Genomic DNA, 144,179 nt, shown 5'->3' on the forward strand with positions numbered 1-144,179 from the left:
GAGTAGAAGAATTTTATCAATTCTGGAAATTTCTGTTATTATGTCTGAATATTCCTTTAAATCATATATATATTTATATTTTTTAATTCAAATATATATGCACATACTTATTTATACACATTCAATATATATTCATTAAATATATATTTATATTATTTAACTCAATGTATTATATTATTCAATATAATGATTTATGTTATTCAAAAAATACATATATTATTCATATATATAGTTTCCTTTACTTGACCAAACTCAAGCCAGGCTCCTTTGAGCCCTCTTCTTCACTAGGCCTTGATCTTGGCCTATAATAACTACAGCCTCTCAGCACAAATGGTTTCACCCCACACACACACATTAAAGAATTAAACACTGACATAGTTTCTAACAGCTCAAATCCACATCCCTACGATGACCCCTGCCCCCTTATAGTGCCTGCCTGAGAAAGCTCAAGGCAGCCAAAAGAATTGACTGTTTGTTCTGGCCAACACTCGATCATTGGCCCCTGACATCCCTTTCTTAGAGCATTTACCCAAAAGTGCTTACAACTGTGAATCTTTCCTCTGTCTTTTTGAGTTGTGTATGTGTCTCCTATAACTGCATTTCTCAAGGTTCTGAGAGCCATTCCTTGAGAGGAGGACAGGGTGTCTGTCTCCCAGACTCTGTGAGAGGAGAGAAGTTAAACTTTGATCATTTCCAACTAGCAGACACAACTGGCCAGATCACACTGCACTGACCAACACTCTGTAGCTGTTCCCTCCCTGACTCTACTGAGCCCCTGCTCACCCCTCTGCCTGCTCCCTCATTCTCCCTTTCAAATGCCCCGTCACCTCTGTACAAATCAAATTGAATTCAGCCCTGTTCCCTCTTCCCTACTGCAGTGGTATATTACTGATTAAAATCTGTTTTGATCTTTTTAACTAGATTCTGGCTTTGTGTATACTCTACATTTAACACACATCCTGATAATCTCATACATATGCATATATATGCATATACCAACACAACCATGGGCCCTCCAGGACCAGTTCAGCTGACCCCATCTTATCAACAGAGTAGTTCCGCATTTTCTTTCAGGAACTGACACCCCTCGTCCAGTTCAGGCCAGTTGAGACCACCAACCCATCAACCGGGCCTGCGCAAATGCTTGATAAGTGACCTTTTTGACATCGAGCTAAAAGCTCCATCCTCAGATCATGGTAACACTGCCAATTTGTGAACACACATCTGATGAAGAGCCATGAAGCTTGACTTTGCTTGCGCAGATCATCAATTACCTCACTTCTCCTTACTTCCAATCATCTACCTCCACACATCAGACCACCCTACCCTTCATCCCATAAATTGTAACCCAAGCCCTGGATCAGGGAGACAGATCTGAGACAGACACGTGCCCCATCTCCTTGCAGATCAATCTCACAAAATAAAGCTACAATTCTTTCCCCAAAAGCTAATGCCAGAATAATTACCTTTTTTAATGTAGATTGGGCAAGAGAACCTCAATATTGTGCGGTAACATCAATACATATATATATACTTAATGGATGTTTTATCTTCTTTTTCTTTTTCTTTGCTGAGGAGGATTCACCCTGAGCTAATATCTGTTGCCAATCTTCTTCTTTTTCAAAGGAAGATTCGCCCTGAGCTAACCTCTGTGCCAACCTTCCTCTATTTTGTATGTGGGTTGCCACCACAGCCTGGACCACTGATGAGTGGTGTAGGTCCATGCCCAGGAACTGAACCTGGGCCGTTGAAGTGGAGTTCTCTGAATTTAACCACTAGGCCATGGGTCTGGCCCATCTCTAACTGTTTTGAAGATGTTACTAGAGATGTAATTGAAGTTTCACTATGATCTCTGGATTTCCTTGCTGCTCCTTTAGTCCCTCACTTCAGTGTATGTGTTTCTTGCTCCATCTTTCATGCTAGAGGAATTCCTCAAATATCTAGTGGTCCTTGGCTACCCATTCGTATTTCTGTGATGAGGAGGAAACAGCTGAGTATGATCTCTGTGGGCCTGATGGGGCCTGTGTCTGTCTGGACTCAGTGTTTCTTCAGGGGTGTAGAGTGTTGACATAAACAAGCAAACAATGTTGGTACCCACACTGATCTCTAACAACATACTTATTCCACACATTCCCACAATGACAGACATCCTCTGAACACTTGGAAATGCTGACAACACACACACACACACACACACACACACACACACACACACACACACTATTTGCAAATGACCAGCAGCATTCAGCCTGTAAACTGCACCTGATAATGCACACTGATAATCAGAACATACACACAAACTCACACACATACAGACCACTCACTGTCTCAGAGCCCACAGTGACTTGAACTCTAAACACACACAGACATCAACAAAACACACATTCACATAGATGCTATAATAGCCATGCACCCTGTGACCATACAGAATTGCTGAACACACACACATCCACACAACAAGGAACGTGGCCATGCACGTGTGGGCTTGATCAGGGGTTTTTTCACACCTCAGCATCAACATGGACACCCCGGGGCGAGAGGGAGAGGCAGAGGGAAGAGGGAGAACATGGGGGGAGCAGACAGGAGGCACTTGCATAAAGCAAATATGATACCTGCAAAGCTGGTTGCTAAATGACATATGACTCAAGGGTATGAGGAGCCAAGAGGGTCTGAAATGGTACAAAGGAGGTGACTGATACAAACCCATCACAAGATATTGAAATGTAAGGGACAGTGATATTTTAAAAGGCACTGAGGAGAGTTCATCAAAGCTTAGGTATAATTCCAGACAATGAGTGACATGGAATTCTGGCCAAAGAACAGCCATTATTGCTGTTAAAATTCCTATTTAAATGTTTCTTATAAAATTATACTCATTGAAAAATGACAAATATTCATTGGTTTAAAACATTTAAAACATTTCAGGATAAAATTACTGCAGGTTCCACTTTTATTGAGTAGCTTTCCTTGGGCAGCTATAAAAGCTGGATAAAGCACACAGAACAGCTGCTTGAAGGGTCAGAGAACATGCCGTGCAGGCAGGACTTGGGGGTCTATAATCTCTGAGATGAGGGAAGCACAAGATTGTGAGCACCAGCTCCATGCAGCTTCTCCCCTAAGGCATTTGCTATTTCAACAGTGAGAGAAGAGAGTCTGAGTAGAAAGAGGAGGAAAAATGAAATGAAATTTGGTTCCAGCAAAGTCCAGTAACTTCTGCTTCCAGTCAGATGTGGTAAAGGCAGAGCAACAATTAAACATTGATTTAATAAATACAGTGTGTTTGAAAACACCAAAGGGATGTGGAAGAAACAGGACTAGATGAAATAAAATTTCAAAAAGTTAAGAGCCTTTTTAGGTGAGATTGCCCGACATACCCTCACCCGGGGGAATTTGCGTAATCTGGACTGTGGTAATCAGACTTGTGTTAGCAGAAGACAATAGTAAGTATAATCTGTCATATTGATCTATGTTAGCTTTTTAATATCACAAGTTTTGTTTCCCTGTTAAATTTTATTGCCTCCACTAGAAGACTCTGTGAAGGGAAGGACATTGTATCATTTGCCACGTGATCTCCAGAACATTCTTCAGTTGGGGCTGCATGACTACTATAGATATTTGTTAATTGTTGGTTTCATGAATGCTATGGACTGAATGTCTATGTAACCCAATTTCATACGTTAAAATCCTAACCCCTGACGCGATGGTATTTGAAAGTGGAGCCTTTGGGAGTTAATTAGGTTAGGTGAGGCCATGAGTGTGAAGCCCCCATGATGGGATTAGTGCCCTTATAAGGAGATGGAGGGCCAGAACTCTCTCTGCCAGATGAGGGTAGAGCAACAAGCTGTCCTTCTGCAAAACAGGAAGACAGGTCTCACCAAAAACAAATCAGCTGGAACCTAGATCTTGAACATCCCAGTCTTGAGAACTCTAAGGAATGCATTTCTGTTGTTAAAAGTGCCCAGTCTAGGGACAGCCCAGTTGCGCAGTGGCTAAGTGTGTGTGCTCCACTTCGGCGGCCTGAGGGTTTGCAGGATCGGATCCTGGGTGCACACTGACGCACCGCTTGTCAAGCCGTGCTGTGGCAGCATCCCATATAAAAAGTAGAGGAAGATGGGCACAGATGTTAACCCAGGGCCAATCTTCCTCAGCAAAGATGAGGAGGATTGGCATCAGATCTTAGCTCAGGGCTGATCTTCCTCACACACACACACACAAAAACCCAAAAGTGCCCAGTCTAGGGGCCTGCCCCACCACCTAGTGGTTAAGTTTAGTGAGCTCCTCTCTGGTAGTCTGGGTTCGGTTCCTGGACACAGACCTACGCCACTCATCAGCAGCCATGCTGTGGGGGTGACCCACATACAAAATAGAGGAAGACTGGCATGGATGTTAGCTCATGATGACTCTTCCTCAGCAAAAATATAAATAAAGAACCCAGTCTATGGTATTTTTGTTACAGCATCCCATACTGACTAGGACACTGAGTGTGTGAATAACTTCATCTAGATCCATGATCCTTCTTCCACGTGACACATTATTGCCAATGATTCCTAATTTGGTGTGAGTCAAATGTCCCTTAAGGATCATAAAGACGTTAGGGACCTTCTCCGTAGTTATGTACATATTGATACGCATGAAAACGTTGCATCAAGTGCTTTATCGACGCCTTAGTCTCACACCTCATCCCATTAGCCTTCAACGAACCTCAGTGTTACAGCCAGTGCTTTGGGAAATAGAGGAAAGTCCCTGGACGGAAGAGGGACTGGTGTCCATCGTGCAGCTCCTGTCCTCTGCCCAGCCAGCTCCAGCGCAGGGTCAATTTATAAGATGGGCTTTCCTCCAGGCAGCTCTGTCTTTCTCCCAGCCTGTTCTCATATAGGATGATCTCACCAAGAGCAATGAGTGGAAATTGGAAGGGAAGAGCTACAGAAGGCATCTGCCAGGGGAAATTCTTTGTGGTTACATGATCTAGAATATGGACACCCGGCTGCTCTAAAGGGTCCTGAAAATGGAACCCTTCCCATGTCTGCAATATCCCTCTATGTCCTCTTTCCCCACCATCTCTCTGTTCTTGGTGGCAAAATTCCCTTGGCAACGACAATATAAAAATGCAAATAGGGAATGGTCCATTTCCAGTCTCAGAATTCTGTGAAATTTTACTGCCTATCCCCAGTCTCCCAGGACTAAGGCCCTTTTTACTCTTTTAAGATTAGATCACATTTTAATCTCCTTGAATCAGAGTTTTCTCTCATCCTTGTTATGTATATACATTTTCTAACACAGAATATTGAAAACATTATTTTTGGCCCTACAATTTCCAGATTAATTCATAGCTATTTTCCGATGGATGCATGCCTTTTTAATTATGTTTATAACTCCATTAACTATAGAAATTGACTACATGCTGAGTAGTAATGTACTAATACAGGAAAATGGCCCATTTTTATTCATCATAAAGTTTCATGTTTTCATCAAGACAAATACACGAATACTTAATTATTCAGCAAAAACTCTTACTGTGTACATGTAAGCAATAATAAATCTATTGGAGTTGGTTTACCTTGTCGATTATTCCTTGTTTCTGAATTGTCCCTTCAGCATTTCCATGAACATTTTAGAATCCTGCATCCTTATCCTACCATTTTAAATACTAGGTCATTGACAAAAGTCCACATGAAGAAATACGGAATAGATAGAAAATGACTGGCTTACTCTGGTCCTAACTCAGATCACGTAGGGCTTGAATCGTTGAACAAATGAGCCATTAACGGCGGCTACACCACTGGGATTTCCTGATCTAACATCGGTTATACAGCCTATTGTGGATATGGACTCTAGAATAGGATTGTGCTGTTATCCTCAGGGTAACTTGTTCTGCTGATCAATATTTTGGATCAATAAGTGATAAAATATTTTGACTAGCTGGTCTAGATTTTAATCACTCGGTGGTTATTTTCTTCCCTGAGGTCACCCCAACCAAAATTCTTAGTCCATTTAAGTTTTGTTATCCCTTGATTTGGCTTACCTTTGTTTTTTTTTAATTAATTGAAGCTCCATAGGGTCTTCTCGCCTTATTTTGTCATTCCCACCTCTTCAGGGAAAGGTCCATTTCACTGTTTAAATGTAAGAGAGAGTAAAACCCTCGAGTGGCCCTTCATACAAGTTCTCATTTAGACAACAAATGATGATGTTGCCTTTGCAAGGTCTGGTCACCGCGGCTTTTACACCGTGTCACTGAGCAAGCAGTGCCTGTAACACCAGAAATGCCAGAGGAGATGCTTTTTCTAAACAGGTGTGGGCTGTGTTTGCCGATTTTCTTTTAATTTTTAAAGCTTTCCTTGAATGCCTACCTGTGTTGGGTTAACAATTAATATAATAAATAATTATTGGGTTGAATTTATTTTATTGTTAACTTTTGGTGATTATGTGTTCTGATATCAGATTATGCAAGGAGAAACAACTCTTATTCCTCATAGTAACAGTACTACTTCTATGAATTAATAGATTAATGCAGTATTAGATTAGGAGTTAGTTTCTGTGACTGAAATTAAGTATATTGTCGAACCCGAAAGCTTTCTTAATTGGTGGCTGAATTTAGGCCAACGAGGGTATTGTTTGTACTCCCTCTCTAAGGAAGGTTGTATCCTGTATCTAAAAGGCTGTACCTCTTTAGGGCTGGGTCTGGAGGAGGCAGGAGGCTGGACAAGTGTGGAGCTGGCTCTGGCCCAGAGGGATGAGCAAGAGACACAGGGCACCTGCTGCCACACACAGCCGCAGCAGACATCACTCATCAGTCACGACATGCTTGGCTGCAGAGCCAAGAGAGCCCCCAGTCCAACAAGGTGCACTCCGAAGCCACTCCCGGGCAGAGCAGGGGACTGTGATGAACCCATTTGCAGTCCCTGCTCCCCTAAGACGTGCTGCAGGCCTCCTCTCCCCACTTACCTCAGCAGCTCCTCACTGTCCTCGGGACTCAGGCCTTCAAGGCCCGCCAGCAGGCTGCTCCAGCACTTCTCCTTCCTTATCATCGTCTCCCCTCTCTGCTCCCACTCTAGTTCCAGGGCAAGTTACTTGTGGCTCCTGAGTGCTGCTCCTTGGCCTGGAAGGCCCTTCCTTCACCCCATCCACCCTGTGCACTCCTACTTACGCTTCAAGACTCGACTCCAGTGATGCCTCCTCAGGAAGCCCTCCCTGATGCTCCATCTTCCCAGGCATGCTCTGGGCCACCACTCTGCCTCCTGCCCACGTCCATCACTGCCGGGAACCTTGCTGGGCCCTTGTCTGGTCTCCACGTCCAGCCTAGCCCCTAAGGGGGGGAGGAAATGCTTAGGCTCAGGCAGTGGAGCAGACTCCTGGACCGTGGTGACACTCTCCACCCAAGGAGAGGTCATTCATTGACCCACTTCCAGCTTGGGCCCAATGCAGCTCAGGGGGAGCCAGGACACAGGGAGGCTGGCTCTGGGCTCCACAGGTCACAGGGTCAGCCTAGAGAAAGGGCACAAGGGGCCACACAAAGGGCCTCAGGACAGAACTCCAAGTCAACAATACCCTTGCCAAGGGCAGCAGGGGCCAAAGGCAGCTGCACAGGCCGCAGGAGGTTCTGGTGAGCTTTTCATCTGCTCAGAGAGGCCCAGGGCTGGATAGAAGGAACTCAGGAGGCCCGTCTGAGGTGGAGGCCACCTCGGGGGCATGTAAGCAGAAGCTGAGCTTCCCACAGTAAGTGGAATCTGAAGAGGTGACCCTCAGACCCCTGGCAGCTCTAACGTCTCCGAGTTGGAAGTCAGTCCCCTCAGTCACAGCCTCTAGCTGCCCCCTCATAGGGCTGTGCCTCTCAAACACAGCTCCCAAGGTGAGTGGAGGCTGAAGGTGAATCAAACTTCCTACCCGTGAGAACCTCTGTGATCCCGGCCTCCCACAAGGGGCCAAGGATGATGAGCAAGGGACAGAGGGACTGACCCACACGACTTCCCCACGGATTCTGAACATGCTTGTGATTCACGGGGCCAATTAGTATCTGTCCTCATCTCCACTCCTCTCTCCCCAAAAGGACATGTCAGTGTTTACTATGACATCCACAGACACATCAAGGGCATCTGGGAAGAGTCATGTGTACATCTGGAGAGAAAGGAACTGTGAAAACCAGTAATATCTGCATCCATGTGTGCAGATACTGACATCCACATACAGCTGTCACATTCCTCCAGCAGCCCTGGAATACTCCGCAATCACGCTGACAGGTTTTGGCACATGGGAGCCAAACCAACTGGTGCTGTCCCCGAATGCCACCACTGCTGGGGCCTACCTTGAGATTGGGGGGAGCCTGGGTGCCATGCCCCATCTCACAAAATTCTGGCTGTTGTCCAGGAGGGTCTCACAGCCTTTGAGGATCATGCACTCCATGGCTATGTTTTCCTGGATGCTCTCTGTCTCATTTACTTCATTGTTCATTATCCTGTGGGGACAGAAAATAAGCCAGAGACAGGCTGTCCCCACCTCTCAGGGAGAAGGGAATGCCGGGCCTCTGGCCAGACGTAGGAAGAAGGCCTGGCACCCAGGATGCTCAGGTGGAGCCTGTGGTCATGAAGGGGGAGAGAGCATGCATATTGAATACCTGCTGTGCTGGGCACTCTATGGGCATGATCTCACATCATCCTTCTGACAGCCCAAGGAGACAGATGGCCTTATTTCAGAGAGACGGAAATGGAGATTAATAGCTAGAAAGCAGGTCTGATCTAAAAGTCTGAACCATGTCCTTGAGGGCACATGCCTGGGGAGACCACTCGGGGGCCATGGCAGTGAGGGCCCCAGCTGGGAGGAAGCCACCTCTGGGAACACCAGGGGCCCATGGCCGGGAGGGCCCAGGCCCTAACAGGCCCCAGCTCTGGGCTGCGTGGAGAATGCGGTTAGAGCCAGCCCCTGACCCAGCGGACCACACAGGCTGTCCAGCTCCGCAGAGCAGGCAGTGTGGGAAGGTGAGGGGGAGCTCTGGGTCCTAAGCCCACCTCCAGGCCCTTCCTCCTGTCGGCTTAGAGCCTCAAGCGTTGGGCTCTTGCCCCAGACAAGACCTTGGAAGAGGCTCCACCTTAGAGTCTGAGATCAGAAGTGCTGTGGGTGTCCATCCTCAGCCCTGCTCGTGGGAGTGCTGGGAGCTGAGAGAGCCATTCTCCATTTGCTTTGTCTCTCTCTCTCCCCCTCTCTACGTTGCTGCTCTCTCTCTGACTTGCTTCATCACTGTCTCTCTCCTTCCCCATCTTTGCCTCTGTTCTTCTCCCCCTGCCTCTCCCTCCTGCAGATTCCCAGGCACATTCTGACACTGCATGAGCTCCTGGCCCACTTTTCATGAGCACATCGAGCCAATAGCCTGGACGACGCCAGGGCTAAAATGGAGGAGCTGTCTGGGTGAGCCCGGCTTCCGGGTGCCCCCGCCAGTGGACAAGCCAGGGCTGAGGAGGCTCCCCAGTGGGAGTTTGCTGACCCCCAGATGGTAAAAGCTCATGTTCAGGTTAGGATCCCAAGTGGTGAGGGTTGGGGGACCCCCAGCTTGCCCCACCTGCAAGCAGGGCCCCCGGAACAATCTGAGGAGTTCACAGCTGAAGCCCAGTGGGCACTTGGTGGGATGGTGTGGGTGCTGTGCTGTCCTTGGCACAGATGGGGTTCGAGGAAGGGCCTTGGGTACTCACGTGAGCCCACCTGCCAAAATGGGGAACCGCCCAGGGACTCACAGGCACTCTGCCAACTTCCTCTGTTCTCCAGTGTCAGTGTGTCACAATCTGTGGTTTAGGAGCCCCAGAGGGGGTCCTGGGTGATGGGCCTTCATGTGCTCAAGGCTGCAGTCAACAGCAGGCAGTGTCATGGGTGGAGAAGCCCATGACTAGTCCAGTGTCAGAGGCCCCAGCCCTCTGGTCAAGGCCCCTCCCCTGCCCCTCTTTCAGTCACCAAAGTACGGGGCAACCTTCCTCTGCCGGGGCAGAAGCAGAGGGGCCAGGAACAAGGCGCCTACAACAACCCAGGCAGCAGTTGACGGTGGCCTGTACCAGGTGGTGGCAGTGGAGGCGAGAAGGAGGTTCAGATTCTGGGTGTGTTTTGAAGATGGAACCAACAGGAGTTTCTGATGCATTAGATGTGAGGAGAGAGAAGACGGGAGTCAAGGGTGAGTCCAGCGTTTTTGGCTGAGCAAGCAGAAGGTTGGAGTTGCTGCTAACCGGGATGGAGAAAGGTGCAGGAAGGGCAGGTGTGGAGGGGCAGTCTTTCTTGCTTCACTGGAGCTTTACTGGGGGCATGTTGAACTTGAGATGGACAACAGTGGTGGAGAGGACAAGAAGGGAGGAGGGTGTTTGAGTCTGGGGTTTCAGGATGGGAGCCATTCAGGAACCATCAGCTCGGAGATGGTATTTAAAGTCACAAGACTAGTGAGATCACCAGGGGAGTGAGTTTAGGCAGGAACGAGATGCGCACCAAGAGCTGAACCCTGGGTTCTCCACCTTATGAAGGCCAAGAGATGATGAGCAGCCTCGTAGTCAGTGTTGAGCTGCCACAAACTGCAAAGGATTGTCGGTGTGCAGTATGTGAGGTCCAGTACCCAGCCCTGCCAAACACTCAGTGCCCTAAATGGCTTCCCGAATCCAGCAAAAGGCAGCCAGTAGGGCCACGGATCCCAGCTGGGTAGAGGGAGGACAAGGCTGGACCAGGGTAGGGCACAGGCTCCGGAGTGGAGGTTCACTCAGGGAGCAAATGTAATCAGAGCGTGATTGCAGACTAACAAAAACCATTGTGGGGTGGGGACCCCAGTCTTCTCATGCCCCAAGGAGCCAAATCCTGCACACTTCCCCAAGGATGATACCTGGGTCTCCTGCTAGGCTCCTCGTCACTGTGGGTTGCCCTGTTCCCGGTCGGGCAGGAGTGAGGAAGGCACATGAGTGCCAAGCCCTTTGTCCCAAGACCCTGATCCCCTTTCCTGAAGCCTGTCTCCTTGGGCTGTCAGAAGGATGATGTGAGATCATGCCCATAGAGTGCCCAGCACAGCAGGTATTCAATATGCATGCTCTCTCCCCCTTCATGACCACAGGCTCCACTTGAGCATCCTGGGTGCCAGGCCTTCTTCCTACGTCTGGCCAGAGGCCCGGCATTCCCTTCTCCCTGAGAGGTGGGGACAGCCTGTCTCTGGCTTATTTTCTGTCCCCACAGGATAATGAACAATGAAGTAAATGAGACAGAGAGCATCCAGGAAAACATAGCCATGGAGTGCATGATCCTCAAAGGCTGTGAGACCCTCCTGGACAACAGCCAGAATTTTGTGAGATGGGGCATGGCACCCAGGCTCCCCCCAATCTCAAGGTAGGCCCCAGCAGTGGTGGCATTCGGGGACAGCACCAGTTGGTTTGGCTCCCATGTGCCAAAACCTGTCAGCGTGATTGCGGAGTATTCCAGGGCTGCTGGAGGAATGTGACAGCTGTATGTGGATGTCAGTATCTGCACACATGGATGCAGATATTACTGGTTTTCACAGTTCCTTTCTCTCCAGATGTACACATGACTCTTCCCAGATGCCCTTGATGTGTCTGTGGATGTCATAGTAAACACTGACATGTCCTTTTGGGGAGAGAGGAGTGGAGATGAGGACAGATACTAATTGGCCCCGTGAATCACAAGCATGTTCAGAATCCGTGGGGAAGTCGTGTGGGTCAGTCCCTCTGTCCCTTGCTCATCATCCTTGGCCCCTTGTGGGAGGCCGGGATCACAGAGGTTCTCACGGGTAGGAAGTTTGATTCACCTTCAGCCTCCACTCACCTTGGGAGCTGTGTTTGAGAGGCACAGCCCTATGAGGGGGCAGCTAGAGGCTGTGACTGAGGGGACTGACTTCCAACTCGGAGACGTTAGAGCTGCCAGGGGTCTGAGGGTCACCTCTTCAGATTCCACTTACTGTGGGAAGCTCAGCTTCTGCTTACATGCCCCCGAGGTGGCCTCCACCTCAGACGGGCCTCCTGAGTTCCTTCTATCCAGCCCTGGGCCTCTCTGAGCAGATGAAAAGCTCACCAGAACCTCCTGCGGCCTGTGCAGCTGCCTTTGGCCCCTGCTGCCCTTGGCAAGGGTATTGTTGACTTGGAGTTCTGTCCTGAGGCCCTTTGTGTGGCCCCTTGTGCCCTTTCTCTAGGCTGACCCTGTGACCTGTGGAGCCCAGAGCCAGCCTCCCTGTGTCCTGGCTCCCCCTGAGCTGCATTGGGCCCAAGCTGGAAGTGGGTCAATGAATGACCTCTCCTTGGGTGGAGAGTGTCACCACGGTCCAGGAGTCTGCTCCACTGCCTGAGCCTAAGCATTTCCTCCCCCCCTTAGGGGCTAGGCTGGACGTGGAGACCAGACAAGGGCCCAGCAAGGTCCCCGGCAGTGATGGACGTGAGCAGGAGGCAGAGTGGTGGCCCAGAGCATGCCTGGGAAGATGGAGCATCAGGGAGGGCTTCCTGAGGAGGCATCACTGGAGTCGAGTCTTGAAGCGTAAGTAGGAGTGCACAGGGTGGATGGGGTGAAGGAAGGGCCTTCCAGGCCAAGGAGCAGCACTCAGGAGCCACAAGTAACTTGCCCTGGAACTAGAGTGGGAGCAGAGAGGGGAGACGATGATAAGGAAGGAGAAGTGCTGGAGCAGCCTGCTGGCGGGCCTTGAAGGCCTGAGTCCCGAGGACAGTGAGGAGCTGCTGAGGTAAGTGGGGAGAGGAGGCCTGCAGCACGTCTTAGGGGAGCAGGGACTGCAAATGGGTTCATCACAGTCCCCTGCTCTGCCCGGGAGTGGCTTCGGAGTGCACCTTGTTGGACTGGGGGCTCTCTTGGCTCTGCAGCCAAGCATGTCGTGACTGATGAGTGATGTCTGCTGCGGCTGTGTGTGGCAGCAGGTGCCCTGTGTCTCTTGCTCATCCCTCTGGGCCAGAGCCAGCTCCACACTTGTCCAGCCTCCTGCCTCCTCCAGACCCAGCCCTAAAGAGGTACAGCCTTTTAGATACAGGATACAACCTTCCTTAGAGAGGGAGTACAAACAATACCCTCGTTGGCCTAAATTCAGCCACCAATTAAGAAAGCTTTCGGGTTCGACAATATACTTAATTTCAGTCACAGAAACTAACTCCTAATCTAATACTGCATTAATCTATTAATTCATAGAAGTAGTACTGTTACTATGAGGAATAAGAGTTGTTTCTCCTTGCATAATCTGATATCAGAACACATAATCACCAAAAGTTAACAATAAAATAAATTCAACCCAATAATTATTTATTATATTAATTGTTAACCCAACACAGGTAGGCATTCAAGGAAAGCTTTAAAAATTAAAAGAAAATCGGCAAACACAGCCCACACCTGTTTAGAAAAAGCATCTCCTCTGGCATTTCTGGTGTTACAGGCACTGCTTGCTCAGTGACACGGTGTAAAAGCCGCGGTGACCAGACCTTGCAAAGGCAACATCATCATTTGTTGTCTAAATGAGAACTTGTATGAAGGGCCACTCGAGGGTTTTACTCTCTCTTACATTTAAACAGTGAAATGGACCTTTCCCTGAAGAGGTGGGAATGACAAAATAAGGCGAGAAGACCCTATGGAGCTTCAATTAATTAAAAAAAAACAAAGGTAAGCCAAATCAAGGGATAACAAAACTTAAATGGACTAAGAATTTTGGTTGGGGTGACCTCAGGGAAGAAAATAACCACCGAGTGATTAAAATCTAGACCAGCTAGTCAAAATATTTTATCACTTATTGATCCAAAATATTGATCAGCAGAACAAGTTACCCTGAGGATAACAGCACAATCCTATTCTAGAGTCCATATCCACAATAGGCTGTATAACCGATGTTAGATCAGGAAATCCCAGTGGTGTAGCCGCCGTTAATGGCTCATTTGTTCAACGATTCAAGCCCTACGTGATCTGAGTTAGGACCAGAGTAAGCCAGTCATTTTCTATCTATTCCGTATTTCTTCATGTGGACTTTTGTCAATGACCTAGTATTTAAAATGGTAGGATAAGGATGCAGGATTCTAAAATGTTCATGGAAATGCTGAAGGGACAATTCAGAAACAAGGAATAATCGACAAGGTAAACCAACTCCAATAGATTTATTATTGCTTACATGTACACAGTAAGAGTTTTTGCTGAATAATTAAGTATTCGTGTATTTGTCTTGATGAAAACATGAAACTTTATGATGAATAAAAATGGGCCATTTTCCTGTATTAGTACATTACTACTCAGCATGTAGTCAATTTCTATAGTTAATGGAGTTATAAACATAATTAAAAAGGCATGCATCCATCGGAAAATAGCTATGAATTAATCTGGAAATTGTAGGGCCAAAAATAATGTTTTCAATATTCTGTGTTAGAAAATGTATATACATAACAAGGATGAGAGAAAACTCTGATTCAAGGAGATTAAAATGTGATCTAATCTTAAAAGAGTAAAAAGGGCCTTAGTCCTGGGAGACTGGGGATAGGCAGTAAAATTTCACAGAATTCTGAGACTGGAAATGGACCATTCCCTATTTGCATTTTTATATTGTCGTTGCCAAGGGAATTTTGCCACCAAGAACAGAGAGATGGTGGGGAAAGAGGACATAGAGGGATATTGCAGACATGGGAAGGGTTCCATTTTCAGGACCCTTTAGAGCAGCCGGGTGTCCATATTCTAGATCATGTAACCACAAAGAATTTCCCCTGGCAGATGCCTTCTGTAGCTCTTCCCTTCCAATTTCCACTCATTGCTCTTGGTGAGATCATCCTATATGAGAACAGGCTGGGAGAAAGACAGAGCTGCCTGGAGGAAAGCCCATCTTATAAATTGACCCTGCGCTGGAGCTGGCTGGGCAGAGGACAGGAGCTGCACGATGGACACCAGTCCCTCTTCCGTCCAGGGACTTTCCTCTATTTCCCAAAGCACTGGCTGTAACACTGAGGTTCGTTGAAGGCTAATGGGATGAGGTGTGAGACTAAGGCGTCGATAAAGCACTTGATGCAACGTTTTCATGCGTATCAATATGTACATAACTACGGAGAAGGTCCCTAACGTCTTTATGATCCTTAAGGGACATTTGACTCACACCAAATTAGGAATCATTGGCAATAATGTGTCACGTGGAAGAAGGATCATGGATCTAGATGAAGTTATTCACACACTCAGTGTCCTAGTCAGTATGGGATGCTGTAACAAAAATACCATAGACTGGGTTCTTTATTTATATTTTTGCTGAGGAAGAGTCATCATGAGCTAACATCCATGCCAGTCTTCCTCTATTTTGTATGTGGGTCACCCCCACAGCATGGCTGCTGATGAGTGGCGTAGGTCTGTGTCCAGGAACCGAACCCAGACTACCAGAGAGGAGCTCACTAAACTTAACCACTAGGTGGTGGGGCAGGCCCCTAGACTGGGCACTTTTGGGTTTTTGTGTGTGTGTGTGTGAGGAAGATCAGCCCTGAGCTAAGATCTGATGCCAATCCTCCTCATCTTTGCTGAGGAAGATTGGCCCTGGGTTAACATCTGTGCCCATCTTCCTCTACTTTTTATATGGGATGCTGCCACAGCACGGCTTGACAAGCGGTGCGTCAGTGTGCACCCAGGATCCGATCCTGCAAACCCTCAGGCCGCCGAAGTGGAGCACACACACTTAGCCACTGCGCAACTGGGCTGTCCCTAGACTGGGCACTTTTAACAACAGAAATGCATTCCTTAGAGTTCTCAAGACTGGGATGTTCAAGATCTAGGTTCCAGCTGATTTGTTTTTGGTGAGACCTGTCTTCCTGTTTTGCAGAAGGACAGCTTGTTGCTCTACCCTCATCTGGCAGAGAGAGTTCTGGCCCTCCATCTCCTTATAAGGGCACTAATCCCATCATGGGGGCTTCACACTCATGGCCTCACCTAACCTAATTAACTCCCAAAGGCTCCACTTTCAAATACCATCGCGTCAGGGGTTAGGATTTTAACGTATGAAATTGGGTTACATAGACATTCAGTCCATAGCATTCATGAAACCAACAATTAACAAATATCTATAGTAGTCATGCAGCCCCAACTGAAGAATGTTCTGGAGATCACGTGGCAAATGATACAATGTCCTTCCCTTCACAGAGTCTTCTAGTGGAGGCAATAAAATTTAACAGGGAAACAAAACTTGTGATATTAAAAAGCTAACATAGATCAATATGACAGATTATACTTACTATTGTCTTCTGCTAACACAAGTCTGATTACCACAGTCCAGATTACGCAAATTCCCCCGGGTGAGGGTATGTCGGGCAATCTCACCTAAAAAGGCTCTTAACTTTTTGAAATTTTATTTCATCTAGTCCTGTTTCTTCCACATCCCTTTGGTGTTTTCAAACACACTGTATTTATTAAATCAATGTTTAATTGTTGCTCTGCCTTTACCACATCTGACTGGAAGCAGAAGTTACTGGACTTTGCTGGAACCAAATTTCATTTCATTTTTCCTCCTCTTTCTACTCAGACTCTCTTCTCTCACTGTTGAAATAGCAAATGCCTTAGGGGAGAAGCTGCATGGAGCTGGTGCTCACAATCTTGTGCTTCCCTCATCTCAGAGATTATAGACCCCCAAGTCCTGCCTGCACGGCATGTTCTCTGACCCTTCAAGCAGCTGTTCTGTGTGCTTTATCCAGCTTTTATAGCTGCCCAAGGAAAGCTACTCAATAAAAGTGGAACCTGCAGTAATTTTATCCTGAAATGTTTTAAATGTTTTAAACCAATGAATATTTGTCATTTTTCAATGAGTATAATTTTATAAGAAACATTTAAATAGGAATTTTAACAGCAATAATGGCTGTTCTTTGGCCAGAATTCCATGTCACTCATTGTCTGGAATTATACCTAAGCTTTGATGAACTCTCCTCAGTGCCTTTTAAAATATCACTGTCCCTTACATTTCAATATCTTGTGATGGGTTTGTATCAGTCACCTCCTTTGTACCATTTCAGACCCTCTTGGCTCCTCATACCCTTGAGTCATATGTCATTTAGCAACCAGCTTTGCAGGTATCATATTTGCTTTATGCAAGTGCCTCCTGTCTGCTCCCCCCATGTTCTCCCTCTTCCCTCTGCCTCTCCCTCTCGCCCCGGGGTGTCCATGTTGATGCTGAGGTGTGAAAAAACCCCTGATCAAGCCCACACGTGCATGGCCACGTTCCTTGTTGTGTGGATGTGTGTGTGTTCAGCAATTCTGTATGGTCACAGGGTGCATGGCTATTATAGCATCTATGTGAATGTGTGTTTTGTTGATGTCTGTGTGTGTTTAGAGTTCAAGTCACTGTGGGCTCTGAGACAGTGAGTGGTCTGTATGTGTGTGAGTTTGTGTGTATGTTCTGATTATCAGTGTGCATTATCAGGTGCAGTTTACAGGCTGAATGCTGCTGGTCATTTGCAAATAGTGTGTGTGTGTGTGTGTGTGTGTGTGTGTGTGTGTGTGTGTGTGTTGTCAGCATTTCCAAGTGTTCAGAGGATGTCTGTCATTGTGGGAATGTGTGGAATAAGTATGTTGTTAGAGATCAGTGTGGGTACCAACATTGTTTGCTTGTTTATGTCAACACTCTACACCCCTGAAGAAACACTGAGTCCAGACAGACACAGGCCCCATCAGGCCCACAGAGATCATACTCAGCTGTTTCCTCCTCATCACAGAAATACGAATGGGTAGCCAAGGACCACTAGATATTTGAGGAATTCCTCTAGCATGAAAGATGGAGCAAGAAACACATACACTGAAGTGAGGGACTAAAGGAGCAGCAAGGAAATCCAGAGATCATAGTGAAACTTCAATTACATCTCTAGTAACATCTTCAAAACAGTTAGAGATGGGCCAGACCCATGGCCTAGTGGTTAAATTCAGAGAACTCCACTTCAACGGCCCAGGTTCAGTTCCTGGGCATGGACCTACACCACTCATCAGTGGTCCAGGCTGTGGTGGCAACCCACATACAAAATAGAGGAAGGTTGGCACAGAGGTTAGCTCAGGGCGAATCTTCCTTTGAAAAAGAAGAAGATTGGCAACAGATATTAGCTCAGGGTGAATCCTCCTCAGCAAAGAAAAAGAAAAAGAAGATAAAACATCCATTAAGTATATATATATGTATTGATGTTACCGCACAATATTGAGGTTCTCTTGCCCAATCTACATTAAAAAAGGTAATTATTCTGGCATTAGCTTTTGGGGAAAGAATTGTAGCTTTATTTTGTGAGATTGATCTGCAAGGAGATGGGGCACGTGTCTGTCTCAGATCTGTCTCCCTGATCCAGGGCTTGGGTTACAATTTATGGGATGAAGGGTAGGGTGGTCTGATGTGTGGAGGTAGATGATTGGAAGTAAGGAGAAGTGAGGTAATTGATGATCTGCGCAAGCAAAGTCAAGCTTCATGGCTCTTCATCAGATGTGTGTTCACAAATTGGCAGTGTTACCATGATCTGAGGATGGAGCTTTTAGCTCGATGTCAAAAAGGTCACTTATCAAGCATTTGCGCAGGCCCGGTTGATGGGTTGGTGGTCTCAACTGGCCTGAACTGGACGAGGGGTGTCAGTTCCTGAAAGAAAATGCGGAACTACTCTGTTGATAAGATGGGGTCAGCTGAACTGGTCCTGGAGGGCCCATGGTTGTGTTGGTATATGCATATATATGCATATGTATGAGATTATCAGGATGTGTGTTAAATGTAGAGTATACACAAAGCCAGAATCTAGTTAAAAAGATCAAAACAGATTTTAATCAGTAATATACCACTGCAGTAGGGAAGAGGGAACAGGGCTGAATTCAATTTGATTTGTACAGAGGTGACGGGGCATTTGAAAGGGAGAATGAGGGAGCAGGCAGAGGGGTGAGCAGGGGCTCAGTAGAGTCAGGGAGGGAACAGCTACAGAGTGTTGGTCAGTGCAGTGTGATCTGGCCAGTTGTGTCTGCTAGTTGGAAATGATCAAAGTTTAACTTCTCTCCTCTCACAGAGTCTGGGAGACAGACACCCTGTCCTCCTCTCAAGGAATGGCTCTCAGAACCTTGAGAAATGCAGTTATAGGAGACACATACACAACTCAAAAAGACAGAGGAAAGATTCACAGTTGTAAGCACTTTTGGGTAAATGCTCTAAGAAAGGGATGTCAGGGGCCAATGATCGAGTGTTGGCCAGAACAAACAGTCAATTCTTTTGGCTGCCTTGAGCTTTCTCAGGCAGGCACTATAAGGGGGCAGGGGTCATCGTAGGGATGTGGATTTGAGCTGTTAGAAACTATGTCAGTGTTTAATTCTTTAATGTGTGTGTGTGGGGTGAAACCATTTGTGCTGAGAGGCTGTAGTTATTATAGGCCAAGATCAAGGCCTAGTGAAGAAGAGGGCTCAAAGGAGCCTGGCTTGAGTTTGGTCAAGTAAAGGAAACTATATATATGAATAATATATGTATTTTTTGAATAACATAAATCATTATATTGAATAATATAATACATTGAGTTAAATAATATAAATATATATTTAATGAATATATATTGAATGTGTATAAATAAGTATGTGCATATATATTTGAATTAAAAAATATAAATATATATATGATTTAAAGGAATATTCAGACATAATAACAGAAATTTCCAGAATTGATAAAATTCTTCTACTCTAGCTTCAGGCAGCTGAATACATCTCAAGCAGAATTAAAAAAATAAATCTAGAGTCAGATCCATCCAGGGAAACCAAAGAACACCAAATACAAAAGAAGATATTCAAAGCCCCGCAGAGGGACAGAACACTTATGGAGACTTACATTTAGACCCATGATACGTGTCTTAACAACGGAAGGCAAGAGAGAGTTGGATTAATTCTTCAGGGTACAGAGAGACGATCACTTTCAGTGTATACCCAATCAAACCATATCTCAAGAACTGGGGTGAATTAAAGATATTTTTATGCAAACATTTACTAAGAGTATTACCACCAACAAATGCTCATTAAGGAACATCGAAGGAATGTACTTTAAGGGAGCCAGCCACCTGGTGTATTGGTTTAAGTTCACCACGCACCACTTTGGTTGCCTGGGTTCATGGGTTTGGATCTCAGGTGTGGACCTACAGCACTCATCAGCCATGCCGTGGTGGTGACCCACATGCAAAATAGCAGAAGATAGGAAAAGATGTTAGCCCAGGGCTAATCTTCCTCAAAGAAAAAATTTAAAAAGTGAAAAAGAATGTACTTTAAGAAGAAATTGATAGAAGAAGAAATGCTAAGATGTAAAAATGGATCGTGAGGATAAAAAAGGGTAAACGTCTGAGTAAATCATTGAAAGCATGACTTTACCAAACAATAATAATATTGGCAGGGTATAACTGATGGAGTTAAAAACTAATGACAAGGGAACTTCTGGTTTAGAGGAGACTAGGACAGGAAAACACTCTTGCTGCAAAACTGGACAAAGCCAGATAAATTATAAATATATTTTTAGAGCATCAGAGAACTTCAGAACCAACCAACTAAAATTCCAGAAAGAAGAAAACTCTTTTATGTGAGCAGGGATTTTTATCTTTCTTTCCCCTGCAGGCATTTTCTGATTCTAGGTGCTTGCCGAGACTCTGGCTTGCTCAGTCAGAGCCTCGGCTAGGGAAAAGAGAAACTAGCCAAACTTCTAGTTTGGTGTGGCAGAGGAAACCTGAAGGCTCTCAGACACACAACTGCTCTTCCTCACAGCACCTGTGTTAAGTTTTGGTGCCACACAGGAATCTGGGGAAATAGGCCAAAAGCTTCCACAAAGCAAAGCGAAACCTCCAGAAGTGGTGGAAGTGGCCTAAGTCAAACATACTGCTAGTGTGACCTTTTGGGAATTTGCCATATTGTGAACAATGTAAGGTAGGAGGCTGGAGAGCTACGCTGAGATGTCTGACGGGCGTAGCTAAGTTTTCTGTGGGCTCCCAAACCTGAGGAGACAGATCTACCAGACTTAGGACCAGACCCCTGTGCGGGGGAGGGGAGCACCGCAAACAGGAACAGGGGGAAAGTGGAAGGCCTGGGTTTACTAAAACTGAGACCCAGACCCAACTCTGATCAAGGTCTGATTGGACTCAAGTGCTCCAACTTCACTCTGTTTCCCAATGAAGGAAGATAAGGTCATGTGAAACCTCTCGAGTTATGTTACACGGACGTTACAAAGACACTCGTGGGAGGCTGGAGAAGGCAAACCACAGACTGGGAGAAGACCTTTGCAAATCACATATCTGACAGGACTATAAAGAACTCTCAAAACTCGGCAATAAGAAAATTCAAGTTTAAAATGGTCACAGATTTGGACACTTCACCAAAGAAGATACGCAGATGGCAAATAAGCACATGAAAAGATGCTCAAGGTCGTTAATCATGAGAAAAAGGCACATAAAAACCACATTGAGATCCTGCTATGTACATACTGGAATGACTAGAATTAAAGAGGTTGAGCATACCAAGTGTTAATGAGGATGGAAAGTAACTGGAACACCCTTACATTGCTGGTGGGAACACAAAGTGGTTCAGCCTCTTTGGAAAACAGTTTTAAAGTGGAGTTTATTATGCTGCTGTAACAAATTAGCACAAATTTCATGGCTTAAATCAACTCAGATTTATTGTTTTACAGTACTGTAGGTTAGCAGTCTGACACGGGTCTCTTTGGGCTATAATCAAGGTGTTGGCAGAGCTAGGTTCTTTTGGGGGGACTTTAAAGCTTAATCCATTTCCTAGCCTTTTCAAGCTTCTAGAGACCACCACATTCCTTAGCCTATGCCCCCCTCCTCCACCCTCAAAACCAAGAACTCGGCATCTCTCTGGCCCTGCTTCCCTTGGATCTTTTTCTACTCTACTGCTTCTCTTTCCCTTTTAAGGGCCTTTGTGATGCACTGGGCCCACCTGGATAATCCAGGATCCTCTCCCTATTTTAAAGTCAGTTGATCAGTAACCTTAATTCTGTCTGCAAATTTAATTCACCTTTGCCAAGTAAACCAATGTATTCCCAGGTTCAGGGATTAGGACATCTTTGTGGGCCATGACTTTGCTACCACAAAGAGTTTTTAAAATAAAGTTAAACATGCACATACCATATGACCCAGCAATTCCACTTCTATGTGCTTACCCAGGAGAAGAAGACATGTTCATGCAAAAACTTGTTTGCCTTCTCAAATCATAAAGATTTATAGCAGCTTTATTCATAGTCAAAAAAGACAAAACTGAAAATAACTCAAATGTCCTTCAACTGGTGGATGGATAAACTGTGGTAAATTCATACAATGGATACTACATTCAGCAATAAAACAGAAGGAACTGCTGATACAGTCAACAACATGGATGAACACTCAAATAAATGTATCATGCTAAATGAAAGAAACCAGACTCAAAAGGCCAAATACTGTAGGATTCCATTTATATGATATTCCAGAAAAGACAAACCATAGAGAAAGACAACAGATCATTAACCACCAGGGGTTAAGGTTGGGGGAAGAGTTGACTAGAAAAGAGCAGCTCAAGGGAGTTCTGGGTGCTGGAACTGTTCTGTATCTCAATTTTGGTAGTTGCACAGCTCCATGCGTTTGTCAAAAGAGGAAAACAAATACTTCATTCCTCACCCATCAGATTGGCAAAAATTTAAAAATCTGACAATGCCAATCTGACCATTCCCAGGGCAAGGATGACTCAAACACTGTTGGAGGGAATGGAAATTGTTAAAACTTCAGAGGATGATTTGGCTGCAGCTCATCAAGAGGCTGATGCACATCAGCCTCTGGCCCAACAATCCAATCACAGGCAGGTGTCCATTCTAGGGAGTTCACACGTGTGCTCGAGGAGACACACACAAGGATGGTCATTAAACATGGCAGGGGAATAAATTAATTGTGGTTAGTAGTTACTTAAAAAAGAAAGGAAAGAAATGCATATGGGAAATAATCGACCCTGCTGGCTATGTATATGATATGAGAAGGTAACTCATTGATTTGTCTACTTAATAGTACGCAGCACAGAGAGCACTGTACTAGGAATCTGGAGACAAGCATCTGAGCATTTAGTTCCAACTCTGCCACTAAAGTAGCAGTCTGACTGTGGACGACTTAACTCAAGAAACCTCACGTTCCATTTCCTGGAAATTGAAGAGGTTAGGCTCTAAACCACTAAAATTATTTCCAACTCAACAATTCTATGATTCAATAAGTCAACAATCAAAAATTATATTCCAAAGTACCTATGTTGAGAAACTGTTTTTCCCAGACACCCTGAAATCAGAAAGTATCAGAGAAATAAAACATCTTATTATATTGATACATAAAATGGTCCAAATGTCTTGGAATGTCTATGACCAGGTTTTTAATCAAGATCATAACTCAGAAAGAGTGTAAAAGCAACTAAACCTGCCATATCGACTTGGGTCACCCTCAGGTAAAATTTATATATCCTCTCCCATTTTAACATTCCAAAAGAAGTTCCCCATACCAATGAGTCCATCTTGTCAAGTTCAGGTCTGTCTAGCCAAAAGTCATTCATGTGTATGGTAAGATTCACTTGATTTTTTAACAAAAATAAATTGATGAATGGCTTTTTGTATTTTTGCCTGTTTCATCTATAAAGAGCTTACATTATAATTTAATAGCTTCAGCCTGCTACAATAATTTAAAGAGCCTTTTGAAACTTGTAACATGCCACGTCCAACAGGATCTAGTAAAAAAATCAGTAGTTCAGAATCCAAAAAAGCTCATTTAAAAGTTTCATTACCGCCAATACTTACACTTCAAAGACGCCAATAACCAACATGTCATTTCTTCCTACTGCAGAATTTAATAGGTTATCAACTTCTGGTATCACCCAAAAGCATAATTAGGATGCTATCATTAAAATGTATTTTTTAATAAGAAATATTAAAACTAATGATTAAACTATTGAACTAAATGATTAACTAAATATGAAAACTAATGACAACTAACGATCTGTTGTCTTTCCCTATGGTTTATCTTTTCTAGAATATTATATAAATGACATCTTACCGTATTTGACCTTTTGACCTTTCCCCTTGTCAGTCAAATCAAAATTTCAAACTTCTTGTTCTATGGGCTTTCCAAATCTAAATTCTTACAATTCTAAATGAGTACGGAGACAAAACAGACACTACATACAGCTTCCAAAATCCTCCTCTTTATCCGATTTTAATTTTAGCACCGACTGCCAAGAAAATCTTTTCAACTGAAACCAAAATTCCATACACATTATGTCAATCATCAATTGATCAGTCATCAGTCTATGTTAACAGAAGGTGAGTTAGTATTAGGAAGCTACACAATTTGCACCAAAGATTGTTTAAAGCTCCTTTCATTAAATGCAGTTTACAACAATTCACAGGCTTCAAAGTTCACCTTGCAAATATAGAGTCAATTATCAGAAACCATGAATGCGATCAGGCTTTTCAATAAAGGTGGTCCCAAGGATGTAGGAACCGTTCATTTGTTTAATGAAGGCAATGAGGAGCCCAATAGCCTGAGCGGAGTCAGGCAGAGGAGCGCTGACCACAGGCCCTCTTCCGAAGGAAAGCGTTCACCCAGAGATGTCGCGACCTGGCCTAGACGGGGTCCCGGGGGGCGCGAACTCAAGGGCGGGCGCACAGGGCAGGCGACTCCCTGCCGCCCCCTGCACCACGGATGGGTGTGACCCCGCTGAGGTGGGGCCCCGCCAAGGCACAGGGACAGGCTGGCCAAGCGGCGCTCTTCTGCTCCTCCAAGGGACAGAGGTTGGGCTCCCCCGCCTGGAGCAGCCCGCCAGCAGCCCCGGCCCCCGGTCCCATCCGCCGCCCCGGACGCCGCGCTCCCGCCATGCGCGGCGGCGATCTCCACGCCGAGCCCGCTGCCCACCGCCTACCTCAGCGCCGCTCCTGCCCAGCGCTCCTCCACACTGCAGAAAGGAGAGCTCCCCGCGCTGAAAATCCTGGAGGAAGGATCCAGAAACTGCCTGAGCCCCCCACACAAACTCCAGTGGCCGCCACTTCCGCATCAGGGACTCCGCCCCCAGTGCTTGCGCCCCGGGGCTCTCCAGCTCGGCGGCCCCTCTGCCACTCTGAGCACCGGTCCTGCGCTTGCTCGGGACTCTGAGGATACAATGGGAACCCTTGGGGGGGGGCACTGGGAGGGGTGTCGGGGATTGGGGACCGAGGTGTCCATGAGATGGAGAGCAGGAGCCGGCTGACGCTGTGCAGCCCTTGACTCTGCTCTCCCTGGATGACCTTCAGCTCCTGGAGAAGTTCTGCCTTCCCTTGAGGTGGCTTCTCCTGTGCTGAGAAGCCCGTTACACGATCTAACATCTGTTTATAAAAGAACAATGACATCCTTAACACCCAATGTGTTGTGTCTCCAGAAGAATTCTCTGCTTCCCCAGAAGATGATACAGGGAGCAGCTGGGACCGGGTTCTGACCAAGGAAGGAAGGATGCTGAGGGCCCAGCTGACTCCCCTCCACTGGCTCCTTCCCCTGATCCATGGCCCTGATGGGGCAACAGTGCTGGGGACTCCTGCAGGTGACAACTCTCAAGTGTTTGCCCACGGTATTACATTTCTTATGGTTTAGTGGTTAAAACAGGGGGCTAGCTGTCAGTTTTTCAGACGATTTCATTTGCAGAAATGTCTTTGGACAAAGAAGTTTGTTTTCTTCGTCTCTGATTTTTAAAATCAATAACAATAATTAAAACACTTATTTTCTTAATCTCATTGGCATGCAAAAACAAAAAAGTCACTTGGATTTCACAAAATTGGCCACATTTTCATTAAGACTTTGGAAGTATTGCTGATTGAATTAAAGAAAGCATTTGGGAAGAACAATTACCTTCAGATAGTATCTGCCCAGATAAATGTACAAACAGAGTTATGAGCCGTTTTGAGGGGCCTGGCAAATCCAGTTTGCGTTTTACAATGGATCGTCCAGAGTACAGGTTAAATTAGTAATTTTCTGAGGAGTTTTCGAGTAAATGTTCATGTCGGCTTCATCAAATAGGTCTGGTGATTTAAATGAATGTTGAGCTAAAGATAAAAGTTTTCAAGAGACTGAGAAATATTAGGTAAATGTACTTAAAAAAGGGTGCAAATTAAAGTAAATCTGCCATTATCCTCTTTAAAACAGATTCAGAGTAACATTATTGTCAAGGTATAAGAAGGAATAGAAATGTTTTATAAAAACAATTCTTCACTTCTAAAGGACCTAACGTGACATTCTAGAAGTCTCCATAGTCTTTCACTCATCTAGATTTAAATTGTTCAATTAATACTTTAAAGACTAATGAATCTGAGGGCAAAATATTCAAGGTCATTGTTTGTTTTTCATTGTTGCAAAGTAGATGGGTATGAACTGTGGCTGAAATTCATGGTCTTGAAGAAGAAAAATATATAGAACTTATCTATCACTCTCACAGTGTGTCCTGACTTAATCCTACACATATCCCCAGAATAAAGCCTCAAGGAATTCCATTATGTTATTAGAAATGACATCTTTCATTCACCATGAATATTCTCTAATTAATTCTCTAGCTAGTAATTATGTTCCTGATGCAAATAGGCAAGTAAAAGAATCCATGCTTGATTAAATTGGGCTCATAACATGTATACATGGGAGACACATGAGAAATGGAGTCTCTCAAAAGAATGGCAGAGATGCTCCTCTTAAATACTATCTTCAGATAAGACAAAGGAGGATGTTGGGGGTGGGGTTTGGGATGTGAGACTGGAGAAGACAATTCTCATGGAGAGGGACATGTAAATGTTTGTCTGAACCAACTCCCCTGCACTGGGCTCTGGTCCTGAAGGGACGACAGGGAGGTGACCAGGAACAGGCCTCCCAGTGGTGGTGCCTTCCCAGGGGTAGCATGGGGATGCTGGGGGAAGGGGGATGGTGTGTGACATGGCACCAGCGGTGGAGGCAGCAATGCAGAGGTCAGGGATCTCTCTCGCTCTCTCACTCTCTCTCTCTCTCTCTGTGTCTCTCTCTCTCAGGGACCTGAGAAGAGGAAGTTGGCAGAGCCCGCGCCCCTCGCCTACCTCTCTCATGGGCCCTTCTTTCTCTGGCCGCTCGCTATGGAAGCCCTGCGGCCTTGGGTTTAACCCATGAGGCCAAGGGCACGTGCACAGCCAGCGGGCCTAGGGGGGGCCTTGGGGGTCCTCAGTGAAAGCCCCACCTGCCCGCGAGGCCTTGACACGGTGACACCACCTGAAAATAAAGCAAACACATATAAGCATATGTAGTTTTAAAAGGAAAAGCACACAACTAAAAGAATTGATATCATTAAATACACTATTCTATTTGTTTATGTGTCAAATTACTGATAGGAAATAGCCCGGTGTAGTGATAGTAGATTTGATCAATTTCATAGAGAATTCTTTTAACGGTTGCTCATAGCTTGTGTTTTACATCATTGATTAGGGTAATATTTTCATCTTTTCCTTTCCTAGTGTCTCCATCAATCAGCCTTGAAGTGGAACTGAGTACATGCTTTTCAGAAGCGGCATCATTCTCTACTCAGCCAGAGCATTGGGCCTGACAATAGCTGGATCCAGCAGAAAACTGGGCACTCTAGGAGATGTCATGTGGAGATGTGCCTGGCTGGACTAATAGTCACGTGGATATGATTTTTAAAAAAATCTCTCAGAGCTTTCCCAAAATCAAATAATATTCTTAAGTTGCTTTAGTAGACGAGACATTAGTTAGTGTCTTTTTAATTTCCACAGAAGCTTTTTGTATGTTACTAAAGAAACTAAACATTATGTCTTTTTTCTTGTTACCAAAATGGACTTGGTATTAAAAACAAGAAACCTACAAGAAAGGAAACACTCATATGGAATAGAAATTGTGGGTCGCAATTGCTACTTTTTTATATAAAATCATGTTTTATTTATTTACAATTTCTCTCAACTGTGCTTTTGAAAATAACTTAGTATTAGAAATTACCAGTAAGAAGAGGGTGTGCTCCCTTGAGTGTGGTCCAGTAGAAGTCAGGTGACTCAGACCTGAGTTCTAGGCCCAGGTCTGTTTCTGGTTAGTGTGTGACAACGTACTTAGGCTCTCTGGAACGTAGTATTCCTTTCTGTAAAATTAAAGAGTTTGATGATTTTTGAGAACTTTTCTAAATATTAAATGACTTCTCTTTTATATTTTTTATAATTTTATTTATTTATTTTTCCCCCAAAGCTCGAGTAGATAGCTGTATGTCATAGCTGCACATCCTTGATGTATGTGGGACACTGCCTCAGCATGGCCGGAGAAGTGGTGCGTCGGTGCGTGCCCGGGATCCGAACCCGGGCCTCCAGCAGCGGAGCGCGCGCAGTTAACCACTAAGCCACAGGGCCAGGCCTGACTTCTCTTTTAAAAAACAAAAAGATCCTTCTCAAACTTATACATTATCAAAAATTTTTTCTGAACTTTCACTTACCAAGAACAACTGATGTCCCTTCAATTATATTGATTGAAAATAAAGATCATAAAAGTATAAATTTGGTAATCTAATAAATGAATTAGCATAAAAATGAGCCAGGAAAAAATTTATGATCAATCAAGATATTACACTATGAAAATATTACTGTTTGTTACAGTACATAAAATGATGACACTGAAATAGTATCTTTTTGCTGTCTGTAAGTTTATATTGTTACTCATATATCACCATTAATCCTATTATGTTTTACAAGTAATAAAATGTCTTGAAAGGAGAGAACAATAAAGCAGCAGCCCTGCATTACACACGAATGTTGTGTTCTCCCTGGAGGGAAAATGAGGATACAACATTGGTCAAGTACTTCATTTTGTAATCCACTGGTGCCTTTCAAACATATAGCTATTATTGTAAGAGTAAAGATGTTCTTTTTTTTTTAATAATTTTATTTATTTATTTATTTTCCCCGCAAAGCCCCAGTAGATAGTTGTATGTCATAGTTGCACATCCTTCTAGTTGCTGTATTTGGGACGCGGTGTCAGCATGGCCAGAGAACTGGCATGTCAGTGCATGCCTGGGATCCAAACCCGGGCCGCCAGCAGCAGAGTGTGCACACTTACCACTAAGCCACGGGGCCAGCCCAAGAGTAAAGATATTCTTAAGAATAGTGCCACAAAACAGGTTTTCCCAGCTACTTTTTGTCAGAGCTGAGACAGACATTAGGCTGGGGCACTTGAAGAGGCATGGTGGACTCAGCTGAGGGTGATTTAATTACTGTGAGATGATTAGCCAATAGCGAATAAGACGGAGAAAGATTAAAAAGAGGTAAAGGGAAATAAAGTTGGAAATAATTAAGAAAAGTAGTGCCTTCAAAATATCCTCTCATTATTTTTATAGCTTTTTTTTTTTTGAGGCATGACTAGGATAGTATGTTAGATTTTTATAAACCCTTTTCTCCTGGGCTTATATTACTGAGATCTTCATTATTTATGATAATGCCAAAGAAAGCCTGGACAAAAGTATTCTGTACTATCAACAAGCACAAAACATGTACAACATTGCTCTATATATTAAGAGTCCAGCTGTAATAGTCAAGACATATATTCACGTGTGTAAAATTATAATGATTTTCTTATTTTCTCTGGCTGTGAACCATGTTAAAATATATAGTAATAAGCAGAAAACCTGAAGAACTAGGTGATTTAAAACACCTGTTGTTACAGCTAGGCCATTCAAGGGTGAAATTAATTTCAATTTCACACTTCTCCTTTCCTTGTAGCCAGTGAAGTGTCTGGAAGACAGAAAACACATAAAATTAATTGAGAGTTAACAGTATTTGGAGGCAGTTGAGGTTAAGCACTCAACAATGATGTCCCTTACTTCAGGAGCCATTGACTGTTTGTCATAAGTTTACTTTATACATGGGTTCTATTCTTAGATTATTTCTGTATGTTTCTTAGAAGAGAGACAGGGCAGGAGAATTAACTATCAATCTACTGTGCGCCAGTTCCTTTACTGTATTCCCTTATGCAATTCTTACAGTAATCCTTTAAAGTAACTGTTATAATTCATATTTAACTGATAAAGAAAACCATGTTTACAAAACTGATCAAGGGTAAGAGGGAAGATGTGAACATCAGTCCGTTGGGTTATGCCTCATATTCTCTCCATTGTGATAAAAATGGTGCTTCAACATGGGTTCTCACCATCTGGTTATTTAATACCGGCTCCTGCCAACAGCAGTGGATGAGATGAGATGAGAAGTTTGTTTCCAAAGTTATTCTATTATATTTAAACTCTACTATTTATGAGTAGGATGTCAAGACATGTTTTAGAGGCATAGAGAGCAACTGATTAGTTCACCTACACATTTTTCAGGTTTACTATAACTTTCGTGTGCCACATTGTATCAACTTTACCAACTTTAGTGCTTCACTGTTCTGTTTTATAAAACTCAGAATTTCACTTTTCATGTAAAGCACTTTGCTGCTCTCTTAGTCACTAGATGGCAGTTCTGTATCTCTGTAAATTACCACTGCAGCAGGAAATGAGAGATCTTAAGCCAGTTTGCTCTGCACAAATGATGGACATAGGAGGACTTCTGCTCCATCAAGACTGCCTGTGTTATTCCGTGGCTGTAACGGGGATGTCCAGGACTGCTTAGTCAGAGGCACGAACCAGAGTCAGAAAGCATCCTCTTAAGTTCTTCTTCACATGTGAGTTCAGGCACCTGTCTTCTCACCTGAGCACATTGGAGTTTATTGAATGTGTTCAGACTCTTACTCTCTCCCTGTACTTAATAAGTCTGGGAGCTCCATACCCCTAGAAAAAACATATGACTCATAAAGCCTTTTCTCAACTAAACAGAGTTGAGGGCTATGGTGTTGCCCGAGAGTCTGAGGCTTAAAGAAAATACAGCCGGTGCTCAGGCGGAAGGAAAGAGCATCAGCTACTCCTGGAGGGCTTTTACTGATGCTCCTATGGAATGAGCAATTTCAAAATAAAACCACATGGCTTAAACCTCACTAACTGATTATTTTATTTTCAAGTAATATGCTCTGAAAATCTGCTATGTCTAAAAAGCTATTTCGTAAAACTGAAACAGTTCTGTTTTTTATTCTCTGGTATTTGAAATACTATTAAAACTGTAAATCCTTTAACATTCTACAATATACAAATAGGCAAATATCAATTATATTCTCTAAAAATGTCTGCTCCCATGTTAAAGTTTAATATATAGCAGCAAAACTGGTTACCACCCAATTTTTAACTCATTTTTTGCTTTTGAAATTACATATAAAATTTGTGTTTTGAAGTATTTTCCTAAAACTCAGCATCTTTCTGATATAAATAGACTAGTTGCAAGGTAACTAGAATGAAGTTTGATCTTTAAAACTTTAGCTTTGTGTAAGAATTGATAACAAGAGGCAATTGGGTCTCTCCACGTTATGATATTTATTAATTGTGAATAGCCACATCTATTACAAAGTGGTGAATAATAAAAAGAAATCAAAAAATATCAGCACTCTCTTACCCCACACGTACAGTTTATATGCAAATAAATTTTCATAGGTCAGAAAAATGCCTATGATTTCAGATAACCGGTAAAATACTATCTCATTCCAGTTTTAACCTCATTTGAAATTGACTTAAAACTCTTCTCTTAGATTCCTGCTCTGATCAGTGCCCCCTGGTCCCCTCAATGCCTCATTGGATTGCAAACTTATCTGAGGAATTGAATATTCTTTTCCATTTCTTCTCTTTAAGGTATCTGTGATAGTGCTTTTTATGCAATGACCACTTGGTACAATTCAGTATTAGTTTCAGAAACATCTTTAGTTAGGAACAAATCAAGGAAACAGATGTGAGGAATGTGGGGATGCCTAGCTGATGGTGCTTCAGGGATTCCTCACGTGAGTCTTGTCATAGAATAGTTTAAAGAATAAAGCAGCATTAGTCAGTTCAAAAGTGTGGGGTGAACATAATTCTAAATAATGATGGAGACGTAAAAACAAGAAGCCACTTGAATTTCGTTGAAAGGTGTTAGACACATCAAAGGGCTGGGAAAAAACATTGTTTAATGTAAGTTCTTTCTAAACTCTAAGGCAACAAGTAATATGAATTTACATGATAATTATAAACCACAAAACAACAATTCACAAGACAAGTAAACAACTAAAGTAGAAACCAGAGTAAGAAAAATAGAGGTTAAAGCAGAGATGGAGAGAGATGGTTGGGGTCAGAAACCATGGCTTAGTCATGCTTGAAGTCTCCCTCAGACTCTGATCATTCCTAGCGCTCAGTAAAGAGTTTGACCCCATGAGCCTGGGGAGGGCCAAAGTGAGAGGTGGTTGGGAGGGGAGACAATGCAAGGATACCCTTGTGGAGGCACTGACATTGAAAATCAGTGACATTTTTGCCAAGGTGTTTACCATATTCGAGATTATTCTGGAAAGTTAAGGATTTTTCTGGAATGTACATTTTCATTTTATGGAAACTCCAACTAGCCCAGAGAAAGATTTAGACATTTTAGCTTTAGAAATAAAGAGAGGGGCCAGCCCGGTGGTGCAGCAGTTAAGTGAGCACGCTCCGCTACGGCAGCCCCGGGTTCAGAGGTTTGGATCCCGGGCGCACACCAATGCACCGCTTGTCGAGCCATGTTGTGGCGGCATCCCATATAATGTGGAGGAAGATGGGCACAATTGTTAGCCCAGGACCAATCTTCCTCGGCAAAAAGAGGAGGATTGGCATTGTAAGTTAGCTCAGGTTTGATCTTTCTCATAACACAAAAAAAAGAAAGAAAGAAATTATGAGAAACTTTTTTGTCAGTTTTAATAATGAAAACCAATTAGCAACTGGGAAACAGTTACAATTTGAGACGAGAATGTGAAGAAAGAATTAGACGTCACATGTTGTTGCTTTCCTCTGGGGCAGTAAGACTTGCAAGGGGAATGAAGTTCCATCTTTGCTCTATTGAGTTTGAGAAGGTGTAAAATTCATTTGTGCTGGGCAACACTGTTGACCTGTGGAGAAAAACAAATGGTTCAAGCAGCTGATCTAAAGGAATAACTGAACTCATAAAAGTTTTTAGCTTATAAAGTGTGCTTCCACTCTATTTAACTTTACTGGACATCCATTGACGTCTATGTGCAAGGTATTTGTGGTAGGTATCGAAGGAAATATAAAGAATTATACGGTTCCAAGCTCCTCCACATACATGAAATTGTTTGCAAGATATAATTTGATTCTGCCAAGGTATTTAGTGTATGTTGTATTACAGAACCTTAAAAAAAATGAGAATGTTATCGAGAAATTGTAATTAAGGACAGCTTCTTAGGAGAGGTAGACTAGATCAAGTCCTCAAAGGGACCACTTTTGAGCAGGTGGAGGGAAGAAAGAGTGAGGATTTCAGATGGGAGAAGAGAGGAAAGGTACTGAAGCAGAAAGGAACATGGCATTTGGGCATGGGAGTGGGGAGGCCATGACAGGCACAGTCTTCCCATGACTGAGAGGCAGCTCAGTTTCCTCCTGCAGGAACCCAGCACTGCTTCCCACCTCCTGGCCTCCTCCACCTGCAGACTCCGTGGTTGAGCCAAGGCCTATCTTTTTTGTGTGTGTGAGGAGATCAGCCCTGTGCTAACATCTGCCAATCCTCCTCTTTTTTTGCTGAGGGAGACTGGCCCTGGGCTAACATCCATGCCCACTTTCCTCCACTTTGTATGGGATGCTGCCACAGAATGGCCTGCCAAGCGCTACGTTGGTGCGCACCCGAGATCCTAACCGGCGAGGCCCGGGCCACCGCATTGGACCACGCATGCTTAACAGCTTGCGCCACCGGGCCGGCCAAGACCTATCTTATCTGGATCGCTGCCTAGTCTTCCAACAGGTCCCTTTCCTTCAGTCTTAATTTCTTCTAATCTTTCCTTCACAATGCCTCCAGAGTTACCTTCTAGAATCCAAATTTGCTTAAATCTGATATCTGCTTAGACTCCTTCAATGACTGCTCAGAGCATCCGAGAGAACATTCAGACTCCTGAGCTGGACACGCAGGCTTTCTCTTGCTGTCCTCATCTTTAGCCTCATCACCCACTGTGTCCTACATGTTCGCTTTGTTCCAGCCTTAAAAATACCCCCATTTTCTGAAAGCTTTAGCATCCTTTATATCTGTCTTTTTATATGTGTTTCTTCTGCACTCCTACCTCCTTTATTAATCAACTTAATTCCTATTTCTTGATCTAAACTCATATCAAATGTTCCTTCCTCTTGAAGACATTTCCTGAGAGGTCTCCATCTAGAGACCCATTTTGATGTCCCCACTCTGGGACCCTGTACTTATTTCCTTTTCCATAACTGTTGTTTTATTCTTGTCTCATAGACAGTGAGCTCCTTAAATCTGAGACGATCCTTCTTCTTGATGAATAAATGGCCAGCAACAGGATACATTGGAGCATATGAGGAAGCCATTTGGTGTAAAACTAATTGGGCCTGACCTTGTTTTTTTTTTCTTTTCCCCAAAAGGGGCCTGTAGCCTCTGTTCATCCATTGTATATCCGCTTTAAGCAATTAACGTGTCCCAAAGACAAAAGCAATGCCCTTAAGGTGTAAATGCAACTTCCCCCACATTAGCATTTCCTTAAGGATAAGCATTTCTCCATAGGCTAGGATTTGATTGCTGCGATCATTCCGTGACCACCAAACTTGAGACAACAGCCACGCCCATGGAGACAGCACACCTGATACCCATAGTGTCCATCAATCCACGTGCCAACAGGTCAATGTCGTGGCTATTGTAAAAGGGACATTGCAATCACATGTGGTACATGCTCTTTGATGGTATATAACCACACTATACACCCCACTTCTTTGCAGTGCTCCATTTCTTTGTGAAAAGACTCTCCTGGGCTATATGATCCTCAAAGCTTGGCTCATAATAAACTCACCCCAATTTTGATTTATTGGTTGGTTATGGATTATTTGTGACGATATTCTATTTGTCCCTCCAGTATCTAAACACCGTACCTGACACCTTTGGTGCACTCAGAAAATGTTTGATGAGTGAATAAGTATGTGTGAGACCACACAGGCTGGATCAGAAGGGGCTTTTTAGGGAGTGGTAGAAAATTCGCTCACATTCCTACCATAGTGGTTGAGGCTGTGGGCTTTGGACTAGTTTGTCTGGGCATCAATCCCAGTTATTCCACTTTTAACTGGAGAACCTGTGGAAATATTTACTCTCTGAACCTTAGTTTCCTCATCTATCAAAAGGGGCTACTGAAAACTCCTGTCTTGTAGCGTTTTAGTGAGATTTACATGCATTAACTTATGTAAAGTACTTAGAAGAGCTCCTGGCACACAGTAGGCAATTAAATGTTAGCTGTTATGTTATCATTATTGCTCTTATATATAAGCAATATTCTGGTTTTGAAAAGATGCTTTCATAATATAGTTGCTCCTCATTATTTGTGGATTCCGTGTTTGCACACTTGCCCACTAGCTAAAATGTACTGGCAGCCCCCAAATGAACACTCTCAGGGCTTTCATGTCCATTTGCAGATATGCACAAAGTGGTGAGAAATTTGATTCACTCGACGTGCACGTTCCCAGCTGAGGGGGAACAAGGTGCTGCTCTGCCCTCTTGTTTCAGCCCACATTGTAAACAAGTGTCCTTCTTGCAGTCTATTTAGTGCCTCATTTCTTATCTTTTTGTGCATTATGTTGGTGACCTTGCCATTTAATATGTCCCCCATGTGTAGTGCTGCAATGCTGCCTGGTGTTCCTCAGGGCAAGAGGCTGTGACGTGCCTTTACTGAGAAAGTATGTGTGTTCGACAAGCTACTATCAGACACGAGTTACAGTGCTGTTGGTGTGAGTTCAATGTTAATATATCAACAATATATATTAAATAAGGTGACTTTAAAGAGAACACACAGAGAACAAGGTAATGTACTGATGAGTTGAAGAAAATGTGACTAAGGCTTACAGAAACCTAACACTGCATTTCCCGTAGGAGCAGTGGGTCATATTCACCGATTCAGTGTACACAATGACCTTATAGAATGTCACACTGTGCGGAAAGAGAACTGACTGTATCTTATGTAATCCTCACATACTCCTTTATAGCAGGCAGGGTATGGAACAGGGTGTCCACATTTTACTATTAAAGTAAGGCTATTAAAGACATTGTGAACCAAGTGGAGAATTTAAAATGTCTTGTGTTCAGCATAAGAGTCATGAGTTTTTGAGCGAGGAAGATCTATGATGCACTGATGTTTAAGGAACAGTTACCTGGCAAGAGAATGTAGTATTGAGAGGAAGAGGGAGAACTGATCTGGAAAGGAGAACCAGCTGTTAAACTCTCCACGTATTCCCATTGCTAGGTGAGGAGATTCGGAGCTAAGGTGCTGATGTGATAAAGGAAAAGTAGCAGCCAAAGGATAAAATAATGGATTTGGTAACCATATATAGGGTGCAAATCAGGCTGTGGTTCTCAAAGTGGAGTCCTTGGACCAGCAGCATCAGCATCACCTGGGAACTGGGCTGAAATGCAAATTGTCAGGTGCTGCTGCAGACCTGCTGAACTGGCAAGTCTGGGGTGGGGCCTGGCAATCTGGGTTTCAACAAGGCCTCCAGGTGCTTCTGGTGCCCATCAAGTTTAAGAACCAATGAATTAGGGGCCGGCCCCGTGGCTTGGCGGTTAAGTGCGCACGCTCTGCTGCTGGTGGATCAGGTTCGGTTCCTGGGCGCGCACCAAGGCACCACTTCTCCTGCCATGCTGTGGCCAAGTCCCACATACAGCAACTAGAAGGATGTGCAGCTACGACACACAACTATCTACTGGGGCTTTGGGGGGAAAAATAAATACATAAAATCTTCAAAAAAAAAAAGAACCAATGAATTAGAAAAACGATTCCAACACATCACTATGTCCAGGTAAGCTGCAAGGCAGGAGGTGGTATTTGTTTGGAGGATAAGATGCATTTTATTTTTATTTTTTTGTGTGAGGACGATCAGCCCTGAGCTAACATCCATGCTAATCCCCCTCATTTTGCTGTGGAAGACCAGCTCTGAGCTAACATCCGCTGCCAATCCTCCTCCTTTTATTTTCCCCCAAAGCCCCAGTAGATAGTTGTATGTCATAGTTGCACATCCTTCTAGTTGCTGTATGTGGGATGCGGCCTCAGCGTGCTCGGAGAAGCCGTGCGTCGGTGCGCGCCCGGGATCCGAACCCGGGCCGCAGGTAGCGGAGCGTGTGCACTTAACTGATAAGCCACGGGGCCGGCCCAAGGTGCATTTTAAGTTTCAGGAAATAGTAGTTCAGCATCTATTTCATCGTAAGGATTCCAGAGATGCCATTTTAGCTCTCTGGTGTGAAGCTCTTTTGTCCACAATATGTTCTCCTTTAGAGAGCCCTTGATAAGTTATTTACCACTTCCCACATGTTCTGAGAGTCTCTTCTTTCTTGAAATCCCCTTTCAGACTTGAAAACGTACTTTATTTTTGTGCATAATCTCCTCTATTTAAAATCTGGATTTCTCTTCCTGTAGGATCCTGTGTGGCACATGTAGCCTTACTGTAAATTTGGAATGCCATTGATTTGTTCCAACACCTTAGAATGTTTTAGAACTTAGAACCTGATGAATAGAGAATTTATATGCTTCTGTTTAGGATTCATATTTTTCAGATGTCTAGAGGTATCCCAACTTGCCAGTAATGTGGCTTTAGGTTTAGCAGAACTTGAAAATCTGAATATACTAGAAAACGAATTACATCTCTCATACTAACATTTACAAAATAAATGATCACAATGTTAACTTACCAATAAGCACTTTCTATATTCTAGGCTCTATATTATGCTTACATAATAAACATGATAAAGTTTCAAAGAGGAGCCAATTAACTTTTGAGCAAAAGCTTGACTTGAGTGTATATTGGCTTCATTTTGACAGTTGTAGCCTTAATATTATAGTACTGTTTTCTTTTTCTGGGAATCAGATAATCTTGTTGTTGGGGGAAGAGGGAGAATCTCCCTCTGCCCTTTCCCTTAAGGTTCTTATGGCTGGCCAAATAATTAACAAGCCAAGTTAGCAGGAGAAAATAATAACAAGTTTAGTAACATGTATACATGGGAGAAACTCAGAAATGAGCAACGCATCCCTCTGTCTAAGCTGCCTGCTTAAGTATTGCAGTTAAAGGCGAGGAACGTGTTGGGGGTGGGTAGTGGTCTGGGACCTCAGAGGGCAAGAGGCAACTCACATGGAGATAGAAATGCAAATGTTTGCCTGACAACTCCTCTCAGGGTCATCTATAGATAATGTGGAGGGAGAGATAAAGTTTTTGATATAAGGGGCTTGGTGTCTTTCCTTTTGTAACCGCTATCCTACATTATCTTTACAGCCATCATGATAATAACTCCTTCCTGAAACAGATCTTTTGTTTTAAATTCTTTAGGTAGTCTGGGAGGGGAAACTCAAATATTCTTCCTGAGCTCTCTGAGTCCTTATTGTCTTCAGCTCGAAATAATCTGCATACCAGAGTGGTGCCTCCTGGGGTAACTTGCCCTGAGCACCATCAGTTCCCTCCTCTGAAACTTTCCTAGAAGTTTCACAGTCCTTTTGAAAATTAAAGACGTTTCATAGTCCAAAAGCTGAGTTGGTAGATTGTTTCATCTCACTGAGCACATTTCTTAGTCCTGATAATAGATAGTTCAATTAAGTACATTTTAGAAGGTGGTGATGCAGGTGGGCTCTCAAGGTTACACCTATATCGTGGAAGCAAGCAATCAAGTATTTAATGGAAGCATTTCTATGTAAACGAAAGAAAAACAAGGTTAATGGTTGGAGCAAGTTGTAAAGCAGTTTCTGAGTTTAGAGGACAGCCAGATAAGATTTTTAGATGTCAGCGTCAAAGCAGCTTTTGCAGTTTAAAATGTCTCTGATGATGTCATCGGGTAATCTCTTAAGTTTATAGCAAGTCCATCAGCTTCAGTTTGAAAGGCTTCAGGAAAAAGGGCAGGTTCAGTTTTCAGCGATTCCAAATGAAAATGATGGAAAAAATAAAAAACGTTAGTTTGGACATCTGTAGCCAGATATTTTAGGAGACTAGAAGAAATCAGGATCCAGTCAAGTCAACAATATAAAACAAAAACCTTAAAAGACAATTAACAAAACCAGGATCTAATATCCGCAAATCTACACTATAGTTTTTACAGAAATATAATTTTTCTTTCTAAAATCACCCTCATTTTTATCAAAGATGGACAAATTAAAACTAAGTCGTTTGCAAAATAAGTCTAGTTCCAATAGAGTTGGCCCAATTATTTACATAAGTACAGCAAGAATGGCAATTGATCACATAGGCTCTTTTAAATCTGCTTTGCTGGAACTTTTTATAAGGAATCTCAGATTGAACTTTAAAGGCCTCTCCAGGCCAGGAAAGCCAAGCCAAAATTTTGTTATCAGACTTTGCCTGTAATACCTACAGATTTGGGTGAACTCCTCTCTTCCGAGGTTCCCCCAAAATATTTCGAGGTTCCTTGTGCTTGCCAGATAAGTGACATTCTTTACTTATCCTGGTAAGCGCTGCTTGGAACATAAGGTACCAGGGCAATGTTTCCACGTGGCTTTATTCCATAAAGTCCAATCTTCATTCCTCAAAAGCTGTATGGTTATATCGCAAATATGATGTTCCAGTCACAGCCTTGGTAATAGAACCAGTGTTTCCAATTGTGTCCTGTTATAAGGAGAAGAGATTCTTATTGAACTTATGCAAATAACTATATTGCCATGAAAACAACAATACTCACTAAGAGTTTCCAAATTCGAGGGATCAGATAGAGAGAAAGATAAATATTTCAATTTTACTTACAAAAATATTATTTACCAAATTGTTATAAGTCATAGCTAGCTCAGGAGAAAAGAGAAAAAGTTTTCCTTAAATCTAAAAAAACAAAATATTAAAAATTCAGCAATACTTCAAATGAAAAATAATAAAAATTATAATCATCCTTATCAGTTCATTCAGTCCTGTGTAATCCATTCTTGATCCCAATCTTTTTGTGAGCAGTTTCATGAAGTTATCAGTCTTTCCATCAGCTTTCTGTAATTTCTTACCAAGTTCAGTTTTATTATCAGAAAGTTTGTCAGAAACCTGTACTCCAGTGTAAATGTCAGAGTCCTTTCCATGAATTTTTCTGAAGTTGAAACATTTTGCAAGGGCATTAGAGCAAAGAAATAAGTCTGTAAACAAGACCTCAAAATGGCAATTGACAGAGGAATTTGGTTAATTTTGTGACATACAACACTTTAAAATAATAATAACCAGAATTATGACTGATAATCAGGACAGATCAGAATTTCAGTAATGTTATACAATTTTAAAACACCTATGTCAATAACATTTGCCCACATAACAGCGCCTAAGCAGACTTACCATCACTTGTCTGACAATGCTTTCCATGTAATTTAACATACGGAATAAGCCTAATAAATTTAGTATCTTTCCCTTTGTAGGAAGAGAGCAAATTTCTTTGAGAAGTTCCAGGGCCCTTTGAAAATTCTCAAAGAAAAAAAGTAAAAAAAAAGACTTTATTTATATGAATTTTGGGGAGCTTGTCAAAAATAGAAAACGTTAAAGCAAAGAGAGCATTGACAGTCCAAACATTTTAATAGAGAGACCTCAGTCTTTTGAACGCAGGAAATCATTTTAACAGATTTTTTTTTTTCCGTCTTTTAGGTAGACTTACCCAAAGGTAAAGAAAAATCTTTTATAACCTCTTTATCAAGTTCAAGAAAATTATCCTTTTAAGAGAAAGAAGACCAAATTATAATTTTGTACCAGCTTCCTTCTGATATTAAAACTCATTTACTTAATTAAATTCATTTCAATCTGAGCCAACTTGACCATACAAAAACTGCTTTTCCAGAATTCCTCTTCCACAAACCTATAACTTTCTTTTTACATTCAGAATTTGTCCCATGTCTTTCTTTTCCCTCCTAGTTCTTGAAGACAAATTTATCTTTCTTAATCAATCAAATAAAATATCTCCATTCTTTGTTCCTTCTTTATACATCTTACTTTCCTTGTACACAGACATAATTTTCTTAATATTTAGTAGCTTCAATCACATATACTAATTAGAAATTTTAACTCTTAGAAACCCCAATTTGTAAGTAAAAACTAAGTAAACAATTATAAACTTTCTTTTACATTAGGATCTTGTAGCTTGGAAAATTTATAAAGACTTCATAACTTCTAGAAATATGTTCCTTTATAGTACAATCTTTTAATAAAACACACGTTTACCAATAGACCCAAAACACCTTTTAGTTTTCCTGTAATGAAAAGCCAAAAGTAGACAAACGTAAGTTTAGCAATCAATGTCTAATATCTTATCTTATTTGGAAATGATAATACTCAGTGAATTTTTATCACAAAATTTAGCAAAACTCTAAAGTTTTATGTCACCAAAAAGAGTTTGGAAGCTGTAACCACCATAACACATAATTATTGTTTAAAGTTCACCCAACATTCATCTTTTTCACAACTATTTAGTTACTTGTTCCCAATAATTATTTAGATTGTCTATAAGACTTCATAAGACATTAGATAAAATTAGCCATCATTTAAATTACTATTTTTGTTAACCAGTTCTGTAATAGAAATAACATCAGTTTTTTGTACAAAACTTCATGTAAATTTCATCACCTCTTATACCTTTAACCATAGTTATCATTAAGATTTTTATTAATAGATCTGGGTCTTCTGATTTTGGACAAGGGAAGAATTCCCAGTCAGACATTTTAAAATATACTCAGGCAAAGTTGATGTAACCTCTTTATATAAAATTAGCTCAAACATTCCAACCTTTATAATCTTATCAACACTTACACTTTTACATGTTCTCAATTCAATTGTAACCTGAGTCAAGCTCTTAAGGCTATTTAAATTTTTCCCCTCCTTTTTCTGGCCCTTTTTTAGGTACCAATTAAACAATTGTGTGAGAGCTCTCAAAACATATTTTTTTCCCCCAATTTAGAAGTTTTCCCAATTCAAAGAATCCGTCATCTGGCCATTGACGAGTAGGATCTTCATTTGTATATTTATTCCAATAGTGACTCGATCCAATAAGACTTTTTAAGAAAGACCCAGAGGTAACTTTCCACGCTTAGAATAAATCTTTACCGTGGACGCAAGAGGCGTCCCTGGTGAGGGCGCAGATGATGTAGCCCCCATGATCCACAGAATTCACTCCCAAAGATATTCAGAGAAAGTAAAGACCTTCGTTGCACAGGCGGTAAGGATGGTGTAGTGAAAACGGTGTCTCCGGTCTCCCACAATAGTGTGGGACGCCTCCAGTCACAGACCCGCTACGCTAATCTGTGACATCGGGCAGGTGATACTGGTATGGGATTTTTCCAGCACTAACAAGCAACGAAGGTTAAGACGACAAAAGCCCTTATGGACTGGGCCCTTTATGACAAACTCCCCTGAGAGCTTGGCACAGCCAGACAAAGAGACAGTTCAGAACCCCAGTCTATTCGACTGGCCACCAAGGGGCACCCCAGTAAATGCACCTTCCATATGGTGGAGACCAAGGAGGATATTCTCACTTGGCACAAAGCCAAGTTGTCTCAGGACACAGAACAAGACAGAAGGAAAAACCTCATCCGGTTTTTTTCTTATGTGCACAATGACAGCTTTAGCCACGCCTTAGGTCTGTTGGAGCCAGAATAATACCTAGGAGGGGAGGTGTCACGGGGTTGGGGACTGTGTGCTTTACAGAGTACCTCGTCATTGCATGGACATTTTCTTGCAGTTGACGGGGGACCTGTGTCATCTACCCCGTTCCGTGACCCAACTTATCCTGTCACGGGAGTTTCCTGAAAGTGGCGAGCGCCCTAATGGCTCTTAACCGCTCGACCCGTGCCCACCAAATTTGTGGCCTTTTTGGCTTCCAAGATGCCCTTGGCAATGGCCTTCACTTCATGTGCATATTAACCCACAGCAAAGTTTGTCTAAATAGACGCCAGTCTGGTGAGACCCACAAACTCACCAGTCTGTGGGGCCGGCCCAGACATTAGGCTTATAGGGTCTATGCCTGCGTCCTACACTATGGTATTTCCTTCTTATGACACACGATACAAAAGACAAAGACAAAAGAGAAAAACAGAGACTATCTCTGGGAGGAAAAGGGATCAAGATCAAAACCAAGAGTACTCTACCAAATGTACCAGCGTCACTAAAAGCACAAGAAACTCGTTTCCCAAATATTTTCTCCTGCCAATCTAAATTTAGAAAGAGAAAAAAATTCTCACCACTTCCTTCCACCGGACTCCACAGGTAGAGATTCTGGGAGGCTGACGTGGTAAGAAGTCTTATATTTTGCCGACTTTCGTCAGGCGTTCCCGTATCTCATCATCTGAAGTAATCCAGGGAGAAGGCAGTTCTTCCAGCCAGAGAACGCAACTTGCCAGCCAGTGTAGCCCCACGTTGGGCACAAAAACTGTTGGGGGAGAGAGAGAATCTTCCTCTGTCCTTTTCTTAAGGTTCTTATGGCTGGCCAAATAATTAACAAGACAGGTTAGCAGGAGAAAATAAAACCAAGTTTAATAACATGTATACATGGGAGAAACTCAGAAATGAGCAACTCGTCCCTCTGTCTCAGCTGCCCGCTTAAGTATTGTAGCTAAAGACGAGGAAGGTGTTGGGGATGGGTAGTGGTCTGGGACCTCAGAAGGCAAGAAGACAACTCACATGGAGATAGAAATGCAAATGTTTGCCTGACAACTCCTCTCAGGGTCATCTATAGATAATGTGGTCAGGGAGAGAGAGAGTTTTTGATAAAAGGGGCTTGGTGCCTTTCCTGTTGTAACCTCTATCCTACATTATCTTTACAGCCATCATGATAATAACTCCTTCCTGAAACAGATCTTTTGTTTTAAATTCTTTAGGCAGTTTGGGAAGGGAAACTCAAATATTCTTCGTGAGTTCTCTGAGTCCTTATTGTCTTCAGCTCGAAATAATCTGCATACCAGAGTGGTGCCTCCTGGGGTAGCTTGCCCTGAGCACCATCACCTCCATTTATAAGGATGCACCCATTATATAGATTCTGTACAAAATTGCAAAGATCACTTTTTCCTTTTCAACATTTATTTGTTTTAACTTTTAATAGTGAGAACCTTAGTGTTGGGTAAACTGCTGCACAATTACTGGAAATGCTGAGAGTCTTTTTGAAAAGTGCAGAAGTCTAAAGATAATGAAAAGTACATTTTTCGAATGTCAAGTCCCTTGATGATTTGATAAGCATCTGTCTAGTTGTACCCAGAAGAGATGGAAGATTAAACACCAGCACAGCACACAAGGAAACAGGCTGCAAACTTGAGGGCTTCCCATGGACCACAGAGTGCCTGGCTGACTCTTGGAGATTAAATCTGGGCTTTGTCCATGGGTGGACCCTGAGAGGAAAATTTTGCTTAAATGACCAGAGAATAGACAACGTTTTATGTTGATAATAATACTTACCATGTAAATTTCTTTATAAATCTTTGAATAAAATAAAAATTTATAACCCGCATATAAATTAACTCTTACTGACAAGCCCCACAGCCTTCTCTAGAGAGCTCAACAGAAAATATCTCCGCTGACTGTGAATTGTTCTTCTCTGAAAGCCAGCCAGCACTTCACTGATAGCCCTGGATAAGGAAGGCCAGATACAATTCTTTGAAGATGTTTAGCTGAATTCAGAACCAAAAATCCTACCTCCAGTTGGCTCCTCTGTGAGAATGGATGGCCGGCCTTGTTTCACAGCCTGAGCAATTGAGGTTTCAGATGAGATAAATTGCTTTGTTCCCTAGGGATGGAAAAGCTGGACTGTGACATCGATTCAATGCTGAGACTTTGCAGGTAAAGATAGGGTCATAGAGGGGAATAAAGATTTCAGCAAATTGGATTTTTGTTCTCAACAGTGGAAATAATTTAAGAAGCAGATAGTCTCTCACTCCAACTTCTCTTCCCTGTTCTCTGTCATATCACTGTAAAAATTCTCTCTATGAAAATTTCAATCATTTTTCTTTGTAGTGTGTTTATTATCATCTTCACGAATTCTTTGACTTCACCACCTTTCTGGCACCACAACATTAGCCATTGAGATATTATTATAGATTCAGTTTTGCAATTTCATCCCCTTATCTCTATTTCGTCTGTCATTTCATAGTTTTAGTTCTTATTTTATCTTATGCTTGAAAACATTTGAAGCTTACAGTGTGTAACAGTTCCTTATTTTCTCAAATTTTTATCTAAGTGCCCTCAACTATCACTTTTTTTTAGAAAAGAAGTGAAATACATAACAGAACAATACACTGTAATAAATTGACCACTCATAATATTAAGTTCAACCTGAAATCCCTCCTCACTTAACAGAGACCATCTTTTATAATTCACAATGCTTTTGTCTGGGCAGGGTCAGTTTATCAATGATTTTTGGATGTTTTAAACCACATGAGATGAATACAATATAAGGTAAAATTGTTAATCTTGCAGAAGTTGTAGAATTTCCTGATGCTTAGGGGAGTTGGTGGTGGAGAACCTGAATCATATGAAAAGTAGTTGATTAATTAGCACCTGAGTTTGTTAATTTGGTAAAGATGATGATGAGACATACATGTTGAAAAGATAACTTTGCATATCAGAGTATTGTCAGAGGCCACTGGGAAAATTCATAATATTTTCAAATACTACAAAAAAATGATCATTTTTTCATAAAAGATGTGATACATGACGGCATCATATACTTCTGTCAGAAAATTTGCAATGAAGAAAATTAACACTTCAGTCATTTTAATTCTAACAATTTGTTCATGCTTACTAGTAGGTTAAAAAACTTTTTAGAAATAAAGTGAGGGCTGGCCCGGTGGCTTAGCGGTTAAGTGCGCGCGCTCCGATGCTGGTGGCCCGGGTTCGGATCCCGGGCGTGCACCGACGCACCGCTTCTCTGGCCACGCTGGGGCCGCGTCCCACATGCAGCAACTAGAAGGATGTGCAACTACGACATACAACTATCTACTGGGGTTTTGGGGGAAAAATAAATAAATAAATAAATAAATCAAAAAAAAAAGAAAGAAAGTGATAAGTGATGTACTTGCTTAATTTTTAATTTCTTTTAGTAAGAAAACTTTTTCATATTTTTAAAAAATATTTATTTGTATTTATTTTATGCTGAATTTATTCCTGGGCCAAAGATTTTTTTTTTTAATTAACTAACACCCATTCTTTTCAAACTCTTTCAAAAAGTTGAAGAGGAGAGAATACCCCTAAAGTCATCCTATGGGATTAACACTACCCTGATATCAAAGCCAAAGACACTAAGAGAAAAGAAAACTATAGGTCAATATCTTTGATGAATATTGATATAAAAATCCTCCATAAAACAGTAATAAACTAAATCAATCAACATATTAAAAGGATTATACAGCATTTTTCAGTGGGATTTACTCCTGGAATAAAGGATGTTTCAATATATGAAAATGAATCAATGTAATAAACCACATTAGCAGAATGAAGGAAAAAAACACATGATCATCTCAATGGATGCAGAAAAGGCGTTTGACAAAACTAAACATGCTTTCATGCTAAAACCACTAAAAAACCCCTCAGAGTAAAAGGAAACTACTTCAACATAATAAAAGCCATATATAGAAATCCACAGAGAACATCATATTCAAGGGTGAAGGAATGAAAGCTTTTTCTCTAAGATCAGGAACAAGGCAAGAAGGCCCATTTTCACCACTTCTATTCAACATGGTATTAGAAGTTCTAGCCAAGGTAAGTAGGCAAGAAAAAGAAAGAAATAGCATCCAAATTGGAAAGGAAGAAGTAATATTATATTTGTTTACAAATAGTATCTTATATGCTGAAACCCCTAAAAATTCCACCAAAAATTTGTTAGAACTAGAAAATTCTGCAGAGTAGTGGGACACAAAATCAACATGCAAAAACTAGTTGTTCTTCTATACATTAATAATAAGTAATCTGAAAAAGAAATTTAAAAACTGTACATTTTTATTTACAATAGCATCAAAAAGAGTAAAATACTTAAGAATCAACTTACTCAAAGAGTTAAAAATTCCAGTGATGGTTTTGCAATATTAGAAAAATCTATCCTAAAATTCATATGGACTCTCAAGGGACCCTGAATAACCAAAACAATCTAGAAAAAGAAGAACAAAGTTAGAGAACTCACACTTCCTGATTTCAAAACTTACTATAAAGTAATCAAAACAGTGTGGTATTGGCGTAAATACACACACTATGCTAATGAAATAGCACAGAGACCCCAGAAATAAAACTTTGCGTATATGGTCCAATGATTTTTGACAAAGGTACAAAGATCATTCAAAGGAGAAAAGATCAGTTTTTCAACAAATGTTGTTGGGAAAACTGGATACCCACATGCAAAAGAACGAGGTTGGACCCTTACTTTACACCATATACAAAAATTAACTCAAAATGGATCAAAGATATAAATGTTAGAGTTGAAGCTATAAAGTCCTTAGAAGAAAACACATGGTAAAAGCTGTGTGTCATTGGGTCCAAATGCCATTGTAACAATGATTTCTTTATGACACCAAAGACATAAGTAACAAAAAAAATAACAAATTTTACTTCATCAAAATGAAAAAGATTTCTGTATCACAAGATACTATCAACAGAGTAAAAAGGCAAACCATAGAAAGATTGAAAATATTTGCAAATCACAAATCTGATAAGGGATTAATATCTAGAATAAATAAAGAACATCTACAACTCAACAATAAAAAAACAACTCAATTTAAAAATGCACAAAATACTTGAATAGACATTTCTCCAAAGAAGATATAAAATGAACAGGAAACACATGAAAAGATGCTCAACATCACTAAGTATCAGGAAAATGTGAAATAAAACCACAATGAGATACCTTTTCACACCCATTAGGATAGTTACTATCACAAAATCAGAACATAACAAGTGTTGGCAAGGATGTTGAGAAATTGGAACCCTTGTGCTCTGAGTGTGAGAATATAAAACTGTGGAAAACTGTGTGGCAGTTCCTTCAAAAATTAAAAATAGAATTACTATATGATCTAGAAATTCCACTTATGGGTTCTGAAATAATAAAAATCATATTTATCAGCCTCTGTGTCCAGTTCTTGGCACAGAGCTCCTAAAACCTTTGTAATTTCCCCAGTGATAAGAACACTAGGAGAATCTTTTGTTCTATTGAGGCTACTCTGGGTGGGCTCCTGGATGCCTCCTGAATGGGGGCTGGTCACCAGAAAGACCAAGCCCTGATTAGAAGCTTGGAATTTTTAGCCCTACCCCTTATCCTCCAGAGAGAGGAGAGGAGCTGGAAATTGAGTTAATAATTGATCATGCCTATGTGAGAGAGCCTCCATAAAAATCCCAAGAGAAGGCGGTTCAGAGAGCTTCCAGGTTGGCAATGACAAGGACTGCTTGGAGACTGGTGTACCTGGAGATGGCATGAAAGCTCTGTGTACCGTCTCCATACCTTTCCCTATGCACCACTTCCAACAGGCTGTTCTTGAATTATATCCTCTTATAATAAACTGGTGACCTAGTAAATGTTTCTCTGAGTTTTGTGAGCCACTCTACCAAATTAATCAAACCCAAGGAGAAGGTTGTGGGAACCTCTGGTTTTTAGCCAGTAAGTCAGAAGTATAGGTAACAGCCTGGGCTTGTAACTGGCATCTGAAGTTGAGGCGAGGTTGGGTGGGTGTGCAGACTTATAGGACGGAGCCATCAACCTGTGGAATCTGATGTATCTCTGGGTTGTCAGCATCAAATTGAGTTGAATTATCTGGCGACCAGCTGGCATTCCAAGAATTGCTTGTTGGAGGCGTGGGGAACCCTCCTACATGTGAAAAAGTGAATCTGAGAACACCATTTATGGGTATACACGCAAAAGAACTGAACGCAGAGGTATAAAGACATATATGTACACCCGTGTTCTTAACAGCATTATTCAAAATAGCCGGAAGCTGGAATCAAGCCAGGTGTCCATCAATGGACGAACTGACAAAAAAATGTGGTGTATACACATAGTGGAATACTCTTCACCCTTAAAAAGGAAGGAATTCTGACACATGCTATGACATGGATGAACCTTGAGGACTTTATGCTAAGTGAAATAAAGCCAGTCACAAAAGGAAAAATACTGTATGATTCCACTCATATAAGGTACTTAGAGTAGTCAAATTTATAGGAATAGAAAGGAGAATGGTGGTTCCCAGGGGCAAGAGGGAGGGATAACAGGGAGTTGTTGCTTAATGGGCACAAAGTTTCAGTGCAAGGTGAAAACAGTTCTGTGGAAGGTTGGAGGTTATGGCTACACAACTATGTGAATGTATTGAATGACACTGAACTGTACACTTAAAAATGGTTAAAATTTTATGTTATGCATATTTTATGACCATTAAAAAATTAATTATTATCAACAAATGAACAAACACTAGCTACATGCGATAGCATGGATGAATATCACAACCATAAGGCTGCATAAAAGAAATTATATTCAAAAGACTATATATTTTATAATTCCATTTATATAAAATCCAAGAAAGAAACAAAACCGAGGTCTGGCTTCTAGTAATGGTGGAGTAGCCTGTTGAACTAACACTCTCACAGATAACAATGATAAAATCTGCACAAAATATTATATATATTTATACAGACTCGTGTGGCTATATGTAATACACATAAAATAAATGTGTACTTGTGTGTATGTATAAATCACTTCCAAAAGCAAGCAGAACTGAGAGGGAATCTTCCTTTAAATGATGGGAATTGCACCAGGAGATATTTGCAAGCTTGAGTCTTTTGCCTCAAAGCATTCCAAAATCTGCACATGGCCTAGACAGGGGAAAAACTACAGTCTTACTTGTCATGTTAGAGGATGTATTTTTGGGCTGGCAGAGTAGCTGGAAAGTTAGGGGAGAAATTCTGGAAGGGAGGGAGCCACAAAGAGGAAAATCGCAAAATATATATGTAAGTCTCTCCCCCACACACTCCAAATTGGCAGATCTTTGAACAACACACATGCAGGGTAGGCCCCAGAAGGCCTAGTGTAAAAATAGCAGTTGGAAGATGAAAGAACTAAACTAGGATTTCAGTTATGCCCACTGTAAATGAGATAGGATTGGAATTTCAGTCTAGCCAAGTTGATTCCCTGCTAGAAAAATAACAAAACTCTTCCAAGGAATACAATAGAATCCGGAGCCTCTATACCTATCTTTCATGATTTCCAGTACACAATTTAAAAGAAGCACGAGATTTGACAAAATAGGAAAATGTAATCCATATGTGACCAAAAGCAGGCAGTAGAAACTCTCCCCAATGTGTTCTAATTAGCAGTCAAGAATACGAAAGCAGTTATTATAAAGGTGATCATGGTGGTAAAGAAAAATATTCCCATAGTGAATGAACAGATGTGGGAACTCAGCAGAGAAGTGGAAATTACACAAAAGAACCAAATAGGAAGATGAAATAAAAAAAATACTTTTGAGTTTACCGGTAGATTAGAAATAGTAGAAAAAACATGAAGATACAGCAATAGAAATTATCCAGTCTGAAGAAAAGAATGTAAAAATTTTGAAGAAAAATGAAGAGAGCCTTATGACCTGTGAGATGATTGAGTCCCAAGCAGAGAGGGGAGAGACAGAAAAATTAAATGAGGCAGAAAGGCAAATCAATAAGTAATAGCATAAAACTTCCAAAATTTGTTGGAAAATCTAAAATTTTAGATCCCAGAAATTCAGCAAACCCACAAAATAAAATATAAAAGAAAAGCATACTTAGGTACACGATAGTCAAGCTACTAAAATCCAAAGATAAAAAGAAATTCTTAAAAGCATCAGGGAAATACACACATACAGTGGAAGACATTACATACAGGGAGAAATACTGTGAATGATGGATGATGTACTATCAAAAACAAAAGAGACAACTCAACAACAAAATGACATCATTCAAGTGCAGAAAGAAAACCCAAAAGTCAACACAAAATTCTACATTTAGCAGAACTCACTTTCAAAAAGGAAGTAGAAGCCATAATAAGATACTGCACGCCTATTAAATGGCTGAAATAAAAAATAAAATTGCAAATACGACGTGCTGGTGAGGACTAGGAGCAATTAGAACTGGGAATGCAACATGATAGTTGCATTCAGAAAACAGTTGAGCAGGTTCTTATAAAGCTAAACATACACTTATTATATGACTCAGATATCCCACTCCTAGGTATTTACTGAAGAAAATTGAAAACTAATGTTTAAACAAAAATCTTTGTGGGAATCTTTATAGCCATTTTATTCATACTTGCCAAAAGCTGGAAATAAACTAAATGTCCTTCATCAGGTGAATGGAGAAAGAAACTGTGTTGCATTGGTACATTAGAATAGTACTTGGCAATAAAAAGGATAAACTCTTTTTTTTGTGTGTGAGGAAGATAAGCCCTGAGCTAACATCCAGTGCCAATCCTCCTCCTTTTTCCCCCCAAAGCCCCAGTAGATAGTTGTATGTCATATTTGCACACCCTTCTAGTTGATGTATGTGGAACACGACCTCAGCATGGCCTGAGAAGCGATGTGTCAGTGCGCACCATGGATCTGAACCTGGGCCGCCAGTAGGGGAGCACACGCACTCAACCGCTAAGCCATGGGTCGGTCCCAGGATAAACTCTTGATTCACACAACAACATGGATGAATCTTGGCTGCATTTCTCTAAGTGAAGGAAGCCAGATTCAAAAGGCTGTATAGAATATGATTCCATTTATATGACTTTCTAGAAAAGGCAGAATTACAGGGATGGAAAATGATCAGTGGTTGCCAAGGGATGGAGTAGGGGAAGGGGTTGAATACAAAGGGATAGCATGAGAGAACTTTGGGAGTGAAAAACACAGCTCTGTATGGTACTGTGGACATGTATGCATGACCATAAAGTCAAAACCCATAGAACTGTACACAGCAAAGAGTGAATTTTACTCTGCAAATTTTAAAAATCAATCAGGATGCTGGGGAACCCAGATGGAATGCAGTGACAAATGAATCTCACTGTATTACAAGCATGTGACATAACCATACAGAAGGAGTGGGGATGAAAGGTCCTGACCTAAGTTACAGTGGAAGACAGTGTTTTGACGGGATACTGTAAAACTAAAGTACTGGACATAAACACTGTACTCTAGGTGGTCAATTTGTTTTTCATAAGGGTATGGATTAGCAATTCTGAAACTAGTTGACACAGTAAACATATTGTAGCTAACTGGAGTTAGGTTTCTCACTGTTGGTGAAAGAAGTTACAAATAAACAAAAGGAGAATGCTAGAATAAACCCAGTGGTGCTGGCTTGGAGTTGGAAGTATCAGTATGAATCCATGTCTCTTTTAATATATCTATCAAAAAAGATAGATAGATTGATAGATCGATAGACAGATGCGTATACTTGAGTTTATATTCATACATACATTTCCAAGCTCTGCTGAGAGGGACTAGAAGCAGTGACACTCTAATATTAATGAGCACATCTAGCTCCCAGATCTTGTTTTCTAAATATCATTCTCCAATAAAAAGAACCAGGTTTTCTTGGAGAAATGGCTAATTCTAGGGCTGGAGATAGAAAATACAAAATGAGCCTGGATCATCTTGTAGTGCCAGAAAGTAGGAAAGTGCTTTAAAACACACACACACACACACACACACGCGCACACACAGAAAATGATGGGACGTGTCAAAATGAATCAGTCTAAAAGACTTCCCAATGACTCAAGCTGGAAAACTGTGAGCAACAAAATAAATAATGGTAGCATTGGATTATTACCCAGAGACTAAAATAAATATCCACGAGGCTATACTGATATAAAAAAGATTAAATAAGAAAGGAAGGGAAGGAAGAAAGAAAAAAGGGAAAAAAAAGAATGAGAGAAAGAGAGAAAGAAAGGAAGAAGGAAAGGAGAGGGAGGGTGGGGAATCTTCCTCACAGAGTTCCAAATAATAAATGCGCTAGATAGCATGAAATTGAAAATCGCCACTAGAACGCTACAGTAATAATTACTGTTGGAAAGATTGACTGATGAATGCAAAAACTGTGGAGGAAACTTAAAGAAGAAACAGTACAATTGCAGAGTCTCAAAGCATTTCCTTCCAAACATTTAACTTATTTCTCTTATTTCTTTAAAATACCTATGACTATTTAAAGCAAAAATTATAACACTGTATTGTGGGATTTATAACATGGGTAGATGTAAAATTTATGACAACAATAGCACAAAGGACAGACAGAGGTAGATGGAACCGTTCTGTAGCAAGTCTTCCATATTTTACATTGATTAAACTGGTGAACTATTAAGTCTAGGTAGGCTGTGATATGTTAAAGATGCATATTGTAATCTGGACCAACCAGTAAAAATCCAAAGGTGTGTCACTTAAATGCTAATAAAGGAATTAAACACCATACCAAAAAACGTTTGTACAAGACTGTTCACAGGAGATGACCTGCACGTCCCCAGGAGCAAGATGAGCGCACTTTGGGGCATCCACAGAGCAGAACGTCCTCAGCCGTGCCAAGGAGAAAACGCTGACACACATATGCTGAGAGAGACTCATCAACCTCGTGCTGAGGGAGGCAAGCTGGACAGAAACCAACACACATGGGATGATTTCAGCCAAGATGAACCTATGCTGAAAAAACCAGAACAGGGGTTGCATCGGGGGAAGGAAAAAATTGTCTGGGAAGGAACAGGAAGGAGTTTTCTGGGGGTGATGGAACTATCCTATTCTTAAAGGGATGAAAGTTATATGGGCATGTTTATTTGCCAAAACTGTACGGTTGAGATTTGTGCCTTTCAGTGTGCATACATCTTACTCACCACACACGCACAAAGGCTTAAAAGAATAATAAAGTGAGGTGAGAATGGGATGGAGTGTGGATGAAACAAAAATAGCAGATGATTAGTAGTTGTTGAAGCTGGGTGATGGGGCTACTATGCTATTTTGCTTATTTTGTATATTGTTTAAATTGTTCTGTAATAAAACACTTGTATAAGAAGACAAACTCGATATACAGTGTTCACTGGTAAGATATCAGTTACCTTTGGGGAGGAAATAGGGAGAAAGGGATTGTCGGGGCCTGAGTAAAGCTGGTGTTAGTTCTTGGTCACACAAGTGTGTTCGCTTTGTAATAATTCTTTGAGATTTACGTGGATGACTTCTGCATATATTTCTGTACGCATGTTATACATCAATAAACATTTTAAATCCTGCATATTTGCACAAAGATACTAAGTCAATATCTTAGAATAACAGCAGTGTTTTGTTTTAAAGTGGAACACATTCACTCATGACACCATTAGATGGATTTTAATACTCCCAAGTATCTATTAATGCCCTCATCCCTGCGTGGCTCCTGGGTCTTTCCATTTTTGCCTCAGTTTTGTAAGTGGCATGGATTTGAGTTTTTATGATGCCATCTTTCTCCAGCAAGGTCCACCCCCACCACGATGCTCACCAAGGCCTCGACACCTAGCACAGTGCCGTGTTCACAGCATGCACTGAAGACCTGTGAGACTGGGTTGGATGAGGAACAAAATGAGGAGCTCATGATGTTCGTAACTTATGTCTAGGTGCCATACTGTGACTTAGGAAATTGGTAGAGTTTTTCGATAGCTTTGCTATGCCTTCTAATTTTTCCTATTTAAAACAATGGGAAATAGGGTCTCAGAGTTCTTTCTCAGAGAAAGTCTGACATTTCAGGCACAGATTACTGACAATTATTAATGGCATATGACTTTCCCACCTCATCTTAGTGTTAAGTTTTTAATTCCTTACCTTGGAAATGACCTAACATTTCTTCTTCCAAATCTTGTAGTAATACCGATGCTCCAGAAAGTCAGGCCACAGATATTCTGCTGTTGTGCATCCTCCCTGCAAAGAAGTGGAGCTGTGCATCCACCAGTCTAAGAAGTGTGTGGTGCTGTAGTATTTGGAGTCAATCAGAAAAGCTAAATGGAAAAACGACTTCAGAGAATTATCACCATAACCCCCCACAGCAACAAATTATTTTGTGATTCTGAGGGTATATTCAAACAAGGATATTAAAACTAGTTCCCAAGGAGCCAGCCCTATAGTAGAGCAGAAATTGCATATTACCTTCCTGCACAAACTTGCCTAACATTGTGGGAAGGACCAAAGGGACGTTTCGGTGTTGTTGCCTATGTTAACGAGGCCAAGAGGTCCACACTGGGATAAGGAAGTCCAGTGAACCAGCCTGTGTGCAGCGTGGGAAAAGGGACATGTGTGTGGTCCCCTGAAGTGGCTTAGGGGTCACTTACCAGTGCGCCTGAGTTTCCTGTCTGTATAATGCAGGAATTGGGGCTGTCCAATGTGATGTTTTCTCCTTTTTATGACATGGCTCAGGGCAGTCCTTCTAAGACTCCTGACCAAGGTATGGGCCCTTCAGGCAGATTGGGTCCAAAGGGAGGATCTCTGCAGCGACCCTGACCACGGGTCCAGAGCGAGGATCATGGCAGCCTGGAGGGATGGGGGGATGGTAGGACAGTGGCCTTGAAAAGACAAATTCCAGGATCCCAGGCACCTGGTAGTTCCATTTTAGATATTGAATTCACATTTCAAATACTGGCCAGGGAGCTTCCACCAGGGCTGCAAGCAACCTCAGCAACAGCCAGGCTGGTGAGCCCCACCCCTACCTGAGTCCCGGCCTCAAGGGATGCAGCCCAACCACACTGCGCATACTCTGGGAGGTGGGCAGGGCATGGAGAATGGGCGTGGTATAGAGAAGAGGGTTGGATGGAGAATCAGAGGCGTGGGGCCCAGGGCCCGAGAGACAAGGCACGAGTTGGGGCCACGAGCTGTGCATGCTGGGAGCTTTTCTCTCTTAACCGCTCCCAGCTGGCAACCCGTAGGGCTGCAGGACTAGAACTCCCAGGAGGCTCTGGGCACGAGGCCGTGCCTAGCTCTGGGGGGAGGAACAGGGCAATGTGAGCTTGGCCGAGGGCCAAACCCCCATTGAATCAGGACTCTGGCCCTGCACCCGCTCCAACTGGACTGAGTCCCGGAGGGAATGAGAGGGACCAGGGAGTTAGGAGGGTGTGGCGGCTGCAGTGGCAGCCGCGGGCCTGCCACATGCAACTGCTTTTGTCCAAAATTGAAGCTGGACTGGCGCCTCTTCCCCACCACCTCCCTCCGTTGCTTGATTCCTCCTCCCACCTGCATGCCTGTGGGTCTTTCCACAGCCTCCTACCTAGTCCAAGGCCAGGTGTTTCTCTAAAGTGCTTATGGGAACTGGTTTGACATCCCAGAAACTTTCCAGTTTGCCTGCTGCCCTCTGCCATCTCCAGCCAAAGTGCCATCATTTCATCAGCTTTTGGGAGACATTCGCCCTTGTGGCCCCTCTTGCAAGCACAACTTAAGAGTTTGCAGGGTGGTAGCATTGGCTGTTGCTTGCCTTTTTCACAGGTGTGGAAGTTGAGGCATCCTCGGGGTTAATCATTGGTTTCCCCAGGATCTGCTAAGAGCAGAGGGGAACAACACAATTCCCAGGCAAGTATCTAGTAAGCCGTTTTCACTAACCCATTCCAGTGCAGAGGCCTCCAAAACAGCATCCTTAAGATGAGAATAGCTTAAGCATTTTGCCCTTTAGATTGATCACCTAATCTCAGCTCAGGCCTGAGTGGCCAGTCTCTCAGGGACATGAGTGATGACTCTGATCCTTCAGGAAGAGACCGGTGGTCCAGCTTTGGGAGAGGCATGTTCATGGTAGACAGCACCTGGGCAGCATTTGAAACCCGTCAGCTTTAACATCTCTGCTTTGGATTCTGGCAAGTTTCCAGGATAAACATGCCCAGGGATAGTCAAATGTACCGTATTCTTTAAAAATTGATTAGAGTAGTGAAAGGAACAGAGCATAAAATATCCTGATTATTTGCAAAAGATGAAATGCAAGCAAGACCTTCTTGTTAATTTTTTTCTCCTCATTCTCTTGGCTGTACTATACGCTTGAATGCAGAAAGAAAAAATTTGCATTGCCAAGTTATCTTTTCCTGAGATTGGTAAATTAACTTAAAAGTCTTATTGAAACCTGTGGAGGAATGGTTAGCAGCTTTCATGATTCACGTCCTCCCTAAAAACCTGGGTGTTGATCTACATGAAAAAAAGTCCTTGTTTATATTACACATCCCAATAGGTTACATTTCCGATTCCTGAATGTGGGATATCATCAAAACAACTGAAAAAGCTGGTCATGGAAACTGGACCCTGTCACTATGTGAAGAATTTACCTCTTTATGAATTAATGACTCGAATTCTTTCACATTTTTGTAAAGAACGGACGAGAAACTCTGCAGTGTCTCTGAATGTGACAAGACGGGGAATTCTCCTTAGACCACATCCTCGAGTTCTTCTCTCGTGTTCAATAGACCCGGGTGATAGTCCGTGTGGTCAGGTGCAGCGCCGCTCCCCCAGCCCCCAGTGTTCCATCCTACTCTGGCCTGTGACCTCTTCAGGGGGTTCTGATGACACTCCTCCACAAGGGTTGGAAGGAGACATTGTAACATGAGGATATTCATCATCTTAAAACAACGATTAATGGAGAGGAAAGTCTCGGGTTCTGTGTGCTCCGATGCAACTGCTGTTGGGGTGTGGCTTCAGTGACCACTGTGCTCCCAGCAGTCCCCACAATGGCTGTCTCAGACATTTGATCTCCTGGTGCAACCACAGCAGCTGTTGACAGAGCTGAGCGCTCGTGGTTCAATGTCTTCCGTCAGATTTTGTGGCTCTGACCCTCCTATGCTCACCCCCTTCCCATTCCTATCTGCTGAGTTGATTGCTTTGTAGTTGTTTCCTAGGAGCCACTGTGTGTAACTGGATTTCACAGTGTCTTTAGAGACCCATCTTCACTACACGAGTCACTGTACAACAGTGACTTATCCTGGTGTAGCCCGTGTTCATCATCTCCAGTGGAGCTGTGAAGAACCCTGCTTACTAGTACCCTGTCTCATTCTCATGCTGCTGGGGCTGCTTATGAAGTTGAGCATCCCGTCTTTGGTCTCATTGCCATTATTCTTTTCATCGATTATTTTGAAGTCGGATATGACTTTGTTAATAATGTGGACACTTGCTGTCACAGGAACTTTTATGTAACTTCCCCAACAGCTCTGTGAAGTAGTCCTGTGATCCCCATTTTACAGGGGGGGACACTGAAGCTCAGAGAGATGGAGTAGCTTCCTTCACGTCACACAATTTCTCGGTATATTTTGTGTCTCCACCTGGAGCTCCGCTTCTCAGGTGAGTGCACTTAGGTGGTGTTCCACTTTATGCCTCTCTGCCAGTCTCCCCAAAGGCACACGCCCCATCCTGAGTCCATTGTCTGCTTGATGGCAGTCACCCTGCACAAACAGTCTCCGGGCAGGGATTGGACTAGCGGGGAGTGGTCCTCCGGCTTACTCTGGGCAGGTACTAGGTTCATGGCGAGAGCTGGAGCAGTGGAAGATACTGACCGTCACTCACCTGGAAGGTTTGTTATGTAGAAATACTCCACTGACTTTTTGCAGGTGTCATGTCTTCTTTGTCTTCATTGCTCCTCTGGGCATTCTCCTACAGTCCAGGCTGTGCAGTAACATAGAGTACAGAGACTGGTGAACATAATACTGTTGCCATGCACCAAATGGTCACATCACTCATTTTTCTAATTATGAAACAAATACACACTGTAAAAAAGTCAAATTGCACTGATCTATGTAGAGTAAAGTGAAACATTCCCCTTTCATCCCCTTCCCTGCAAACTCACTCTCCTACTCAGAAGAAACTATTGTTAAGAGGTTGTGACTTATTCTTCTGGAAATTTCTTATGAATTTATAAATACACAAAATTTTTTTTAAACATAAATTACATAACTACATCGTTTGCAATTTGCTGTTTCCTAAACCATATATCATAGACCTCTCTCCTTATCAGTGCACATCACTCTAACTTACCTTTTTAGAAGTTTTAGAGGTATTCCAAAGAATAGGTATACCATGATCTGTTTATATCTTCTTTGATAGCAAAGGGATTACATCCAGTTTCACTATTATACATAATGCTGCTATAAGATCCTTGTATGGAATTTATTACACTGCTTTCAACTGCTCAATATGCTTTGTTTCCTTTTAGTCAGAGACTATGATATATTTTTAACACTTTTACGGGAATTATTTTATAGGGAAATTAATTTTATCACTGAATAACGACATTTATGCGGAAGCTGGACTTCAAGGTCATCCATGTCAGTATTCTGGAGAAAAATAATGAAACTTAGAAGGTATTATGCTTGCTCCATCACATTCTAACAAGTCATGTTAACAATGTGAGTTGAATCTTTGAATAGCCTCTACTTTCTCTGTTCAGATGAACGATGACTTTTTCTTGTCTTGAAAACTTCTGACTCCAAGAGCTCTCAGTTGGGTTTCAGAGAGGGTAAGATATGGTGTTTTATCTATTTCTCTTCAGCTGTAGGCTGCGTCTTCTAAAGATCATAGAATTGATCATGGTCCAATCGATATATGTGATTTGGTTCAAAAATTCAAAGTAATGAACTCAACATAGGAATCTATATCTTTTGTTCTTAATAAAGAATTTCCTTTGATATCCGTAACTCTCTGTGATTACTAGTAAAAACTCACCTATGGGTGAAGAGATGTGGTTCTGCTGACAATGTCTGGCTTGAACATCCATAGTTAAGCCTGCCACATCTGTAGGTAGGTTACACTTGACCTCTTGATGACCTCTGCCCTTGGTCTTTGACCTGGGAAAAATAAGAATTTAAAAAAGCTGCTGTTATTAGCACTCAATGCTAGAAACGCCCATTAAAGAGTGAGTTTGGTTTGGTAAACCAAAGGGAGTATAAGCAGAACAAAGTCATTAATATCTATAAAATTTCAAAAAATTTTAATTTTTAAAAATATAACTCTGTTTTTGCCACAGTGCAAACTGTGTATATATGAATGACGTATCCCTCTGTCCATTTCTTAAGTTATTTCCATTGATTTGATGGATTTATCTTCAAACCTGGATTCCAAGTGTGAAAGGACATCTTGGTCCTTCAAAAAAAAGAAACCATTGAGATTTAATTTTCCTTTAGCTCGGCATCCCAAAGGTTTGAGGAATAAATGATCATGTAATGATACAATGATTTTGAAATCTAATTGTTAATTAGAGGGGTGTAAGAGATGACCGAATGGTGGTTCATCACCATGGTCAAGGGTATTGTACACATGGACATGTAAACACGATTCAGGAAGCCGCTTCAGCACCGTGACATCACTGAGAACCACAGTGCAGGGGGATCTAGGCACAAAGCCGTCTGCCTCGATCTCCTGGGTTACATGTAGATCCAGGTGTCTTGACAGTGGCTTCAGAGAAGCTAACTTTTATCTATTTCTCCCCTTCCTTATCTCCAGTTTACCTCAAACACTCCTGACTACCATATTTTAAAGTAAGACCAATTATAGTTATCTATGTGAGATTCTTGTTTATTATTAGAGAGTGATAGTCAAGGATACCATCAAATATCATTTAATTGACCTAATTAAATTTGTTGTACCTTATAATTGATTAGAACACTACATTTAGTTGAGCGTTTGATATTCACCAAGTGTGTTAATCTGCTTACAACTGCTATGTGCCTGACTCCTCGTAGAAGTGTATCTTTGGCCCATCACAAGATTTTAATGACTCAAATCATCATAAATTAAGATAATGTACTGTCTTTTGGATGATAGGGAGACATATGGGTCCATTTTGGAAGTATGCCCATCTGTCTTTGCTGCCCATGGGAAGTTGCTGGTTACTAGGTCTCCAGGTGGCTTGCACAAGCCCTAGGTCTGTAATAGCTTGGTGCCTCTCCTTCTAATTGGGGTAGAAATAAAAGAGATCAGAGAGACTTATTAAAGTTTTGGTTGCATGAAGTCTTCTATGAAGACCATCCATGCATAGTGTTCTGGATAGCTCTCTGTTCCTAAGACTACTAGTTACTTAAAGGGCTTGTCGGGAACTGTGAAAGGTCTGATATTTTACCTTTCCTGCAAGCTAATAAGTCAGCCTACAATGGTTTTACAGATGCTGGCAAAAGACAGGAGACCCATGGGTCAGAGACAAAGGACTTAATGACACAGCAATAGCAGTGGCCAGAGTATCAGCATTGGCACTGGTTCACTAAATCCCACTTCCTACAGGCTGATACACAGTGGGCCAGGTGACATGCAGAGGGTTACAAGATCTCAGAGCCTAAGGAATTCAAATCTTTGATAACGGGCAGGATGTCTGCTAACCTTTGCCCTGGGGGGGTGTTATTTTTATTATACTGGGCAGTAAGCAAGGCTACCCTTTGCTCCAAAGGAGGCCACTATTTCTATCTTCCAAGCCTCCCAGCTCTACACACATCCTTGAAAAGATAAGCTGGTCTTACTGGCTTTCAAAGATAAGCTTGAATGAGACTTGATCATCATTCAGTTCTTCTGTTTCCTTTATTGAGATTGTGCAAATATGCTCTTTTCTCTGTAAAGTTCATTAACTTTATTCATACATAAGGGATGCTTTTGGTTTTATTTGTTAAGTTGAAATTGTCTTATTAGAGGAAATGATGAAACTGTTATGGGTTGGATCTGAAAGTATGCTTTTCCAGGAAAAATGTGAAAGAAGATCAGTGCTCACAGAACTTTGCCACAAGGAGCTGATAGCAACTTAAATTATTTTAATTTGAATAGTGTTTTGTACATCTTTCTTCCATTTACTTCATCCTCTCTGCTTCCTGTAACTCTCATATGGGAATGGGGCACTTTCAGGGATTCACTGAACTCATTTACAATATTCAAATGGTTTTGTTTGTTGTGTTTTTTTTTATTGAGGTAAAGTTGACATACAATATTATATCAGTTTCAGGGGTACAACGTAATGATTCAATGTTTGAGTATATATTGAAATGATCACCACAATGAGTCCAGTTAACATCCGTCCCCATACATAGTTACAAATGTTTTTGTCTTGTGATGAGGACATGGCATATTTCAAGGTGCAGAAGACTCAACGATGGTGTCATACTTTTCTATATACAGCTTGATGAATTTGGACATAAGTATACACCCTTGAGACTGTCACCACCATCAAGGCCACAAACATTTCCATCACCTTCCAAAGTTTTCTCTCACCTCCTTTATTACTATCATTCTGTGGTAAGAACTCTTAGTATCTACTCTAGTAGCAAATGTGACGTATGCAATAGAGTTTTGTTAGCTGAAGGCACTACGCCGTATCCTACATCTCCAGAACTTATTTCTCTTGATAACTGAAACTTTGTATCCTTTGACAATCAGCTCCCCATTTCTCCATCTCCCCAGCCCCTGCCAACCACCATTCTAACCTCTGCTTGTATGAATTTCACAATTTTAGATTCCACATATAAGTATTTGTCTTTCTCTGTCTGCCTTATTTCACTTAGCATAATATCTTCTAGGTCCCTCATGTTGTCAAAAATGGCAGGAATTCCTTCTTTTTTCAAGGTTGAAGAATATTCCATTTCTTTATCCATTCATCATCAGTGACGTTTAGGTTACTTCCATATCTTTGCTATTGTGAATTAGCTGCAAGGAACATTAGAGTACAGGTATCTTTTTGAGACCCTGATTTCAATTCCTGTGTGTATATACCAGAAGTGGGATTGCTGGATCATATGCTAGTTTTCTTTTTTGGAGGAACCTCCATACTGTTTTTCATAATGGCTGTACTAGTTTACATTCCCATAAGGGTTCCTTTTATTTACATCTTCACCAATATTCGTCATTTTTAGTTTTTCTGATAATCGCCATCTTAACAGGTGTGAAGTGATAGCTCATTGTGGTTTTGATTCGTATTCCCTGATGATTAGCGATGCCAAACACCTTTTCATAGACCTATTGGCCACTTGTATATCTTCATTGGAAAAAGTCTATTGTGGTCCCTTGCCCATTTTATAAATTGATTTGTCTTTTTGTTATTGAGCCAACACAAAAAAAGGAGAACAAAATTTCCAGGCATTATGGATGCTTCCCAGTTGATGCAGATGGTTTTCTGTTTACAGTGGTACCAAAAGATCATGTTTCGTGTTTTTTCTTCGGCTTGTTATAAGACCCGCAGTAGCTGCAGCATGGCAGATAATCGGGATCTTCTGGGTTTGGAGGTTTACAAAATAAATGAGTGGTAAGGATTTCTTATTTTTCCAAGGAAGTTATTGTGATCATTGTCCATGGAATCCAGGATTAGATAGGTGGAGGAGAAAATTAAGGTCAGGAATGGTGATCTGGCATTACTTCTGATCTTGAGGGACAGGTATTTACTGCATGAGTGTTTGAATAAAAATATTAGAGATCAGGAATTTGTGGTGGGTGAATATGTTTTCTGAATTATTTACTTTTGAACACAACCACTTGGATTATGTGAACATCTGGGATATGGGAGTAAGTCGTTAGCAGGGGGTGGTTGATAATATCACTATTGATTTAACCTCTATGAACACCAAGTGGTCAATGGATTAAGCAAATGAGTAGACAGAAAACACAGAAATGGTAAAAATTGGGATTTAGTAAAGGACTGGGGACTGACTGTCCTGAGTGGGAGTGCCAGGACTTGTGCGGTTGAGAGTGACAAGGACAAGAAGAGAATAGAATCACACTCAAACAAGGAGGGGGTGTTAACAGGATGGAGGGGGAGAAATTATCTGGAGTAGCTTTGAGTTTTGACCTTGAGCTTTCTGTTCTTGATGCAAATCTGCCTGATGACATCCTGGGACACAGGTCAGATCTATCCCCAGGGGATCGAGGGAGGGTGGAAGTACAAAACAGCCAGGATAATTGTCCTTAAAAGGCAGGCTTCCTTTATCATTTGACCCACTTTCATGATTGGTTTATCTAGGGTAAGAGGAAAAGAAAGATGATAAGAAGGATGATAGTCACGTCTTCGCAGACTTGGTGAACACAGAAGGAGCAGCAGGGGCCTGGCTTCCTGAGGACAGGTTTAGGCTGAGGGCTAAACCCACCGCAACAGCCTGGAAGAAGCTACATCCAGCAGGATAGACGAGCACGGAAGCCAGAGACCTGCTGATGGCACCAGCTCGGCAACTCCTCCTGGAACAGCCCAGCCAACACCACTGTGTCCCATGACCAGGGCCTCCTGCCCAAAAATGGCACCCTGCTGCCCATGGGCTGAACAGATCCCTCTGCTTGTTAACCTGGACAAGATAGATGGGAATGTTTCAGAGAATGCTCAAGTGAGAAACTATCAAAACCACAGCCCACTCAGTCCCCTGCCCCACACTCCCCTCCTCTCTTTCCAGACCCACAGCCTCCACTCTGTCTTGGTCATCAGTTCTCTGCTCAAGGACTCGTCTTGGCTATAGAGCTCCTTAAGTTTTTCAGAGCTTTACCCGAGGGGAGGGGAAAGAGGGAAGGATAAATTTAGGGATAATGTGAGGGGTCTGAGTGCAAATCCCTTTTCTTTGACAACCCAAGAGATTCAACCTGCCTGGAGGAGTGTTCTCACTGGGCTCCTCTGAGCGCTAAGGTCTCATGGGACTGGGAGGGGACTCTCCTGTTGGTCACTGGGGTCTCCACTCCCCAGCTCTACAGAGCAGCTCTGTTTTGACCACTATGAGTTTCAACTGACCATAGAGTTCTGTTGCTATAAACACTTGAAAATCTCCAATGTGGCTCAACCCAGTACCTGACATTTAGGGAAACTGAGTCCTGAAGCAGAACTGGTTCACTAAGGACACCAGGAGACTTAGAGACCAACTGCCGACGCCCAGGCCCTGTCCCCAGCATTTGCTGCCTCCCAGGAGTTCCCAGCTGACTGAGGCGCCAATGGCAGTCATACAGGAGATCCCCCATCCATCCTGGTCCTCCTATGGAGAGAGGCTTACCCACGGGGAAACTTCCCCCGATGTGTTCTTCAGGTGGCTTGTGGAAGTTTTCTGCAGAGCAGAGATGACAGTGCAGGGCGAGGAGAAGTTCTTCCAGATCTCGCACTCCTGGGGAAGGGAAAAGAATGAGGTGTGAGGTTGGGCACTGGAGCCCCGCTTGCTCTAGCTTCAGTCCCCTTCTATTTAAATCTCCCCTCCTGGATGAGACAGATGCTCAGGGAGCCCCAGAAGGACATTTAGGACTCAGAGAGTAACACTCACAAGGAGGAGGAGTTTAGCTCAACCCAGGGAATTAGACAGGTAGGAAGTGAGCATCCTCCCACTAGGACCTGGAGTCAAGGTCAGTGGGCCCCTGGCAGGAAGCGCCTAGGGACTTGCAGGAGCTTAGACCACACACTGCAATCCTGGGAGCTGATAAAGGTGGAGAGGCAGTTCCCAAGTCTCCAGAGAGGGGCTCCACTGGGCCTCCCACGGCACGCCTGGGCCACCTGGACCCAGTGCTCTACCACCCTCGCCCTGTCCTGGGCTGTCATGCTCGCGTCCCTGAGGCAGGTGGTGATGACGAGGCTGGCCACCCTTCTGAACTGGTCGATGGTGGCCTGGATGGTGGGTGTCTAGTGCTCACTGCCAGGCTTGTTCTTCTTGTGCCAGGTGGATCCCAGGCACTGAGAGGGCACCACCTTCCAGAAGAGCTCCTGGGGAACAGGGGGAATGTCATCCAGCCCTGCCACAGGTCACCTCTGTGTCCACAGCCCCTAAAGTCCGACACAGGTGTCACAGTTTAGAGCTGGAGCTCAGGAAGCTCAGGATGTGTCCTGAGCCTTGTGAGAGTCCCTGGGTTTTCTTCTCTGTCCACCGAGGGTGCCCAGCACAGGATGACCCAGGACCCAATCCCGGCAGGGAAGGGAGAGGGGCATTTGCACCCAGCCCGTCCTGGCTAACTCCAAGCTCCAGATGGTGGCTCAACTCTGCTCATGTCAAGGAGGCATCTTCCACCACCTTGATCTCCGCTCTGATCCCACTCCCCATTCTGATGCACATTCCCCCGTGGCAGCTACAACCACTGGCCTTGTCTGTCTCCCTTGTAGTGAAGCACACATCAGGTGTCAAGTCCTGAGGCTGTTGAGCCTCCTGAGGAGACGGCAGGGCCACCGTAGACCTGGCTGCACACAGTGAGTTCCCCTCCACCGCTGATGGGCCAGGCCCTGTCCAGCTTTCCATCTCTTCTACATCATGGAGCCGGCACAGCCACTCTGTGCAGCAGGTCCTGTTAGTGTCCACCTCTACGATCTGCAGGTGGACAGCAAAGGCTTGGGGGTTCCAGAAGTTGCCCAGGTCATACGGTTGGTAAGGGGTGGAGCTGGGATTTGGGCCCAGATCATGGGAGTCTGGATCAGGTCTGGGACAACGATGGCAGAGGGAAGGCCTGTTCCACCCTGCCCTGAGAGCCCAGCTGCTCACCGCATCCATCACGGTCAACCGCTCTACCACCTGCTTAGGAGAGAAGACCGTGAGGTTGGGCTTCTTCTCACGCTCCTTAACAGCCACAGGTGGAGACAGACTTCCCACTAGAAATGATGGTCCAGGTGACTCCAGCTCAGCAGCTCCCACTCCTGCTGGAGCCGATGTTGGCCCTTGCTCCAGCTCCAACACTGCTGATGGAGGGGACGCTGGCTCCAACGCTAGAAGGGGTGATGTCAACGGAGCTGTAGCCAGCTCTACCTCCACCACTGCCCACTGCTCTGCTTCTGCCACTGGCTGGAGCTCTGCAGCTGGCGCTACAGTGGGATAAAGAGAAAGATTCACCCACATAGCTGACTGTCCATGTGTCCCTCTAAACACAGGAAAGATCCCACTTCCCTTCCAGGAATATGCAGCCTGCAGTCCCCCTTACCCTCTGCCTCTGTCTCAGTGGCCTCCAGAAGCTCAAACCGGGCAAGGGTAAGAGGGTCATGGCAGCTCAGCTCCGAACCAGGCAAGGTTACCTGCGTGTACATCCCCTTTAGCTTGAAAAAGGGACAGCCCCAGTCTGGTCATGCCCTAGTTCTGCTCCAACCTGGTTATCTCAAGGTCCTGAGTGTGGAGACCCTCTGCTCCTGCTCTTATCTCAGAGCAGCACTGGATGGTGTTTGTGGCCTCAGGCACCTTCCCCTTGCCTAGTGAGTTGGTGAAATTGAAACCATTGGGCAGCTCCTCGATGACCTTCTGATTGGAGTTCTGCAAAGACTGCTCTGGAGCTGGGCCAGAAGGAATCAGGGGCTGCCTGCACACTGCCACTGGGGTCAACCCCCAAGAGAAAGTCTGCTCCTCAGTTCAGGCACAGAGGGACATCCCTGCAAAGAACTGTGGTCAGGCAGGAAAAGAGATGAAACCTCTATGGCTCAGTAACATAAGAGTAGAGGAGCTCACCTTCTCATGCTGCCAGCCATGACCTGGGCTATGAACATGACAGGCCCACCATGCTTCCGACACCTAACAACCAGCTCCTGCCCAAGAATGGCCTACCCCTCATACCCTGCCTTCTCCCCTCTGCACAAACACACACAGACACACACACACACGATGAAGTGTAAGGGGTGTGGGGCTGATCAGGTGGGATCACAGTTGTGTCCTGGCCTGCACTAGCCTTTCCTGGGCTGCCCCGTGTTACCCTTCACTGCCTCCTGCCAGATGTCCAGAGGCGTCGGGGATGAGGGCTGAGCCAACGTCGGCAACGACCAAAAAGTTTCTCTTTCTGGTTTTTTTTGAGCCTAGATCCTCCAAAATTTGGGATACAACAACAAAATATTTTTGCCTGTTGACTGTCTCCAGTCAAGTGAGCTGAATTGGGGGCTGTGGGTGCCTGGTTACCAGAGTTCTAAGATCTGTTGAGGTTTATGACCAAGGAAGTGAGGTCATTTTTCAAGATTCCTTTACCTGGGCCCCTTCCCTCAATCAGACTTGTCCAGAGCTGCCGCCTGTGCCCTGGCTGCTAACCCTCCTCCCCCATGTCATCTCTTGAACTGTACACAAGGAGCCTACACAGCCCTAGCCACAGCTCCCTGGAAACCTAAGTCGGGTCTTAGCTTTGAGGAGACAGAGACGAATGCAGACCTCCTTTTTCTTACCAGTTCTTCATCCTGAGAAAGTCCCTGTACCTCTCAGGTCCTCCTCAGTCTCTAAACCTGCACCATGGGGATCAGGCTAGAATCTACTTCCTAGGGATGTCACCCGGTGTATATGACATAATATCTATTACCCCTGTGGGCTGGTGTCACATGTACCTAAGGCACAAACTTAGAGATGGAAGAATAACAAGAAGGGGTGACAGGTAGCACAGAACACCACTCAAAACAGGCCTGGGTTCTAGCAATGTGATATTGGAACAGTCGCTTCCAACTTGGCCTCATTTTCAGGTCAGCATCATGAGGGGGTTGAAACTAATGGAAATTTAGATACTGCCATCCTGTGGCATAAAACCATTCAATTGTTTCCTGTTTAATGGAGAATGTGACCCAAGTGCCTCATCTTCGCATACGAGGTGGGCAATCTCCACAGTGGTACCTAGTAAGCGCCACCCATGGTATAGCCATCCCAGTGGAACCACTAAGTAGTTAGTAACTGGCTTCTTAACATAATAACAGCCAAAGTGATGGGATGTCTTGTCTAAATTTTAACTAAAAAAGTCTCTCACTTCCTCTTACTCCCTCTTTCATGTCCCATCTCTCTCTCTCTCTCTCTCACTCTGTCGAATCCCTGTAACTGAGGAATCAAATACCAGTGTTTTTGGGCTGCCCAATGTGGACGCCTAGAGAGGAGAGAAGCACGAGATTGCCCAGGCCAACAGACAGAAAGAAACTCAGGCTCTCAGTCCAAACTGAACCCTGAAAGCTGAGAGTGAACTTGGGGGCCAGTCCTCCCCAAGTTGAGCCTCAGTTGCAGGCCACACAAGGGGGTGATGAGGTAAGAGGGAAGAAAGGACTGTGGGAGCTTTCTGCCTGATCCACCTGGAAGAGTGAGGGCGAGAACAGTGTCATGTGACACTGAGTCCTCAGGAGAACCTGTGAGGTAGCTGGAATTCTCACACCTTCCAGATGAGGAAACAGCCTCGGGGAGGCCTGGCCCAAAGCCCAAGCTCACACCCAGAGTGAGAGTTGGAGCTTGGCTTGTTCTAGGATCACAACACCTTGGAGGATGGAGTGCTATTGGTACCAGATGCCTGGAGTCAGATGTCCACGGTCAGAGGCCAGCGGTGCTGGAGAGAAATGGAGTGAGGGGACTATGGTCTTACTGACACTCACCTCGACCCTGGCAGCAGAGGCCCTCCACGTTTGCCCCCCCACAGATCAGCCCCCAGAGAGTGCAGGAGAAGCAGCAGCAGCAGCAGGTGAGTGTGCCTGTGGGGGAGGGGTTCTGCCCTCCCAGCTGGAGGCCCTCAAATCAAGAGAGGAGGCCCCTTCCTCTTGCTGCCACAGTGCCTGAATCCCCCAGTAGAAGTGACCGGGGTGAGGGCCTGGAAGAGCTGGTGCAGGATGGGTTTGTTGTGGGGAGGGCCAGGGACTGCACACCCTGTGATTTGCCAGAAGCCGGCCCTGGGAGGTGAGGAGGAGGAGTGTGGTTTTCTTGGGCTGTGAAAGGAGGAGGAGTTGAGGGGAGGCTGCTAAGGGTCTTGGCTGCTCCCCGTGGGAACCCTGGGGTGGGCCAGGAGGCTGAGGGTGAGGACTTTTCAGGGGAGGCTCTGCAGGGGGCTGACTTGAGAGCAAGGACTCATCCCACCCACACCCCGATATCACAAAGTGTCGTCCCCTATCTTGGCACTTTCCTTGGTCACCTGCTGATGCTGCACCTGCTGATGGGTGATAATCTCGAGATGGGTGCACCTGAGGACCAGGCAGGGAGGACCAGGATCCTGAGCCTTGGGATGGGGAGCCCCCGAACTGAGCGCTGAGCTCTCAGCACTTGTCACATCTCCTGTCATAAGAGCCTCTCAGCCACCCCTGGGAGCTGGGGCATCAGGCCCATCTTAGGGATGAGTGAACAGAGGCTCCACCTGAGACACCCATTCTGGTTCCTCAGGCTGGGGAAGCTCAGATCTGCCTGACGGCACAGCTGCTTGAGGTTTTATCTGAGCTGGACGCAGCCTCTCCCTCCCACGCTGCCCATGGAGGGAGAGAGATGTCAGACCCCTCCAAGTCAGGCAGCACATAAGTGGCTGAGCAGTCCCCTCTGCCTGAGGCCTCAGCCTCCAAGTCTGTCATCAGAGAGGGTTGTGCTGCCAGGTCCCTCAGCCTCTCCCCCATGTCCTGCTTCTCTGGAGCCCAGATCCCAGCCTAGGTCCAAGTCCTGTTTTCTGTGCATGCCCGGCCCCCTCTGGGGACCTGGCAGTAGTGCAACATGAGAAGGGGTGGGCCTAGGGGTCTAGTCAGGCTAGAGGGCCCTGTCTGATGGACTCTGGCTCTCTGCCTTCCAGGGGAATGAGATCAACCTGAGAAGAGGACTGAAGTGAACAGCTGCCGCACTGCCTGCAGGGGAGGGGAAGGAGGAGGAAATCAGAGACCCTCTGGGCAGAACAGTCCCTGGCTCCACCCCCTGTATCTTACATTTAGTGGAAGAGTTTGATAACAGAGAAGTGGGAGACCCAACCAATTGGCGGGTGGGTTGAGGGGAAGATGACATCAAGGAAAACATCCTGGAGGAGGGGCTGATTATTCCCATTCTGAGAACAGGTAGAGCCTGGATGGAACTGGAGGGAAGGAGGGTTCCCAGGATGGTCCCCTGCCCCACTCCTCACCACCCACAAGGTCCATGAAGCATCCCCCACCCAGGCCCTATCTGCATCCTCTCCTTCCCTCTGGTCCCAGGAATACCCAGTCATGAGGGCGATCCTTCTGCTCCAGGTGGCCGCAAAGAATTACAACCTAGAGCCCGAGGAGCGATTTGGGGCCTGGTTCTAGGACATGGAGCTGCTCAACGAGAATGATAGGTGAGGCCGGGCAGGAGTTGGGTGAGGGCAGGGGTGGACGCTCCCTGTTGGCCAGTCCAGAGAGCCTGTCTCCGTGGCCCCCCACTCAGCCCCAGGTCTTATTGCATGGCGACCTCTGGGACTCCTAGACTCCAGCTGCTGGGCAGGCAGTGGGGGGACACCTGAGGTGTGTCTCCTGGTAGGCTCACAGGTGCCTTTCTGTCCTGGAGCTACAGCCTGTCCTGCCAGTTGGACCCCCCAGACCTAGTTGGCCAGAAGAATACTCAAGGATAAGAAGAACCCGCCATCATTAAGGTCAGGGGTGAGTGAGTGTCTGGGCCGTGGTGACTGACTCCCAGGGGTTCAGTAAAGCTTCGGGCTAAACGTGCCCTTGGGGAGTTGGACAGCTGGCACTGGGATCCCAGCTCCACTACTGAGCAGTCCTGTGACTGGGGTGACTCTCTTCAGCTTCCTGAGACTCCGTTTCCTCCTCTGTGAAATAGGTGATACCAAATGATCTCTTGCGTGGCAGGGACAAATGGGGTACTGGTGGCTGACAGCACTGAGCACAGAGTCTGGAGCACTCAGTGCAGTGGGGACAGGGTGGGGGCCATGATTCTGAGGGAGGCCCCCCAGGGTAACCCGACTCTTCTACTCAGTCCCCAGGCCCCAACACCGAGCCCTGTACCAGTGGCCGATCACAGCCCCATCCTCAGCAGCGGGGACACAGCTGGGAGGCTTTCGATGCACTGGGCCAGCTCCTCCCACCTGACGGGAAGGGGAGCATTGTAAGCTGATCTCTGAGGTCCCCTGAAACCCAAGAGAGAGGGGACGACCCCACCCCAGCTCCCTGATGTCTCTACCCCAGCACCTATTCACCCATTGGGGAGGGACAGTAGTTATTTGTTGTAAATAATAAATGCCCTATTTGAATATTATATTAAAGTCCTGTTCCCTTTAGAGCTGGGAGTTGTGGTGTGGTTCTGTCGCTTTCTGTAGGCATGTAAGTGAGACACTGAATCTCACATTTCTCCTTGAATCACGAACTCTTCTGGGTTCATCAGCTTATTGTCTGTGGGCGAAGGGAGAAGGGCCAGCCCCTTCCCTGCTTAGTGGGGACACTCCCAAGTCCCCATAATTCCGAAGATCAGTTCATTTCAGTATCATTCAGCTCCTCCAGGAGCAGACATGGCCCCCACCCTTTCTCTTGGGATTTTAAGGTTGAAGGTACTTTCACAGGCAGAGCAACAACCACTGAAATGTGGGTGTCTTTAAAATAGCACTACCCAGGACAACGTCGTGCCACAGGCAGGGGCTGCCTTTCTCCATTCTTGAGGAACAGGGAACTTTTTCTGCTCCTCTTTTTGAGATTTCTTTTGACTAAATTTTAGGAACTTGTAGTTTTCTAGTTGAATCTCTGGAATTGCATCAGCTCTAAGTGATGAAAACAATGTAAAAAGATCAAAACTTTCACGTTGAGAGGACAAGGCCCAAGGAAGCTCATTTGCAAATGGACTAAAGGCAGGCAGGACCTCGCTCCTGAGGCCCCTCTAGGAGCTCCCTGTTCACCCCTGACGTGGATTTGAATCCTGCTGGGATCCTTGTCCAGGACTCTGAATTCCTTCTCCTGCTTGTTTTGTATCCAGGCGGAAAGATTTGTGACGCAGCTTTTAAGGCTACTGCTGGGTCTCGTTCCATAAACATGACTGCTCCCTGTGAACTAGGATTTTCAGCACCCCTGCCTTCCTTATGCAATTCCCTTTAGGGCAGAAATTCCCCAGAAGGCCCCAAGCCTCCTCCCTCGATGGATCCCGGGTGAGCTCTACTTGGCCAGTATAAGGGACCATAATCCTGGTCAGTGAGTGACCTCACACTGTCCCTTGCTGTCCAAGGTGACTTCTGAGCCCGTGTCATTCTGAGGTCCATGGTCTTGGACAATCCTCCAGTTTACACACTAAGTGTTGGTGTTACCAACTCGTCCAAATGGGGCAATTGGGCCTGAGCCCATAAACTGTGTTGCCCCTGGGTTTTTGTGTTTTTGTCCCCAGTCCTGTGCTGTGGTTACATTACCACCACCTGCTGGAGTGTGAACACTGTTTGGAGCTTTCAAAGATGACGCACGACAGAGGTGTGGGGGGCTACAGCAGGGAATGCCACTGAACCGATGGTCCATGGACGTGCATGAACACAGCCTTACCAATTAAAATACTGAAATGCTTCCCATCTGGTGGTGAACAGACACTGCTCTGAGCTCGCACCGAGAACCCACCCCATGACTAGGAGCTTTCAAATGGTTACCAAGTGGCATTTTGAACCTCATCCCTTGGGAACACCCTGTAAGACAAGGACCAGATGAATCGCTTGGCATTTGTGAGTTATCCCCTCATTTCTGATGGCTGCAAGTGTCACCCAGACACACAGGCTGCACTCTGCCAGGGAAGCCTTCTCAGGACAACCAGAAGCTGAAAATGAATCCTGGTTCCCAGCATCCCAAGCCCTTCCTGACATGGCACAGCCACCCAGGAAAGTGATTTGGTAACGGAAAGACTGGGAAGGCTGTACTTTCTCTCCAAAGAGAAAGAGAAGAGCCAACAGTGAAAGCTTGATCCCTCAAATAGACAATTAAATCCCAACAAGCAGTGGGTTCTTTCCGCATTATTGATGCTGAAAAGATCTCTTTTGATAATCGCACGATCCCCCAACTGCCATGTTCATCTCCATGAATCAAATTTCCAACACATATGGATCTAAAAAACTAAGGGAAATCTGGTATTTCCTTAGATGCAACTCTGAATTAGCATGCAACAGAGAACAGAAAAATGGAGACCAAGAAGTAAATATCTAATTTGAGAACATAGACACAAAAGTGCGTTTGAAATAATATTTTGGAATCTATTGGAATATTATACAAAAAGAATAATCCATTTTTAGTAGGTTTTACTGTGACTGTGAGGGGAAAAACTGAATCATCCCGTGACATTGATAACTCGCTGCTGACTTTAAAGTACAAATAAATAATATACATAGTAAAGGAAAATGAGAGAACAGCATGAAAAAGGAAGATCTTTCTCTCCTCACCTGAAACTCAACCTCTCACCTCAGAAAGAAACTGTTGTCTATATTTTCTATGTCTCGAAGCAGAGTTTAATAAAAGAAAAGTATCAATATATTTTAAAGTTTCAAGAGCTCAAAGCAAGGAAACATTAGGGACGCTGCCAAGAGACCTCACTGAGGTGCCTGCTCCATTTAATCTGCTGTCAGGACGGCCTTCTTAGACCCTCACTTTCTCTGCCTTGCTAGCAAGTGTGTCCGCCATCAGTGCTATCACCAGTCTCGCTCCTGTGCTCTTCACTGCCCTTTCCTCCTTCCTGATACCTCCACAGTGGAGCTGTGGAATGCACAGATCAGTTCCTGGAATCATCTCTGCCAAATCTGAAGACCAGCAGGAGTGGGAATGGGACCTGGAATGCAGACCACCTGCGAGCACACCTGGCAGGGATTCACCTGTGTGACTAGGTGCAAGTTTTTACAACGTTTTGGCAAGATTGAAAGGACTTACGTGTTGTCATGCACTGCTGCAGGCCTGGAGTCCTTGCGGTCTCTCGGGCCAGCAGATCTGGTGGGGCTGGTCCAAGTTGTCCTCTCAGAGACCAGAAATTGCCAGGATGGGATGGGATTCTAGTAACTGGCCTCTTGAATATGTCACTGGACAACCTCAAAAGAATGGAAATGCTTAAACCAGGCTTTGGTTTGGACTGGTTCCCACAGTTACGCTGCTTCTTCTGTGAAGACGTGACTTATCATCCTTCTTTTCCTCTTACCCTATAAAAACAAACCATGAAACTGGGTCAAATGATAAAAGAGGCCTGCCTTTTTAGGACAATTATCCTGGCTGTTTTGTACTTCCACCCTCCCTCTACGCACTCGGGATATATCTGACCTGTGTCCTGGGATGTCATCAGGCAGACTTGCATCAAGAACAGAAAGCTCAAGGTCAAAACTCAAGGCTCCTCCAGATCATTTCCCCCTCCATCCTGTTAACACGCCCTCCTTGTTTGAGTGTTAGTCTATTCTCTTCTTTTCCTTGTCACTCTCAACCGCACAAGTCCTGGCACTCCCTCTCAGGACAGTCGGCCCCCAGTCCTTTACTAAATCCCAAATCTTACCATTTCTGTGTTTTCTGTCTACTCATTTGCTTAATCCATTGACCACTTTGTGTTCATAGAGGTTAAATCAATAGTGACGTTATCAACCACCCCCTGTTAGCAACTTACTCCCATATCCCAGATGTTCACATAATCCAAATGGTTATGTTCAAAAGTAAACAACTCAGAAAACATATTCACCCATCACAGATGCCTGATCTCTAATATTTTTATTCAAACATTCATACAGTAGATACCTGTCCCTCAAGATCAGTAGTAATGCCAGATCAACGATTCTCACCTTAATTTCCTCCTACACCTATCAATCCTGGATTCCATGGACTATGATCACAATAATTTCCTTGGAAAAATAAAAAATTCCTTACCACTCATTTATTTTGTAAACCTCCAAACCCAGAACATCCCGATTATCTGCCGTGCCACAGCTACTGCTGGTCTTATGACAAGCTGAAGAAAAAGCACGAAACACGATCTTTTTGTACCACTGTAAATACAAAGCCATCTGCATCAACTGGGAAGCACCCATAATGCCTGGAAATTTTGTTCTCTTTTTTTGTTTGGCTCAAAAACAAAAAGACAAATCAATTTAAAAATGGGCAAGGGACCAGAGTAAAATTTTTCCAGTGAAGACATACAGGTGGCCAGAAGGTGTATGAAAAGTTGTTCAGCATCACAAATCAGGGAATGCAAATCAAAACCACAATGAGCTATCATTTCACACCTGTTATGATGGCGATTATCAAAAAAACTAAAGATGACAAATGTTGGTGAGGATGTGGAGAAAAGGAAACCTCGTCGGAATGTAAACTAGTACAGCCATTATGGAAAACAGTATGGAATTTCCTCCAAAAGTGAAAACTAGCTTATGATCCAGCAATCCCACTTCTGGTAGACACCCACAGGAATTGAAATCAGGGTCTCAAAGAGATATCTGCCCTCTAATGTTCATTGCAGCAAATTCACAATAGCCAAGATATGGAAGTAACCTAAACGTCACTGATGGATGAAGGGATAAAGAAATGGCATATTCTTCAACATTGAAAAAAGAAGGAATTGTTGCTATATTTGATAACATGAATGCACCTAAAAGACATTGTGCTAAGTGAAATAAGGCAGACAGAGAAAGGCAAATATTCCCTTATTTGTGGAAGTTAAAATAGTCAAACTCACACAAGCAGAGGTTAGAATGGTGGTTGCCAGGGGCTGGGGAGATGGAGAAATGGGGAGCTGATGTTCAAAGATACAAAGTTTCAGTTATCAAGATAAATAAGTTCTGGAAATCTAGGATACGACATAGTGCCTACAGCTAACAAGACTGTATTGCATACGTTACATTTGCTAATAGAGTAGATATTAAGAGTTCTTACAACAGAATGATAGTAATAAAGGAGGTGAGAGAAAACTTTGGGAGATGATGGATATGTTTGTGGCCTTGATGGTGGTGACAGTCTCAAGGGTGTATGCTTAAGTCCAAATTCATCAAGCTGTCTATGGAAATGTATGACATCATCGTTGATTCTTCTGCACCTTGAAATATGCCATGTCCTCATCACAAGAGAAAAAATTTGTAACTCTATATGGTGACGGATGTTAACTGGACTTATTGTGGTGATCATTTCAACATATATACAAACATTGAATCATTATGTCGTACCGCTGAAACTAATTTAATGTTGTATGTCAACTTTATCTCAATTAAAAAACCACAACAGACAAAACCATTTGAATACTGTATATGAGTTCAGTGAATCCCTGAAACTGCCCCATTCCCATATGGGAATTACAGGAAGCAGAGAGGATGATGTAAGATGGAAGAAAGTTGTACAAAACAGTATTCAAATTAAAATCATTTAAGTTGCTATCAGCTCCTTGTGGCAAAGTTCTGCGAGCACCGATCTACTTTCACATTTTTCCTGAAAAAACATACTTTCACATCCAACCCATAATAGTTTCATCATTTTCTCTAATAAGAAAATTTCAACTTAATAAATAAAACAAAAAGCATCTCTTATGTATGAATAAAGTTAGTGAACTTTACAGAGAAAAGAACATATTTGCACAATCTCAAAACAGGACACAGAAGAACTGAATGATGATCAAGTCTCACTCAAGCTTATCTTTGAAAGCCAGTAAAACCAGGCTGTCTTTTCAAGGATGTGTGTAGAGCTGTCAGCCTTGGAAGATAGAAATAGTGGCCTCCTCTGGAGCAAAGGGCAGGCTTGATTACTGCCCAGTATAATAAAAATAACACCCCCCGCCCCCAGGGCAAAGGTTAGCAGACATCCTGCCCGTTATCAAAGATTTGAGTTCCTTAGGCTCTGAGATCTTGCATCTCTCTGCATGTCACCTGGCCCACTGTGTATCACCCTGTAGGAAGTGAGATTTATTGAACTGGTGCAAATGCTGATACTCTAGCCACCGCTATTGTTGTGTCATTAAGTCCTTTGTCTCTGACGCATGGGTCTCTTGACTTTTGCCAGCATCTGTAAGACCATTGTAGGCTAACTTATTGGTTTGCAGGTAAGGTAAAACATCAGATCTTTCACGGTTTCTGACAAGCCCTTAAAATAACTAGTAGTCTTAGGAACAGAGAGCTATCCAGAACAATATGTATGGATGGTCTTCATAGAAGACTTCATGCAACCAAAACTTTAATAAGTCTCTCTGACCTCTTTTATTTCTACCCCAAGTAGAAGGAGAGGCACCAAGCTATTACAGACCTAGGGCTTGTGCAAGCCACTGGAGACCTAGTGACAAGAAACTTCCCATGGGGAGAAAAGACAGATGGGCATATTTCCAAAATGGACCCATGTGCTTCCCGGTCATCAAAAAGAGAGTGCATTATCTTAATTTATGATGATTTGAGTCATTAAAATCTTGTGATGGGCCAATGATACACTTCTAAGAGGAGTGAGGCACATGGCAGTTGTAAGCAGATTAACGCACTTGGTGAATATCAAACTCTGAACCAACTTTAGTGTTCTAATCAATTAAAAGGTACAACAAATTTATTTAGGTAGATTAAATGATATTTAATGTTATGCCTGATTATTACTCTTCAATAATGAACAAGAAGCTCATGTAAATAACTATAATTGGCCTTACTTTAAAACATGGTAGTCAGGACTGTTTGAGATAAGCTGGAGAGAAGGAAGGGGAGAAATAGACAAAAGTTAGCTGCTCTGAAGCCACTGTCAAGACCTCTGGATCTACATGTAACCCAGGAGATCGAGGCAAAGGGCTGTGCCCCTAGATCCTCCTGCACTGTGGTTCTCAGCGATGTCACGGGGCTGAAGCAGCTTCCTGATTCGTGTTTACATGTCCATGTGTACAATACCCCTGACCATGGAGATGAACCACTATTCAATCATCCCTTACACTCCTCTAATTAACAATTAGATTTCAGAATCATTGTATCATTACATGATAATTTATTCCTCAAACCTGTAGGATGCCGAGCTAAAAGCAAATCAAATATCAATGGCTTCTTTTCTTTGAAATACCAAGATGTTCTTTCACACTTGGAATCCTGATTAGAGGATAAATCCATCAAATCAATGGAAACAAGTTAAGAAATAGACAGAGGGATATTTCATTCATATATATACATTTTGCATTGTTGCAAAAATAGAGTTACATTTAAAAAATTTAGAACTTCTTGAAATTTCATAGATATTAAAGATTTTCTTCTGCTTATACTCCCTTTGGTTTACCAAATCAAACTCACTCTTTAATGGGCATTTCTAGCATTCAGTGCTAGTAACAACAGTTTTTTTAAATTCTTATTTTTCCCACGTCAAAGAACAAGGGCAGAGGTCATGGAGAGGTCAAGTCTAATCTACCTAGGGATGTGGCAGCCTTAACTATAGATGTTCAAGCCAGACATTGCCAGCAGAACCACATCTCTTCATCCACAGGTGAGTTTTTACTAGTAATCACAGAGACTTGAGGATATCAAAGGAAATTCTTCATTAAGAACCAAAGTTATAGGGCCGGCCCGGTGGCTTAGCAGTTAAGTGCGCACACTCCACTGCTGGCAGCCCGGATTCGGATCCCGGGTGCGCACCGACGCACCGCTTCTCCGGCCGTGCTGAGGTCGCGTCCCACATACAGCAACTAGAAGGATGTGCAGCTATAACATACAACTATCTACTGGGGATTTGGGGGAAAAAATAAATAAATAAAAAACTTTAAAAATGAACCAAAGTTATAGATTCCTATCTTGGGTTCATTACTTTGAATTTTTGACCCAAATCATATATATAGATTGGACCATGTTCAATTCTATGATCTTTAGAAGATGCAGCCTACAGCTGAAGAGAAACAGATACAACACCAACATCTTATCCTCTCTGAAGCCCAACTGAGAGCCCCTGGAGTCAGAAGTTTTCAAGACAAGAAAATGTCATCCTTCTTCTGAACAAAGACTGTAAGGCTATACTAACATTCAATTTTATTTATTTTGTTTTTTATTTTTGCTTTGTGAGGAAGATCGGCCCTGAGCTAACATCTGCCAATCCTCCTCTTTTTGCCGAGGAAGACTGGCCGTGGGCTAACATCCATGCCCATCTTCCTCCAATTTATATGGGACGTCGCCACAGCATGGCTTGACAAGCAGTGCGTCGGTGAGTGCCCGGGATCCGAACCCGCGAACCCCGGGCCGCCGCGAACCCCGGGCCGCCGCAGCGGAGCACGCGCACTTAACCGCTTGCGCCACCGGGCCAGCCCAAACATTCAACTTTAAATTGTTAACGTGACTTGTTAGAATGTGATGCAGCTAGCATAATATCTTCTAAGTTTCATGATTTTTCTCCAGAATACTGAGATGGATGACCTTGAACTCCAGTTTCCCCATAAATGTCTTGATTCAGAGATAAAATTAATTTCCCTATAAAACAATTCCCATAAAATTGTTAAAAATATATCATAGTCTCTGACTAAAAGGGAACAAAGCAAATTGAGCAGTTGAATAGCAGTGTAATAAATTCCATACAAGGATCTTACTGCAGCATTATGTATAATAGTGAACTGGAAATAACCCCATCTCTATCAAAGAAGAAATATACAGATCATGATATTCCTGTTCTTTGGAGTAGCTCTAAAACTTCTAAAAAGCTAAGTTAGAGGGACGTGCACTGATAAGGAGAGACGTCTATGATATATGTTTTGGGAAACAGCAAGCTGCAAAACGATGTAGTTATGTAATTTATTTATGTTAAAAAAATCTTTATGTGTATTTATAAATTCATAGGAAATGTCCAGAAGAATAAGCTGCCACCTCTTAACAATAGTTCCTTCTGAGTAGGGGAGTGAGTGTGCAGGGAAGGGGATGGAAGGGGAAGGTTTCACTTTACTCTACATAGATCTGTGTAATTTGCCTTTTTTTACGAAGTATGTAATTCTTTCATAATTAGAAAAATGAATGATGTGACCGTTTGGTGCAGGGCAACAATATTATGTTCACCAGTCTCTGTACTGTATGTTACTGCACAACACGGACTGTAGGAGAAAGCCCAGAGGAGCAATGAAGACAAAAAGACATGACACCTGTAAAAAGTCAGTGGAGTATTTCTACATAAGAAACCTTGCAGGTGAGTGACGGTCAGTATCTTCCACTACTCCAGCTCTTGCAATAAACCTAGAATCTGCCCAGGGTAGGCCGGACGACCACGCCCTGCTAGTCCACTCCCCACCCAGGGCCTGTTTGTGCAGGGTGACTGCCAACTAGCAGACAATGGACTCAGGATGGGCCGTGTGCCTTTGGTGAGGCTGGCAGAGAGGGACAAAGTGGAACACCAGCTAAGTGCACACACCTGAGAGGCGGAGTTCCAGGTGGAGACTCAAAATGCACCAAGAAACTGTGTGAAGGAAGCTACTCGACCTCTCTGAGCCTCAGTGTCCCCCCTGTAAAATGGGGATCACAGGCATACTTCACAGAGCTGTTGAGGAAGATACATAGAAGTGCCTGTGACAGCCAGTGTCACATTATTAACAAAGTCGTATCCGACTTCAGAATAATCGATGAAAAGAATAATGTGATGAGACCAAAGACGAGATGCCCAGCTTCATAAGCAGCCCCAGCAGCATGAGAATGAGAGGAGCTCCGAGTAAGCAGGGTTCTTCACAGCTCCACTTTAGAGGACGAACATGGGCTACACCAGGATAAGTGGCTGTTGTACAGTGACTCGTGTAGTGAAGGTGGGTCCCTAAAGACACTGTGAAATCCAGTTACACACAGTGGCTCCTAGGAAACAACTACAAAGCAATCAATGCAGCAGTTAGGAATGAGAAGGGGCTGATCAGAGGAGGGTCAGAGCCACAAAATTGATGGAAGACACTTAACCATGGTGAGCGCCCAGCTCTGTCAACAGCTGCTGTGGTTGCACCAGAAGATCAAATGTATGAGGCAGCCATTGTGGGGACTGCTGGGAGCACAGTGGTCACTGCAGCCACACCCCAACAGCAGTGCATCGGAGCACACAGACCCAGAGACTTTCCTCTCAATTAATTCTTGTTTCAAGATGAGGAATATCCTCACGTTACAATGTCTCCTTCCAACACTTGTGGACGAGTGTCATCAGAACCCCCTGAAGAGGTCACAGGCCAGAGTAGGATGGAACACTGGGGGCTGGGGAGCGGTGCTGCACCTGACCACACGGACTACCACCCGGGCCTGTTGAACACGAGAGAAGAACCCGAGGTTGCGGTCTAACGAGAATTCCCTGTCTTGCCACATTCAGAGACACTGCAGAGATTCTCATCCTTTCTTTACAAAAATGTTGAAGAATTCATGTGTCATTAATTCATAAAGAGGCAAATTCTTGACAAAGTGACAGGGTCTAGTTTCGATGACCAGGTTTTCCAGTTGTTTTGATAATATTACACATTCAGGAATCGGAAATGTAACCTATTGGGGTGTTTGATATAAACAAGGACTTGTTTTCATTTAAATCAACGCCCAGACTTTTAAGGATGACATAAATCAGAAAAACTGCTAATCATTCCTCCACAGGTTTCAATAAGACTTTTAAGTTAATTTACTAATCTCAGGAAAAGAGAATACGGCAATTCAAGTTTTTTGTTTCTGCATTCAAGCGTACAGTACAGCCAAGAGAATGAGCAGAAAAAAATTAACAAGAAAGTCTTGCTTGCATTTTATCTTTTGCAAATGAGCAGGATATTTTATGTTCTGTTCTTTTCACTGATGTAATCAATTTTTAAAGAATACGGTACATCTGACTATCCCAAGGTGTGTTTATCTGGGAAACTTGCCTGAATCCAAAACAGAGATGTTAAAGCTGACGGGTTTCAAATGCTGCCCAGGTGCTGTCTACCACGAATATCCCTCTCGCAAAGCTGGACCACTGGTCTCTTCCTGAGGGATCAGAATCACCACCCATGTCCCTGAGAGACTGGCCACTCAGGCCTGAGCTGAGATTAGGTGATCAATCTAAAGGGCAAAATACTTAAGCTATTCTCATCTTAAGGATGCTGTTTTGGAGGCCTCTGCACTGGAATGGGTTGGTGAAAACGGCCTACTAGATACTTGCCTGGGAATTGATTTGTTCTCCTCTGCTCTTAGTGGATTGTGGGGAAACCAGTGAGTAACCTCACACATGCCTCAACTTCCACATCTGCGAAAAAGGCAAGCAACAGCCAATGTTACCACCCTGCAAACTCTTCAGTTGGGCTTGCAAGAGGGGCCACAAGGGCGAATGTCTCCCAAAAGCTGATGAAATGATGGCACTTTGGCTGGAGAAGGCAGAGGGCAGCAGGCAAAGTGGAAAGTTTCTGGGATGTCAAACCAGTTCCCATAAGCACTTTAGAGAAGCACCTGGCCTTGGACTAGGTAGGAGGCTGTGGAAAGACCCACAGGCACACAGGGGGGAGGAGGAATCAAGCAACGGAGGGAGGCGGTGGGGAAGAGGCATGAGTTCAGCTTCAATTTTGGACAAAAGCAGTTGCACGCTGCAGGCCCGCAGCTGCCCATGCAGCTGCCACACCCTCCTAACTCCCTGGTCCCTCTCGTCCCGTCACATCCCTCCGGGACTCAGTCCAGTTGGAGCGGGTGCAGGACCAGAGTCCTGAGTCAACGGCGGTTTTGCCCTGAGGCAAGCCTTCACAGCCCTGCTCCTCCCCCCAGGGCTAGACACCGCCCCGTGCCCAGAGCATCTTGGGAGTTGTAGTCCTGCTGTCCTGCAAGCTCCCAGCAGGGAATGGTTAAGAGACAAAAGCACCAAGCATACACAGCTAGGGGACCCCACTCCCACCTGTCCCTCCACCCCTGGCCCACGCCCCTCTGCTTCTACACCCCACCTTCTACTCCGCCTCTTCTCTATACAATGTCATCTCTCCATGCCTTGCCAATCCCCCAGAGTTGTGCAGTGTGGTTGGGCTGCATCCTTTGGGGCCAGTACTCAGGTAGGGGTGGGGCTCACCAGCCTGGCTATTGCTGAGGTTGCTTGCAGCCCTGGTGGAAGCTCCCTGGCCAGTATTTGAAATGTAAATTCAATATCTAAAATAGAAATACCAGGTGCATGGGATCCTGGAATTTGCCTTTTCAAGGCCATCTGTCCTACCATCCCCTCCATCCATCCAGCCTGCCATGTTCCTCCCTCTGGACCTCGTGATCAGGGTCGCTGCAGAGATCCTCCCCTTGGAACCCACCCACCTTAAGGGCCCATACCCATCATAAAAACTCAAAGCCATGCCACTTGCCAAATTGAGGCAAAAATGGAACCACCCAAGGGGGCCACTCAAGGGTGAGGGCATTACTAGATACTTGGGAGTATTAAAATCCATCTGATGATATCATGAGTGAACGTGTTCCACTTTAAAACAAAACACTGCTGTTATTCTGAGATATTGAGTTAGGATCTTTTTGCAAATATACCGGATTTAAAATGTTTATTGATGTATAACATGCGTATAGAAATATACGCAGAAGTCATCCATGTAAACCTCAAAGAATTATTACAAAGTGAACACACTTGTGTGACCAAGAACTAGCACCAGCTTCACTCAGGCCCCGACAATCCCTTTCTCCCTCCTTCCTCCCCAAAGGTAGCTGACACCTTACCAGCGAACACTATATATCGAGTTTGTCTTCTTATACAAGTGTTTTATTACAGAACAATTTAAACAATATACAAAATAAACAAAACAGCATAGTAGGCTCGTCACCCAGCTTCAACAACTACTAATCATCTGCCATTTTTGTTTCTTCCACACTCCATCCCATTCCCACATCACTTTATTATTCTTTTAGTCCTTTGTGTGTGTGGGGGGGTAAGAAGTACGCACACTGAAAGGCACAAATCTCAACCTTACATTTTTGGCAAATAAACATGCCCATATAACCTTCACCCCTTTAAGAACAGGATATTTCCATCACCCCCAGAAAACCCCTTCCTGTTCCTTCCTAGGCAATTTCTTCCTTCCCCCGAGGCAACCACTGTTCTGGTTTTTTCAGCATAGGTTCATCTCGGCTGAAATCATCACACGTGTATTGTTTTCTGTCCAGCTTGCTTCCCTCGGCACGAGGTTGATGAGTCTCTCCCAGCATGTGTGTGTCAGCGTTTGCTCCTCGGCACAGCTGAGGGCGTTCTGCTCTGTGGATGCGTCGCAGTGGGCTCTTCTTCGTCCTGGGGACGTGCAGGTCATCTCCTGTGAACAGTCTTGTACAAACGTTTTTTGGTATGCTGTTTAATTCCTTTATTAGCATTTAAGTGACACACCTTTGCATTTTTTAGTGGTTGGTCCAGATTACAATATGCATCTTTAACATATCACAGCCTACCTAGACTTAATAGTGCACCAGTTTAATCAATGTAAAATATGGAAGACTTGCTACAGAACAGTTCCATTTACCTCTGTCTGTCCTTTGTGCTATTGTTATCATAAATTTTACATCTTCTCATGTTATAAATCCCACAATACAGTGTTATAATTTTTGCTTTCAATAGTCATAGGTCTTTTAAAGTAATTAACATAAAAAAGTTATATATTTTGAGGCAGATGATTTGAGGCTCTGCAAATGTATTCTTTTTTTTTAATTTCACCCACAGTTTTTGCATTCATCAGTCAGCCTTACCCACAATAATTATTACTGTGGTGTTCTAGTGGCGATTCTCTATTTCATGCTATCCAGCCACATTTATTATTTGGAATTCTGTGAGGAAGATTCCCTCCCTCCTTCTCCCGTCCTTCTTCCTTTCTTTCTCTTATTCTTTTTTATTCCTCTTTCTTTCTTCCTTTCTTATTTAATCTATTTTATGTCAGTATAGACTCATGGATATTTATTTTATTCTCTGTATAATAATCCAATGCTACCATTATTTATTATGTTGCTCACAGTTTTCCAGCTTGAGCCATTGAGAAGTCTTTCAGATTGATTCCTTTTGACACATCTCATCATTTGCTGTGTTTTATTTAAAGCACTTTCCTACTTCTGACACTACAAGATGGTCCAGGTTCATATTGTATTTTCCATCTCCACCCTAGAATTAGCCATTTCTCCAAGAAAACCTGGTTCTTTTTATTGGAGAATGATATTTGGAAACCAAGATCTGGGAGCTAAGTGTGCTCATTGATACTAGGGTGTCAGTGCTTCTGGACCCTCTCAGCAGAGCCTGGAAATGTATGTATGAATATAAACACAGGTATACACATCTATCTATTCATCTATCAATCTATCCATCTATCTGGATAGATATATTAGAAGTGACATGGATTCATACTGATACTTCCAACTCCTATCCAGCACCACAGAGTTTATTCTAGCATTCTCCTTTTGTTTATTTTTAACTTCTTTGACCAACAGTGAGAAATTTAACTCCAGTTAGCTACAATATATTTCCTAATGTGTCAACTAGTTTCAGAATTGCTAATCCATACCCTTATGAAAAACAAACTTACCACCTAGAGTAGAGTGTTTGTGTACATTACTTTAGTTTTACAGTATCCCATCAAAACACTGTCTTCCACTGTAACTTAGGTCAGGACCTTTCATCCCCACCCATTATGTGTGGCTATGTCACATGCTTGTAATACAGTGAGATTCATTTGTCACTGCATTTCATCTGAGTTCCCCAGCATCCTGATTGATTTTTAAAATTTGCAGAGTAAAATTCACTCTTTGTAGTGTACAGTTCTGTGGGTTTTGACAACTTTATGGTCATGTATCCACCTCCACAGTAGCATACAGAGCTGTTTTTTTCACTCCCCAAAATTCTCTCATACTGTCCCTCTGTAATCAACCCCTTCCCCCATTCCATCCCTTGGCAACCACTGATCATTTTTCATCTCTGTAATGCTGACTTTTCTAGAAAGTCATACAAATGAAACCACATACTGTACAGCCTTTTGAATCGGGCTTCCTTCACTTAGAGAAATGCAGCCAAGATTCATCCATGTTGTTGTGTGAATCAAGAGTTTATCCTTTTTATTGCCAAGTAGTATTCTAATGTCACAATTCACCACAATTTCTTTCTCCATTCACCTGACGAAGGACATTTAGTTTATTTTCAGCTTGTGGTAATTATGAATAACATGGTTATGAATATTCACCCAAAGATTTTGTTTAAACATTAGTTTTCAATTTGCTTGAGTAAATCCCTAGGAGTGGGATATCTGAGTCATATAATAAGTGTATGTTTAACTTTATAAGAACCTGCTAAACCATTATCCGAATGCAACTATCATGTTGCATTCCCAGTTCTAGTTGCTCCTTGTCCTCACCAGGACTTGATATTTGCAATTTTATTTTTTATTTCAGCCACCTAATGGGTGTGCGGAATATTATTGTGGCTTCTGCCTCCTTTTTGAAAGTGAGATCTGCTAAATATAGAATCTCGTGTTGACTTTTGGGTTTTGTTTCTGCACTTGAAAGATGTCATTTTGTTGTTGATTTGTCTCTTTTGTTTTTGATAATATATCATCCATCAATGACATTATTTCTCCCTGTATGTAATGTCTTCCCCTGTATATATGTATTTCCCTGACTGCTTTCAAGATTTTGTTTTTATCTTTGGATTTTAGCAGCTTGACTATCATGTGCCCAGGTATGGTTTTATTTTGTATTTTATTTTCTGGGTTTGCTGACTTCCTTGGATCTAAAATTTTAGATTTTCCACCAAATTTTGGAAGTTTTATGCTATTACTTATTGATTTGTCTTTCTGCCTCATTTAATTTTTCTGTCTCTCCCCTCTCTGCTGGGGACTCAATCATCTCACAGGTAAGGCTTTCTTCATTTTTCTTCAAAATTTTTACATTCTTTTGTTCAGACTGGATAATTTCTATTGCTCTATCATCATGTTTCTTCTACTGTTCCTTTTTATTTTTAATTTTATTTACTTATTTATTTTTTGCCCCAAAGCCCCAGTAGATAGTTCTATGTCATAGCTGCACATCCTTCTAGTTGCTGTATGTGGAATGCAGCCTCAGTATGGCCAGAGAAGCAGTGCATCCGTGCGAGCCCAAGATCCGAACCCGGGGCCGCCAGCAGTGGAGCCCGCACACTTAACTGCTAAACCCCAAGGCCGGCCCTCTTCTACTGTTTCTAATGTACATGTAAACTCAAAAGTATTTTTTTTATTTAATCTTCCTATTTGGTTCTTTTTTGTAATTTCCACTTCTCTGCTGAGTTTCCAGATATGTTCATTCATTATGAGAATATTTTTCATACCACCTTGATCCTCTTTATAATAGCTGCTGTCTTATCCTTGTCAGTTAATTGCAACACCTTGGGGAGAGTTTCTCCTCCCTGCTTTTGGTCATATATGGATTACATTTTCCCATCTCTTCAAATGTCATGATTTTTTAAACTGTGTACAGGAGGGCCGGCCCCATGGCTTAGCAGTTAAGTGTGCATGCTCTGCTACTGGTGGCCTGGGTTCAGATCCCGGGCGCGCACCGAGTCACTGCTTCTCCGGCCATGCTGAGGCCACGTCCCACATACAGCAACTAGAAGGATGTGCAGCTATAACACACAACTATCTACTGGGGCTTTGGGGGAAAAATAAATAAAAAAAAAATTAAACTGTGTACTGGAAACCATGAATGATAGTTATAGAGACTCTGGATTCTATTGTATTCCTTTGAAGAGTGTTGTTATTTTTCTAGCAGGGAGTTAACTTGGCTGGACTGAAACTCCAATCTTCTCTCCTTTACCGTGAGCATAGCTGAAATCCTCATTCAGTTCTTTCATCTACCAATTGCTGTTTTTACACTAAGCCCTCTGGTGTCTACCCTGCATGTGTGTTGTTCAAAGATCTGCCAATTTGGTGTGTGTGTGGGGGGGAGACTTACGTACATATTTTGAGATTTTCCTCTGTGTGTCTCCCTCCCTTCCAGAATTTCTCCCTTAACTTTCCAGCTACTCTGTCAGCCCCAAAATACATCCTCTAACTTTACAAGTAAGACTGTAGTTTTTCCCCTGTCTCGGCCATGTACAGATTTTGGAATGCTTTGAGGCAAAAGACTCAAGCTTGCAAATATCTCCTGGTGCAATTCCCATCATTTAAGGGAAGGCTCCCTCTCAGTTCTGCTTGCTTTCGGAAGACATTTATACATACACACATATATGCATTTATTATATGTGTATTACATATAAATACATGATTCTATATAAATACATATAATATTTTATGCAGATTTTATCATTGTTATCTGTGAGAGTGTTAGTTCAACAAGCCACTCCACCATTACTGGAAGCCAGACCTCGGTTTTGTTTCTTTTTTAGATTTTATATATATGGAATTAAAAAATCTATAGCCTTTTGAATATAATTTCTTTTATGCAGCATTTTGGTTGTGATATTCATCTATTGCATGTAGCTAGTGTTTGTTCATTTGTTGAAAATAATTAATTTTTTTAAATGGTCATAAAATATACATAACCTAAAATTGACCATTTTAACCAATTTTAAGTGTACAGTTCAGTGACATGCAGTACATTCACATTATTGTGTAGCCATAACCTCGAACGATCCACAGAACTATTTTCACCTTGCACTGAAACTCTGTGCTCATTAAGCAACAACTCCCTGTTATCCCTTCCTCTTGCCTTTGGGAAACACCATTCTCCTTTCTATTCCTATGAATTTAAGTTCTCTAAGTACCTTATATGAGTGGAATCATACAGTATTTTTCCTTTTGTGGATGGCTTTATTTCACTTAGCATAAAGTCCTCAAGGTTCTTCCTTGTCATAACATGTGTCAGGATTTCTTCCTTTTTAAGGGTGAATGATATTTCACTGTGTGTATACACCACATGTTTTTTGTCATTTCATCTGTTGATGGACACCTGGTTTGCTTCCAGCTTCTGGCTATTTTGAATAATGCTGTTAAGAACATGGGTGTACATTTATGTCTTTATACCTCTGCATTCAATCATTTTGGGTGTATGCTCATAAATGGTGTTCTGAGATTCATTTTTTCACATGTGGGAGGGTTCCCCACACCTCCAACAAGCAATTCTTGGAATGCCAGCTAGTCGTCAGATAATTCAACTCAATTTGATACTGTCAACCCAGAGATACATCAGATTCCACAGGTTGAGGGCTTAGTCCTATAAGACTGCACACCCACCCTACCTCACCTCAACTTCAGATGCCGGTTACAAGCCCAGGCTGTTACCTGTACTTCTGACTGACTGGCTATAAACCAGAGGTTCCCACAACCTCCTCATTGGGTGTGATTAATTTACTAGAGTGGCTCACAAAACTCAGAGAAACATTTACTAGATCACCAGTTTATTATAAGAGGATATGACTCAAGAACAGCTGATGGAAGTGGTGCATAGGGAAAGGTATGTGAGAAGGGGCACAAAGTTTTCATGCCATATCCAAGTGCACCACTCTCCAAGCACTCCTTGTCATTGCCAACCTGGAAGCTCTCTGAACCTCCTTCTATTGGGATTTTAATGGAGTCTCTGTCACATAAGCATGATTAATTATTAACTCAGTTTCCAGCCCCCCTCCCCTCTCTGCAAGATAAGGGGTAGGGCCAAAATTTCGAACCTTCTAATCAGGGCTTGGTCTTCCTGGTGACCAGCCCCCATCAAGGAGCCATCCAGAAGCCCACCCAGAGTTGCCTCAATAGAACAAAAGCTTCTCCTAGTGTTCTTATCAATTAGGAAATTACAAGGAGGTAGGCCCCGTGGCTTAGCAGTTAAGTGCACACGTTCCACTACTGGCGGCCCAGGTTCAGATCCCGGGCACGCACCGATGCACCATTTCTCCGGCCATGCTTAGGCCATATCTCACATACAGCAACTAGAAGGATATGCAAGAATGACATACAACTATCTACTGTGGCTTTGGGGAGAATAAAGGAGGAAGATTGGCAATAGATGTTAGCTCAGAGCCGGTCTTCCTCAGCAAAAAGAGGAGGATTATCACAGATGTAAGCTCAGGGCTGATTTTCCTAAAAAAAAAAAATGGAAATTACAAGGGTTTTAGGGTCTCTGTGTCAGGAATGGTGTCAAAGACAAATATTAGAATAAGAGTTGCTCCTAGTGTTCTTATCATTTAGGAAATTACAAAGTTTTAGGAGCTCTGTGCCAGGAACTGGAGGCAGAGACTGATAAATATATTTTCTATTATTTCAGAACCCATAAGTGGAATTGCTAGGTCATATGGTGAATTCTATTTTTAATTTTTGAAGGAACTGCCATACTGTTTTCCAGTTTTACGTTCTCACCTTCATTGCACAAGTGGTCTAATTTCTCAACATCCTTGCCAACACTTGTTATTTTCTGATTTTGTGATAGTAACTATGCTAATGGGTGTGAACATGTATCTCATTGTGGTTTTATTTTTCATTTTCCTGATACTTAGTGATGTTGAACAACTTTTCATGTGTTTACTGGCCATTTTATATCTTGTTTGGAGAAATGTCTATTCAAGTCCTTTGTGCATTTTTAAATTGGGTTTTTTTTTATTGTTGAGTTGTAGGAGTTCTTTATATATGCTAGATATTAATCCCTTATCAGATATGTGATTTGCAAATCTTTTCAACCATTCTGTGCATTACCTTTTTACTCTGTTACTAGTATCTTGTGATACAGAAAACGTTTCATTTTGATGAAGTGCAATTTGTTATTTTTTTTGTTGCTTATGTCTTTGGTGTCATAGTAAAGAAATCATTGTTGGCAATGGCATTTGGACCCAATGACATGCAGCTTTTACCCTGTGTTTTCTTCTAAGGATTTTATATCTTCAACTCCAACATTTATATCTTGGATCCATTTTGAGTTAATTTTTGTATATGGTGTAAGGTAAGTGTCCAACATCATTCTATTGCATGTGGGTATCCAGTTTTCCAGCACCATTTGTTGAAAAACTTATCCTTTCTCCAGTGAATGATCTTTGCACCCTTGTCAAAAATCATTTGACCATATATGCAAAGGTTTATTTCAGGGCTCTCTCTAATATTTCATTAGTATATTGTGTGTATTTATGCCAGTACTGCACTGTTTTGATTACTTTGTAGTAAGTTTTGAAATCAGGAAGTGTGTGTTCTCTAACTTTGTTCTTTTTCTAGATTGTTATGGCTATTCAGGGTCCCTTGAGAGTCCATATGAATTTTAGGATAGATTTTTCTATTTTTGCAAAAAAATCATTGGGATTTTTACCTCCATGAGTAAGTTGATTCTTAAGTATTTTACTCTTTTTGATGCTATTGTAAATAAAAATGTAAAGTTTTTAAATTTCTTTTTCAGATTACTTGTTATTAATGTATAGAAGAACAACTAATTTTTGCAAGTTAATTTTCTGTCCCACTACTCTGCATAATTTATTAGTTCTAAAATTTTTTGTGAAATTTTTAGGGGTTTCAACATATAAGATATTATGTGTAAACAAATATAATATCACTTCTTCCTTTCCAATTTGAATGCTATTTCTTTCTTTTTCTTATCTAATTGCTTTGGCTAGAACTTCTAATACCATGTTGAATAGAAGGGTGAAAGTGGGCCTTCTTGCCTTTCTCCTGATCTTAGATAAAAACATTTCAGTCTTTCACCCTTGAATTCGATGTTCTCTGTGGATTTCTGTATATGGCTTTTATTATGTTGAAGTAGCTTCCTTTTACTCTGAGGGTTTTTTAGTGTTTTTAACATGAAAGCATGTTTAGTTTTGTCAAACGCCTTTTCTGCATCCATTGAGGTGATCACTTTTTTTCCTTCATTCTGTTAATGTGGTTAATTACATTGATTCATTTTCATATATTGAAACATCCTTGTATTCCAGGAATAAATCCCACTTAAAAATGATGTATAATCCTTTCAATATGCTGCTGAATTTGCTTTGTTACTATTTTATTGAGAATTTTTGTATCAATATTCATGAAAGATATTGACCTATAGTTTTCTTTTCTCTTAGTGTCTTTGGCTTTGATATCAGTGTAGTATTAACCCCATAGGATGACTTTAGAAGTATTCTCTCCTCTTCAACTTTTTGAAAGAGTTTGAAAAGAATTGGTGTTAGTTAATTAAAAAAAAGTCTTTGAGCCTAGGAATAAATTCAGCATAAAATAAATACAAATAAATATTTTTTAAAATGTGAAAAAGTCTTTTCCTAAAAAAATTAAAAATTAAGCAAGTACATCATTTATCACTTTATTTCTAAAAATTGTTTGTAACCTAATAGTAAGCATGAACAAATTATTAGAATTAAAATGACTCAAGTGTTAATTTTCTTCATTGTAAATTTTCTGACATAAGTATTTGATGCCATCATGTATGACATTTTTTATGAAAAAATGGCCATTTTTTGTAGTATTTGAAAACATTATGAATTTTCCCAGTGGCCTCTCACAATACTCTGATATGCAAAGTTATCTTTTCAGCATGTATATCTTATCATCATCTTTAACAAATTAACAAACTCTGTCAGGTGTTAATTAATCAACTACTTTTCATATGATTCAGGTTCTCCACCATCAACTTCTCTAACCATCAGGAAATTCTACAACTTCTGCAAGATTAACAATTTTACCATATTGTATTCATCTCGTGTGGTTTAAAACATCCAAAAATCATTGATAAACTGACCCTGCCCAAACTAAAGTATGGTGAATTATGAAAGATGGTCTCTGTTAAGTGGGGAGGGATTTCAGGTTGAACTTAATTTTATAATTGGTCAATTTATTACAGTGTATTGTTCTGTTATGTATTTCACTTCCTTTTTTAAAAAAGTGATAGTTGAGGGCCCTTAGATAATAAAAAGTTGAGGAAATAAGAAACACTATAAGCTTCAAATATTTTCAAGCATAAGATGCAGTAAGAACTAAAACTAAGAAATGGCAGAGGAAATAGAGATAAGATGATAAAATTTCAAAACTGAATCTATAATAACATCTCAATGGCTACTGTTGTGGTGCCAAGAAGATGGTGAAATCAAAGCATTCGTAAAAATGATAATAAACAGACAGCAAAGAAAAAAGACTGAATTTTTTTTTGTGTGTGTGTATGTCAGGAAGATCAGCCCTGAGCTAACATCTGTGCTAATCCTCCTCTTTTTGCTGAGGAAGACTGGCTCTGAGCTAAGATCTATTGCCAATCTTCCTCCTTTTTTTCCTCAAAGCCCCAATAGATAGTTGTATGTCATATTTGCACATCCTTCTAGTTGCTGTATGTGGGACGTGGCGACAGCATGGCCGGAGAAGCAGTGCATCCGTGTGCGCCCGGGATCCGAACCCGGGCCGTCAGTAGCGGACCGCACGCACTTAACCACTAAGCCATGGGGCCGGCCTGAAATGGTTTTTTAGACATAGCAGATTTCAGAGCATATTACTTGAAAATAAAACAATCAGTTAGTGAGGTTTAAGCAATGTGGTTTTCTTTTAAACTTGCTCATTCCATGGGAGCATCAATAAAACCCCTCCAGGAGTAGCTGACACTTGCCTTCCGCCTGAGCACCAGCTGTAATTTCTTTAAGCATGAGACTCTCGGGCAACACCATAGCCCTCAACTCTGTTTAGTTGAGAAAAGGCTTTATGAGTCCTGTGTTTTTTCTAGAGTTATGGAGCTCCCAGACTTATTAACTACAGGGAGAGAGTAAGAGTCAGAACACATTCAATAAACTCCAGTGTGCTCAGGTGAGAGGACAGGTGCCTGAACTCACATCTGAAGAATTTAGAGGATGCTTTCTGACTCTGCTTCGTGCCTCTGACTAAGCAGTCCTGGACATCCCCGTTACAGCCACGGAATGACACAGGCAGCCTTGATGGAGCAGAAGTCCTCCTATGTCCATCATTTGTGCAGAGCAAACTGGCTTAAGACCTCTCGTTTCCTGCTGCAGTGGTAATTTACAGAGATACAGAACTGTCATCTAGTGAATAAGAATAAAACAGCAAGGTGTTTGACACGAAAAGTGACATTCTGAGTTTTTTCAAAAAGAACAGTGAAGCACTAAAGTTGGTAAAGTTGACACGATGTGGCACACGAAAGTTATAGTAAACATTAATAATGTGTGGGTGAACTAATCAGTTGCTCTCTATGTCTCTAAAACATGTCTTGACATCTGACTCATAAATAGTACAGTTTAAATATAATAGAATATCTTTGGAAATAACTTCTCATCTCATCTCATCCAATGCTGTTGGCAGGAGCCAGTAATAAATAGCCAGATGGTGAGAACCCATGTTGAAGCACCATTTTTATCACAGTGGGGAGAATATGAGGCAGAACCCAATGGACTGATGTTCAGATCTTCCCTCTTACCCTTGATCAATTTTGTAAACATGGTTTTCTTTATCAAATATGAATTATAACAGTTACTTTAAAGGATTATTGTAAGAATTGCATAAGGGAATACAGTAAAGGAACTGGCGCACAGTAGATTGATAGTTAATTCTCCTTCCCTGTTTCTCTTCTAAGAAACATACAGAAATAATCTAAGAAGAGAACCCGTGTATAAAGTAAACTTATGACAAAAATTCAATGGCTCCTGAAGTAAGGGACATCATTGTTGAATGCTTAACCTCAACTGCCTCCAAATACTGTTAACTCTCAATTAATTTTATGTGTTTTCTGTCTTCCAGACACTTCACTGGCTACAAGGAAAGGAGAAGTGTGAAATTGAAATTGATTTCACCCATGAATGGTCTAGCTGTAACATCAGGTTTTTTAAATCACCTAGTTTTTCAGGTTTCCTGCTTATTCCTGTATATTTTACCATGGTTCACAGCCCGAGAAAATTAGAAAATCATTATAATTTTACACACATGAGTATATATCTTGACTATTACAGCTCGACTCTTAATATATAGAGCAATGTTGTACATGTTTTGTCCTTGTGGATAGTACAGAATACTTTTGTCCAGGTTTTCTTTGGCATTATCATTTATAATGAAAAACTCAGTAATATATGCCCTGGAGATAAGGGTTTAGAAAAATCTAACATACTATCCTCGTCATGCCTCAAAAAAAATAAAATAAAATAAATAAAAAGCTATAAAAATAATGAGAGGATATTTTGAAGGCACTATTTTTCTTAATTATTTCCAACTTTATTTCCCTTTACCTCTTTTTAATCGTTCTCTGTCTTATTTGCTATTGGCTAATCATCTTACAGTAATTAAACCACCCTCAGCTGAGTCCCCCATGCCTCTTCAAGTGCCCCAGCCTGATGTAGGTCTCAGCTCTGACAAAAAGAAGCTGGAAAACCAGTTTTGTGGCACTATTCTTAAGAATATCTTTACTATGACAATAATAGCTATATTTTTGAAAGGCACCAGTGGGTTACAAAATGAAGTACTCGACCAATGTTGTATCCTCATTTTCCCTCCAGGGGGAGCACAACTTTCATGTGTAATGCAGGGCTGCTGCTTTATTGTTTTTTCCTTTCAAGACATTTTATTTCTTGTAAAACATAATAGGGTTAATAGTGATATATGAGTAACAATATAAACTTACAGACAGCAAAAAGATACTATTTTAGAGTCATAATTTTATATACTGTAACAAACAGTAATACTTTCATAATGTAATATCTTGATTGATCATAAAATTTTTCCTGGCTCATTTTTATGCTAATTCATTTATTAGATTACCAAATATATACTTTTACGATCTTTATTTTCAATCAATATAATTGAGGGGACATCCGTTGTTCTTGGTACGTGAAAGGTCACAAAAAATTTTTGATAATTTATAAGTTTGAGAAGGATCTTTCTACTTTTTATAAGAGAAGTCATTTAATATTTGGGAAAGTTCTCAAAAATCATCAATTCTTTAATTTTACAGAAAGGAATACTACGTTCCAGAGAGCCTAAGTACGTTGTCACACACTAACCAGAAACAGACCTGGGCCTAGAACTCAGGTCTGAGTCACCTGACTTCTACTGGACCACACTCAAGGGCGCACACCCTCTTCTTACTGGTAATTTCTAATACTAAGTTATTTTCAAAAGCGCCGTTGATAGAAAGTGTAAATAAATAAAACAGATGATTTTATATAAAAAAGTAGCAATTGTTACTCACAATTTCTATTCCATATGAGTGTTTCCTTTCTTGAAGTTTTCTTTTTTTTAATAGTAAGCCCATTTTGGTAACAAGAAAAAAGACATGAAATTTGGCTTCTTTAGTAACAAAAAAAAAAGCTTCTGTTGAAATTAAAAAGACACTAACTAATGTTTCATCTACTACAGCAACTTAAGAATATTATTGGATTTTGGAAAAGCTCTGAGAGATTTTTTTAAAACTCATATCCATGTGACTATTAGTCCAGCCAGGCACATCTGCACATGACATCTCCTAGAGTGTCCAGTTTTCTACTGGATCCAGCTGTTGTCAGGCCCAATGCTCTGGCTGGGTAGAGAATGATGCAGCTTCTGAAAAGCATGTGCTCAGTTCCACTTCAAGGCTGATTTTCTCTGCAAAGTCTAAGTGGAAGAAAACATCCCTTTCCACCTGACTGGATTCCCCTGCAGGCTTAGAGAAACAAGGTGGCCTAGTCAGATGAGCAGACAGGAAGATAAATGAGAGTCTGTCACAATTTTATGATAAATAAGAGAGAAAAGTATTTGACATCCTAACAAGATTTTCTTACCTGTTGAACAGCATCTGAACATATTTTTCAGAGTTTCCAAAATAGCAGATTGAGATTCTAGGTTGGAAAGGAAGAAGATAGTCAATATATTAAAAAATAAATTTTCTCATTTCCTCAATCGGAAAACAAAACTAAATAAAATATATCTTTAACCATAAGTACCAAAAACATCCAGTTTATCTTCCAGTTATAATTCTGTGTTATGAGAACATGAATACTTTTCAATATATTTAATATGTACAGTGACTAACACTCATGCCTTTAATTACTTTTGAATTAGACTAGCCCTATGCCCTTATTGACAGACATCAATCATAATTACTTTTCTCAATTCCTAGTTTCTATTTTGTGTCAGAGAGTACCTGCTGAGACATTCACTTTTTATATTATTCACTTAGAATAAGTCTGTAAAATGATGGACGACAACTCAGCCATCTTGAAGGATGGGGTCTCAAATGCTATATCTCACTATTGACAAATCACCTTCTGGTTTAAATGAGCGACAATGAGCACTGTCACAAGAGACACTCGGAAAAAAGGGATCTTGCTCCTTTTGTCTGTCCTTTGGGAGTCTGTGAGACTGCAAACTCTTCGTACTGGAAAACCTAAGTGAGGACCAAGTCCAGGAATCTTTTTAAAGCTAAGGGACACTCTCTTCTATGTGAAGCTTGCATCGAAGTTTATAAACATAAGAAAAAAAACAAAGAGCCTTCAGGGCCAGCTGGGTGGGGAAGCGGTTAAGTGCGCGCGCTCTGCTGCAGCGGCCCAGGGTTCACCGGTTCGGATCCTGGGCGCGCACCGACGCACCGCTTGTCAGGCCATGGTGTGGTGACATCCCATATAAAGTGGAGGAAGATGTGCATGGATGTTAGCCCAGGGCCAGTCTTTCTCAGCAAAAAGAGGAGGAGTGATAGATGTTAGCTCAGGACCGATCTTCCTCACAAAAACAAACAAACAAACAAACAAAAACCAAGAGCCTTCAGGAATATCCAGCGCTCCATGGATCGGAGTCTGAAAACCACTCATCTTTTCCGTCCTTCGCATGTTACAGATGAAACATAACACAAACTGTTTGTGACAACCTGAAGACTAGAGCTCCTCTCCTGACTGTCACATCACTCCCACCCCCGACTGCTGTGCAGACCAGACGCCTGACAAGATACAGCAGTCACTCCTGGGGATAATTTAGACATTCCCAATTTAGCAGCATTTTAGTTGATGTGCTTAACAAGACTATAGAAAAACAAAAGGTATTTACTACTTAAATTGTATAACGTATAGTTAAATGACATTGAAAGTTTTCATTTCACTTACAGCAGAGTTTTGATGGGCCCAGGGGCCTTCTTTCATCTGCTCACCCTCCCTGGCATCTCAAACCTTCTCTGCCTTTCTCCTCTTGCTCACTGTGCTCCAGCCACACTGGCTTCTTGCTGCCCAACAACATCCGAGTCATAATTCCTCCACAGCATCTCTGCAGCCCTGGGATATCTGCATGTCCTCCTGCTCTGTCCCTTCCCTCTGGGCCTTGCTCCAGCCTCCCTGTGCTCTCTAATTAAAGTAGCAACCCACTCACTCTCTAGCTCTCCCCATTGCCTGTCGCTTACCTTCTTCTTGACACAGATCATCACACGATAGACTATGTAATTCTCTTGTCTGTCTACTTATCCATTATCTCACTTAGCCAACAAAAACAAGTTCTGTGAAGACAGAGATTTTGTAGAAAAATTTTTCCTTAGTGTATCCCAAGCCTGGCATACAGTAGGTGTTTAAATATTTGTTGAGTAATTGTAAGAGGGAATGAAAGTAGTGATCAGAAGAATGATCACACCATGGAAGTCGGTGCCACCATGAAGAGTGGGTATCCTGGGAAGGGAAAGAGGGAGGAAAGATTTTATATCGGGCAACACGAGTACCACTGTGCCTTTACTGCTTCCTACACCTCAGCTTGTCGACGTAAATAATCCATAATCAATCTATAAATCAAAATTGGGGTGAGTTTATTATGAGCCAACTTTTGAGGACCATGACCTGTGGCCTTCCTTCCCTAAGGAAGGAAGGTCACCGAAGAAGTGGGGTGTACAGAGCGGTTATATACCATCAAAGAGCATGTATTGCAAGTGATTGCAATGTCCCTTTTACAATAGCCACGAGATCAGCCCTGCCAGATTGCCCTGCCAGAACAGCTATTGATGGACACAGCGGGGAGCAGATCTGTTGTCTCAATGGGCATGGCTGGTGTCACGTCTGTTGTCTGGAGCTGGGTGATCACAGGATGACTGCAACAATCAAATCCTAGCCTAGGGAGAAATGCTTATCCTTAAGGAAATGCCAATGAGGGGGAAGTTACATTCTTATCTTAAGGGCATTTACTCTTCTCTTTGGGACATGGCAAAGCAGATACACAGTGCAGGCGACAGACCCTTTTGGAAAAACAAATTCAGACTGAATTAGCTTTACCCCAAATGGCTTCCTCATGTGTTCCATTATATCCTATTGCTTGCCATTTATTTATCAAGCTCAGTATGTCTTTCAAACAGAAATCATCGAGAATAGCATGAAGTAGTCACTTACCAACAGATGTCACTGTGGCAACAGAATATGAACAAGTGACCTTCAAATATAACCATTCTCCCAAATACTGTATTTCAGTGATATAATCAAAAAGGGATTCTTCTCTCTTATACTGACACATCTCCACTCTGAACTTAGCATTAGAGGTAGTCAATTTTGAATAAAGACCTTTAACATCAAAGCCAGCAAATAGTTCTTGTTAAAGCAAATCCAAACTCGGGAAAACTTTTGTTTTCAGTCACCTCCAATCCTCTCAAACTCAAGATAAGGTCTTGGTTTTGTGCAGATGGAGAAAAGCTTCTCTTCCTCTTTTTCTATTCAGATAGTGCAGGGAAGATCCCAAGGTGTCTCCTGGTGGAACACTAACAGTTCTTCACATTAGAAATGCATGTAATGTTTCCTAGCTTCTTTTCTATAGGCCAAGGTCTGATGAGCTGCCCCAAGGAGCAAACATCTGGGCTCCAGCAGTAAATAAGACTCCGTGCAGTTTACCACAACAATGAACTACGAAGATGTATCAGGAAATATTTTGAACACCTACACTTAAGCTCTCAGTTTCCCTCTGTCTAATTCCATGGCTACCTGAACTGAATTCACTCTTCATCCCCATCCCATTTGTGATAGTTTTTATTTCCTTGAATCAGCATGTTATAACATCTAAGAGAAATTTATCAAAATACTCTCTTCAAAATAGCGAGCTGAGGGCCAGCCCCGTGGCTTAGCGGTTAAGTGCGCGTGCTCCGCTGCTGTTGGCCCGGGTTCGGATCCCGGGCGCGCACCAACGCACTGCTTCACTGGTCATGCTGGGGCTGCGTCCCACGTGCAGCAACTGGAAGGATGTGCAGCTGTGACATACAACTATCTACTGGGGCTTTGGGGGGGAAAAATAAAAAATAGATAAAATCTTTAAAAAACATAGCTAGCTGAAGTATAGGAGTTGTAGAGGATCAAGATTTTAAGGTGAATGTGATGTACAGAGTAACTGTACTACAAAATAAAAAGAAAATGAATGAGAACAATAAGAGACTGAGAAAAATGATAAGGAGAAGGAATATAATAGAGAGTAAAAGTAAGAAAAAGAGAAAAAAGAAGAAAGAAGGTGTAGGAAAGAGAGAGAGTCAGGAGAAGCATGAGAAATGGCAGAAAGGGGCACGAGCAGAGGGCAGACACCAGGCTCAGAGCGAATGAAAAGTCAACTGGTTTCTGAGCAGGGCTCAGTTCTAGAGTCACTGGGCTGCATCTGAGAACTCCACTCAGTTCTAACATCCTGAGAAAGACCATGCCTCATCCAAACTCAAACAACACTGGCTACCAGCGCTCTCCTCTCCCAGGACCTGCTGGAGCTTTGAGAACTGCCTCTCTCAGCTCTGGGACTGACAGAGTCCCCATTAAATATTCATCAACTGGGATGGTTGTTTTGAAAGAGTAACCCAGAGGGAGCTCTATCAAGGGTAAATTTAAACCTGCCAACTCCTTCACTCATCCTTTCAAAGAATTAAGAAACCAAAAAAAAAAAAAAAAACCCTACTGTTAAGCAAAGTAGCAGAAAACTTTCCTGGCAAACGTTAAATGTTCCATCTTTTTTGAAGTTACCTCACAAAATTCTGAGCATAGTCTAAAATTCTGGGCTCCCTACAGTTCCAAACATGTTTCAGAAATGATCTCTTTTTCATTCACAAAGTAAGCCTATGCCTTATAAAGCAAAATAAACTTGGATGAGTTTTAACTTGTAGAGAGAGGACAGCAAGAAAAAGAGTAGGATGTGCCTCTCTGCTATGAAGGATAATAAATAAAATCACACCAAAATATACAAAATATGGGCCGGCCCTGTGGCTTAGCGGTTAAGTGCACGCGTTCCGCTGCTGGCGGCCCGGGTTCAGATCCCGGGCGTGCACCGACGCACCGCTTCTCCGGCCATGCTGAGGCTGCGTCCCACATACAGCAACTAGAAGGATGTGCAGCTATGACATACAACTATCTGCTGGGGCTTTGGGGGAAAAAATAAATAAATAAAATCTTTAAAAAAAATATATACAAAATATGCCTCTAAAACTGAAAGAAGCAGACTCTAAAGAGTTTTACATTTTAAGTAAAAATGCACTTATATAAAATTATACATCAGTTTGACTAAAATAAAATTAATTTTATAGAAGAAGAATTCATTAAGTTTCATTTAAATAGCATGACATGATTAGCTGCATAATAAATGGTAGATATTTTAATTCGGGTATACCATGTTCTTCCACCAATGAGGGTGGGCTTAAACTTGTAGTTTTCCTAAAAGGCACCAACCGTATGTTCTGCTTATTTGATTATTTAATAGTATGGATCTGCTCCTCATTGCCAATGAAGGATGTCTACACACACGCTTTAGCTTGCATATGTAAGGGGAAATGCAGGATGAGTTTATAAAAAGAAAAATTGAAAATGAGCACTGTCTTTAGGAGACGTAGTCAATCTGTTCAAGAACATTTTCTCCCTTGGTCAAGTGAGAAGCTGAAAGAGAGAATGTTATCAGCCTCTTCCTTGGCCCCTTATAGAATTCTGCATTACCTCAATTAAACTTATGCTAAAGTGTTTGTAATAAACTTGGAAATGAGTTGATGATACTGTATTTGCATTACATCACACAGACTATCTTTCATTAGGTATGATTCAAAACACTTTTTTGGACATTAGAGGGCATACAAGTTTTGCTTCTCTGACAGAATGTAGCTTTTAATCTCATGGACATGAAATGATAGAGAATTGTTCCCATTTCCCTTTCTACTTTAAACCTGAGTGATAAATTTCCAACTACCTTTAAAAACTGCAGGTCCTTCTGAAACACATTTTAGTGTGCTGGTTTACCTTAGCTTCATTTCTTTGTTCTATCCTAAACTCCTTTCAGTTTGATCTATGTTCCTTTGTATTCCTTTTGTATACCTAGATATTTAAAATTTGCTCTAACCTATATTGGAGAAATGTTGAGTTACAAATCTTTCAGCCAGCATGTAAACTCAATTTTTAGGATTTCTACACAAAAAGTTTCTGCCATGTTTCTACCAGCTCTCCTTCCATATATTTTCCTCCACGATTTCCTGCAACAAAATTGCCTTTCTAAAAACCAGTCCTCTGTTCACTCTCTTAGCCTGTCACATTTTCATAGAAAAATAAAGGACTGGATTTTCCAAACATGCAACATGAATGATCAAGTGCTGATTCACACCTAGATATCCTGCTCCTGTTCTCCATGAATTTTAAAACTAAAGTTAATTATCTATTTCATTTTGTCTCAATCTATTGAGTAACCTTGGCACTGAGCCCCTAAACTGGTCCACAGCTTGCTTCAGCAGACACAAAACTCTCTCTCAAATGCTTGCATTCATGTGCTGAGTAGGTATTGTATTTATTTAGATCTTATTCAACAAAAGATCTTCATTGATTCACTCAAATACTTATGTATATATTATGTGCCCAAAGGTCTTGAAATGTTGGGGGTCTGCAAGGAAGACAGATATGTATAAACAGATAAATTATGCTATGGAAATAATTTGATAGAAAGAGATATGAATAAAATGCCATGGGACTCCAAGAAAAAGAACCTCCATGGGTTGACCTACAACTAAGATATATAGCAATGTACTGGGGTTTTGAGGGAAAAAAAAAAAAAGCACCATGGGTGGTGGATAGGGTTTATACCATATAACTAAAGGAAAATGAAAAGAGAGAAGATAAAGAGAAAACAAGATAAACGGAAAGGTTTTCTTCTTCTTAATGTTTCTGCCACCAACTTTTGGAGTACACTGCTTGCTGATGTCCTTTCTAGCCAGTCTTATCCTTCAGCCGGCTTCTAAAGACTTCAAAAATTCACTTGTAACAAGCTGGGGTTCTCCGCGCAGACAATGCCAAGTATGTAGGGAGCCAGGAGGTGAGCAAAAGATTCACAGGACTCTGCAGCCATTCTGCAGCTCAATGGTGGGGAAGGACACCGTGGCATCACCTTGGCCTTTCTTTCCAAGTTCACATAAAGGAGGGTCGGTTCCTTCCTCAATATATGAAGGTGGAGATAAACCTCTTTCACAGAATGGATTATGGAAAAATTAATGTGAGAGCCATGAAAAAGGCAGAGGAGATAGCACCATGAATCTGAAGTAACTGGACATGTGAATTAGTAATCAATATAAAGAAGAGCTGAAGACAAGAAAAAGGGCTAAAAACAAGTTCATAATTTTCTAAGATGGAAATGCAAGTCTTTCTTCTTCAAAAGAAAAATGTCATTGAACACTTTCCATTAAAATAAAATTGAAAGGGGCCCCATGTTGCAAATAATGGTTTTAACCATGATGTCCTTACACAATAATGTGTAGCAATCAGCTGTTAAGTGCACTGCAAATTGTTCATTCCTTAACAATCATGTTATCAAAGCTTGCAATTGATATATATATTTTAGTAAATTGTAGACTGTGTGCAAATTTGTCACCATATTATTGACAATGTGACTCTTACAACTGAAATCATGACTAGGAGAGAGAAGGTGGTGTGACCCTAGATTGCTAGAATCACAGCAAGAAAAGTTAAGAAAGTGCCATCAGGTCATTTGGACAAAAGAATGCTATATGCCTGTTGGGTTTATAACAGATTAATTGGAGAAAAACAAGTCACTACAGTAAATTATTGTCTACTTACCTCAGTCACCCTCTCCAAGAACACATATTTTAAAATGAGACAAGTTGTTAAATTTAAAATTACCGGTTCTGGCATTTTAGAAACTATATCAAATAATGAAGTAAAAATTAGCTTACAAACATCCTGGTATCAATTCCAGCTACCATCTTTTACCAAACTAAAACTCTAATTATCACTAATTCACTTGCAATCTAGTCCTCCTCCAATATACAAAATCAACAACTTCAAATGTTTCATAACTTTTTTTAACTTTCCCTAAAATTTGAGAAGATAATATAAATATATCTCTTGGAAAAGTTGAGAAAGATAGAGACACAAGGAAAAGTAAAGATGAAAATATTACCTTAATAAATGATGTAAAACACAAGATATGAACAACTGTTAAAAGAATTCTCTGTGAAATTGATAATTCTACTATCTGTACACCTGCTTATTACCTATCAGTAATTTGATACATAAACAAATAGAATAGTGTATTTAATGGGATCAATTCTTTCAGTTGTGTGCTTTTCCTTTTAAAACTACAACTGCTTTTATGTGCTGGCTTTATTTTCAGGTGGTGTCACATTAGAACACCCTCATCTCTGAAGATTTTTGCAATAAGGAACTCTACCTTGGCCCTTGATCATCTGTACTCTGTGTTATGATAAAATCAGAGCCCTACATGGAACAATGTTTCCTAAATCCTATCTCCCGTGTGTTGTTCATGTCAGGGAGTATATTCCACCAAGTAAACACTAAACAGTATTTCAAAAGCATGGGATATTAAAAGGAGTACATGCAGGGTTGGGTGTGGGACCCCATTCAGTGCCTCAGTGCCAAGAAGAAAGAGTTCCAGAGACTGGGATAAAAATAAGAGGTTATGAGCGGGAGGATCCCTCTGCAGGCCATTAAGCAGGAGCCTGGAATAAAACTGTTGACACCATGGACCATGGTTGGTTTGACAGGGAACTCACGAGGAAGTGAAGGACATGAAATAATGATAATTATAATAACAGCAGCAAACACTTCTACTGAGCCAGGCACTACACTCTGAATGTTAATTCTGTGCTTGAAGATACATTAACACACATAATCCTCAAAATATCCCGACGTAGTAGATGTTGGTCTTTTCACAATTATATAGATGAAGAGACTGGGTGCAGGGGCTAGAAAACTCATCCAGGTTACACAGCTCATAAATGGCAGAGCCCAAGCTCAATGCTGTTATGTTATGCTCTTTTACTACAACTCCAAGTTAAGTCTCTAATGACTATTTCCACTTGGCAAGTGCCAAGACCTTAGTAGTCCCTCCATGGAGGTAGGAATGGGCATGGCGGGGACACAGCTGAGGGAGGCTAAAAGACCCGAGGTGTGGCACAGCAGTTGTCAAGTGGTTCCCTTCGCAGAAGGGGGCAAGAACACACCCCAAAAAATTGGCAGCAGGCACCAAGGCTCTTTCCACCGGACATGATCCCACAAGGAAAGGGGCCCGGCGCAGGTGGATGAGCCAATAGGCAAGCCTCCTTTGGAAAGAGCACGCGATCTGCGCCAGCCTTCATGTCGCCCTGGGTGTGGCACATGCACCCTTAGTCAGAGGGCCTCATGCCACACTCTGGCGAGGATTTCTCCCTAGAGCCATGGCCAAGGACTAGGAAGGCCAGACCTTCCCGACTCCAGAGAGGAGGCTGGGAGCTGTTGTGGGAAGGGATTGCCCAGTAGGGCCAGTAGGGCCAGTAGGGCCCTGGCTCCCTAGCCCTGCAGTGCCATACGCCTGTCTCGGCACTTCTGACTTCAAGAGCCTTTCCTACACCTGGCCTGGCTGCAGTCGCAAAGTGGAGGTGTGGGGTGAAGCAATAGCTTTGTCTTTCCAGGAAGAAATGAGCCAGGGGACGAAGCAGCTGGCCAGGCAGAGCCTTGAGCTTGAAGCCCGGTACGCCTCTGGCCATCAGAGCCAGAGCAATGCTTTCAAGGCAGGGAAGCGGCCTTCAAGCTGAGTGGGAGTGGGGGAGGGGAGGGAGACAGCAGCTGAAGCCAAGTCCAGAAGGGCGGCGATGAAACCGCTGCAGCTGGGTGGCGCCAGCCGGTCAGAGCCTGGCGGGTGGGCGGGGCCTTCACTGCGGACCCCCGAGGCCAGCCCTAGGCCCCGCCGATCGCGCACACGCCCTTGGCCTGTACGGGGGTGTGGAGGGTTGAACCCAAGCCCGCAGGGCTCCTGGAGCGGTCAGAGAAAGAAGGGCCCATGGGAGAGGTAGGCGAGGTGGGCAGGGCGCAGCACCTTACTCTCCTCAGGTCCCCGAGGCGGGGAGAGAGAGAGAGAGGGGGAGAGAGAGAGAGAGACCCCTGACCTCTGAGTCGCTGCCTCCACCGCTGGCTGGTGCCAACTCACACGCCATCCCACTTCCACCCACCACCCCCATGCCTGCCCCGGGGCCAGCCACACCACAGACAGGCCTGTTCCTGGTCACCTCCGTGCTGGCCCTTCTGGACCTGACCCCAGTGCAGGGGAAAGGGTTCAGATAAGCCTTTCCATGTCCCTCTGCATGACAATGGCCTTCTCCCCCTCTCCCATCCCCCAGGCCCACCCAAGACATACACCTTTGTCATTAGCTCAGGAGAGGATGCAAGATGAGAATCTCTGCCCTGTGTGGAGAAACTCAGTTTCCCAGGTTTCTCCCATGGACACATGTTCTTCAGCTGGGTCTGATTTTCTCCAGCCAACCTGTCTTGTTAAGGATTTGGCCAGCCCTAAGATCCTGCAGGGAACGGTCAGAGGGGGATTCTCTCTCCCCCTTTCCTCCCCCTCTCTCTCCTCCTCCAGGTTTGGGGGAGGTGATTCCCCTCTCCCCCTCCCTTGCTGAGATATTTTCTCTCAGAACAGACAGTTTTCTTTTCTTCTTCCTTTCTCTCTCCTCTCTCTCCAGGGCTCCTTGCTACTCCTTCATTTATTTATTTATTTATTTTTAATTTTTGTTTATTGCAGTAACATTGGTTTATAACACTGTATAAATTTTAGGTTTATATCATTATGCTTCTATTTCTGCATAGATTACATCGTGTTCACCACTCAAATACCAATTACAAACCATCACCACTCCTTTCTAATCATTGGTTTGATTTCCTGTTTGACCAAACGGTTATGCATGAGAGTGTTTATTGGCTTATAAATTGTCTGATTTGTTTAAGATATGTTGGCAGTTAATGAGCATTTTTGCGTGCAAGTTGGTTAAGGAACTGGATTTCAATTCTGCCCGTTCCTCTGATGAGCTACTGAGTCAGAATATCTATGGTTGGCCATGTATCTCTCTTCTGGCGGCTTCAGGAATTGATTGCTATGTCGAAATTGCTTGCTGGACAAGGATAGACCTAATTTTATAATAATATGCTTTCTTTGTTTTGAAGTAGGATGTTTGATATTTATATGCAGGCACGTGTGTGTGTATGCTCCAAACATATTTAATGATAAATCAAGATTAACAATATATATGATTCCTATATTGACTTTTTTTGGACAAATACTGAGAAGTTAATTGAATACTCTTACTTTGGTTGTAGTTAGGTTCACTTTACTTCCTATTATTAAATCCTTTTTTAAATATATGATACTATAATTGAACATATACATTTTGACTGCTAACCACCTTTTAGCCCCTAAATATTTTGCCTTCAGATATGTGTACCATTATACACATTCATATATAAAAGTTTCATATTAGTTGTGGCTTTACTTTTGTGAGCACGTGTATGGAATATCACTGACAATCCCCTTTCTTTCAGCATCTATGTTCAATGTTAGTTTCCTATGTCTTTGTGGAATGTAGAGTAACATTCAATATTGAAAAAGTGATTTAAGTAACTTCAGTATAGTATAACTGCTATATGTAGCATTATCTCTGTGGTTTTATTTTTAAATTTTGTACTTTGCTTTTTTTCTTTTTTCCTTGTTTTGCACCATTTAAAGTAATTTTCCTTATTAAACTTTTTTTCACCATGTTGGATATATACATCTTTTTCACATTCTATTTTAGAATTATTTTTTCTGCTGAGGAAAACTGGCCCTGGGCTAACATCCATGACCATCTTCCTCTACTTTATATGCGACACCACCACAGCATGGCTTGATGAGTGGTGCAGAGGTCCGCACCCGGGATCCGAACCCACGCACCCTAGACCACCAAAGCAGAGCGTGCAAACTTAACCACTATGCCACCAGGCTGGCCCCTATTTTACAATATTTTTAATTTGAGAAATAAGAAGAACCCAGAATCTGAAGTCTTGCCTCACTGCCTCCTCAATGTTAGGTGAAAAATTAATTAGTATTCTACTTCTTTTCTTTTTCTCCAAATCCAGTGTCTCTAGGTATAGATTAAGCTCTTGGTTCAGGATGGTTTTAAATTTTATGCACATTCTTTAAAGTAGTTTGTGTTTTGCATTTTTTAAAAATCACATTAACACAAAGTACTGAGACAATTGTTTTAATTTTTCAGTGTTCACTTCTTTGGTACTGTGTTTTTTTTTGAAACTCGTCAACCTCAAACTTGATTATGGATCTGAATTATCTGGAAGGCTTGTTAAAACACAGAAGGTTTGCTGTACCCCACCCCAAACATTCTGATTCAGTAGGTCTCGGGTGGAGACTAGCATCTCCACATTGTGATTCAAAGCTCCTCTGCCTAACATTCCTTATTTTTTTTCATTTCAGAGGGAGTAAAATCCGTATCTGAGTGTGCGGGCTGTTCCTACCCAAGCCTTTGATTCTTCACAGGTGTTATGCCACAATAATCTTCTTGTACTCCTAACTCCACCTCAGCATTTTGAGGCCCTAACTGACACAAAAACGTTCTTCATTTTTCCTCTGAAAGGTGTGCTTTATTTTCAGAAATGTGGCACAATCAGCAATACGTTTAATGTGGATGCTGTTCTCTGTTCTTTAGACATTGTAATTTATTTATACAACACCTGCACCATTCTTCCTTGTTCTCAGTATTTAATGCTCTAACATTGGAAACACATGGGGCTTCTGGACATTCTGGACACTCTCCCTTCTTCAAGTTTAATTGATCACATCACACCTGAACTAAGTTGAACTAAAGTTGGCCATATCATGGCTTGTCACATGACGATCAGGTATATGTGTAGTATGTGTGCACCTCACAGAAACAGAATGTTCCTGGAGTGTGCATCTCAATGATTCTTCTCCTAAAACTTGATTAAATATGTTCTAAATAGAGGTTCTTAGTTTCACTTAAATGTACCTAATCCATACATACATTACTGGAAAATTATCTATATCTTAAACTTATTTTGTTGAATAGCGTGTAAATTATTTCTATACTCCCAAGCTCACACATTTGATTTTAAAATTTATTTTCTTTTCAAGTTAAAGAAAGAATTTTTATTAAAAGAAAGAAATGCAAAGAAGTATCCAAAAGAATGAAATACTAGGAGTATGGAGGACTAGATACCTCAAAGGAGTTTCCCTCCACATAACGCTATCTTCCATAAAATATAATGTTATTGCATTCTTGAGTTCACAAGATGTAAGCCAAGTCTCAAAGGACAGAAGAAGGAAATTGTAAGCACTAGACAAATTTGGATTCACCCAGTGGTCAAAGGCCAGTATGATCCTCTCATGAAAGGATTTGTCTTTGAGTCACCAGTGATTTGAGGGAATGAATCTGGGACTCACAGATTAGTTGTGAGTCACACAAAAAAGGCACTTAGCTTGGTGTCATCCCACATGACTGTGAGCAGAAACCAGTGACATTCTTCTCTGGAGGAAAGAATCTAAACTAAAGCCTTACATTCTGTACACATTAAAATCAGACAAATATGAGCTCATAATCAAAGTTCTCCAAACAAATAAGGAATACATGCCATTGTCGATAAGAGTCATAAGACATAAGAAAATTAAAAATAAAACAATAGATTTAAACACCAAAACCTTCACTATTAGACTTACCAACTTCAAGATATAAAATAACTGTGTATAAAAAATGGAACGACAAAAAATGGAATAACAAAATCAAGCAGGAGACTCTAGAAATGATATGACATATTTGGCAAAGGGCCTTATAGAACTTTAAGAGATGAAAAATACATAACTGTTGAGTTTTAAAACTTCATAGATGGGTTCTACAACAGAAGAGAGAATAGAAAACCAAATTTGAATTCTGAAGGAAATAGAATGCAGCATAGAAAGACAAGGAACTAAAAAACATGAAAGATAATTTAGATATGGAGATGATGAGAGAGAGTAAAGAAAAAGGAGAAATAAAGTACTGTACAGCAAAAACAAGTGAGTCATGAGGGTAAAACTGAAAGTTAAAGGGTCTATAAATTTCTCAGGAGATGAGAAACTATATCCACTTCAGGCAATGTGGGCTGGTGGTAAAATAGAAGTAGAGACTATAACTCTCACCCAAATAGAGGAGATACAATAGAATATGGAAAACAAGTATAAATCAATAAATTTTAAAGGGAAATAACATAATAAAACTTGTGGAAAAAATAGAAGGAAAACATATAGATAGTGGGAGCAAAAGAAGGATATAAATAAAACAAATGTAAATGCAATAAATTCTCCAGTTAAATACAGATTGTTAAATTTGATGCGACAATGATAAATTTAGCTATATCTTGTTTACAAGACTTGTGAAAACTAAAAAACATGGAAAACTAGAAATTCAAAACAGAATAGAAGATATAAAGATATGCTAGGACAAAATCAATCAAAAATCAACCCAGGGTAGCTATAATAATATGAGATAAAACAGATGCGGAACAAAGCATCATTAGGAATTAAGTGGTTAATCCCCAATGGTATATAAGTTCAACTTATCATGAAGATATAGTTGTTATACTACACACGATGTCCTGTGAAGATAATATAGCCTCAACTAGGAAAGGAAGGAGGAGAAGGAAGTGGAGGAGAAGGAGAAGAAGGAGAAGACAAGAAGAAAAAGTCGGAGGAGGAGGAGGAGGAAGTACAAGAGAAGGAGGCAGAGGAAGAGGAGAGGTAGACATAATATATCATCATAGTGAAGAATTTCAACTTTCCTCTGAGACAAAGAATAACATATATCTAATAATAGAGTATTTGAAAAACAAATTAGCAAGTTTGATTTAATGGATACACATCGAACCCTATACCCAACAAGTGAAGAACACCTATTCTTCACAGGGACATGGGGAACATTAATAAGCAGTGAGCATGAACTAGGGTACTAATCAATCCTCAAATAATAGAACACTTGAAATAAGTATAAGAGACTGCTCTATTTTATTCTTGATGCTATTACAAATCCCAGGCAATAGAAATGCAGAGAATTTTCTTTGGCTTAGGTGTTATTTGTGTGCAGAAAGTCTGTAGGAAAGATGAAGACAATATGGGCTATCAGGAATAGGTACCGTTAAAGATGTTAATGATTAATTTTAATTTTATATTTTTAAAATAAGAAATGGATGAGAAGCTTTTTAAACTTTACAATGCTCTCTCTCTTAGATTCCTAAGTGTTTCTAGTCCCTTCAGTCCTTCTTGATTCTTTCAATTGTTCCTGCCTGTTGATGATTCCTCCTTCATTGGATCTCTGAAGTTCACCTTAGTTTCCTGGTTTTGATGGTGGCAGACGCACAGGTTTGAGGGGACAGAGGTTTAGGCAATTTGATTGACAGCCTTCTGTTGCACCATTCTCAACGTGCACATGTCATGCGTCTATGCTTGTCACGTATCTTCCAGTTGCAATTATTCTTCCTCCCCAGGGCTTTCTCCAATCTCATGCTAATATTGTTGCTCTTCTAGGAAGGATTTAATGGTGTGCTCATATAAACAAGCATTTTGGATCCTGAACCAAAGAGCCATTTACAAGTCTACTCTGAATGTGATCTGTTTTTCCATTCATTGTACTTTCTTCTGTGTATTTAACCAGTTTCTTTCATGAGTGTGGAATTCAGTAAGGACGTTCCACAGCTGGAGTCATGTTATTTTCTTTAGTTATAAATTCTAAGGCTTCAAGAGTGTCATCTGTTGCCACAGACATTCGAGTCAATAGCAAATTCATTTTAATAAAGTCATTGTATTGCATTTGAAGGAAATCATTTTGAGTATTTTCCCTAAGGATCCTTATCCCTCTATGCAGGTTTCAGTACAAGAACTACTAGTATGTTCTGTCCTTGGTTTTTGCCATTGAGGAAATCAACAGGGACCCTCATATATTGCCCAACATGTCTCTGGGATTTGATCTCTATAATGCCCTACCCAGTGAAAGGAGGACATTGGAGAGTTCCCTGATTTGGCTCTCAGGGTTGGGCAAGGACATCCCTAATTACGACTGCAGGAGAGAGAGTAAGTCTCTAGCGGTCCTTACAGGAACCACCTGGGCAATTTCTGCCCAGATTGGAACACTGCTAGAACTGTACAAATTTCCACAGGTAAGACTGCATGGGATGGGGAGAGATGAAACCACGTCTCCTTTGGTGCCATTCTCAGGGGCCTAAAAAGGAAGAGAGGAGGAGACTGGGTTTGTGCATCTCTCAAAGGATATGATCTCAAAGGATCCGTGTACAGGACCTCGATGGAGAATGACATTTCCTTTCTTTGGAGTAGAGAGAAGTTTGAGGGGGAAGGAGACAAAGCAGTTTCCTGAAACTCTGGCTGATCTTATTTTATAGAAAGCTTTCAGGGAGTGCAAAATGATTAGAAAATGAAATGAGCAATTGTCCTCTTCTACCACTCCAGGTGTTGCTGAACAGCCTTCAGGACTGAGAGTGTGATTTTTGCCAATCCCCTTCCTAATATTACTTCCAGTTGTCTTTTCCTTTTAGCTTACCTATGGTCCTTTTGATCTTACCCTGAATGATGATAAGCAGTTTCCATCTCTCTATTAGATGGCCCCCAGGGACACATCTCTAGCCATTGGCATGGACTCTTTGCTGCTTCATTTGAGTTGGAGCTGGGTGGGGCTGGTCATCTCAGAAGACAAGAAAGGTGTTGTGTTTCTCTCAGACTTGAGAGGAGAGATGGACAGGAATGGAATCTGTGCAGCCTTTGTGGAAAAGATTCCTGTGACTGAAAGGTCATATTACTCAAGGACATGGCCATATGATTTGCAAGTAGAGGAAACAGAAGGGAATGTGGTTATCATTTCTGGTGATGCCAACTCTCTCATAAGCTTGAGCTTTTCTACTTGGGAGTACTTAGTGATATGGAAAGTCTGGGTCACGACATCAGAGTGGGATTTTATCCACAGTGAGAGAGATTTCATCCTTGACTCATTCCATGGGACTCTCATTTTTTCACACCACCATAGTGAGGTCCCTGGCTTTGAAAATTTTATCCAGATAGTTAACCCTTCCAAATATCCAGAAGACATTTACCTCACTATGTTGTGGTTTCCCTTTATTCCTTGCACGATTTCTGAGTCTTACTGTAAAACACTGGAGAATTGTCCACCTAATGCCTCCTTAGGATGGCTGCCTTGGCAGATGTTTGACACAAGCACGACTGAATGGAGTTACAGTATGTAAAATGTTGTGTATGCTGTGGCCTGGAACCTTCACAAGCTGCTTCTTCAACATGCAGAAATGCAGCCAATGCGAAGTGGGAAGGTCTGGTGTTTTGTCCCTGGCAGGTAAAGTCTCTTCGACTTAACAGAATGTATATTCGCAAAAGTGACTTTCTTATGGTTCCACAGGTGCTCAAACCAAGCAGTTAGGACTCTTTCTCCAAGAAAAGCACAAGAGTTTCTATACTTGTTTCACTCTCTAGGAGGTATATCTAGTCCTGAGTAGTAAGTCATCTACAAGAAGGTTCTAGTGGCAACGAGGAAGTGAGCTATGAGTCAATATCAATGCTTTGTGTTACAAAGGATCCCAACATCCTGCCTGCCTAACGTTTCAATAGGGAATATCCTGTCTTCTCCCATGAAGCTCCTCAATGACAAGAAGAGAACTTGTCCTTTATGTGCCTATCTGGTGCTGAACATCATAGTGAATACTTTACATAAATGATCTCATTTAATTCTGTAACAACTTTAGGTATTGCTAACATCATTTTGCAGATTGATGGTCTGGGAAAATTCAGAGAGTGCATGAGGGTGGCTAGATTGTACCTTGTACTCGAGATTTGTCTGAATCCTATCACCACTGATCATCTTGATATTCTTGTCTTTAGTCATTTTCTCTCGAAACTAACTGATATTTTAGAAACATTATGATATTTTAGTTCTCCATATGATTTCATTTGCTTTACTTCATTGGATACTTGTAATAAAGGTACACTATGAAGCAAAGATTACAGACAATGAAAGGCTGTCCCCAATTCAGGGTTTTTCTCTTTAACACCCGGGCCCACTTCACCACAGGATGATGTGTCTCTTTTAGCTGCACCCTTTTCTGAGGAACATAGAATTTAACAATCCTGCTGGTGACTCAGTGAATTTGGCTGATGAAGGAAAATCAGATTCAGAGTAAACCATTCTCAACTTTTGGAATTTTCCCGAAGGTCTTGGACTTAAGGTGAAAGTAGGAGAATATTCCCAACATGCTCCACGTGGTCAAGAATTGTCTTTATCTGAGGAGGTGATTGAGTGGGACACGGGAATTACTGAGGTGGGTTGAACCCAATCACAATTACTTACACTACACATGAATAACCAAAATCTTGTTGGGTTTTGTGCCCCCTCAGAGCTTCATAAAGGGCCACATATGGGAATTTAACAATTCACTTCCAACTGAAGTAATTTTTTCATTTACCAACAATCCAAGATAGAAGCAAGACCTTCATAAGCAAAAGATTGCAAGTTGCTGAAGGTTCAGAAGGTGGTTAGTAATTTTCAGGAATAATTTTTTTAAAAAAATTAAGTTATGTACATGATTTTTAGAGATAATGTTATTGCACACTTAGTACACTACAGTATAGTGTAAACATAACTTCTTTATACACTAGGAAATCAAAAAATTGGTGTGACTCACTTTATTGCAATATTTGATTTATTGCAGTGCTCTGGAAACAAACCCACAGTATTTCTGAGGTGTACCAGTGTTTTATATCATACAATAAGCATGGCGTCCAACCAATGAATTGGATTTAGATATTTCAAGATTAAGTTTGTTAAGGCCCAATACTCTAAACACTCTAGCTACTTGAAAATTAGGTAAAAGTCACAGCTGTTACCAAGTGTTATCTGATTTTCTCCAGACTCCACATTCTGTATGCAGTGAGAGTTGCAGTCCGGGATTCAGGAAGAGCCCTCAAGAGAGCAAGGCTGCCTGTTGTTTTGCTTCCATTCCCAGCCCAGAGAATGTGATTTCCAATGAAATAGGTGAGTATATGCCTCGCAGCGACATTCTCCACTTCTATTTTTTTTTTGAAGGGAAATATTTGTCCTGAGCTATCTAATATCTGTTGCCAATCTTGCTCTTTTATTATTGTCCCCAAAACTGTAGTACATAGTTTTATATCCTAGTTGTAAATCACTCTGGTTCTTCTATGTGAGCCACCACCAGAGCATGGCAATTCACAGAGAGATGGTGTGGATCCATGACCAGGAAACCAACATGGGCCACCGAAGTGGTGAGCACTGAACTTTCACCACTAGGCTATCAGGGCTGGCTCTCCACCTCTCTTTTGTATGCACCGTTCTCCCAAAGAAATGGAAAAACTCTGATGAGGACTGCAGGGTCAAAATGTTGCCTTCCTCCATTTAGTAATTTAACTTTTATAGCCAATAATATTTCCTCCCAAAATGATACCCTCTCTCTCTACCTTGAACTAGCTTACTTGTCTCATTTTAGCATCATTGCAGGCATTATGATCTCAAGGAAACCCTTTATGACCACTCCACAGTAACTAACTTAAATCTCTCTCATGGAATCTAACACATGGTATTGTAAGTCCTTACTTTTCATCATCTTTAAAGCTACATTTAGATCACATTGAAGAAATCCTTATTTTTCCAGTGTCTGGTGCTGTTCTTGGCACAGAACAGGAGCTCAGAAGGTTGTGTTTGATTTAAGAAGTAAATATTTCTATGGTGTACAATGAGCTTATGGAACTGCTTGGTTTCTGATCTCCTCGAGTTCACAGGTGAGTAGGGGAGACAATATGCAGTGATGCAAATTCAAGGTGGTGACATAGGGCTGCAATATAGGTATGCAGAGACCCATGGGATGAAATAAGTGATAGCATATATGTTTGTGGGGAGGGAAGTGTCATGGACTTTTTCATAGAGGCAGTAGCATTAGTATTATATCAGACTAATGTAAGCAGATTAAATTCTTGGTGGAATTCTTAGAAATGGCAGAAACTGGCAAATTAGCCCTGCATTTAATATTCTAGGGAGCTGAGAAAAGGTTCAACGTGACTAGAACACAGACAATGTGGGTTTGGGAGTTGGGTCATGAAATAGAAGAGGGACAGAAAACCAACACTGAAGATTTTTCATACAATAATTAACATCTTGGAATTACTCAGATTTATGATATTAAACGGTGCAATGTTGAAATAACCTCAATGGTGGCATTATCTAATTTTATTTTTGTGATTGATATGAAGCTTAATTTCACAACATCTTTTGTATAATTTCAATTTATTTGAAATGTACTGAGATTGATGACATAGTCTGGCATATCGTCAATTTGGATAAAGCTTCCACGTGCACATTTGGCATGTGGTGAGTTTGGGTATATGTTCCATATGCACATCTAAAGAACACTACGTCCACTAGCTTCAATTCCTACATGCTTGGATATTAATAAATACACTTGTAAACAACCGATGATTAATGAGTAAACTATGATGGAAATTAGAATGTATTTCCAATTAAAAATATTATTCATCAAATCTTATGGGGTGGAGTTAAATCTATCCTTAAAGAGAAATGTATAATCCTAGATTATATATATTTATATATTATTGTGTATATTTAAATAAAGAAAGGTTGAATTTCTAAGTTCTAAGCATTCATCACAAACTAGAAAAAGAGCAGAAATGTAAACACAAGCAAAAGAGAAAACACAAAGTGATAAATATTAGAGGAAGTGTTAACAAAATAAAAGACAAACATCAAAAGGATAAATAAAACTAATTAGATTCTAATAAATGACAAATATGCTCAATAAAATCCTAGTACTAGTGTTCAAAAAAAGAAAAATTGCAACAAAATAATACCAAGGTAGAAAAGGGAGTAATCTGTGCAGATCACATGGAAAATATTTAACATGAAGAAAACATAAATAACATCATGTTGATACAATGAAAATTTAGAGGAAATTCACGAATTTCTGGCAAATAAAAGTTACCAAACTGCCTCAAGAAAAAATGAAAAATCTGAATATTGCCAGACCTATTACAGAAATTGAGACCATCCTTTAAAACATTTCTACAAAATTTTATTGTAAGCTATTTATTTGGTACAAAGCTGATGAATCTGCCAAAATATTCAAGAAAAAAATAATATACATCTACTCAAACTCTTCCAGAGAATAGGAAAAACTGAAAACTTTTTGACTCACTTTGAGAGACTAGATTAACATTGGTACCAAAATCTAACAAAATCATTGCAGGAAAGGAAATTACAGGCCACATTCTTTGTTGGGTTAAATTCATTTATCCTAAAAAAAAAAAATCAAATCAAATCAAGGTTCCAAATCTAGCTATATTTTATAAGAAGAACATATCATGACCAAGTTAGGTTCATGCAATGTAATTCAGTACACTAATCTCTGAAAAAAGAGAAATAATAATCTCAGTAACTGTAAGAAAAACTAGTAAAATTAAACACCTATTCATATTTTAAAACAAACAACAACAACAGAAAAAACACTTACCAAATCAGGAACAGAACGAAACTCTCTTACTCCCATACACAGTATTCACAGAATGGAACTTTATCTTACACTGATGAAAGCAAGGATAAGAGAAGAATGTTCAACATCACTGCCTCTATAAGCCGTTATGCTGGAGGTCTTGCTTGATAAAATATTGGCAGGAAAAGAAATAAAAGGAATAATTTACTTCAAAGGAAGAAGTAAAATTGATGTTATCTTCAGATGATATTATGGTATAAATGTAAAATCCATATAAATTAAGGTATTAACTGAGTTTATTGGTGGCTGAATACAAGGTTAATATAGAAAGTTTTGCTTCCATCTACCCGTCATAAGCATTCAAAATTTAAATTTAAAAAAATGACATTTACAACATCTTAAAGTATGAAGTACCTAGAAATAACTTTAATGAGACTTTCAAAAGATTTCTGTCCATTAATTTATAGAACAGCATTTAGATAAATGGAGGAAAACTGAAAGAACTGGAGGGATAAATCAAATTCGTGACTGAACAGACTCAAAATTCTACAGATATCAAAACTCTCCAAATTAATCTACAGCTTCCACAAAATTGCAGCTAAAATGCTGACCTGTTCTGTGGAAATTACAATTGATACAATTCTTATGGAAATGATAAAGGAAAAACTTAGCTAAGAAAATCTTGCAAACAATGAATAGAGTGGGAGGACTTACTCTACCTGACATCAAGTATTATAGCATCACAATAGAGGAGGTTCATCAAGAGGATAAACAAGAAAATCAACGGAACCAAATGGTGAGTTCAGATAAAAGCTGCTCATATAGGGACTCACGTATAGACGTCTGATTTACAAGGAAACACTGAAGAGGAGTGGGAAAATGAAAGCCTTTTCAATAAACCATGTTGGGTAAATTGGCTGTCTTCATGGAGAAGGCAATGACTCACCAACCCTAACTCACACCATCCACAGAAAACGTTATCAGGCAGATTGTACTTCTAAACGTGAAAAGTGAGAGAATTTAAGAGGACGTAAAGAGGAAGGAGCAATGCCCCTGTAGAAGGAAAAAGCATGTATTCATACCTGCAGGGATGAGTGGGCACGGAACACTTTCAGAACCACATGAAGATTTGGGAATCTTAAAAATCAGAGCAGAGGTAGTAGAGGTAGGCATGACCAAGGTTATACAGTCTTTTTGGTCTTCCTACGATTTTGTCGGATTTTTTAATGGAGGATAAACATGATCCCACTTACATGTAGACGTATCACTTGTGATGCAGGACAAGGGCAGGGAACCAGAGTAAAAGGATCTTATGATAACGTAGGAGAGAAGTGACTAAAATCTTAACAGAAGTGGTGGAAGTGAAATTAAGATGAAATGTTTTGTAGATCATTTTAGATGGTAGAAATGGTCTCATTTTGAAACTCCCGAGGAGTGAGGTCTATGACTTGGTCATCTCTGTTTCCCTAGTATGTAGCATATTATCTGCCTCATGGAGGTTTTCCAATAACTGCTTGCTCATTGAATGAGTAAATCTAGGCCATAGTTTACAGGGGTATAGCTCAGAGAGACAGGGAGGACGTTTGGTTTTCTGCTGAGAAAAATGTGCTTTCATGAATATGCAAGATAAATACTGAGATGGATAATAGCTTTACTTAACCATAAATAAGATGGGCAGTATTAACTGGGAATGGTTCTCTGCAGAGCATTCTGTTATTTGGTGCCTGGAGCAACAAAGGAAGACAATTGGCTAAGCTTACCCCATGCCTTCTTTGGGGGCATGCGAATGAGAGAGAATGACTGAACCTGGGCTGAGGACACTTTGCATCTCTCCCCAGACATGGATCAGTGTGTGAAGTGTCCAGATCATCAGTATGCCAACAGAGGGTGAGATTGCTGCCTCAAAAAAAGCTGTGACTTTTCTGGCTTAGGAGGACTCCTTAGGGATGGCCCTGGTGCACAGCTCTGTGCTTTTCTCTCCTCACAGCTGTGGTGCTGGGGGTCTTTGTGAAGCACCAAGACACTCCCATAGTCAAGGCCAATAATCAGACTCTCAGCTACATCTTGCTCATCTCCCTCACCCTCTGCTTCCTCTGCTCCTTACTCTTCATTGGTCGTCCCAACACAGCCACCTGCAGTCTTCAACAAATCACATTTGGAGTTGTATTTACTGTGGCAGTTTTCAGTGTCTTGGCCAAAACTATGACTGTGGCTGTGTCCTTCAAGGTCACTGCACCAAGGAGAAGGATGAGGCAGTGGTTGGTGTCAGAGGAACCTAACTTCATCTTTCCCATCTGCTCCTTTATCCAGCTGAGTCTCTGTGGAATCTGGCTGGGAACCTCTCCTCCCTTCATTGACACAGATGCACACTCTCAACACGGCCACATCTTCATCGTGTGCAACAAGGGCTCGGTCACTGCTTTCTACTGTGTCCTGGGATACCTGGGCTCCTTGGCCCTGGGTAGCTTCATTGTGGCTTTCCTGGCACGGAACCTGCCTGACACCTTTAATGAAGCCAAGTTCCTGACGTTCAGCATGCTGGTGTTCTGCAGTGTCTGGGTCACCTTCCTCCCCATCTACCACAGCACCAAGGGCAAGGTCATGGTGGCCATGGATGTCTGCTCTATCTTGGCCTCCAGTGTGGGGCTATTAGGCTGCATCTTTGCTCCCAAGTGCTACGTTATTTTCCTAAGGCCAGAGAGAAACACATCAAATGTGTTAATGAATAAAACACATTCAGCGAGAAAATAATCGAAATGTAAGTTATTTTCATAGGTCACAAGAACTTGCCTACACTTGAAAAATAAACTACGACATTTGTGCAGACCCACTTTAAGTCCCAACTAAACTTACCTTACATCTCCACTTAATTTTTTGCTTTATGTTTCTTTTGGCTTTGTGCAATTTTCCTCGGGCATTCAAATGAACAAATACAAAAACATTCATACTAATTCTCCTCTAAACTTATGTGTTAAAGATTGCAAAAATGGCCACACATTAGTCCTCTCCCACTGTCTCTTTGGTTGTACCATCCCACGTTGACTCTGGGTAAACTTGGCCTTGTAACTTGCTTTGGCCAATGGGACATTAACAAATGACATAAGCAAAGGCTTGAAAAACACTTGCTCATTGTTGGTACTTGTCCTTCTCTGGCTGCCCTTGGGAAGCCTGAGGCCATCAATATGTGAATGAGTCTAGATAGACTGCACATCTCCATCACTCCAGGTGACTTCAAGTCAACAATCAGATATGTGAGTAAGGCCGTCCTAGACCAGCCAATCCTAGCTGAGCAACCAATAGGTCCAGATCAAAATAACTGCCCAGTTAACCCACAGAATCTTGAGAAAAAGTAAACTATTCTTATTTGAAGCCACCAAATTTTAGGATGGTTTGTTATACAGCAAAAGCTAACTGATACATTATGCTACCATTTATATATGTCATCTCATTATTTGTGTAATTATCACAGATTTCTATTTCTTTATCCAATATCGTAGACTGGAATATTCTTCTCTAGATTAAGTCTCTGAAAGAAAATCAGAGACAATATCACGTTCCATTTTACTTTTTCTCCTTCCTCTTTTCAACCAGACATCTTTAAGCATATATATTAAGAATATCTTCACTAATTTTAAGATTATGGATATTCTTCTATATTGTCATCCACTACTGTTATACGCAGGGGATTTCTACTTTTAATTTTAGCCCTTATAATCCATTTGGAATGATTTACTTGTGAATAATGTTAGTTGATGGTCCAGTGTTTTATTTTACAAATGGATATCTTTTAGTCTATAAAACAAACACTACATCATTTTAAAAGTTGATTTGAAGCATATGGAATCTGAATAATGTTTGGAAACATTAAACTTATATCTTTGAAACACTGTTTTCAATCACAAGTATAGTATATCTCTCCATTTAATCAGAGCTTTTACACGCTTTGTATCTTTTTATAATCTTCTTCATATAACTAATGTGTAGTTCCAATTATTTTCACTACTCATCTTAAATAATTCATTGCTCTTATGAATGGAATAATTATTTACATGTTTAAACTAATTCTTGCTCATGTAACAGTATTTTTGATGTTTCATATAGAAATCTAGCTTCCTTACACATTACTGCATTTATTTACCAGTTCTAAACTTTATAAGTTATGTCCCACTAAAATAATAGATTTTCTCTTCTTCTCTAATTTTATTTACCTCTTATTCTGTTGATTCTCGTTTTTTCATGACTGGGCTCTCCAATGCCACACTGAATCACAGTAGTGTTTGCCAGGAGCATTTTCCTCTTCTTAAGTGTAGCGTAAACATCAGATAAATTCCTTGTCAGGGCAGAGCAGGCATCTAAGGGAGAAAAAGTAAAAACGTGAAGGGGAATCATTTCTGCCTGGAAATCAACAGACTTGCGTCTCTTGGCTGTTTGGAGCTGGAGATCTTATGACAATGTGGCCAGCTGAGAATCAGAAGATCTTTCTCTAGTCCCAGGAATTAGTCTTGGTCAAATCTCTCAACCTCTTTAGACCTCATTTTCTTCACCTGTAACATGAAGAGTTGGGCGAGTCTTTTTGAGTTCTCAAATCCAGTGACAACAAGATACCCTTCACCCAGATGCACTTGACAAAGACCAGAGAGAATTTTTAGTTTTCTTCTGCATCAACATTATTATCCATATCACCCCTTAAAGACATGTCAAATGTCTACCTTCGCATGACACTGATAAAACAGGTTCCATAACAAATCGCTGTTCATTGGGATAACAAATCTATAGTTAATTGTTTAGAGGTAAGTATAGAGATGGGCTCTGCTGGAAACAGCAATCAATGGGCCAAAAAGTCTTGCTTTATTTTACAGCAAGGCTGTGGAAACACTCCCTAATAAAACAGAATGCTGAAGTACTTAGAAAGTATGAAATAAATGGGAGCCTTGTATCCATGGTTATGAGCTAATAAGGATATGATTTTTAAAATTTTGTTAATGATGCCATTTGCCTGCTATGGGGCTGTTCTCTGGTGAGTAAAGAGCAGATGTATTCAAGGCCACTTTCATTCCTTTAATAAATATTTACTCAGCGCCTACCACTTGCTGCACGATAGCAGTCATCTACCCTGAGAGCATTTATATTCTAGTAGGGTGACACAGACCATAAACAAAAAGAGAATCTTGAGGTGATCAATAAAGTTACATATACGTCAAACTTTTTTCATTCTGGACTATTTTTCACCCTTTCCCTTCTTTGGCTGTTTACCAGAAGTCTAATCATGGACTTGAAAACCCAGAAAGCATTGGTCCCAAGTTTCTTCTCTCAACACCCTTGTTTCAAAGACATAGTGTTTATCATCTGAGAGTATGTCTCTTTAAGACTAAGTTCCTATGAATCAGCATTATTTCCTCACTTTCCTGAGAGGACAGATGTTATTATGAAGGGGAAATAAAATATCATATGGGATTTATACTTGAAATGATGTTTCCACTCTAATTGTGTTATTTAATGTGGTGTGATTTGGGGAAAGTCAGTTACTCCTTCAGAGACAGTGGTAATAATACCCTGAAAAGCATTCTATAGAGATTAAATGAAACAAAGTATGAGAAACTGCTTTGTAAATTACAAAGCAATCTATTTCAGCTTATTTTTTCTAAAAATATTTTCATTTATCCAATCCTTTTTGACTCTATGCAACCTGCCTTGACTGAGTTTTATCATTTATTCAACAATAATAATGGGTCAAAATGGTTGAATATTAGAAATTTCATATGGTTTAACTTAATTAATAGGCCATCACAATATTTAATTTGGTTATAATTACAGTTAAATTTTTCATGATGCCTTACCATATGCCAGGCACATGCTAGGCATCTGACATGTATTCACTCATTTAATCCTCACAACAATGCCATGGAGACAATACTATTAACCTCTATTGTATGGATGAGGAATATTAGAGGTTATATAATTGACCAAGGTCACACAACCGGTACCCAGGCAGTCCACCTCCAAAATCTGTTTTAGGGATCCATTAGAGGTTGTGGCGCTTACATTGTAAAAGGATCACCCTGGTTCCTGGTTGGCGAATGGATCAGAGGGTACTAAGGAAGAAAGCACATGGCTACTGAAATGATCCAGGCAAGCAATTCTGAATACAGGATTTCCTTCCTTTTTAAGGCTGAATAATATTTCATTGTATAGATGCCCTAGATTTTCTTCATCCTTTCACCCACGGATGCACAATTAGGTAGTTTCCATCTCTTGGCTATTGTGAATAATATTGCAGTGCATTTTGTCAAATAATTTCCTGGCACTTAGTGAGTTTGAAAAAATTCTTCTTATACACATTAGTTACTGTAATGAACTACCTTTCTAAATGTCTAAAGTTTAAATATTTGTCATTCTACAGAAATACCTTGCCTAATCATGATTTGTGTTGTTATCAGTTCATGAATGATCTAAGATTTTTGTACAAAAATTTGTTATAATGGCTTTTTTTGCATGTATTCAGGAACCTTGCATAATATGGGTATTCCCTGATTCTTGATTTTTAGTAGAGTTTTCTAGTAAGCCTTTAGGATAGGAAATATCTTCGTAGATGTGAGGCAGAGAGCAGAAATATAATAAAGTGATTGTTATATTTAATTATATCAAAAGAAAACTGTAGTTTTGCTAAATTGTTTTTACACAGCCTTTGCTTATTTGTAAGAGTGACACATATCATTTTATTAATGAAAAGAAAATTCAATAAACAATTTTAACATAAAACAATATCTATTGAGAACTTATATGAAAATTTTAGCAATCTGTTGTCACCAATTTCCTCATCTGCAAAATGGAGATAGATAATACCATCTTCCTTATGGGTTGCTGTGAGAAAAGTCAAGAGTAATGTATGTAAAATGCTTATCACCATGTGGGTTGGAAAGTGATGCCCCATTCATTTTTCCACCGGGATGATGACAGCTTTTTTAATGCTTGAAGTCTGTAGTTTTCAAAATACATTCTACTGTTGTAAAGTGAATCCTTTTTACAAATTCTTTGTAGAGTTAGATGATCCCTTTGGAATACAAATTCAGGCTCCCGTGTGTGTGCATATGTGTGTATGTATACGCACATCTCTCCAATAATACTTCAAACCTGATAATGAAAAGCTACCTTCCCCACTCTTGACTCTGGTTCCAAAAACAACTTCTTTAATTTTCTGGTTGAAAATCTATATTTCTAAATTAGCTACTCATACAGCTTTTTCATTTTTCAGGTTTTGACTATTTATAGTTTCTTTCTTCTCTGAAAAAAATCAGCATGAAGAGTTCTTACATATGTTAAAAACATAATTCCCCTTGCCCAATATAACTATTTAATGAATTAGGATAACTCAAAATTCGATGTCCTCTGTTTTATGACATAAGTGTTTACAATTTTATAGCAGATGAATCTTATCCAGAGATGTGCTACGTCAGATAGTATGAATACATTTTCTTTCTCACTTTTTCCTTTGACCTTTTAAATGGTAAAATTCTCTTGTTTCTTTGTTGTCTTCCTATGGATTCATCACTGGTTCATCTCCTTCCACCAAAAAATTAAATCTCTTCTCATTAACTTATGATGCATGAGACAATTCATGGGCTTCAGGTTTTGCTTGGGGACATCCCTCTTGGGCTTGAACATATACACAGTCCCACATATACACAGTATGTCTGGAAGGATAGAGGAGGAAAGGATGTTTATCTCTGTGCAAAAGTACCGGGAGACAGTGGTAGAGTGAGAATATTTTATTGACTTTGCACCACTCTTTGAAGTTTTCGTATACGTGCACCTACGACGTGGGCCTACCTCCCCCCAGATTTTTAAAATTAAAATAGCGTTATATCCTTATCTACTGGCTTGGAACATCAAGTTGTAGACAAATGTGAATATATGATCCAATTTTTTAACGAAATTGAGAACAGCAAACGCACAAAAAATTTAGAATTCTAAATATGGGCACATCATTCTATGAGGCTGTGTAAAGGTGGGGAAAGGAATGAAGAACAGCTGTTCAACATCCAGCTACCTGTACAGTCTAGGGGTCCACAGAAAGCCTCGCCTCCAGCCCCGCCCCTGGAGCTGATTTCCTCCCCCTGTGAAGTCTGCCTGAATTATTCCAGCCACACGCCCGCCTCTTCCCGCCCCTGGAACTGGTCTCCGCCCACAACGTTCGGGCCTGGCTCAGCCCACAGCCTGGTCCACGCCCACAGCCTGGTCCCGGCTCATTGCCCCTCCGGGAGCCTTGTTCCCGCCCACAGAAGCGCCTCCCCAGCCTGCTGTCACTCACAGCCTTGTCCCCGCCCACAGCCGGCCCCTAGAACTGGTTCCCGCACACAGCCCCGCCCTAGATTTTGTCCCTGTCCCTGGAGCTGACCCAGACCGCTTTCCAGCTTCTCACTCACTCTAGAAACTAGACACCTACCCCGAGGTTGTGGTGCGTGGCCTCGCCTCGCCCGCCGCCTCAACCGGCATTCCCCAAACGTTCGTCCTCCCCGAACGTCCGCCTGAGACCGGAACCGGAAGCGCGTGCGGCGCCGTGGATGGAGCGGGCGTTCTGCAAGGTGTGTTCCGTCTTCTCGGAGCGGACCGCATTCCCGTGGATGTTCGCCCGAAGGGGCGGAGCGCGGTGAGCGGTGGGCGGTCCCGGCTCCAGTCACGGTCCACGGAGGGGCATGGGCCAGGGGCAGCCCCGCCGGGGCCCGGCTTCCCTCCGTCCTCCCGGAGCCCCATTTCCCCTGGGCTGTTTGCTCAGGGCGCCCGAGGCTGCTGTTCCTCCTGGCTCCAGGCGCCGCCGTCCCCTCTTCAGAGTCCCCGTCATCGTCCTCCGTGTGATTTTGTCCCCAGAGGGCTTATCCGCATCTGCAGACGGTGTTTGTGTTGTTACAAATGGGGCGCTCCTGGCATCTAGAGGGGGGGGCAGGGATGCTGCTCAGCGTCCTCCAGGGCCCAGGACAGCCTGACAGAGAATTATCCAGCCCCAAATGTCAGTGATGCCGAGGTTGGGAAACCTGCTCCAGGGTCTGAAAATCTCCCGAGCCCTGAATGAAGTGTGGAAATTGTTGACAAGTCAGCGAGTCACTTACAGGGTCCCTAAATGACAAGCTTGTTTAAAGGGTCCAGAGTCACCAAAAAGTCTCTGTCCAGCCAAGTGAGTTGAGCGACTCAAGTGCACACAGCACGAAGCTGCTTTCTCCCCTCTCTGGGAGCAGCAGGTGGCTGGATAGGAATCGGGAAAATCCAGTCACAACCAACGGTTACAGTTAAATCAGTAAATACGAAAAAGAAAAGTGAATGGGGTGAACTTTCCATCCAACACCCTATAAAAGGCCTCAAAAGCTTGTTTGTGCTTTTTTTTCCCCCCTCAGACACAAGAAGCATCCGTGGAGATCAAGTTTGAGGTGAAACCAGGCTGAGGGTCCACCTGTCCTCGCTGATCCATGGATTTCTGTGTGACCAGGTGAGTACCCTGTGGACCTGGTACCAACAGGTTCCGGCAGCCTCCGTTGTGCAGAAGACCTGCCAGTGGGCTTTCCTGGGCTCAGGTTCTCACCACAGGGAGTCATTGAGAGTGAGGGTATCTTGAGAAATATTATTGATGTTGGATGGATGGAAATATGGTAAGCTGTGTGTGGTTCTGTGTGGTAAATATTTCAGTAAGTACAGTTATATGCAAGTAAAAACACATGAAACAAACGTAAATAACTGCAAATGTGTATTATAGAAGAAAATATAGATTTACTTGCATTGCATAATACTCAAAAGTCAGGATTTATATATAATATAAATACAGAAATGTTTTGCATGTGTATGTAGTATTAGAAGACATCCCATGAAATATTAGCAGGGATACTCAACAACATTCCTTAGACCCATTCAATTTGAGTTCTAAAGTCCTATAAATCATCCACAAAAATTTGAAATAAAGGAGCATTCAGGGAAAAAGATGATTTGAACTTCTTTGTATTAATAACAAATTTAAAATTGAATTTGCCAGTAGCCAGATTTATTTTGAGCATTTTTTTCTTTATGACATTTCAAATCATTTGGAGGAGTACTAAACAACACTGTAGATTGAAGGGAAGGGCGCTAGTCTCCAAAAAGACTGTCCTCACCACCTTGCCTTTTAAAGGGAATTAACTTTGTTTTTGAAACTTTTCTGAAATAACGTTCTGATGATTCACGTTGCAGAGAATCTTGTTAAGTAATTTTGTATTTAGTTGTTGGCCTCTACTAATTGTGTGTGTATGTGTGTGTGCCTTTTTCATTCTAGCTTTCCTGTGATGTTCTTGAGGGGAATGTGTGCTTGTCATGCAATAGATAGTCTTTGAGTGTATAATTTATGGTGACCAACCATCCTCGTTTATTCAGGACAGTGGGGTTTTCCAGGACACAGGACGTTTAGTGTTCAAACCAGGGCAGTCCTAGACAAACCGGGATGGTTCCTCATCTCATGAGCCAGGCCCTGGGACACATGCATGGGGACCTGGAGAACCAGAGAGACCTTGTCCCACCTCCATGGAATTTATATTGTATTTGGGAATTTGGATTTTGAAAAGTTAATGTTAAGAGTGATGTGGGAGTTTGGCACAAGGGGAATCAACATGAGCGGGCAGAGAAGCCCTCTTGAGAAGGACTGATATTTAGCTTGAGAGCTGGAGTTGGGACTGGATTTAGCTGGTCGGAGGGTTAGACTGGAGTGAGGGTGTGGGAGTGTGTTCAAGAGAGCGTTTCAGGCAGAGGGACCCGCATGAGGACACCCCTGAAGCAGAGAGCCTGGTGTGTCCATGAACTGAGAACAGGGATGGCCGAGCCGAGTCAACTCAGGGGGAGCGGTGTGAGCCACACTTGCGAGGGGAGGACAGGCAGGACCAGATCAGGGGTGACTTGGGACTCTGTTCTAAGACCAGTGGGAAGACTCTGGAGAGATGCGAGTAGAAGGATGATGTGATTAGCGTTTGGTCTAAGCACGTGGGTTAAAATGGACTTCATGGTTAAGAATGAAGACTTAGTAGGCAAGATGGGAGGTGCTGGGAATAAGATTAGGAATAAGATGATTGTTCCCTAGGCCTGGGTGATGGCTGTGGAGTAGGAAAGAAGTAGAAAGAAAAGACCTTGGAATGTAGAACCGAGAGAACATAACGGTACTTTCTTGCCTGCATGTGTCAGATGGCACAGGGCACTGACTGTTCTCGCTGCTGTCCGTGCAGACCTGCAGGCACCCCCTCACACAGGTCTGTGTGTTCACCCCTCTTTGCCACTCACAGGCCCCCCTCCACATCCTAAAAGAAGCCAGGCCTTACTTGTGAGGGGGGTGTCTCACACGGGAGACACCTAGGAGAGACCCTGCAGGCATCAGAGCAGCCCCTTCAGCATCTCCATCAGCCTCCTCCCTTCCCCTCTCTCGCTATCCACACCCAGAATGACCCTGCTCAGTATTCCACATCCCCATGATCTTCCTCACCCAGGCTTGAGAAGGATGGGGCAGCCACTGGGGTGGACATGATCTGCACCTTCCACTCTGACCTCCACAGGTCCCGGGCTGGACAGAGAGGGACTCTACTGGAAGCTGAGCCATGAGACCCAGTGTGTCACCCACCTGGGCGCCTTCACCCTGGACGGGGACAGCCTCTACGTCGGTGGTGAGGGGCTGTGCTACAGCCACACTCTCTCTCCCAGTCGGAGTTCTGTGTTCCCTCCGTTGCTCTAAAGTGAGCTATGATCCATCTCTCTATCCTCCTGGTCTGGGTTCAGTCTTCTCATCACTGTGTGATCACTGGGTCCAGCCACCTTCCATCTCGTTGCCTTCCCCCTGAACACCCCTCCACTCGTCCCCGCTGCTTTCCCCTCTGCTTTTCCCACAAAGGTCCCTACATCCTTCCTCTCCCTTAATTCTTTATGTTCACCCCAACTCTTGCTCAGCTCCTCTCGCCTTCTCTCCACAGGTTACACCTATGGAGCCGTGGCCCCGACTACCACCAATGAGTATTCCTGGCCCTGATCTCCTGTGTCCCGTCTGCATTTGGGGTTGGGGAGCACTTGTTCTCCTTCACCTGCTGTCCTTGGTGAGAGAAGCACCTGGAAGGGCCCTAAATCATCCCTTCTCTCCCGCCCAGGTTCTGGTGGAGAGTCCCAGCCCAGTGTGAGAAAGCCTTAGACACAAACATGTTCTCCACCACATTCTGACCCCACGTGGTTTTCACTTTAATTCTCCTAAAGCCCCCCCCTTGGTCCTCCTTTTCCAGGTATCCTATCCATCTGCCCATTTTTCTGCCTGTCTATCTGTCTCTCCTCCAAGTTCAGTCTCTCTTGTTCACCTATCTCTCTCTCTTGGGCTCCTCTCACCAACAGGCTTGCTCGTCCCTCTGCTCACACAGTCACCCGTCCCCTCACTCTCATTTATGCTTCATCTGTGAATGGTGGTCCTGAGACAGCCAGTGCTGGAGCCCGTGTGAGCCTGGGGGCTCCTCCCACTCTGTCCCTCCCTGCTGACAGCCCTCTCCACAGCTCCCGAGCCGGCCACCACGTCCCTGCATACTTGATCATCGCCTGTGCCACCAGAAGCCACCACAGGTATCTGGGGGCCCCTTTTCCTTCCCAAGAGAAGCTCTCTGGCCCCACTCCCCCACGAGCCAGTTGTGATCCAGGAGCTGGGAAGCCAGGGTGTGAAATTCTGGTTTTAGAGCAATCATGCTGATCACAAAGATTATACCAACGATTCAGTCTGAGGCCAGCCCTCAGAGAGCCCTTAGTCTTGTGAAATTAACACACCATTATAATACAATGTGGGATATTTTGGGGAGAGGCACCTGGCATAATTTTGAGGGGAAGAGCTTGCTAGAGAAAGTTACACCAGAATGAAGACTTTAAGAATGAGTAGGAGGGTACCTGGCAAATAGAGGATGAAGGGTTTTCCTGGCAGAGAGGATTCCATGAGCAAAGGCTCCGGCCAGAAACAACATGCCCTATGGGGAGAATTGAAACGAATTTGGGTTGCAAGAAGCATAATGTTTAACCTGCAGAAGATGAATAAAATGAGACTGAAAGGTCAGCAGGAGCCAGATTGAGTAGAGCCTTGAGTGCCAGGTCAAGAAGGTTGAACTAAACACTGAAGGCCATAGGGAGCCATGGGTGGTACTAGAGCAGTGGTGGCCCTAGTGAGGTATTCATTTCAGAAAGATTCTTCTAGTAGTCCACGTAGAACATCATTTAGACAGAGCATCGAGTGAGTCTGCTGGGGTGTTGGTCCGGGTGAAGGAAGTTAAGACCTGAGCTAGGACAGGGATGGAGAGAGGGAGTGTATGTGAGGACCAGTGTGCAAGGTGAATGGGTGTTACTGGGAGGGAGGAGGAGCTGAGCAGATATGCTGGTTCTGACTTGGGTGACCACACGGGTGGGTGGTGGTGCCACTGGGACAGAAGACGACAGATTATAATGAGTACAGGACTCTGGTGTGGTCTCAGGCCAGCTTTCAGAGATGGCCATCGCTCTCCCTCTCGTCTTGCAGCTTTGGGGCACAACCTGAAGACCCTCACAGTCAATGTCACCATCTCCACCCTTCGGTATTCATCACACATGAGCAACGGCTCAGCCACGTTCAACTCCACTGAGAGGCTCCTGCAGATCCTGGTGAGACCCTGGTCCCAGCAGCTCCTGGTGGGTTAATTCCCACCCAGCCCCTCCCCCAACCCCTGTCCCTCCTGCTCCTCCTCCTCCTCCTTCCTCCCCAGCTGGATCCTTGTTTAAGAAGAGCAGCCTGGGTCCCTTCTACTCGAGTTGCAGACTGGTCTCCCTCAGGTGAGACCCTCCCCTGAGCATTTGCCCCTAATGACCACTTTTGTGACCACCCCTCTCTGTCTCCCCACTGTCCTCCCATTTCTTCCTTCCTGGTCTGGCCCCCACCCCCAGAGCTTTCAGGACCTCTCTCTAGAGTCCCCACATCCCTCTCTCCCCAGGCCTGAGAAGGATGGGCCAGCCACCAGTGTGGACGCTGTCTGCACCCACCACCCTGACCCCGTGGGCCACCATGCCTCTGTGCAGGGAGCTGAGAATCTCCACCTGTCTGCTCTTCCTCTCGGTGGCTCCAGGCTCTGCAGCCTGGAGTTTATCCATCAAGAAAGAGCACCAGCTACATTTCTACATCATCAGCTGGAACCTCAACAACTCGGAGCCCACATCCTCGGAGTACACTGCCCTGCTGAGGGACACCCAGGACCAGGTGGGGTTTCCCTCTCCCGTCTCTCCTTGCCCTGAGGGCACCGTCATTCCTCTGTCTGACTTATATCTGTTGTGTGATTGTTTCAACCCTTCACTTTCCCTGCATGTCTGGGTTCTCTCAGTGTCCAGATGTGATGTCCTAGCTGCCTTCCCCATTTCTCGCATGGGTAAACTGAAGCTCAGAAAGGGGAGTATTGTGCCAAAGGTCACACAGTGAGTTAGGGGCAGAGCCAGGATTAGAAGTCAGGTCTCCCTTGCCCCAAGGTCTATGATCTTTCACTGGCTCCAGTGGCCCCCTGCGTCCCCGGGAGACCTCCACCTCACCCACTCTCCCTCATGTTTGTTCTAGGTCACCAAGCTCTACAGAGGCAGCCAGCTTTGAGACATATTTCATTCCTGCCTGGTCACCGACTTGATGTAGGTTGAGGAGATTGGAAGCATTGGCTGAGCTGGTGGCTGATGACTCTGAGCTCCCGTGACACATCATTGATCTGGAAGTCACTTACATCGTGACCATTCTGCCCCACATCCCTGTCAGCTAATCCTAACATCTCCTTCCATAGGTTTTGGGGGGATGAGGAAAGCATTAACGTTTAGTGTCACCAACCTCCAGCATCCTCCTCCTCCTCCTCTTCTGGAGACTTTCAACAAATATCAGCAGTCTAACTGTGCTCTCCAAAGGTCTAGCCACTAAACACATGGGGCAATTTAAATTTTTTATACACCTATTAGGATACGATTGACATATTATGTGTGGGGAGGAGTGTATTTTTTAGGTTTTTCTATATACAATATCTTCTCATCTGCAAAACAAATAGTTTTACCTCTTCCCTTCCAATCTGGGTTTCTTTATTCCTTTTTCTTGCCTAATTGCCCTCATTAGAACCTCTAGTACCTGTGATTAACATACGAGATATGGGAAGAATCATTGTCTTGTCCCTGGCCTTAGGGGGAAATTTTCAGTCTTTCACCATTGAATATGGTGTTAGCCGTGGGTTTTTCATCGATGCTGTTTATAGGTTGAGAAAGTTTTTTTCTATTCCTAATTTGTTGAGTGTTTTCTTTTTTAGACATGAAGGGCGTTGTATTTTGTGAAATTCTTTTCTGTATATGTGATGGAGATTGCATGGTATTGGCCCGTATTCTATTAATATTGTGTAATACATAACCAAGTTTTCAGATATTAAGCTAACCCTTCAACTAGAGGTGAGAGATTAAGATGTTCTCAAGTCTTTCCTGGGCGTGCCACAGCCCTGAGCACTTGTGGCCTTCTAGATGCCCGCAAATACACTGGAGCTTTTCAAAGCCCCCTGTGGACATCTCATTCCCCCAATTTTTCTTCTAAGTTTTTGGCTCACCTCTTGCCTGTCTCAGCTGGTATCACTCCCTCAGGCAACTACAATAGAAAACAATTAGCCCTGAATATTTTTATCAAGTGTCCTGGGGACAGACTTTCCACCCTGGGCAAGCTCTGAGTCAAGTAACGTCAAACCCTGAACATGGGGCTTTTTCGGGGAGCTGCCAGGCAGGTCAGCTAGTGAGAGTTCGATGGGGATGGGTCTTTTCAGAGCTCCAAACCCATTATGGCTGCTGGGCTGCTGGTTGTCTCAGCTACCATGGTTCTGAGACTGATGGCTTTCAAAGTTATGGAGGATATTGTGAGAGCAGGATGGGATAGTGCAAGTTATAGTGCCACAAAGTTTGCTCCCTTTATCAAGATTCCACCATGTTTCTTCACTAAACCCTCCTCAGATTCTTACAAGCCGTTGATTAATTTCTAGACTTCTGAAAAGTTGATTTTGACCATTTTTACCAGTGTTCTCATTGTTTTTATGCATTTGCAGAAGTCCTTTCTCAAATGTTTCAAAAATGTTCTCCCTGTGGTTATTTATTTATAAATTAATTACTTAAAATTAAATTACATGAGAAATTCAGTTCCTCACTCACACACACTAGCCACATTTTAAGTGCTCGATAACAACATGGGGCTAATAATGAGTGTATTCGTTAGTGCAGACAAATGTTTACATTATTGTAGAAAGTTATCTTGGACAGGACCCAGAAGAAGGGAATCTAGAATCAGGGTAGAATTCTAGACACTCTTGTTCATCCCTTGTGGCCTTCCAGTTCTGTCCCCCACAGTAACCACACTGGAGTGGACTCCCTGTGTACCTTGTCGCCTTGGCACAGAGACTGGACAGAGTTGCCATCTATGAGGAATTCTTGCAGCTGACCAAGAATGGACCAAGCTGCAGAACTTGACTCTGGACAGGAAGAGTGTCCTTGGGGATGGTAAGGCTCCCTGGTCATTGTGAAAGGAAGTGAGGCTTTTCTGGGGACTCTGGATGCCTGGGGCTGAGAGAGCATTGACCTTTCTCAGGCTGGCAGGAGGTGGCATAGTCCCCCAGTCTTTACCCACCATTGAGAGAGAGAAAAGGACACCAGTGTGATATAAGAGGCCGTCACCTTCTCCTAGACAGCTCTGTGACCTCAAGCTAGTCACCTCCCCTCTCTGGACTTTTGTTTCCTTATCTCTGCACTGTAAGCCACTGGGCCAGATGGTCAGTGAGGGCCTCCAGCTGTGTGTGAAGCAGACTTACAGGTTTGGGGGTCATGTGGTTTCTGATCCACAGGCTATAGTTTGCCAAGTCCCACGCTAGATGAGCACCAATGCGCTAGAACTTTCTGCAGTGGTGGAATGTTCTATATCTGTGCTCTCCAATGCATAGCCATATGTGGCTGTTGAGTACTCGAAGGATGATATTGTGACTGCTCTTTATTGTTACTGATTTTTAGTGTTACTGAGGTACTAGATTTTTTTATTTTATTTAACTAAAATTAATTTTAATTCAAAACGAGACTTGTTGCTGATCCATATCAGACAGCACACCTCTAAGAGTTTGTCTAGATAGAGGTACAAGTAGGGGGACCTGCACCCCTCCCCCCATGCCCACTGGGTGCTGTGTGTCCTCCCCTCCTGGAGTTTATGTTGTAGCTGGCAATAACAAGAATAGAGAATTGAAACTTATCAATTATTCGATGTGAGCAAACTCATATTTGGAGGCGGTAATCAGAGAAGACTTCCTGCAGGATATTACATTGTAGGTTAATCCTAGAAAATGAATATTAAGCAAATAGATAAAGGAGAAGTGGATGATATGTTTCTAGGCATGGAAGAACACTTGAGTGGGATTTTACAAATTTAGAGAGATCCCATAGGCTTGCCAACTGTGATGACCCATTCTCCCCCCGACCGTCATAAGAAAGTCCAGCCCAAATTCAGTCCTCTGTGCCCAGAGGTATGAATTTGGTTTAATTTATTACACTTTTGTTCTGTGATAATGGTCTTGGATTTTGTAGCAAAGTGTGCTCACTTTTTAGAGATGGAAACTAAAATGGGGTGAAACATCATGATGTCTACTTGACTTTAATATTTCATTGAAAACATGGGATGAATCAAGGGTGGCAAGTGTTAATAGTTTATACATTGATGAAATATTGTTTTAATTGGATGGACTATACATTGTTAAATCTAGATGATGGATGTTTATGAGACTGTTGCCTTTATTTTTCTGTGTCTAAAAAGTTTTATTTAAAAGAGTGAAACACACTCACATGCATTCTCCATTTCATTCACTTCCAGAATATTCTCCCAATAGAGATGACACCTTGACTGAGAAGCCTGGTAAACCTGCAGGAAGCCCCAGCCCATGGTAGGGGACGAGTGTCTTGATGCTGTGTCTCATCGAAGAGAACCATGCGCACAGTGTCTTGGATGATGAAGAATGTTGGCCAACCCTTGTCAAGGAGGGTTGAGACACAGTGGGGTCACCAGGAGCCCTGGGGCGATGAAAGGACGTGGCTCACCCCACCACTTGTCTCCCCAGACCTCCCGTTCTGGGCTCTCATCCTCATCTGCTTGGCAGGACTCCTGGTGCTCATCACAGGCCTGATCTGCTGTCTCCTGGTAAGCCATGACGTGTTGCTGGTCTTCTTACTATTGCGTTGTAAGAGCTATTTATATATTATAAATACACATCCTTTTCTAGGGATATGTTTTGCAGATGTTTTCTCCCAGTCTGTGTGTGGCTTGCCTTCTCCTTCACAACATGAGTCATTGGGGAAATGTAAGTGACAGTCATCATGAGATTCCACCACACTTGAGAATGGCTAAAATTAAAAAAACTGACTATAGCAAATGTTGTTGAAGATGTCAAGTCACTGAAACTCTCAGTGCTGGTGAAAAATAGCTTGGATTCGTCTTTAATAATTACATACGTCTACCCAGCCATTCCTCTCCTAGGAATCCATCTAAGGGAAATAACACATATGTCTATACACAGACTTGTACACACATGTTGATAACAACCTATTTATAGTAGACAAAAACGGAAAACAACCCAAACGTCCATCTACTAGTGAATGGATACACAAAGTGTGGTATATCCCCACAGTGGAGTACTATTCAACCATAAAAAGGAATGAATGATTTTTTTTCTTTTTTAATTATTTTATTGAAGTTATAAAGGGTTTTAACATTGTGTAATTTCGGGTGTCCATTATTATTTGTGATTTTCTGTATAGACGGCATCGTGCTTACCACCAGTAGTCTGACTTTTATCCATACCATGCACCTGTACCCCTTTAACTTTTTCACTCAACCCCCAGCCCCCTTCCCCTCTGGTAAGCACTAATCTGTTCTCTTTATCCCTGTGTATGTTTATCTTCTACATATGAGTGAAATTATGCATATTTCTTTGTCTGGCTTATTTCATTTAACATCACACCCTAAGGTCCATCCAGGTTTTGCAAACAGGATGATCTTGTTTTTTTTTTCTGGCTGAGTAGTATTCCATTGTATATAAGACATACCACATGTTCTTTATCCATTCATCTGTAGCAGGGCACTTGGGGTGTTTCCATGTCTTGGCTATAGTGAATAATGCCATAGTGAACACAGGGGTGCGTAAATCTCTTTGAATTGTTGATTTCAACTTCTTTGGATAAATACCCAGTAGTGGGATAGCTGGAAGGTATGGTATTTCTATTTTTAATTTTTTGAGAAATCTCCATACTGTTTTCCCTGGTGGCTGCACCAGTTTGCATTCCCACCAGCAGTGTGTGAGGGTGCTCTTTTCTCCTTATCCTCTCCAACATTTGTTATTTTTTGTCTTGGGAGTTATAGCCATTCTGACAGGTGTAAGGTGATCTCTCATTGTAGTATTGATTTGAATATCCCTAATAATTAATGATGTTATACATCTTTTCATGTGCCTGTTGGGCTTCTGTATATATTCTTTGGAAAAATGTCTATTCATATCCTCTGCCCATTTTTAGATTGGATTATCTTTTTTGTTGTTGTTGAGTGTATGAGTTGTTTATATATTTTGGAGATTAACCCCTTCTCAGATAGATGATTTGCAAATATTTTCTCCCAGTTCGTGGGTTGTCTTTTCGTTTTTTTTTTTTTTTTGAGGAAGATCAACCCTGAGCTAACATCCGTGCTAATCCTCCTCTTTTTTCCTGAGGAAGACCAGCTCTGAGCTAACATCTATTGCTAATCCTCCTCCTTTATTTTTTCCCCAAAGTCCCAGTTGATAGTTGTATGTCATAGTTGCACATCCTTCTAGTTGCTGTATGTGGGATGTGGCCTCAGCATGGCCAGACAAGCGGTGCATCTGTGTGCGTCTGGGATCCGAACCTGGGCCGTCAGTAGCGGAGCTTGCGCAGTTAACCACTAAGCCACGGGGCTGGCCCTGTCTTTTCGTTTTGTTCATCGTTTTCTTTGCCTTGCAGAAGTCTTTTAGTCTCATGTAGTCCCATTTGTATATTTTTTCTTTTCTTTCCCTTGCCTGAGTAGACATGGTATTGGGAAGGGTGCAGCTAAGACCAATGTCAAAGACTGTACTGCGTATGTTTTCTTCTAGGAGTTTTATTATATCAAGTGTTAGATTCAAGTCTTTTATCCATTTTGAGTTAATTTTTGTGTATGGTGGAAGATAATGATCTACTTTCATTCATTTGCATGTGGCTGTCCAGTTTTCCCAACAGCGTTTATTGAAGAGACTTTCCTTTCTCCATTGTATGATCTTGGCTCCTTTGTCAGAGATTAACTGACCACAGATGTGTGGTTTGTTTTCTGGGCTTTCAGTTCTGCTCCATTGATCTATGAGTCTGTTTTTGTGCCAGTACCATGCCATTTTGATTACTATAGCTATGTAATATATTTTCAAGTTAGGATTGTGATGCCTCCAGCTTTGTTCTTTCTTCTCAGTATTTCTTTGGCTATTTGAGGTCTTTTGTTATTCCATATATATTTTAGGATTCTGTGTTCTGTTTCTATGAAGAATGTCATTGGGATTCTGATTGGGATTGCTTTGAATCTGTAGATTACTTTAGGTAATATGGGCATTTTAACTGTGTTTATTCTTCCAATCCATGTGCATGGAATATCTTCCCATTACTTCAGGTCATCATTGATTTCTTTCAATAATGTTGTCGGGGGAAGAGGGAGAATCTCCCTCTGCCCTTTCCCTTAAGGTTCTTCTGGCTGGCCAAATAATCAACAAGACAGGTTAGCAGGAGAAAATAATACCAAGTTTAATAACATGTATACATGGGAGAAAGCAGGGACACTGCGTTTCTCAACACAATAGCAGAAATTCTCGTCTTAAATATCATTTTCAGCCAATGACAAAGGAGGATTTTGGGGGTGGGGGGAGTCAGTTACAGGAGATTACCACTAAAGCACAGTAAACAAGAGTAAGGTTTATTATACAGCCCCAAGGCCTCATCTTCCACATTGATAAGTTACTAGAAATGAGCTCACCCCCCCTTTTTCTCAATACAGAGAGGGAGATACCTTTACAAATGGAGACTTCCCTTGTAAAGGATTGTCTGACAACTCCTCGCAGGGCCATCCAAAGAATGTGGCCAGAGAGACAGGATTCCCGATAAGATGGGCTTGTTGGTGCCTTTTCTATTGTAACCTCTATCCTAAATTATCTTTTATAGCAGTCATGATAATAACCCCTTCCTAAAACAGATTTTTTGGTTTTAAATTCTTTAGGCAGTTTGGGAGGGGAAACTCAAATATTTTTCCTGAGCTCTCTGAGTCCTTATTGTCTTCAGCTCGAAATAATCCGCATACCAGAGTGGTGCTTCCTGGGGCAGCTTGCCCTGAGCACCATCAGTTCCCTCCTCTGAAACTTCCCTAGAAGTTTCACATATTAAAAGCCGAGCTGGTGACTGTGGAGAGAGAAATCGTGTTAGTATCCGAGTGATAAGAAGTCTGCAAAGAGAGAAAAGAACGTAGATTAGAATGAGGATGAACAGGCAGAAAAGAACAAATCGGAGCACATTTCCCCACATTCCATTAAACCAGTCCCCCAATCCTGGAAATAAGTCAGTCCAATAAAATGTGTGAGCTTCGTTTATCTGATGAAAAATGTCAATCTTCTCTTTTAATAGATTTAAGTTAGATATTACTTGACCTGTTTGATTCACATAAAAGCAACATTTTTCTCCAAAGATTGCGCATGCTCCTCCTTGCTGAGCAGTGAGTATGTCCAGAGCACGTCGATTTTGGAGCACCACAGATGCTAGGCTGTTAATCTCTGACTGGAGTATGTTTAAGGTTTGCATGGTGGTGTTGAACTCTTGTTCCATTACCATAGAGAGATTTAATATTGCTTTCTCTAACTCATAATCTCCAAAGCCGGGGAATAGGACTCTCAAGGCTGAAAAGAACTTGGAGTTGTGATACACAAGTGGATTTTCCACGATTTCTCGACTGGCACGTTTATGTGGCACAATCTTATGAACAAACGAACCCAAGTTTGTAATTTGGCTAGCATTTAAGGTGGAGTGTTTGGTGACAGAAGGAGCCAGGTATCCAAGTCCGCATCGTCCTGACCAATTAGGTGGGAATCCTTTATACACTTTGTTGCCGCATAAAATGAAAAGACCAGTGTAGTTTAAAGACAAGGTTAGAATTGAATCTGTAGTTCCCAGGATCTGGACTATTTCATGATCTGTGCCACTTGCACTATTACTACCTAAACATCTCCATTTCCCATGAGCTCCTGTCAGTCTGCGAGAACAGAATAGATTGTGGAATAGCTGGTACAGGAGGCCTGCAGTCTGATTTTGGCAGCTATAAAGCCTGGTCTTGTCACCTGACCAGGTGAGTCCAGATTTTTGATCCACCCATATATAGTCTGTGGCATTGGGCAGCTTAACCATGCGGATAGCTGCTATACCCCAAGTTGCACACGGGTGGCTCGTAAGCCATCCAGAGCACTTGGTGATTTGGCAAATGTTTGTGCCAGAGGGAGTAGTGATAGAGTCACTTACAATTCCCTTGAGAGTTCTGAAGATGCCACCTGCGGAATCAAACCACAGAGTTTGACGGCAATATTGTCTCGGTATATCACCCAGGAAAGGTCCAGTGCCATGTTTACTTTCAATGCAGAGGGAAAAACTTTCACTTATTATTTGTGCTTGGGCAAGGGACAGTCCTTGACCTTCTAAGTAATCTTTCTGGGGCCCAAGTGACTCACCAGGAGAAGAAGCAGAGTGAAGTTTCCCTTGTTGCGGATACCATACTCTGTTATTCATCCATTTTCCATACTTAGTCTACCAGGTGTTCATATCAGCAGGAACAAAGACTAGTTCAGGTTCTTTTGCACTATCTAGCTGTTGACATAACCAACAGTCAGATTGATTAGTTAGCGTGGCTAGGGCTTGGTAAACTGGCATAAGGGGGTGTTTGGTCTGTGCCCGACCTGTTGAAAAGGAGAGGGTTAGTAAAAGCAAGACACAGATCGGAAAAGAGCCCATAGCGGAGACTTAGAGAGGGGAAGAGGGACAGATAGAGACCAGCACTCTCCAGTCAGCTTTCTATTAAATGATTAAAAAAAAAAATATATATATATATATATCCACTAATAGTTTGTGTGTGTGAGTGTGTATATATATAGGGAGTTTTGAAGCAAGGGGGAGGAAATGGGTCAAAGTAGGTTTTCTTGATCCGTGATCTTGGGAAAAGCTGTCTACTTCGTGATGTCGGCTGCTTCTGGGGCCTGGGTTTTGGCCCTCGAAATCCTTAGTTTAAGGTCTCCTGTGGGGATTATCTCCCAGTTGTCTTGAGAGCGATGTTCTGGGTCTATTTTGGCGTGGCTCGCATGGATCCAGGAAGATTTTTCTTTTATTTTGATGGCAGTGCAGGTCGTCAGTAAAACTTCATAAGGTCCTTCCCAGTGAGGTGACAGTGCGTGTTTTTTTCTAAAGACCTTGATGTACACCAGGTCTCCTGGTCGAAAGGGATGGTAAGACTTGTCAGAAGGTGGTGGCCATGCCTCTTTTACCTGTTGACGATATGCTTCAAGTATACTAGTTAATTTTTGTATATAACAAGTCATAGCATCAAATTGTTCACTTAAGTTCCCATAATATTCATTTAATCCAGGAATTGAAGGTTTAGAGACGCCAGTAGGCATCGGACGTCCAAAAACTATTTCAAAAGGAGTCAGTCCATGCCTTCTATTTGGAGTATTTTGAATCTTCATAAGGGCCAAGGGCAGAGCCTCTGGCCATTTAAGTCCAGTTTCTTGACAGACTTTTCCTAGAGTTCTTTTTATATCTAGATTTTTACGTTCCACTTGCCCTGATGACTGAGGGTGATATGGGGTATGAAATTTTAATGAATACCCAGAGTTTTTGCAAGCAAGTGGTTTATCTCTGCTGTAAAATGAGTTCCTTGGTCTGATTCAATCCATAAAGGAATGCCAAAGCGAGGAATAACTTCAGTTATTAATTTCTTTACCACTGTTGTGGCATCTGCATGTCTGGTCGGATAGCATTCAGTCCATCCACTAAACATGCAGACAATAACCAAACAGTGAGAGTAAGCTAAAGCTGAAGGCATGTCTATAAAATCCATTTGGAGTGCCGCAAAAGGCAGCGTGGGCCTGGGAGGACTTCCTGGATCACACTGATTTCTCCCAGAGACTTGGTAAGATTTGCAAGTTGTGCACTGGGAGGGGATTTGGTCAGAAATGTTATGGATGCCAGGGCAAAACCAATCGTCTTTTAGTTCCTTAACTATCCCCCGTTTGCACATATGTCCCATTTGGTGGGAGATAAGTGTAAGCCAAAAAGTCAAAAGAAAAGGAGCTACTGGAAGTCCATTTGGTCCAATGTATAATCCATCTGATAATTGTTTGGCACCCTTTTGTATCCAATTGTCTTTTTCAGATTGTGGGGCATTTGCCTAATAGTTAATAACATCAGTCAGGGATAAAGGCAGGTTTAAGAATTGGGTGGAAAACGGATAAGGGGGTCCATAGTGAGCTGCATGTTTAGGAGCTCTGTCAGCCCTGTCATTCCCTAAAGATATGACATCAATCTCCTTAGTATGGGCTGAACAATGAACAATGGCAATTTTTGAAGGAAGGTGAATAGCTTGTAATAAGGCTGCAATTAAGTGTCCATTAGCAATAGGAGTTCCTGCAGAAGTTAAGAATCCACGGGATTTCCAAATTGTGCCAACAGCATGGCAGACTCCAGAAGCATATTTGTGTAAATGAAAGAAAAACAAGATTAATGGTTAGAGCAAATTGTAAACCAGTTTTTGAGTTCAGAGGACAGCCAGTGAAGAAGAATTTTAGATGTCAGCGTCAAAGTATCTTTTGCAGTTTAAAATGTCTCTGATGGTGTCGTCAGGTCATCTCTTAAGTTTATATCAAGTTCATCAGCTTCAGTTTGTAAGGCTTCAGGAAAAAGGGCAGGTTCAGTCCTCAGTGATTTTAAATGAAAATGATGGAAAAAAATAGAAAACGTTAGTTTGGACATCTGTAGCCAGATATTTCAGGAGACTAGAAGAAATCAGGATCCAGTCTAGTCAACAGATATAAAACAAAAACCTCAAAAGACAACAAAACTAGGATCTAATATCCGCAAATTTATACTGAAATAGTTTTTACTGAAATATAATTTTTTTCTCTAAAATCACCCTCATTTTTATTGATAGCAAAATTAAAACTAGTTTGCAAAATAAGTCTAGTTCCAATAGAGTTGGCCCAATTATTTACATAAGTACAGCAAGAATAGCAGTTGATCACATAGGCTCTTTTAAATCTGCTTTGCTGGAACTTTTTATAAGGAATCTCACATTGAACTTTAAAGGTCTCTCGAGGCCAGGAAAGCCAAGCCAAGGATTTTGTCATCAGACTTTGCCTGCAATACCTATAGATTTGGGTGAATTCCTCTATTCCGAGGTTTCCCCAAAATATTTCAAGTTTCCTTGTACCTGCCAGATAAGTGACATTCTTTACTTATCCTGGTAAGTGCTGCTTGGAACATAAGGTACCAGGCTAATATTTCCATGTGGCTTTATTCCATAAAGTCCAATCTTCATTTCTCAAAGGCTGTATGGTTATATTGCAAATATGATGTTCCAGTCACAACCTTGGTAATAGAACCAGTGTTTCCAATTGTGTCCTGTTATAAGGAGAACAGATTCTTATTGAACTTATGCAAATAACTATATTGCCATGAAGACAACAATACTCACTTACTAAGAGTTTCTAAATTCGAGGGATCAGGTAGAGAGAAAAAGGTAAATATTTCAATTTTGCTTACAAAAGTATCATTTATCAAATTGTTATGTCATAGCTAGCTCAGGAGAAAAGAGAAAAAGTTTTCCTTAAATCTGAAAAAACAAAACATTAAAAATTCAGCAATACTTCAAATGAAAAATCATAAAAATTATAAGCATCCTTATCAGTTTATTCAGTCCTGTGTAATCCATTCTTGATCCCACTCTTTTTGTTAGTGGCTTTATGAAGTCATCA

Source organism: Diceros bicornis, chromosome 11, assembly GCF_020826845.1.
Source record: "Diceros bicornis minor isolate mBicDic1 chromosome 11, mDicBic1.mat.cur, whole genome shotgun sequence".
Lineage (NCBI taxonomy): Eukaryota > Metazoa > Chordata > Mammalia > Perissodactyla > Rhinocerotidae > Diceros > Diceros bicornis.